Consider the following 144,179-nt stretch of genomic DNA (forward strand, 5'->3'; position numbering starts at 1 on the left):
AGGTGTCCAACTCTGAGGCGGAACGGTGTCTCCTGGATGTACCATGTTTCCCTCACTTCTTTTATGCGCCCATGTCTAGAGTGACATTTGCAGTAGAAATGCCTGGATGGAGAGACAACATTATATTGCACACTACATGAACCGTGGGGAGCTGTTCTCATGAGTGAAGCAGATTGGTCGCTCTTCACACAAATAAAAATTATATTTTTTTTATTCTGTGAAATAAACTATGAACTTACCGTACTAATAGTAACTTTCTACTTTTGATGCTCCATACATCAATAATTCCCACACATTGTGGTGAGGGAAACCTTAATAGGCAGCAGCAGTAAATAGAAGTGTGGATACTTGCTTCGTCTGTATGAAGTGCAAGCTGGTCTCCATATTGGAAGAGAAGGTTAAAGGACTAGTGAAACCTGCATTGCATCAGAGAACATGAAGATTTTCTGAATAGAAGTCAATGTTTCATTCTGGAAGAAAAACATGCCGAAGAATCAGAGAGTACAGTGCTGAATGGGGAAGAATATTGGCAGCATGTGATTTCCAGAAGAAGAAAGAGGAGAACCTATGTACCCGCAAGCAGATAGAGATGCAAAACCGTTTTCAGGCTCTCTGCACAGATACTACTCTGGAGAAGGACTTGGAAGAGTCCTGTGAGGGAAGGGATCCGAAGGAGACCCATTGGCTGAAAGGCATGGGCTACATTTCCCTAGGGATGGGAGTTCCATGACCAGCACTCCCAAAGGAGGAAACAGGTGGTGGTGGTCGTGGACTCCATCCTAGGGGGGACGGAGTCATCCAACTGCTGACCAGACAGAGAGATTCGAGAAGTATGCTGCTTGCCTGGAGCTAGAATCCAGGATGTGGTGGAGTATCTGCTGAGACTGATCAAGACCTTGGACTGCTACCCCTTCCTACTTCTCCACGTGGGCACCAGTGATACTGCCAAGAATGTCCTTTAGTGGGTCACTGCAGACTACATGGCTCTGGGAAAAAGGAGTTTCAGGCACAAGTTGTGTTTTCGTCCATCCTCCCTGTGCGGGGAAAAGGCCCACGTAGGGATTGTCGAACTATAGATATGAGTGCATGGTTTCCCAGGTGATGTCGGAGAGAGGATTTCGCCAGGGGACGGTGACCTAAACCCAGAAGTAGTTGAGGAAGTGGGATACCGAGAGGAAATACAAGGAGGAGGGTACAAGACAGGAAGCCTCCTATTCATGCTGGGAAAGTAGGGGAATCAGCTAGTTACTTTAGGTGCACGTACTCGAATGCAAGAAGCCTGGGAAAAAAGCAGGAAGAGTTGGAAGTCCTGGCACAGTCAAGGACTATGATGTGATTGGAATAACAGAAATTTGGTGGGGCAGTTCATGTGACGGAGCGTACTGTCATGGGTAGGTATAACTGTTCAGGAAGGACAAGTGGAGGAGGAAAGGTGGAGGAATTGCATTGTATGTAAGACAGTGGTATGCTTGCTTGGAGCTCCAGTATGAAACTGGAGAAAATCCTGCTGAGAGTCTTTGTTTTAAATTTAGAGGTGAAGGAGCAACAAGGGTGAGTTGTGGTGGGCGTGTACTATGGACCACCAGATCAGAAGGATGAAGTAGATAAGGCTTTCTTCAGACCACTAACTGAAGTCTCCAGATCCACAGGCCCTGGTTCTCATGGGAGACTTCAATCACTCTGATATCTGTTGGGAGAGCAATACAGTAGTTCTCAGACAATCATGGAGAGTATTTGGAGAGTGTTGGGGAAACGTCCTGGCACAAGTGCTGGAAGAACTGATTAGGGGGTGTGCTCCACTTCACCTGCTGCTCCTAGACAGGGAAAAATTGGTAGGGGAATTAGAAGTGGGTGGCAACCTAGGCAGCAGTGATCTATGGCCAAACCGGACTGAATACCCCTGATCCTGTCTGATTTCAGAAGGTAAACCATCCGGGCCTGGCTAGTACTTGGATGGGTGACCACGTGGGAATCCTAGAGGCTATAAACAAGGGAGGAGGGATAGCTCAGTGGTTTGAGCATTTACCTACTAAAGCCAGGGTGATGAGTTCAGTCCTTGAGGGGGCCATTTAGGGCATTGGAGTAAAAATCTGTCTGGGTCTTGGTCCTGCTTTGAGCAGGGGGTTGGACTAGATACCTCCTGAGGTCTCTTCCAACCCTGATATTCTATGATTCTATGGTTGTTCCGTAATGTAATGAAAGCCAGGCTACAGAGCCCATGCTGTAGGGAATTCTTCATTCAGTGGCTGCTCAAAATCTGAGAGTGGAGAAAAAAAACCCCAGTCTTTGCCAAGACATGTGCCTGGGGAAACATCCCAGCTAGAACATACCTCAGGGAAAGGATGTGGGTGTTATTGATAGGAGTTCAAGAGAAACACCTGCTTATTCTCAGCTGTGGCCAAAACAATGAAAAATGTTTGGAAAGGATGGACAATAACCCTGCTCTGGAGATGCACTCAGTTTGGTCACCCAGTCTCTATAAAGGATACAGCAGACAGAAAGTGGGTTTCCAAGACAGGCTCTGAGGATGGGAGAAGCTGCCATATGCAGAGAGACTGAAAAGTCTTGGACTGTTTAATTTAGAGAAGAGACAAATCAGGGGGAATATGAAAAAAGGGAGGAAATAAAGAATGCATGGAACAAAAGAGAACTGTTCCCAACCCGTAATATTTACAGACATGTAGTGCTTCAAGAGGGCTATTTCCCTAAAGCTGAAACAAATTATCAGGAAACTAATTGGGAGTAAAAATGTATACAGCAAATTGGGAATGAAAATTGGGAATTCTTTAAGAAGAGTTTATTGGATAGCTAAAAATCCCACAATTCCGTAGTCACGAAAGTGTACATCTTTGGCTAACCACACAGTTCAAAGGTGAAAGAGAAGGCATCCATAATAGGGGAGGGGAGAAGCAATATATAACACATGAAAAAAAAAAAGGGAAACCAGAGAGCCGACAATACACATTGAAAGTTTTTAAAATTCATAAGGGACATTAAAGGCATTAGGGAAAAATCAATGCTTGCAGAGCTAAGGATCACAAAAAGGAAAGAAACTTATTAATGTTGCAGAAAAGAGAAATGTCTTGAAGAAATAATTTTGTTTTGCATTGGGAAGAAGCAGCATGAGGTACTCATATCACAAGAGGATGAAATACTTTCCAGTCCATTACAGTCAAGAAGGGTGTTAAACGCATTTCCAGTAGAACCTTAGCATTATGAACACCACAATTACCAAGTGACCAATGAACCACATATCTCCTTCTAAACCAGAAGAACGCAATGGGGATGTTGGGGGGGGAGGAGAGATACAGGACATTTATGTGTTAAATCTAAACTATTAAAGAATAAGGGAAATTTGAAGAAAAAAAAGAGTGGGAAACTTTATGGGATTAGTAACAATATGCTTCATGGAAAACTGGTCTTGTCAAATCAGCCTGATTTCATCCTTTAATGGGAGCATGTTTGTTTGTTTAGATGAAGTACACAGGTGCAATAAACTCAGTATCTCTGAGGTATTTGGTTTAGTAGGTGAACACATTCAGTTAAAAATCGGAACATTGTACAATATCAGTAGAGCAAGCTGGCTGACTGACAGATCTCAGAAAGCCCTTGTCAATGGGTCATTGCCAGCCAATAGAAGTTGTTTCTAGTGGGGTTGTGCAGAGATCAGTTTCTAGGCCTGAGGCGATTCAATTTTCATCAATGATCTGGAAGCAATAGAAAATCGGTGGAGATAAAATTATGGACGACCCAGAGATGGGCAGAGTGGTTAAATTCATGGTAGTGAAGGCTATAAATGGCTATTAGCCAGGATGGGTAAGGAATGGTGTCCCTAGCCTCTGTTTATCAGAGAGTGGAGATGGATGGCAGGAGAGTCATCACTTGATCATTGCCTGTTAGGTTCACTCCTTCTGGGGCACCTGACATTGGCCACTCTTGGTAGACAGATACTGGGCTAGATGGACCTTTGGTCTGACCCGGTACAGCTGTTCTGTATGTTCTTAATAAGGCGGCCGGGCAGCACACCGATTGATCTGAAGAATTTGGTGAGCTGGTGTCATGCAAACAAGATGTTTTAATACACTGAATTGCAAAGTGATCCTCTTGGAACAGGGAATGCAGACCCGACCCACAGACTAGGGCACTGTATTATGGAACACAACAGCAAAGAAATAAACAACGCTTGGGCGAGGTGTCAAACAATCGTCCGCAGCCATTGTCCAGCAAGGGAGCTACAATTCAATGACTCACCTGCATAAGGCCGCACTATGAGAATTGTGCAGCCTTGACTGGACTTGTGTTCTACAAGCCATGGACTGCAGTATAAACCAGGACCCAAGACCCTAAGCATTTGCCTTTCCCCTGCCCCCACCTATGCTGCAAGCAATCATGGAATTCAAAAGTTTGAAGACACCAAAAGAGCCTGGCCCAGGCTCAAGGTAGAAACTGTGTACTATGAATTGGGGTGAGAAAAACTGCTTAATCTAGATGTTGTCCCATGTCCATAGAGTTGAGAGTTGAGACTGCATGCTTATCTTTTATATCTGTGGTAACTAATTCTGACCGTTTGCCTTTCTCTTATAGTCTCTTAAGATCTAGCTTTTGTAGCCAATAAACTTATTCTTTTTTCTGTTTATCTTTACCAGTGAATTTGCCTGAAGTGTTTTTCCAAAGGCTAGTATTATCCACTTTCCATTCCTGAAGTGGGGAACCAATTAACAAAGATGATAGATTCCTGAGGGAGAGTTGCGGGGAAGCGGGGGGGATTTCGCTGGTGCCTTTATCTGTGTGATTCATGATTGGCTCTGAGAGCATTAATGCAATCCAGCTAGGTGTGGGGCTCCACATGTGGTTGTGCTGAGTGTAGCAGTGCCTGGAGGGGTTTGCTGCTTGTCACTAACAAAGCTTTGTAAGAGACAGCCCAGGCTGGAGAGTTCAGGGGGCACTGCACTCCCACCACTCCCAGGCTACACCCAGACGACCCTGTCATAAGAGATTGAAGAGGGACGTGATAGCTTGTCTGCAGATACTTGAAGGCTACCATAAAAAATGGAGAAAAGATGTTCTCTTTTGCCACAGAGTTCAGGAGAAGATGCAATATGAAACTCAGGAAAAACTTCCTAACTGTAAGAAAAAGAGGACAATGGAACAGATGCCATGTGAGGTCATGGAAGCTCTTCACTGGAGATTTTCAGAGGAGGCTGGATAGTCACCCGTCATCTGTCTGGGATGGTTTAGACACACCAATTCCGTATTTGGAAGGGTTAGACTAGACTATTGGTGGTTCCTTCTCATGTGTGGCTCAAAATTCTATGAGGTAAAATCCTACAGAAGACCAGGCCTTAGTCACACAAATTATAGAGCTCAATACAGGAGTAACTGGGTGACATTTAATAGCCAGTGTTCTACAGATCAGACTGGAAGATGTAATGGTTCATTCTGATCTTAAGCCCATGAACCCATTGAAAAAGAAGTTGAATCAGACATGTATATTTACCGTCTCTCACAACACTTGAACAAGGGAAAATTCTATTACACTGGAAGTCTGAACATATAACACTGATAAAAGGAAGGTTTTTTTACCTAATCCCTACTTGGCTTGAGGAACTCTTGCCATATAAATTATTGGAACACAGAGTTTAGCTGAATGGGGCTCAGAAATGGATGGGCCTTTTCGGTGGTACCACCATTAGTTAAGGTGGTCTGATACCTTCAGCTAGAAGCACTCGTTTTCAGTTGCTTATAACTTTGCCAAACTTTTAACATTTGGGGTGAAATTCCCCATGAGAGATGTCTGCTTCCAGCTGATTTTTTTTTTTAAAGTTTCAGACATAACAGTTCAGACAACTTCTGGAATGAAGCTAGGAGATAAGCTGTCTTGCCAATGTTTAAAAATTATTATAATTGTTTGAGTTTCTATCAGATAAAAGTCAGGTAACAGCCCCCCCCCCCCGCCCAATTTAACAGTGAGAGCACTGAAATGCATAGCGGGGGCCTGAGATCTTTACTCACTTCATACTCCAAGGGCAGTTTGCCTGAGTAGGCTCTGAGTAAACTACGTGCTATGGCTTTAAAAATTGGCCTTCTGTTGTACACCTACTAACACCTTTCATCCTGAGAGATCCCCTGTGCCACTGAAATGTAGCCACCTCAGGCCTTGAGGCCATCAGCTGGGGGCCATAATAAAGATGGACAGTTTGGCTTATGCTACTTTACAAACTCATCACCTGTGACTTGCAGCCTGGGAGGTTTAATGGATGTGAAGAATGAAAAGGAGCCCAGACTTACTCTCTGTCCCATCACGCCCACATTGCACTGGGTTTGTCGAGCAGGTGATCTCCTCAGAAGAGATGGGTACCTGTGAATCCTGAGAGAAAAGTGTCTTCCCAGAGAATACCCCTCAGGTAGCAGTATCCCACACTTCTCTCATCCCAGCATCTGCAGCAACATCCCATGCTGAGGACTGACACAGGGATGTGCACCATTTATAATATAGCTCTGTGCAATCCCAGTGGGGTTTACTCAGCCTCTAGGGGCAAAGCAGCATCTGGATGTAAACAGGCTGGAGACTGGAGACACTCTAGCCAATGTTTATTTTTTTATGTCTATGCTTCTGTGCTATTTATCCAGCTTTAGCACTAAACAGTAATTAAGAGACCTTCCAAAATGGAAATGAGAACTCATGAGCTCTGTGCTGAGTCAGAGAGGAATTGGCTGCTTTGTGCATTTGTGTATATTTAATAACTATAGATGATTAGTAGGAAAACTAGAGATAATGCCTAGACAGCGGACAGACAGACCTGGAGGAAAATGACTAAGGGGAGACATGAACACTTTCTTCAGGCACATGGGGCTGTCTCTAAGCGATCAAAGATCAGTAATTCTTAACAATAACTATCATCAAATGTGAAGTATCTTTCACTGAAGGATCTTCAAAACACTTAGCAAAGGAAAGTCCTTATGACATATCCCCATTATACAGACAGATAAACTCAGGCCCACGATATGTGACTTGGCCACATCATACAGAGAGGACAAACAGAACCCAGGAGTCCTGGCTTCCCTACCATAACTACAGTCTCTCCATTAGTAACTGTCTGTATGAAAAGAGAGAAATGGGCTTATTTATTGGGGTGGGTGTGACAGACTTCTGTGGAGCACAACCAGGAACTTGGGTACCACTGAACCATCTGGCATGCCAATCTGGGCCCTCTCTCACACTGTGTGCCTGTGATAAGCTGCAATCCTCTCCAGGTCTTGCACTTACTCAGCCATACACAAACAGGGACAGACCCAGTTGCAGTTACGTGAATGCTTTCACCAGCCAAGCATGAACCCACAATAGAACGATGCCAGCCAATTCCCCGGAACTCCCCAGCCTAGGACTCTGGAGATGTATCATCTTGCTGTGATCGGAAGCCTGACCTGTGTAAGCTCTTGAAGGAGGTCAACAAACATGTGGACAAGGGGGATCCAGTGGACATAGTATACTTAGATTTCCAGAAAGCCTTTGACAAGGTCCCTCACCAAAGGCTCTTATGTAAATTAAGCTGTCATGGGATAAAGGGAAGGTCCTTTCATGGATTGAGAAGTGGCTAAAAGACAGGAAACAAAGGGTAGGAATTAATGGTAAATTCTTAGAATGGAGAGGGGTAACTAGTGGTGTTCCCCAAGGGTCAGTCCTCGGACCAATCCTATTCAATTTATTCATAAATGATCTGGAGAAAGGGGTAAACAGTGAGGTGGCCAAGTTTGCAGATGATACTAAACTACTCAAGATAGTTAAGACCAAAGCAGATTGTGAAGAACTTCAAAAAGATCTCACATCTGAGGAAGTGGGTATTCACCCACGAAAGCTCATGCTCCAAAACGTCTGTTAGTCTATAAGGTGCCACAGGATTCTTTGCTGCTTTTACAGATCCAGACTAACACGGCTACCCTCTGATACTTCACAAAACTAAGTGATTGGGCAACAAAATGGCAAATGAACTTTCATATGGATAAATGTAAAGTAATGCACATTGGAAAAAATAACCCCAACTATACATACAATATGATGGGGACTAATTTAGCCACGAGTCAGGAAAAAGATCTTAGCCTCATCTTTGAAGATGTCCACGCAGTGTGCTGAGAAGGTCAAAAAAGCAAACAGGATGTTAGGAATTATTAAAAAGGGGATAGAGAATAAGACTGAGAATATATTGTTGCCCTTAAATAAATCCATGGTACGTCCACATCTCGAATACTATGTACAGATGTGGTCTCCTCACCTCAAAAAAGATATTCTAGCACTAGAAAAGGTTCAGAAAAGGGCAACTAAAATGATTAGGGGTTTGGAGATGGTCCCATAGGAGGAAAGATTAAAGAGGCTAGGTCTCTTCAGCTTGGAAAAGAGGAGACTAAGGGGGGATATGATAGAGGTATATAAAATCATGAGTGATGTTGAGAACATGGATAAGAAAAAGTTATTTACTTATTCTCATAATACAAGAACTAGGGGCTACCAAATGAAATTAATAGGTAGCAGGTTTAAAACAAATAAAAGGAAGTTCTTCTTCACACAGCGCACAGTCAACTTGTGGAACTCCTTACCTGAGGAGGTTGTGAAGAATGGGACTGTGACATTATTGATATAAACTGGGACCATATCGAACATGGGTTTGCAACCAAGGTCCTGTAGTGGCATCAAATCCTATGTAAAGGGGTCATATAAGGTGTCTAAGACCAAGTTATGAGTTACTGGTTATGATTATGCTGTCTGTATCTCTGTATCATTTTGTAATTGAAGTTATAAGCATTGGCTGTATACTGTCTGTATTTCAAATTGGTGCCGCAGTTCTGGGAAACACCCCAGAAAAGTTGGTGTTAGCTCTGCTTAGCCTGCTTGATGGCCCATTAAGGACCATCAGCTACACAATTAACCCACTGAGAGGAGGCAGATACGCCTTGTAACTCAGCAGGGTGTGCAGGGACTTGCCCATGTGACTCCAGACTCCATTTTGCTGTAATTTTCCAGCAGTAAGAACAAAGAGGTTCTTACACCTGGAAGTGCCTATATAAGGCTGATGCCTCAATCTCCATCTGGTCTTCAATCCTGCTTCCTACCTCTGGAGGGACTTCGCTACAAAGTGAAGCTCTACACAAAGGACTGAATGACCCATCCCAGCTGGGGATGTTCTCCAGAGACTTGATTTGAACCTGTAGGTTTACTCCATCACTGCTACAAGCCTGAACTAAGAACTTTGCCATTCCTGTATGGAATTGATTCCATTTAACCAATTCTAGCTCTCATCTCTACCTTTTTCCCTTTATGAATAAACCTTTAGATTTTAGATTCTAAAGGATTGGCAACAGCGTGATTTGTGGGTAAGATCTGATAGTGTATATTGACCTGGGTTGGGGACTTGATCCTTTGGGATAGAGAGAACCGTTTTCTTTTACTGGGGTGTTGGTTTTCATAACCATTCATCCCCAGGACGAGTGGCACTGGTGGTGATACTGGGAGACTGGAGTGTCTAAGGAAATTGCTTGTGTGACTTGTGGTTGGCCAGTGGGGTGAAACCGAAGTCCTTTTTGTCTGGCTGGTTTGGTTTGCCTTAGAGGTTGAAGAACCCCAGCCTAGGGCTGTAACTGCCCTGTTTAAGCAATTGGTCCCGAATTGGCACTCTCAGTTGGGTCCCACCAGAACCACAAATCACGCTGTTGCCAATCCTTTAGAATCTAAAATCTAAAGGTTTATTCATGCTGAGCGTGCAATCCATGCCATCCTCCAGACCATTAATGAAGATATTGAACAAAATCAGCCCCAGGACTGACCCTTGGGGCACTCTGCTTGATACTGGCTGCCAACTAGACTTGCAACCATTTATCACTATCCATAGAGCCAACAATCTAGCCCACTTTCTATCGACCTTATAGTCCATTCATCCAGCCCATACTTCTTTAACTTGCAGGCAAGAATACTGTGGGAGACCGCATCAAAATCTTTGCTAAAATCAAGGAATAACAGTCCACTGCTTTCCCCTTATCAAATAACCTTTGACCTCCACTTCTGATCCTGTTATTCTTTAGTTATTCCCCATATTTAGTTGGATCCCTAATCCAGTTGCTCCTCCTGCAAGGCTAGGGGAAAGGCCTTTAGATGTGGGCAGGCTCCACCCATCATCTCCTCCTGAAATTCATTCTTTCATGTTTTAAATTTCAGGGTAATCTGAAATTGTTTGAAAACTATTTCATTTGAATTTATAGTGATCGAAAGTATCCTCAACAGGTGTTTTATTGATGATATGCAGTTATTTACCAGTTAACTTAGCAACTAAACTGTGCCATGGCATTACTCTCCATATGCTTTATGAAAGAATGCTTATGAATATGCTTTATGTGAAATACCTCTTGTAATATATAATTGAAACAGTTGATGTGTGCTGAATTTGGTTTTGCTATTTGTATGCATGTATCTTTCTTAGATCTGAAGTTAGAAATATGAAGTAATAACTTGTATTACTGATATAGCCGTACCAGATGAGGGCCCTCACTGGTGCATTAGGCATTTGATGGCTACAATTTACGAGGACAACTGTCATCATGCCCTCTCTAAGTCTTCTCTTTTCCAGACTACACAAACCCAGTTCTTTCAATCTTCCCTCATAACTCATGATTTCTAGACCTTTGGTCATTTTTGTTGTTCTTCTCTGGACTTTCTCCAATTTGTCCACATCCTTCCTGACATGTGGCTCGTGGAACTGGACGCAAAACTTCAGTTGAGGCCTAATCAGTGTGGAATAGAGTGGAATAATTACTTCTCATGTCTTCTGTGCAACACTGCTACTAATACATCCCAGAATGATCTTTGCATTTTTTGCAACAGAGTTACACTGTTGACTCATATTTACCTTATGGTCCACTATGACCCCTAGATCCCTTCCCGCAGTGCTCCTTCCTAGGCAGTCATTTCCATTTTGTGTGTGTGAAACTCATTGTTCCTTCCTAAGTGGAGCACTTTGAATTTGTCCTTACTGAATTTCATCCCATTTACTTCAGACCCTTTCTCCATTTTGTCCAGATCATTTTGAATTATAATCTTATCCTCCAAAGCACTTGCAACTTCTTGTCATCCTCAAACTTTATGGATGTACCCTCTTTGTCACAATCTAAATGATTGATTAAGATATTGAACAGAACTGGACCCAGAACTGATCCCTGAGGGACTCCCACTCATTATGCCCTTCCAGCACGACTACTCTTTGGGAACAATTTTCCAATCAGTTATGCATCCACCTTACCGTAGCTCCATCAGCTTGTTTATGAGAATTGGTTTTCATAACCATTAGTCCCCATAACAAGTGGCACTGGTGGTGACAAGGGGAAACTAGAGTGTCTAAGGGAATTGCTTGTGTGACTTCTGGTTAGCCAGTGGGGTAAAACTGAAGTCCTCTCTGTTTGGCTGGTTTGGTGCCTGAATACTGAAGGACCCACATTCTGGGGCTGTGATTGCCCTGCTCTAAGCAATTTGTCCTGAATTGATACTCTCAATAGTGTCCCCCAAGACACCCCTTGTTACAAGACAGAATCAAAAGCTTACTGAAGTCAGGATATACATCTGCTGCTTCCCACCCCATCCACAAGGCTAGTTACCCTGTCAAAGAAAGGTATCTGTCTGGGTTGACATAATTTGTTGCTAACTGTTACTTATTATCTTATTAGCTTCTAGATATTAGCTTAAGAGTGAGTGGTCTATAATTCCTCAGGTTGTCCTTATTGCCCTTTTTATGGATTGACATTATCTTTGCTCTTTTCCAGTCTTTTGGAATTTCTTCTGTCTTCTATGACTTTTCAAAGATAATAGCTAATGGCTCAGATATCTCCTCAGTCAGCTCCTTCAGTATTCTAGGATCTATTTCATGATATGTTTATAATGTGTTTTATATCAACTATATCATGTAATATATCAGTGTGCATTCTATGCATGTATCATGTTTCCACCTAAAGTTATGAATATTGACTATGTACCAGTATTTCAAATGTGTTTGCTCCTGGGTAACACATACAAAGTCATTGACATCCAGTTGGATGAGCCATTCAAAGTAATAGACCATTAAGAAACACAATAGGCCTGAGAAAAAGCTTAACTCCACCTCATGGACTTTCCTGTGAATGTTCTAGCCAGGAAATGGGTAGTGGCACCAACTATGACTCATCGAAGCAGGCAAGGGCATGTGACCAGCTCATGTGACACTGGACTTTGTCTTGTCTTCTTGTGCCTGTTCTCTCCCATTAACTGTGCGATAAAAGGGGGAAGTGACATCATCACTTGGCTTGACTACCCCCACAACTCAACACCTGGAAACACCTTAGGAACAAGGATTGAACTGGGGCTTGCTCCCAGTCTGGGTGGACTTTTAGCCTGTGTATGGAAGATTAGTGGGCTGTTTGTATTATCAGGGTGCAACACTGCTTAATTCAAATACTATCGAGCGTATAGAATTTAGATTGCAGTTTTGTTTGTTATTTCTATAACCAACTGTGATCTGTTTGCTATTATTAATAATCACTTAAAATCGATCTTTCTGTACTTAATCTTTTTTATTAGATAGTGTGGCAGAGCTCCAACCTTGTCTCAGTGGATCCCGCACTTCCTGGTGGATTATGATAGCCTCAGTGGCTCACTGCGACCCTCCACATAGCCCTTCTCCCTCTAGAGGCAAGGGTCGCAGGCTACTGAGCCCTTTTCATCATAAGCCAGCAAGGAGGTTGGTGAGAGAACTCCCACAGTCTCTGTTGTTCTTACAGGTTTATTCCTGAGCAGTTTAGCCTCCTGTCCTGACAGGGGCCTGTCATCCCCTCCCAAGAGATGTTCCTGTAGTGGTGGGCTGGGGCTCGCCCTCTACTCCAGGTTCCAGCCCAGGGACCCTACATTTCCCTGGGCCACTTCCCTACAGCTCTCCTGCTTCTCTCTGTCTCTCTCAATGCCTTCTTTACCCTTACCTTCGGGCCCCCTTTGCAGCATCTTGAGGGTGTCTCCATTACCCAGCTCTTCAGCTACACTTCCTCCCCTCTGGATCTCCTCAGCATGACAGGAGTGAGCCCTTTTATAGTATCAGAGGGACCTTAATGAGAGTCAGGTGGTCACATTAGCTTACCAGTCTCACCTGGCTCTTTGCAGGCTAATTAGAGTCATGTGTCCACCCGAGCCTGGGGCAGCCCCTGCTCTGGTCACTCAGGGTACCGAAAACTGCTTATCCAGTGGCCAGTATATCTGCCTTCTACTACTCTGCTGTACCTCACTGGCCTGTGTCTATCACTATATGTTACCTAAGAGAGTGTGACATCTATAAGGGAATCCTGCTTAGGAACTGGGGCTGGTGCAGTGTCCTCTCCACTTTCAGGGAGAGGAGGACTGGGTAATAATCTTACACTAGTCAGACTTTGGACCAAGGCAAGATGATATAGCTCTGGGGTCTTAAGCTGGGGAGCTGGGTGGAACTGGCTGGAGCCTCTGTTTATTAGTTCATGAGTGGCTAGTGGCAGCATCCATATAACTACAGCTGGGTGTGTACCTGCCTGTGTATGAGTGTGTAAGAGCAAGACCTGAGATGGTTAGATTGTGGTTACAGCCGAGAAGTCAGGGATGATGGATTCTGTCTGTGATTCTCTGTGTGACTTTCATTAAGTCACATCTTCCTGTATCTCAGTTTACCTATCTGTATAATGGGGAAATGGTCATAGTGACTCTACTTTGCTAGGTGAATTGAAGATTCTTCAATTAAAAATCCTGCACAGGATGATAATAGTTATGGATGAGAATTACTGATCTCTGATACCTTAGTAAAAACCCTGTGTGCCTCCAGAAAGTGTTCGTGTTCCTCTCAGCCATCTCTCTCCAGATCTGGCTGACTACTATCTACCCAGCCATCCTGAGCATTTTCAGGGTATCAGACCCTAAGGAGCTCTAGACATTATCCCTAATTTTCTTCCTAATCAACTACAATTTTAAAATATACACAAATGCACAAGCAGGTAATTCCTCACTGACTCAGCACAGAGCCCAAGAGTTCTCACCTCCCTTGGGGATGGTATCTTAGTTGCTGTTTACTCCGAAAGCTGGATAATTAGCACAGAAGCTTGTCTCCTGCATTCATATGCTGCTCCTCCCCAGAGGCTGAGCAAACCCCACTGGGACTGCACAGAGCTATATTATAAATTATGCACACCCCTGTGTCGGCTCTCGGTGTGGGATGTTATTATAGATGTTGGGTGAGAGAGACGTGGGATACAGCTACCTAAGGGGGATTCCCAGGGAAGACACTTCCATCTCAGAATTCATAGGTACTTGTGACTTGCTGAGGAGCTCACCTGCTCAACAAACCGAGTGCAACATGTGTGTGATGGGATAGAGAGTAAGTCTGTGTCCTTTCCGCTCTTTACAACCATTAAACATCCCAGGGCCCTTGCCACAGGTGATGAGTTTACTCCAGTATCACTGGGCAAAATGTCTCTCTTTTCTATGCACCCGTGCCCATCTCAGCTAATGTCCTGAAGCTGCAAGGTGGCTGCATCTCAGTGGCACAGTTGATCCTTCATGGTGAAAGGTGTTAGCAGATGTATAATACAAGGTCAAATTCTGAGGCTGTGACTATTCTTTGGTCAGTAAGAACTGAGTAAAGACCTCAGGAGACAGCTGTGTGTTAATGCATAGAGGGCGTCACCTCCTCCTTTTGCATGTCTGGGCTCTGGCTGTTAATTGGGGAACTATTCCCGGAATTTTATCTTCTGTTATGCATGGAGGTGTTAAGGCTCCTCCCTGGAACTATCATAAGAATTTTTCAAAATGGGCAAGACATCTGTTCTCCTAGTGTAATGTGAGAAGTCGGCAGGACTGTTATTCTGAAAACTTTCAAAAAACAATTCTGCCGAAAGCACACACCCAGCTCAGGAAATTTCAGTCCAAATGCCTAAAATTTGCCAAACTTATGAGCAGCTGAAAGTGAAGTCTTCTTATTAAATGTGTCAGACAGTCTTAACAAAAGGTGGTGCCACCAACGCCACCTAAAATGGTCATTCCATTTGTGAATCCCATGCAGCTAAGCTCTTCACTCCAATAATATCATTGGCAAGGAGTTCCACAGGCCAATGGAACTATAATTATGTTATATTTTCAGATTTTCAATGCAACTGGATGTTCCCTTGTTCATGTGTTATGAGACAGAGTAAATATAAATGCCTGTTCTACTTTCTTTATGTATAGAGATAGGTAGGAAGGGATAGTTAGATCATCCAATCAGACCTTCTCTGTAACACTAGCCCACTAAATTTCACCCAGGCACCTCAGCCAAAGACTTGTGTGTGACTAATGCCAGGTATACATTAAGATTTTACATTACAGAAACATAGAGCCATGGGGATAGAAGGGACCACAAGGGTCAGCTACTCTATCCCTCTGCCAAGATTCAGGATTCATTCTGTCTTAGTCATCGAAGACTGATGGCTGCCCATATGGCTTGTATTCCATCCCTTTGATCATCTTTGTCACTCGCCTTTGGATTCTTTCCAGTTTCTCTACATCCTTTCTACACATTGATGACCATAATTGGACACTCCAGCTGAAGCCAAACCAATGCAGACTAAAGAAATACTACCAGTTACCATGACTTGAATGCTGTGCCTCTGCTAATACAACTTAACCTTGCATTTGCTTTTCTTGAAACATCAAAAAAATCCACCCTACTGGGAGATGTCGCTATGTTAACAATGCCAATGTGGGCATGAGGAGTTAGATGGAATAATTCCTACATCCACCTAGCTACCACCTCTTGGGGAGGTGGATTACCTATGCTGAGGGAAGAAACCCTGCCTTCATTGTAAGTGTCTACACTGAAGTACTCTGGCAGTGCTCCTTTACTGTTCTAAGTGTAGACAAGCTTTCAAGCAGATTTTCCAGAGAAGCATTAAGTCTGGATCTGCCGACATGGGGAGTTGGAGAATCCATCATTTCCCTTCCCAGTGTGTCCCAACAGTTAATCACCATCTGTGCTAAATATTTGGTCATTTTTTCCAGCTGGAATTTGTCTTCAGCCTCCAACCATTGGGTATTGCTCTGCCTTTCTCCGCTAGATTACAGAGCCCATTACAACACATGGTTTCCTCCTTAGGAAAGTATCCACTTTGTCATTTTTTTGAGATGTTAAATAGATGAAATCCTTCAAGTTTCTCCAGCCTCCAATCAGTTTTGTGGCTTTTTTCTTCACTCTCTCCAATTTTTCAACAGTCTTTTATAATGTGGACCCCAGAACTGGATGCATTCTGTTTCACCAATTCCATGAGCAGAGGTAAATTCTCCTGCTCCAACTCATCACTCCCATTTTTATGTATCCCAGGATGACATCAGTCCTTACGGCCACAGCATTGGACAAGGAATTGTTTTTACACAATGATTTCTAAATCCTTTTCAGGTCCTTGCATTACGTAATACAGTGCCCCAGACTTTGGGTTCAGCCTGCATGCCTTGTTCTGAGAAGATAAGTTTGCATTTGACTGTATTAAAACATTATGTTTGAATCGGATGCCCACACCAATTCCCCAGATCAATCAGTATGCCTGACCTGTCCTCATTTTCACCACTTCCAATCTTAGGGCTATCCAGAAACTTTATCTGCACTGATTTTCTATTTCCTTTGAGGACATTCATGAAAATATTGAATAGCATCAGGCCTAGAACTGATCCCTGCAGACCCCCAGTAGAAAAAGCCCCATTTACTGAATGTGACCCAATGATAACTGCTTTCTGAGATCTGCGAGTTAGCTAGTTTGCAGTCCATTTTAAATGTGCTCTACTGATATTATAGAAAGTTAATTATTTTATCTCAATGTTTTCCCTTAATAATACAAATGCCTTAGAAAAATTAAAGTATCAGAGGGGTAGCCGTGTTAGTCTGGATCTGTAAAAAGCGACGAAGAGTCCTGTGGTACCTTATAGACTAACAGACGTATTGGAGTATAATCTTTTGTGCTTGAATACTCACTTCATCAGACGCTTGGCATGACGAAAGCTCATGCTCCAACACATCTGTTAGTCTATAAGATGCCACAGGACTCTTTGTCACTGTTTACGGAAAAAATGAAGTTTATTGCATTTGCACAGTTCCCTTGATCAGCCAAACATTTACTCTAAAAAAGTATGAAATCATGTTTATCTGACAAAACCGGTTTTGCATAGACCTTGTTATTGACTTGCATTACTTATATTCCAAGAACATTTTTCTTGAACTAATCCCATACCAGCTTTTCCATTTTTTCCTAATCTTTTCAAATATATTTTTTTAATCTTTACCTTATTTTTTTAAGGGTTTACATTTAACACAGGAATTACTCTAAATCTTTTCTAGGATATCTTTGGTTTAATATTATTAATAATCTCCTTGATGTGATCCTTAGTTCTGCCCACCATGGATTTTTCCCTGATGTCTTTAATGACCCATATCAATTTTCATATCTTCCAAATTATATTGCTGGCTAACTATGTTCCCTTTTTCCCATTTGTTATATATAGTGTCCCCTATAATTTCTACCCACTTTGCAACTGAACTGAGTTTTTAGCTTTTAAGCAAAAGTTGTCCACTTTCTTGACTATGGAATTGTGACGTTTTCGCTATCTAATAATCTCTTCTTAAAGAACTCTCAGTTTTCATTCCATTTTTTTGTCTAAATTTTTCCTCCTAATCAGTTTTGCTGATAGTTTCCTCAACTTTGGAGAACTAGAGATTTTGAAGGTCTAAATGTCTATAGATAGTATTGGTTGGGAACTCTTCTCTCTTTTGAATGTAATCAGTTTCATTCTTTATTTCCCTCTCTTCTAACATATGTCCCCTTGTTGGTCTCTTCTCCAAACTAAACAGTCCCAGACTTTTCAGTCTGTCCACATATGGCAGTTTCCCCATTGCTATTGCCTGTCTCGGAAACCCCCTTTATGTTTGCTATATTCTTTATAGAGATCAGGTGACTAATACTGAGCACATATCCAGAGCAGGTCTTGAGAACTCTTCGCCGTTTGTCCTTTTGAATGTAATCAGTTCCATGCTTTTCTGCTGTTCTCCTCCTCCTTTTCTTCACTAAACAGTCCCCGACTTTTCAGTCTCTCTGCATATGACAGTATTCCTCATTCTCATAGCCTGTGTTAGAAACTCCTTTCTATCTTCTATATCATTTATAGAGAACGAGTGACCAAACCGATCCTGTTTCAAAGCAGGTTATTCTCTATCCCGTTCTTTAGGAAACCAATCATTGTCTTTGTTTTGCCTACTACTGAGAAGTGAGAGAGAACCAGTATCACACCTGTGTCTCCTGCTGGTGCCAGTTAAGCTTTTCCACACCAGAACGTAAAGGGATTATCGATGCATGAAGCATCATCAAATATGCAATTAGCATTAGTAGGGTCAGTTGTTCATAACTCATCTCTCTGAACAATGAAAAAGTCATTGCTCAGTGTGTAAAAAGGTCCAATCTCGTCACCCATGAGAACAGCCTCCAGCCACAAATTCAGTATTTCATATTAACTGTTGGGGGAAGAATTTGATAGAAGGGTAAGGATCGATTCCAGAGACAGGACCGTTTAGTCTACGGTCACTGTTTATCGCATTAGAGGTGCCTGAAAGCTTGTAAGCCGTACCCCCCGTCCCTCTCCTCTCGAACCCTGAGCAGTTAGCCCCTAGGCATGTTTGCATTTCCCCTTTACTGTCAGCAATAGCCCTCCTCTACACCTAGAGGGCAGTTCTGGTCTTGGTCCTGGCCCAGTAGCTAGTCCTTAATTGTCCTGCTAAATTCTTCACCCCTATTTATATTTACCTCTGTCATGACCTTTGTTGCCATACAAGGAGCTGTACTGAGTATTTGAGTCTGGTAGATTTGGCAGGTTTCTGTGTGCTTGTGTCACGGGACTTTCCGTGTTTGTGTCTGTCAGCCTTTATCAGACAGACTCGAGCATTCAGCTGTTTAACACCTGCAAGGCTGTGGTTTCAGGGCTTCCTTGCATTTCTCTATTGGCACATTACCAGACCAACTCAATGAAGACAAAAGGTGACTGCCCACATTAACACTGTCTCTCCATCCAGGCATTCGTTTTGTGACCATCAACCTAGACTTTGGGCTCTCATGTCAGATTCCAACACAACCAGGTTCAGAAACTCCTCCACCTTCATCCTACTGGGAATTCCTGGCCTGGAGGAAGCCCACATCTGGATCTCCATTCCCTTCTGCACCATGTATGCCATAGCCATCTTGGGGAACTTCACCATCCTGTTCATCGTGAAGACGGAGCCGAGCCTCCATGTTCCCATGTACTATTTCCTCTGCATGCTGGCCATCACCGATCTGGTCCTATCCATGTCCACCCTGCCCAAAATGTTGAGCATTTTCTGGTTCAGTTCCAGGGAGATCAATTTCATTGCCTGCCTCACCCAGATGTACTTCCTTCGCAGCTTCTCTGTGATGGAGTCAGGGATCTTTGTTGCCGTGGCAGTGGATCGCTATGTGGCCATCTGCCATCCCCTGAGACATTCCACCACCATGACAAACCACATGGTGTTCAAGATTGGCCTGACCGTGGTGCTGCGTGGTGCCATTCTGGTACTGCCTTATCCCTTCCTGACAAGGCGGTGGCCATATTGCAGAACCAACATCATCCTGCATACGTACTGTGAGCACATGGCCATGGTGAAGCTGGCCTGCACCGAAACACGTGTTAATGGTTACTATGGTCTCTTTGTGGCATTCTTTGTGCCTAGTCTGGATGTGTTTTTTATTGCCATGTCTTATATTCTGATCCTCAGGGCCATCTTCAGCCCCCCCACAAAGGACGCCCAGCTCAAGACTTTTGGGACCTGTTTCTCCCACTTCTGTGCCATCTTAACCTTTTACATCCCAGTTATCTTCTCCTCTCTCATGTACCATTTTGGCCACGATGTGGCCCTATGGTTTCATGTTGCCATTGCCAATGTGTACCTCCTGGTGCCTCCCATGCTAAACCCCATCATCTATGGGATAATGACCAAACAGATCCGGAAATGGCTTCTCCGGCTTGTTATTCATAAAGGGACCTAAAATTTTCCCCTGCTGCTCTAGCTCTCAGACCGAGCTCCATGCAGAGCTGACTGGTGAGATGGTGCTGGGCCCTCTTTGCTGCATCACTGTCTGGACAGTCAAAGAGACATTAAATCCTTTCCTGGCTTACTGTGCTGTGTCAGTGTGATAAACTGGGAAATCGGTCTGTGTTCTACTCATTAACTCATAGGAATATCGCCTTTTAATTGCTGGTAACTGGAACTTTGAGGCCCCACCCTCTGCCTGCCTCTTCCCCCAAGGCTGTGTTTCTGTTGTTCTCTCCTTTACTCCCATCTGTCATAGGTTTCACCCCCAATCTGCTTAGACCCCAGACTGGGGGTTCCCTGCGTTTCACCACCCAGCCCAAAACTGAAAGCAAAAACCCCTCTAGCCGTCTCTCTTCCTCTTCCCCACAGCTCCTCCCCTCCCTTTGTCCAGTTTCCCAGGGAAAGGTGTCACCTGGCACCACCTCCTTCCTCACTCAGGTTACAAGCCCCGGGAACTCTCGAGTAAAATCATCCCCTGCTCTCCCATCCCCAATGCACACAGTCCCAGTAAAACTAGACTACATTCCTAGGTCAGTCGGCCGCATTTCCTACTGTGTCACAATATGTTTTCTTTGTTATTAAGTCTGTGAAGAGAGAGAGACCCGCCCTGGGTCCTATCTCAGCTCTGAGACTGGAGATGGGTCTAGCGAATTACAGCTGGGGATTGGTGCAGATAAATATGGGTTCTACATAAAAACATCAGAATGGCCATACTGAGTAAGACTTATGGTCTAATTACTTCAGTATTCTGTCTTCCAAAAGGGGCCAATGCCATGTGCTTCAGGGAGAATGAACAGAGCAGGTAATCATCAAATGATCCATCCCCTGTTCCTTTTCAGGGAAACAGTCTAGCGACATGCAGAATATGGTGTTGCATCTGTGCCAATCCTCGCTAATAGCCATTGATGGACCTATCCTCCATGAACTTATAAGAACATAAAAATGGCCATAGTGGATCATACCAAGGTCCATCTATCGCAGTATCCAGAGAGAATGAACAGACAGGGAATCATTTGGTGATCCATCCCCTGTCCCCCATTCCTAGCCTCTGGCAAACAGAGGCTAGAGACACCATCCCTGCCCATCCTGGGTAATAGCTGTGACAGACCCAGGCCAGTGGGGTACAGGAGTCTGGTAGAGGGCAAATATACTGGTCACTGGCTGAGTAGTTTTCTATTCCCTGAGTGACCAGAGCAGGGGCTGCACTACAGTAATCAGGAACCTGCTGGAACCAATTAAGGCAGACAGGCTGATTAGAACACCTGCAGCCAATCAAGGCAGGCTAATCAGGGCACCTGGGTTTTAAAAGGAGCTCACTCCAGTCAGGTGAGGGGGAGCCAGAGGAGAGGAAGTGCATGTGAGGAGCTGGGAGCAAGAGGCACAAGGAGCTGAGAGTGAGAGGCTGTGCTGCTGGAGGACTAAGGAGTACAAGCATTATCAGACACCAGGAGGAAGGTCCTGTGGTGAGGATAAAGAAGGTGTTTGGAGGAGGCCATGGGGAAGTAGCCCAGGGAGTTGTAGCTTTTATGCAGCTGTTACAAGAGGCACTATACACAGCTGCAATCCACAGGGCCCTGGGCTGGAACCCAAAGTAGAGGGTGGGCCCAGATTCCCCCCCAAACCTCCCAACTCCTGATCAGACACAGGAGAAGTTGATTCAGACTGTGGGGAAGATCACTGAGGTGAGCAAATCTGCCAATACGTGCAGGATCCACCAAGGTAGAGGAGGAACTTTGTCGCATAGCCATTGATGGATCTGTCCTCCATGAATTTATCTAGTTCTTTTTTAGTTCTTCTCAGAACCCTGTTATAGTTTTGGCCTGCACAATGTCCCCTTGAAAAGAGCTCCACGGGTTGACTGTGAAGAGATAATTTATTTCCTTTGCTTTAAATCTGGTGCCTATTAATTTCACTTGGTTGATGCCTAGTTCACATGTTATGTGAAGGATTAAAAAAACTTTTCCACACCCATCACGATTTCATAGACCTCTCTCTCTTATTCCCCCACAGTCAAGTCTTTTCCAAATGAATAGTCCCAGTTGCCCTTCTTTATACCTTTTCCAAATCCAATATATATATATTTTTGAGATGGTGTTGTTGCCCTGGATTTGAGAGGTGTCTATACCCCAGAATGTAATTAAGTAAATTGCAACCATATGTGCATTCAGTCACCATGAATGAATGAAATAGAACACTATATAGTTAAGCATTAACTGTAAAACATACTTTTAGATGGAAGGCCAAAAACTAACTGATAGGTTCTGCTACTCATAATGGGAGGATGGGAGAAAAAAATAAATAACTGAGAATAAAAAGGGTAAGTTGGATGGAAACCTTGAATCTAGACGCCTCTGATATTAGAAGTTTATTGGAAGGGAGGAAAAAATGATGATCCAGTAGGGTTTATTATGACCTATGTGTTTTGTAGAAGTTAGTTATAAAAAGGATTAGCGATAGAATGTGTTTTGGAGCAGTCCTCTAAAGCCATCTTGAGAATCTCTTTTCCTGACACATTTTCTCCCCAGTGGGTGAGCAACTAGCCACTTCAAACCTTTTGTTAATTACTCAGTACCGTTCCAGAGTCTAGTTAAACATCTGACAAGTTCTAAACCTACTGATTATGCCTGTGACCGCTTATATTTAATAAACTGAAATATTAGTCTACAGCACATTTACTTGCCTCAATCTTTTATTAGACAGAACAGCTGTGGTCCCATGGATTTATTCCTGACACTACCAGGAGTGCAATAGTTAAGTTACCCTGGCTGAGGGTTCTGAAATCTTGGGTTACACGATGACCAAATCTGCATGCAGTATTCGATATGTGGGTGTATCATGGATTTATAAAGACACAATATTATATTTTTTGTCTAATTATCTATCCCTTTCCTAAAGGTTACTAGCACTCTGTTAGCTTTTTTGATTGCCACAATACATTGTGCAGATGTTTTCAGAGAACTAGCCACAATGACTTGAAGCTCTCTTTTTTGATGGGTGACAGCTAATTTAGACTCTATCATTTTGCATGTATAGTTGGGATTATATTTTGTCATAGACTGTACTTTGCATCTATTGACATTGCATTTCATCTGCATTTGTGTTGTCCAGTGACCCTGTTTCATAAGATCCCTTTGTCACTCTTCGCAGGGAAGGACATGTCACTGCTTCTAAGGTACCAGGCAGGGAGCCTGCCACAGCCCTGCCAACCCTCCATCCCAGCAACAGCAGTCGTCCCCGGGCTGCCCCCTGAGCTCTTGGCTGCTGCTCGGGCCACTCCCTCAAGCCACTGCCTGCCGAAGCACCTGTGGCAACTTCAGGCCACTCCCCGGATGCAGCCCTACCGAGCACCCACCATGCCCCCTGGGAAACCTCACCAATCCAGTGACCCTCTTTTTCAAAGGGACGCTATTAAGGGCCCAAAAGCAAGTTATTCTGATGGTTAGGAAAGATAGAAAATGTGGCAAAAGACCACCTTGGCATACCCTTGAGATCTTGCGTGACCTACAAAATAAAAAGGCATCATATAAAAAATGGAAACTAGGTCAGATCACAAAGGATGAATATAGGCAAATAACACAGGAATGCAGAGGCAAGATTAGAAAAGCAAAGGCACAAAATGAACTCAAACTAGCTATGGGAATAAAGGGAAACAAGAAGACTTTTTATCAATACATTAGAAGCAAGAGGAAGACTAAGGACAGGGTAGGCCCACTGCTCAATGAGGAGGGGGTAACAGTAACGGGAGACTTGGAAATGGCAGAGATGCTTAATGACTTCTTTGTTTCGGTCTTCACTGAGAAGTCTGAAGGAATGTCTAGTATAGTGAATGCTTATGGGAAGAGGGTAGGTTTAGAAGAGAAATTAAGGAAAGAGCAAGTAAAAATCACTTAGAAAAGTTAGATGCCTGCAAGTCACCAGGGCCTGATGAAATGCATCCTAGAATACTCAAGGAGTTAATGGAAGAGGTATCTGAGCCTCTAGCTATTATCTTTGGGAAATCATGGGAGACGGGGGAGATTCCAGAAGACTGGAAGGGGGCAAATATAGTGCCCATCTATAAAAAGGGAAATAAAAACAACCCAGGAAACTACAGACCAGTTAGTTTAACTTCTGTGCCAGGGAAGATAATGGAGCAGGTAATCAAAGAAATCATCTGCAAACACTTGGAAGGTGGTAAGGTGATAGGGAATAGCCAGCATGGATTTGTAAAGAACAAATCGTGTCAAACTAATCTGATAGCGTTCTTTGATAGGATAACGAGCCTTGTGGATAAGGGAGAAGCGGTGGATGTGATACACCTAGACTTTAGTAAGGCATTTGATACAGTCTCGCATGATATTCTTATAGATAAGCTAGGAAAGTACAATTTAGATGGGGCTACTATAAGGTGGGTGCATAACTGGCTGGATAACCGTACTCAGAGAGTAGTTGTTAATGGCTCCCAATCCTGCTGGAAAGGTATAACAAGTGGGGTTCCGCAGGGGTCTGTTTTGGGACCGGCTCTGTTCAATATCTTCATCAACGATTTAGATGTTGGCATAGAAAGTACGCTTATTAAGTTTGCGGACGATACCAAACTGGGAGGGATTGCAACTGCTTTGGAGGACAGGGTCAAAATTCAAAATGATCTGGACAAGTTGGAGAAATGGTCTGAGGTAAACAGGATGAAGTTCAATAAAGATAAATGCAAAGTGCTCCACTTAGGAAGGAACAATCAGTTTCACACATACAGAATGGGAAGAGACTGTCTAGGAAGGAGTATGGCAGAAAGAGATCTAGGGGTCATAGTGGACCACAAGCTTAATAAGAGTCAACAGTGTGATACTGTTGCAAAAAAAGCAAACATGATTCTGGGATGCATTAACAGGTGTGTTGTAAACAAGACACGAGAAGTCATTCTTCCGCTTTACTCTGCGCTGGTTAGGCCTCAACTGGAGTATTGTGTCCAGTTCTGGGCACCGCATTTCAAGAAAGATGTGGAGAAATTGGAGAGGGTCCAGAGAAGAGCAACAAGAATGATTAAAGGTCTTGAGAACATGACCTATGAAGGAAGGCTGAAGGAATTGGGTTTGTTTAGTTTGGAAAAGAGAAGAATGAGAGGGGACATGATAGCAGTTTTCAAGTATCTAAAAGGGTGTCATCAGGAGGAGGGAGAAAACTTGTTCACCTTAGCCTCCAATGATAGAACAAGAAGCAATAGGCTTAAACTGCAGCAAGGGAGATTTAGGTTGGACATTAGGAAAAAGTTCCTAACTGTCAGGGTAGTTGGACACTGGAATAGATTGCCTAGGGAAGTTGTGGAATCTCCATCTCTGGAGATATCTAAGAGTAGGTTAGATAAATGTCTATCAGGGATGGTCTAGACAGTATTTGGTCCTGCCATGAGGGCAGGGGACTGGACTCGATGACCTCTCGAGGTCCCTTCCATTCCTAAAGTCTATGAGTCTATGAGTCTATGAATAGTGACTGAGTTCTAAAATACTTAACCTGTCCTGGCTGGAGCAATTAGTCCAATGGTAACTTTTTAAACTATATTATATTTATGCTTTTTGTTTCTACTGGTGGCACACATCTGCAAATTACCTCGATATTGATGTACATAATAAAATTCATTGTGCACGTGGATGGAAAAAATAAAAGGAAAAATTGATTTTGTAGCCTTTTCTTTTATTTAAAGTAAAATTTGTAATGTGGTTTTACACCACCATGGCTTCGGCTCTGGTGGCTACAGTTTCAATCTTAACAGATTCAAAGTCAACTTTGCTGCTTGCTTCAAATTTAGAGTCTCTAGGAACACATAAAGACCAAAGGTAGTGACACACATACATTCATCCGTACAAGGCCTAGTCTACTTGATAAGTTTTATTAAAGTTACAATTACCCAAGCCTATAGAAATTCTATACACACTGTAACAAAGTTCCTCTTCTACTCTCTTGGGTCCTGCGCTTATTGGCAGGTTTTGCTCACCTCAGTGATCTTCCCCACTGTCTGGGTCAGCTCCTCCTGTGTCTGATCAGGAGTTGGGAGGCTTGGGGGGAACCCGGGCCCACCCTCTACTCCGGGTTCCAGCCCAGGGCCCTGTGGATTGCAGCTGTCTATAGTGCCTCCTGTAACAGCTGCATGACAGCTACAACTCCCTGGGCTACTTCCCCATGGCCTCCTCCAAACACCTTCTTTATCCTCACCACAGGACCTTCCTCCTGGTGTCTGATAACGCTTGTACTCTGTAGTCCTCCAGCAGTACACACTCTCAGTTTCAGCTCCTTGTGCCTCTTGCTCCCAGCTCCTCACACGCACTTCCTCTCCTCTGGCTCCCCACACCTGACTGGAGTGAGCTCCTTTTTAAACCCAGGTGCCCTGATTAGCCTGCCTTGATTGGCTGCAGGTGTTCTAATCACTTGATGTATTAGTCAGTTCCAGGATGACTGTGAGCCAATAATGTGATGCATCTGTGAACAAAGCAAATGAGATCTTAGAATGTATCGAGCAAGATAGGGAAATATTAATATACTTATACGAGGCACTGGTGAGACCTCCTTTGGCAAAATGTATAAAATTCCGATCACATAGGAACAAATTGGAACAAATTGATAAACTAAACAATAAGCCGTCAGGACCAGATGGGATTCACCCAAGGGTTCTGATGGAACTCAAATGTGAAATTGCAGAATTACTAATTAGTTTGTAACCTATCATTTAAATCAGCTTATGTTCCAGGATAGCTATTGTGATGCCAATATTTAAAAAGTGCTCCAGAGGTGATCCTGGCAATTACAGGCCAGTAAGCCTGATTTAAGTATCAGGCAAATTGGTTGAAATGATAGTACAGAACAGAATTATCACACACACACATTAATACAATTTGTTGGGGAAGAATCAACATGCCTTTTGTAAAGGGAAATCCTGCCTCACCAATCTACTAGAATTCTTTGAGGCATCAACAAGGAAGTGGAGAAGGGGGATCCGGCGGACATACTGTATTTAGAATTTCAGAAAACCTTTGACAAGGCCCCTCACTAAAAGCTATTAAGCAAAGAAAGCTGTCCTGGGATAAGAGGGAACGTGGTCTCATGGGTTGGTAACTGGTTAAAAGATAAGAAAGAAAGAGTGATAAGTTTTTGGAATGGAGAGTTGCAAATAGTGGTGTGCCAGAGAGATCTGTGCGGGGACCAGTCGTAGTCAACATACTCATAAATTATGTGAAAAAAGGAGGCAAAATTTGCAGATGAGCAAATTTACTCAATACACTGGAGTCCAAAGAAGATTACAAAAAGTTACAAAGGGATCTCACAAAACTGGGGGACTGGGCAACAAAAGGGCAAACGAAATTCAGTGTTGATAAATGCAAAATAATGCACAATGGAAAACATAATGCCAATGATACATACAAAATGATTGGGTCAAAATTAGCTGTTACCACTCAAAAAAGTTGAGTACCACTCAAAAATGTTGGAGTCACTGGGGACAGTACTCTGAAAACATCCATTCATGGTGAAGCAGCAGACAAAGAAGACTGAACAGAATGTTAGGTACCATTTGGAAAGGGATAGATAATAAACAGAAAATATCAAATTGCCTCAGTACAAAGCCATGGCACGCCCCCATCTTGAATATCGCGTGCACTTCCTGTTGCCCCATCTCAAAAAAGATACATTTGAACGGTAAGACTACAGAGAAGGACAACAAAAATTATTAGAGGTATGGAACAACTACTATATAAGGAGAGATTAACAGATTCATCAGACTTGGACTTTTCATCTTGGAAAAGAGACAACTTAGTTGGGATATGACTGATGTGGAGAAAGTAAATAAAGTATTATTTAGTCCTCTTCATAAGCTTTGAGCAGGGGGTGGGACTAGATACATCCTGAGGTTCCTTCCAACCCTGATATTCTATGATAACATAAGAAGTGGGGTCATCAAATGAAATTAATAGGCAGCAGGTTTAAAACAAATATAAGGATGTATTTCTTCACACAACGTGCATACAGCCTGAAGAACTCATTGCCAAGGGATGTTGTAAAGGCCAAAAGTTAATTGGGTCCAAAAAAGAATTCGATTCAGGAGAAAGCATGACTCTGCATTATTATCAGGCAAAGGAATTCTTCTTGTATTCCTGTTTTCTGATGTCACAGGACTTTAATTTCCTCCGTTTTTGCTAATCTCAGCCTGCTGAGCTGCCAGCTGCCCCCTCTCCAGCCACTAGCCCCCATGAGGAGTGATGGTTCAATGGTTAAAGTGCTACCCTGGGACACAGAGGATCGGACTTAATTCCAGGCTCTTCCACAGACTTCTCCTGTGACCTTAGGCAACACACTTAGTCCTTCTGTGCCACAAAAATAAGTGTTTTAATACCGCTCAATATACAGGTATAAATCTAGAAACAAGGAACACAGGCAATCTATACCAGATGGGATACCCAATCCGGGGAACAGTGACTCTGAAAACGACTTGGGGGTTATAATAGCTGAACGTGAGCTCCCAGTTCAGTTCTAGGGCTCAAAAAGTGAGTGCAATCTGGAATGTACAACCAGGGGAATCTCGAGTAGGCGCAGAGAGGTTATTTTACCTCTCTGTTTGGCCCTGGTGTGACCACTGCAGGGATCCAGTTCTGGTGTCTACTGTTCAAGAAGGAAGTTGTTAAATTGGAGGGGGGTCAGAGAATAGCTATGGGAATGATTAAAGGATTAGAAAACCTGCCTTATAGTGATGGACTCAAGGAGCTCGATGTATTTAGCATAACAAAGAGAAGGTTATGGTGTGACTTGATCACAGTCTGTAAATACCAGCATGAGGACCAAATGTTTAACAATCAAGCTAGCAGAGAAACTTACAAGAGGATCCAAAGACTGGAAGCCAAAGCTAGACACATTCAGGCTGGAACTAAGGTGTAATTTTTTAACAATGAGGGTAATTAACCAGTGGAACAATTTACCAAGGGCCGTGGTAGATTCTCCATCACTGAGAACTGTTAAATCAAGGCAGGAGGTTGTTCTAACTCTGTTCTAGGAGTTATTGTGGGGCAGGTCTCTGGTCTGCGCTATACAGGGAGTCAGACTAGGTGATCACAGTGGTGCATTCTGGCCTTGGGATCTGCTCAGTGGAGTTAAAAGCACAGCATCATTGGGTGTTGTACTGATAAACATGTCTGTGATTGTGAAGAGCTCAGATGCTACAGTAATTATAGCCAGAGCTAAGAGCTTTAGAGAGATTTCAGCTCTGTGTGCCTCATAAGGACGATTTGGGGCTCTGGGTGGAGAAACTGAACCCTTCCCAACATCCCTTGGTGATGCAGCCTGTCATTAGCACAACCTCCTTTGATGAGGAGTTCTGGGCCCCTCCTGCAGCTCGGCAGTAAGAGGGGGAATCAGGACATGCTTTCACACAGCGAAGTATCTGTAGAGAGTTGCCTGGCAGAACACAGCCTAGATGGGCTGCCCCTCAGTCTGATCCTGATCCTCACCTGCTCTGTGAGCACTAAGAACTTTTGTAGCTGGAGATAGATCTCAAACCCTGCATCCAAATTTCCAACGTCACCAACTTTGGGGGCACTTAGATTGGGGAAGAATTTGTGTGGATTCAATAGAGAGCTAGCAGCAGGCATGTGAGTTTGGCTTGGGTCATTCCCATGTCTATTAAGAATGTGCATGGCCTTGCTTACCCAGTGTGTGTGTGTCTCATGCCTGACTAGGGGAGGAGACCCTCTGAACTGTGCCCAGGAACCCAGCGGCTCTACGAGCCCGTCACTGTTATGTCCGGCTGTCTATGGTGTAACCCTGTTCCTTACAACAGGGGTCTTTGCAGCCAAGTGCAGAGGGTAACAGCGTCTCTGCAACTGATGGACTGTGTGGCCACTAACTAACCCTCAGTGCCTGCGTTTGTGGGTGCTCCGCTTGAGATACGGCCAGCAGTGCCAGCTCCTTGGATTTCATCAGGAGACTTGCACTATTGCCCATCTTTCTTAAAGCCCCAACTTCTGGAATCAAGACACTGCTCGGCAATCTCACCTTTCAGTTTTGACAGGCCCGGCTGGATTCTGTGCTGTGCCAGCAGAGCTCCGCCGTGCGATGCAGAGAGTGGAGATGGCAAAGTCCAGTTAAAGTGGTTTGATTCTCTGGCCTTTTCTCTGTCTTCCCCAGTGGAGTTTAGAGCAGCCTGGGTGCTGGGCTGACCTCTCCCCATTAGTAACGGCTTCCTGGAGCACAGATTACTCTGGCCAAGTCTGAATTCCCTGCGGTGCCATTCTGTGAATACCTGAAGCTTATGGATGGCGCGAGTCTCTTCTCAGTGGGGAAGGGGATGAGAAGGTCCTAGCTCTCCTCACTACGAGGCCCTGCTCCTGCTCCTCTTTCCCTCAAGTCCCCATAACCCACCCAGGGCAGCTGGAGGGTCCAGGTTCCAAAGAGTGACCCTTTCTCCCTGAGCAGCATTTACCTTGGCTTAGCTCTGGCTTCTGGCCTCTCTAGTGGATGGGTTTTGGGGGAAGATGAGGGGGAAGGGCGGGGTCGCAGAGGGGATGGGGCTCCTGCCTGTGTCCCACTTTTCCCTTTAGAAAGGGCAGCCATCCTGCACTGAATGGGCTGGGCTGGGATAGGAGCTGGCAGTGCCTCTGTCAGGGAGCTGAGGCCTGTTTCCACCCCTTTGCATTGCTGGGGCAGCACCAAATGAGCGGAATGATGGCCAGAAAATGGGCCAGAGTCGACCCTCACTCACAGACACAGCTGTGCTCCACATCTGGGGAATTACGGCTAGATGGGGGGGCACTCTGTAGGTTTGCTGAATGCAGAGCCATCAATGGGCGTGGAGTGGTTGGGCTGCCTGAATGGCTTCTCCTGGGGTTCCTGTGTTAATCATGTCTCTGACATGACTCACTCACAAGCCCTTTCCTGAGGACGCAGGGGAAGGATGTGTGACTGTGCCCCATGAATAGCCCCTGACCACAGCTGGAGCAGTCCCCATGGATCACACAGCACCCAGAGCTGGATGGGAGGCTCCAGGATGGAATAGGTGATCCATGTTTCTCGTCTCCTGTCATAACATTTCTTCCCAGATCTGGACCTTAGCCTCCAAAATATGGGTGTTAGCATGAAAACCTCCAAGCTTAGGTACCAGCTTAGACCTGGTATCGCTGCCACCAGCTAGGAATTATACAGTGCCTAGCTCACTGTGGTCTCCCCAAAACCTTCCCTGGGGGACCCCAGACTCAGATGCCTTGAGTCTTACAACAAAGGGAAATAACCTCCTCCCCTTGTTTCCTGGTTACTTCCTCCCAGGCTCCCGTCCCTGGATGACCCTATGAGATTCCCTGTTTACAGTCCTGGAAACACAAGTACCGAGAGATCTAATCTCTCCCCCTCTCACCTAGAGGGTATGCAAAGTCAGGCTTAGTAAATCTAACACAAAGAGATTTCCCCCCTGACTTCTTCCCCCCACCAATTCCCTGGTGAGCTGCAGACTCAATTCCCTGGAGTCCCCACTAAAGAAAAACTCCAACAGGACTTAAAAAGAAAGCTTTATATAAAAAAGAAAGAAAAAAGACATTAAAAATAGTCTCTGTATCCAGATGACAATATACAGGGTCAATTGCTTAAAGAAAAAAATGAATAAACAACCTTATCCAAAAAGGATACACTCCAGCAGCTACACACATGTAAATAGAAAAAGACAATATAAACCTATTGTCTTACTATCCTTGTACTTACAACTTGGAAACAGAAGATTAGAAAGCCTGGAGATTCCTGTGATCACTCTCAGAGCCGAGAAAAAAAACAGACCAAGAACACAGCACTCACACCCAAAACTTCCCTCCACCCAGATTTGAAAAAGTCTTGTTTCCTGATTGGTCCTCTGGTCAGGTGTTTCAGGTTATTGTTGTTACCCCTTTACAGGTAAAAGAACGTTAACCCTTAGCTATCTGTTTATGACATCTCCCATGACAGCAGCGCTGCAGGTGGTTCATGAACTGATCCTGCACTTGACTAATGCCCTGATTATCCCTGCACGCAGGTGCCTGCTTTTCATACTGTACATGATTGGATTAATCAGGGGTGGGAGCAGCAGGGAGATGTAGCCCAGGACAGTTTGAAGCAAGGGAGATGAGCCGTTTCCAAATCTGTGTATCAGAGCAAGGCCGATCTCTGCTGAATAGAACAGCAGGATGGCACAGAGGTGGGAGACGCAGGTGTTCAGGGCCCTGAGGCGCCCTGCTTTGGATGTGATGCTCAGCACTGTTTTGAGGATCATCATGTAAGAGAGGAAGATGAGCAGTGAGTCCAACCCCATTGTTAAGAGTGTAATATACAAGCCGTAGATGCTATTCACTGTGATATCTGAACAAGCCAACTTCATGACCTCCTGGTGCAGGCAGAAGGAATGAGAGAGGACATTGACTCGACAGTATCGGAACCTTTTCAGTAGAAATGGGAGCGGGAATACTAGAACCAAATTGCTTAGTGCAAATACCAGTCCCATTTTGCCTATTCTTGGCAGGCTTAAGATGGAAGAATATCTCAGCGGGTTACAGATTGCGATGAAGCGGTCAAAGGCCATCAGCAAGAGGACGGAGGACTCAGTTTTTGAAAGCGAGTGGATGAAGAATATCTGGGCAAAACAGGCACTGAAGCTGATCTTCCGAGAGTTAAACAAGTATATGCCCAGTATCGTCGGCATGGAGGATATCGATATGCCAAGGTCTGTGATGGCCAACATGGAAAGGAAAATGTACATGGGCTCATGGAGGCTTGGATCTGTTTTTATAATGAACAGAATGCCTGAATTTCCTACTATTGAAATAACATAAATTAAGCAGAAGGGGACAGCGATCCAGAGATGGATGTCTTCCTGGCCAGATATCCCGGTGAGAAGGAACACTGCAGAATTGAATTTGGTGTCATTGACAGCTGACATAATGAACTGGGCAGGTCCAAGAAATGTTGAGCTTTCATTCCTGAAAAGAAAAAAGAACAGGAGACTAGATAATATTTAACAAGACCCCTTTCCGCTTTCAGTGAAAGTCTAGAGACTCCCAGGAGCTCATGGCAGATCAGCAAGAATAGGGTCTTCGCTTTACAACGCTGAGAGGAGGATCGGCAATCCCAGGCTGAATCAGACCTGCAGTCCATCTAGCCCACTATGCAGTGACCAGTACCAGGTGCTGCAGGGGAAGGTAGAAGAAGGCATAGACATCTATGTGATAACCTGCTCCCAGGGAAAATTCCCCTCTTCCCTGAGACCGAATAGTCAGAGATATCTTATGCTGTAAATCAGGCAGGTTTTGGGCCCTTCCAATACTTTTTTAAAAAAATCTTCACTACTGTAGTTAAATATTCTGGTAACCCATATACACCTACACTCCCCTTTTGAATCCTGCTAAACTCTGGTCCCCATTGATGTCTTGTGGCTTTGAATCCCACACTCTGCTTGAGCGCTGTGCGATTTTACAATTGTGACATTCACGCAGACCACCTTTCTGGCCCTCCACTTCTGAGAGTGGCCCATTTTATCTTGACATGTGTGTAAACACATGGTGAGAGCATGGTGAATGCTGTCATTGCATTTATCTGTCCTGCACTGAAGCTATTTATAAACAGATTTCAGTATCTATCTATCTATCTATTTTCTCCACTCCTGAGAGTTCAAATTATGCCACTGCCTCTTTGCAGTGCATGGGATTTTGAGAGCGAATACCAGAGATACATGCTGGGAAGAACCTTTTTTGGGCTACAGCCACGTTACGCAACTTGTTTTGCCAGTGCTGGGATGCTGTTCTGAAATGCGGCAACTGTTGTTGAAAAGCTCTTCAGACTGACAGACACAGACACCTCTGGAGAAGTCTGATGGCCTTTGGCCTGCCTGGGTCCTCGTCAGAGTTGGAGGCCTCGGGGTCAGAGATGTGCATAGACTGTTAACTGAAAACTCTCTTATTCTCCCATGTTAGTCTCTTTTTCCTGTGTTGTTAAGATTAAATAGTATTTTGTTTCCAGCAGTCTGACTGATCCTTTGACTCATCACTGCTCACAGACTCCCAGAGAGAAGGACCAAGGGCATCAAACCCGCTTGGTTCTGCTCTACCAACAGTTGACACATAGTGTGCCGTAGCCCAGGGTGGGGGGATGGGAGGATCATGAGATTCCACCCCAGGAGAGGGCAGGGTACAAGACCTGACATCTGGAACTCGGAGACCAGAGAGGGGACAGAGATGCAGGTAGCCGGTAACTCTAAGGGGTCTCTACAGGGAATAAAATTCTGGAACCCTTAGCCAGTCAGGAAACAGAAATATACCAGACCTGTTACCACAGAGCAACACAGCTCTGAATTCCTGCCTTCATCATCAAGCCAGAGAACAAAACCTTTTAAAATGTATTTGCTGATTAAATTTCCAGAAGCAAACAAACCTGAGGCAATTTGGGAACTAGTCACTGATATTCCGTGGGGTCTTGTATCACTCAGCCTCTGGCAGGATCGAGCCCAGAGCATACGGCATCTCTAGAAATGGGAGCCCTTGAGACATCCTGTCTTGGGGCATCAGGGTTTTCACACTCCGACCTCGCTTTGAATCTCAGATTTCTGCGTAGCTTGAATAACTGACCATGGACCCTGGACAAATGCAGGGAAGGGGTTCCCAAGCTACCTAGTGCTGCCTGTCCCCCAGCCCCTGTCACTGAGTCATCCCAATAGCCCAGTGAGTCCTCTGCTGCAGCACAGAACATTTGCAAATGGAAACAACTTTCCGGCTTTCCCCTTCTCTTCGCATTTTAAAGATAGTGAAACCTGCCAACTTACCTAATTCCTGCTAGATGTGGAGCTGCTGATACCAGAGGTTTTCACCCAAAAGTACAAGGAGTCATCGGTGATGTTGCACAGGCAGCAGACAGTATCTCTTCAGACACGGAGGCAGGTATCTTTATGAAGCATGTCTGCACATTCCCTTGGGGCCACTAGGCCATCAGGGAATCTCAGCTGCTTGGCTTAGTGTGCACCAGCTTTAACCCCATCATGGCCAATGCAAATTTTTGGATGTCAATTAACAGGGGATGCCTGGCGATTCTACTCAACTGAGCTGAACCACAAGCCCTGGTGCAGGTTCTAATCCTGGAAACCAGGCCTGTCATCAATGTTCTTGTGGTTCTGATTAGTCACATGGCTATCTCGAGGGTGGCTGAGTGCTAACAGTCATGATGTCACAGCTTTAATCTTGTTGAAATAATATAATAAATAATAATAATAATTAATAATATAGGACCATATTTTTCTCAGCAGCCTTTTTTCTGCATTATAAGCCCAGGGAACAGCCAGGGAATGGAGATTCCACAAAGCTCCATATAAGGATTTTTTTCTTGGATCATTCCAGGAGGGGGGTTCCCTTCCCTTCTCCCTGAGGAATGAAAAGGGGGACCCAGGATCCCCGGAGTTATGGACAGATCTCAGTGGTCCACTGGTAGCTATACCTACTCACCCACAATGTCTGTACCTCTAGCACTGCTATAAGATACTTTCCATCTCCCGGCTAGCACAGGTTCATCAGAAATGTGCTACCAGGGCCTGTCACAGTAGTTACTGTCTGGAGGATCTGGTAAAGGGATGTTTTACAAGGTGGATGGGAACGAACAAAAATGGGAAAACTGATTAGAGGATCTGATCTGCACAATACCTTAGCCATAGACGGTAGGGAGGTTTCTGCTTTCCATATACAGAGTGAAGCCATACACTCACTCAGTGCAACCTTTGTTTATGTTGTAAGAGAGAAGAATATGAAAAGCCACCAATTTCTCATGGAGATCCAAAATGTCAGCTGGGTAAACAAAAGCTCTTGCCTATCTATCCCACATTGGGGTGTACTGCACCCTCAGCAAGCTTGTGGATAATACTAAGCTGTGGGGAGAGGTAGATGCACTGAAGGGTAGGGATAGGGTCCAGGGTGACCTAGAGAAATTGGAGGATTTGGCCAAAAGAAATCTGATGAGATTCAACAGGGACAATTGCAGAGTCCTGCACTTAGGACAGAAGAATCCCATTACCTGCTACAGTTTGAGGACCCACTAGCTAAGCGATAGTTCTGTAGAAAAGGACCTGGGCCTTAGAATGGATGAGTCAGCAGTGTGCCCTTGTTGCCAAGGAGGTTAACAGCATATTGGGCTTCATTAGCGGGAGCATTGCCAGCAGATCAAAGTGATTCTACCCCTCTATTCATCACTGGTAAGGCCTCATCTGGATTATTGGATTCAGTTTTGGGCCCCTCACTACAGAAAGGATGCGGACAAGCTGGAGAGAGTCTAGCACAGGACAAAGAAAATGATTAAAGGTCTGTGGCACATAACTTATGAGGAGAGGCTAAGGGGACTGGGCTTATTTAGTTTGCAGAAAAGAAGAGTTTGGGGGGAGGGGATTTGATAGCAGCTGTGAACTATCTGAAGGGGGGGTCTAAAGAGGATGGAACTAAGCTGTCCTCAGTGGTGGCGGATGACAGGACAAGGAGCAATGGTCTCAATTTGCAGTGGGGGAGGTCTAGGTTGGATATTAGGAAACATGATTTCACTAAGAGGGTGGTAAAGCACTGGAATGGGTTACCTAGGGAGGTGGTGAAATCTCCATCCTTAGAGGTTTTTAAGGCCCATCTTGACAAAGCCCTGGCTGGGATGATTTAGTTGGGGTTGGTCCTGCTTTCAGCAGAGGACTAGATGACCTCCTGAGGTCTCCTCCAATTCTTATCTGCTATGATTCTATGATTCATTGAGGGGACAGTGACCCGTATTAATGAGTTTGCATTGTACAGATGCCTGTGCAGTACAAGACTGTATAATTCTGGGATTATTCTGCAGCAAGGGTGCAAGGCAGGAGAGCTGGTACATTGGATATTGTCTCCTATTTGTATGTGGGTGACTTAGGTAAAGCACTCAGATAGGTCAGCTGGGTGGGTGGCACCACCTTCTGTCATGCTGGGTGATAACAGGGCCTGGAGAGCCTGGCTGTGTCACCCGCAGAGCAGCAGCCTGCTCACCTGAATTGTTTGGGGCTCATCAGTTAAACTGGATCCCAGACTGCACTCTCGGTCATAACTGGCCACAAAGGTTTTAGTCCAAACTGATCAATTAAACAGTAAAAGTCACCAGGACCAGATGATATTCACTCAAGAGTTCTGAAAGAACTCAAATATCAAATTGCAGAACTACTGAATGTGGTGTGACACCTATCATTTAAATGAGCCTCTTTATCAGATGACACAATTAGCTAATCATAGACTCTTGGAACATAGGGGTTGGAAGGGACCTGAGGAGGTCATCTAGTCCAACCCCCTGCTAAAAGCGGGACCCATCCCCAACTAAATCATCTCAGCCAGGGCTATTTCAAGCCAACTAAATCATCAAGCATAACCTTACATCATCCCAGCCTGACCTTAAAAACCTCTAAGGAAGGAGATTCCACCACCTCCCTAGGGAACCCATTCCAGTGCTTCATCACCCTCCCATTAAAACAGTGTTTCCTAATATTCAACCTAGACCTCTCCCACTGCCACTTGGGACCGTTACTTGGATAAAAACCCTATGTAAAAAAATTATTATTGATTTTTTTTTCTGCTACTAAGAGCTCACAACTCATATATTAATATCAGTATTGTTACCTTTCTAGTGCAGTGGATGTTCCCTTGCTGGGCAGGGCTGGCTCTAGCATTTTTGCCGCCCCAAGCAGCAAATAATAAAATAATAATAATAATAATAAATTAATTAATTAATAATAAAAAAGCCGGCATCGGCGGCAATTCGGCAGCAGGTCCTTCGCTCTGAGATGGAATGAGGGACCCACTGCTGAATCACTGCTGAAGAGCCAGGCATGTCACTCCTCTTCATTGGCCACCTCAGGCACCTTCTTGCTACGCTGGTGCCTGGAGCCGGCCCTGCTCCTGGGGTTCCTGTGTTAATCATGTCTCTGACGTGACTCGGACATAAGCACTTTCCTGAGGTCCTAGGGGAAGGGTGCGTGACTGTGCCCCATGAAAAGCCCCTGACCACAGCTGGAGCAGCCCCCATGGATCACACAGTGCCCAGAGGGCTCATGAAGGGCCAGGACTACGACTGCCAGTCAGCATTTTTATGACTTGTGGCTATTTAACCACAGGCAGGACAGTGAGAGGCCAGATGTAATGAGAAACAACATCCACATCCCTTCTCTTTATTGACTATCCACAGGAATTCAAAATTCAGAGCAGTCACCAATGTGGCAATTTTTGGGCTAACATTCCACTGGTCCTCTGATTCTCCACGAACACAGTCACTCAGTCAAGGCTGATGCCTGCCTTGGTCTCCTTCCCACAGTGCCCTGTCCTCCCTCTCCAACCCGTCCCATTGCTCCAGACATTAGATCCTGTCTAAACCTCGCTCTACAGAGTGGAGATCAATAGCTCTTGTTGTCTTGGATGTAAGGATCCAGGATGGAATAGGTGATCCGTGTTTATCGTCTCCCTTGACAGCAGCACTGCAGGTGGTTCATGAACTGACCCTGCACTTGACTAATGCCCTACTTATCCCCGCACGCAGGTGTCTGCTTTTCATGCTGTACACGATTGGATTAATCAGGGGTGGGAGCAGCAGGGAGATGTAGCTCAGGACAGTTTGAAGCAAGGGAGATGATCCCTTTCCAAATCTGTGTATCACAGACAGGCCGATCATTGGTGTGTAGAAGAGCAGGACGGCGCAGAGGTGGGAGATGCAGGTGTTCAGGGCCCTGAGGCACTCTGCTTTGGACGCGATGTTCAGTGCTGTATTAAGGATCATCACATAAGAGAGGAAGATGAGCAGTGAATCCAATCCCACCGTTAAGAATGTAGTAAACAAGCCGTAGATGCTGTTCACTGAGATATCTGAACAAGCCATCTTCATGACCTCCTGGTGCAGGCAGTAAGAATGGGAGAGGACATTGGCTTGACAGTATCGGAACTTTTTCAGTAGAAACGGGAGTGGGAATATTACAGTCAAACTTCTTAGCACACTTATCAGTCCCATATTGTCTATTGTCTGCACGGTTAAGATGGAAGTATATCTCAGTGGGTTACAGATTGCGACGAAGCGATCAAAGGCCATCAACAAGAGCATGGAGGATTCATTTAACTGAAGCGAGTGGATGAAGAACAGCTGAGCAAAACAGGCTTCGAAGCTGATCTCCCGAGAGTTAAACAAATATATGCCCAGTATCATCGGCATGGTGGATATCAATATGCCAAGGTCTGTGACGGCCAACATAGAAAGGAAAATGTACATGGGCTCATGGAGGCTTGGATCTGTTTTTATAATGAACAGAATGACTGAATTTCCTACTATTGAAATAACATACACTAAGCAGAAGGAGACAGAGATCCAGAGATGGACATCTTCCTGCCCAGGTATCCCAGTGAGCAGGAACACTGCAGAGTTGAATGTGGTGTCATTGACAGCTGACATAATCTACTGGACAGGTCCAAGAAATTTTTAACATTCCTTCCTGAAAAGAAAAAAAGGACAAGAGACTAGATATTTAACAAGACACCTTTCTGCTCTCGGTGCAAGTCTAGACACACCAAGGAGCTTAAGGCAGATCATCAAAAATATAGTCTTGGATTTACAACACTGAGAGGAGGATAGGCAATCCCAGGCTGGATCAGACCTATAGTCCATATAGCCCAGTATCCAGTGACCAGTACCAGATGCTGCATGTGAACATAGAAGAAGCCTTTCAATAGGCATCTATGAGATAACCTGCAACCAGGGAAAATTTCCCTGCCCCCTGAGACCCAAGATTTTGTTCTGTAAATCAGAAAGGTTTTGAGCCCTTCACAGACTTTTTAAAAAAGTCGTCACTACTGTAATTAAATATTCTGGTAATCCATATATGCCTACAGTCCCTCTCTGAATATTGCTAAATTCTTGTCCTCATTGAAATCTTGTGGCTTTGAATTCCACAGCCTACTTGAGCACTGTTGCGTGCATGGATGCTCTGCAAGGACAAGGCCCACACACACAGGTGGATTAATTGGCTTTAATGAAGGTTAAGTGACACACCCGCAATGGGGACTCCACGCGTTGCTGCCACTGGCTTGGGGAGTCCAACGTCCGAACAGCTCGGTCAGGGGCGAAGTCCAACGCGCAAGCTCCAGCCCACAGCAATTATAGCATCATGTTAATAGCATGCAAAGCAGCCTCTACATATGCAATGGGGGACTTTCCAACAGCAATGGCCGCCTCCCCTGGCCTCGGGCCAGGGACTTTCTGCAGTTCCCCAAAACACCGGGGCTTCCCACACAGGGCAGTTCTAACCGGTTAGAAGCAGCAGCTGCTAGCAACTTCTGTGCGCTAATAACCTCTCCTTGAGAAAGCGCAGGCCCTAGCTAAACCGTAACAATGTCTTCCGGGGTCCCCTACATGCGCTGTGTGATTTTACAGTTGTGACCTTCACACAGACAACCTTTCTGGCCCTCCACTTCTGAGAGTGGCCCATTTTATCTTGACATGTGTAAACATATGGCAAGAGAATGGTAAAAGCTGTCATTGTATTTATCTGTCCTGCACTGAAGCTATTTATAAACAGATTTCAGTGCCTCATATCTATCTATCTATCTATCTATCTATCTATCTATCTATCTATCTATCTATCTATCTATTTTCTCAACTCCTGAGAGTTCAAATTATGCCACTGCCTCTTTGCTGTACATGGGATTTCGAGAGTGAATACCAGAGATACAGGCTGGGAAGAACCTGTTTTGAGCTACAGTCACGTTACGCAAGTTATTTTGCCAGGGCTGGGATGCTGTTCAGAGATGGGGCAGCTATTGATGATAAGCTCTTCAGATTGAAAGACACAGATACCTCTGGGGAAGTCTGATGGCCTTTGGCCTGCCTGGGTCCCCGTCAGATTTGGAGGCCTCGTGGTCAGAGATGGTATAGACTGTTAACTGAAAACTCTCTTATTCTTCCATGTTAGTCTCTTTTTGTGCTGTTCAGATAAATAGTATTTTGTTTCCAGCAGTCTGACTGATCACTCGACTCACCACTGCTCACAGACTCCCAGAGAGATGGACCATGGGCACCAAACCGTCTTGGATCTGCTCTACCAACAGTTGACACATAGTGTGCTGTAGCCCAGGGTCGGAGGGTGAGAGGATCATGAGATTCCACCCCAGGAGAGGGCAGGTACAAGACCTGACATCTGGAACTCGGAGACCAGAGGGAGGCAGAGATGTCAGTAGCCCTGTAACTCTGATGTGTCTCTATAGGGAAGAAATTCTGGAGCCCTTAGACAGTTGAGAAACAGAGCAACTCAACTTCGAATTCCTGCATTCACAGTCATGCCAGAGAATAAAACTTTTGAAAATTATTTGCTGATTAATTTTCCAGAAGCAAATAAACCTGAGGCGATTTGGAAATTAGTCACTGATATTCCATGGGGTATCTTATCGCTCCGCCTCTGACAGGATCGGGTCCAGAACTTATAGTATTTCTAGAAATGGGAGCCCTTGAGAAATCCTGTCTTGGGGCATCAGGGTTTTTGCACTTCAATCTCACTTTGAATCTCAGATTTCTGTGTAGCTTGAATAACCGACCATGAACCCTGGGCAGATGTAGTGGAGGGGTTCCCAAGCTACCTACCACTGCCTGCCCCCAGTCCCTGTTACTGTGTCACCCCGACAGCCCAGCTGAGTCCTCTGCTGCAGCACAGAACATTTGCAAATGGAAACAACTTTCCGGCTTTCCCCTTCTCTTTGCATTTTAAAGATAGTGAAACCTGCCAACGTACCCAATTCCTGCTAGATGTGGAGCTGCTGACACCAGAGGTTTTCACCCAAAAGGACAAGAAGTCATCAGTGAGGTTGCACAGGCAGCAGGCAGTGTCTGTTCAGACACGGAGGAAGCTGTCTTTATGAAGCATGTCTGCACATTCCCTTGGGGGCCACTTGGCCATCAGGGAATCTCAGCTGCTTGGCTTAGTGTGCACCAGTTTTAATCCCATCATTGCTAATGCAAATTTTAGAATGTCAATTAACAGGTGATGCCTGGTGATCCTACTCAACTGAGCTGAACCCCAAGCCATCCTGCAGGTTCTATTCCTGGAATCTGGGCCTCTCATCAATGTTCCTGTGGTTCTGATTAGTCACATGGCTATCTCTAGGGCGGCCGAGCGCTAACGGTCACGATGTCACAGTTTGATCTTCCTTAAATAAAATAAAATAGACTAATAGAATAATAACAATAGGAATAGGAATAATAATAATATAGGAGCAGATTGTTCTCAGCAGCCTCCTTTCTGCCTTACAAACACAAGGAACAGCCAGGGAAGGGAGATTCTACAAGGCTTCATACAAAAAAATTTCTCTTAGATCATTCCAGGAGTGGAGGTCCCTTCCCTTCTCCCTGAGGAATGAAAAGGGGGAACCAGGAACCAGGGATTCCCAAAGTGATGCACAGATCACAGTGATGCACTGGAAGCTAGGCCCACCCACCATGTCTGCCCTTCCACAACTCCAGCTCCCGGCTAGCACAGTTTCATCAGAAATGTGCTACCAGGGCCTGTCGCAGCAGGCACTGCCTGGAGGATCTGGTGAACGGATGTTTTACAAGGTGGACAGGGATGTACAGAGTGGGGAAGGCTGGTTAAAGAATCTGATGTGCACAATACCTTAGCCATTGACTGATTTGGAGGTTTCTACCTTTCCATATACAGTGAAGGTGCGCTGAAGCTCTTGCCTGTCTATCTCCCATTGGGATGGACTGGACCCTCAGCAAGCTTGTGGATGATACTAAACTGTGGGGAGAGGTAGATACACTGAAGGGTAGGGATAGGGTCCAGAGTGACTTAGAGAAATTGGAGGATTGGGTCAAAAGAAATCTGATGAGATTCAACAGGGACAGTTGCAGAGTCCCGCACTTAGGACAGAAGAATCCCATTAACTGCTACAGTCTGAGGACCCACTAGTTAAGCGACAGTTCTGCAGAAAAGGACCTGGGCCTTAGAATAGACAAGAAGGTGGATATGAGTCAGCACTCTGCCCTTGTTGCCAAGAAGGTTAATAGCATATTGGGCTTCATTAGCAGGATCATTGCCAGCAGATCAAAGTGATTATATCCCTCTATTCATCACTGGTAAGGCCTCATCTGGACTATTGCATTCAGTTTTGGGCTCCCCAGGAGAGAAAGGATGTGGAGAAATTGGAGAGAGTTGGAACAGGACAAAGAAAATGATTAGGGGTCTGTTGCATATAACTTATGAGGAGAGGTTAAGGGGACTGCGCTTATTTACTATGCAGAAGAGAAGAGTGTGGGGAGGAGGAGATTCGGTAGCAGCTTTGAACTATCTGAACGAGGGGTCTAAAGAGGATGGAACTAAGCTGTCCTCAGTGGTGGCAGATGACAGGACAAGGAGCAATGGTCTCAAGTTGCAGTGGGGGGGGTCAAGGTTGGATATTAGGAAACACGATTTCACTAAGAGGGTGATGAAGCACTGGAATGTGTTACCTAGGGAGGTGGTGGAATCTTCATCCTTAGAGGTTTTTAAGGTCCAACTTTACAAAGCCCTGGCTGGGATGATTTAGTTGGGGTTTGTCCTGCTTTGAGGAGAGGATTGGACTAGATGACCTCCTGAGGTCTCCTCCAATTCTTATCTACTATGATTCTATGATTCATTGAGGGGACAGTGACCCCTATTAATGAGTTTGTGCTGTACAGATACCTGTGCAGTGCAAGACTGTATAATTCTGGGATTATTCTGCAACAAGGATGCAAGGCTGGGGAGCAGGTAAATTGGCTGTTGTCTCCTATTTGTGTGTGAGTGGCTTAGGTAAAACACTCAGGTAGGTCAGTTGGGTGGGTGGCACCACCTTCTGTCGTGCTTGGTGATAACAGGGCCTGGAGAGCCTGGCTGTGTCACCCCCAGAGCAGTGTGAGAGAGGTCTTCCCAGCTGAATTGTTGGGGGCTCATCAGTTAAACCGGCTCCCAGACTGCACCACAGTCATAATTGGCCACAGAGGTTTCAGTCCAAACTGATAAATTGAACAGTAAAAGTCACCAGAACCAGATGATATTCACTCAAGAGTTCTGAAGGAACTCAAATATCAAATTGCGGGACTACTAAATTGTTATGAAACCTGTCATTTAAATGGGCCTCTCTACCAGATGACACAAATAGCTAATCATAGAATCATAGAACATGAGGGTTGGAAAGGACCTCAGGAGGTATCTAATCCAACCCCTGCTCAAAACAGGGCTAATCCACAACTAAATCACCCCAGCCAGGGCTTTGTCAAGTCTGACCTTAAAGACCTTTAAGGAAGGAGATTCCTCTACCTCCCTAGGGAACCCATTCCAGTGCTTCACCACCCTCCTAGTGAAAAAGTTAATCCTAGTTGTCATAAACAGATAGCTAAGGGTTAATGTCTCTTTCACCTGAAGCACCTGACCAGAGGACCAATCAGGAAACCGGATTTTTTCAACTTTGGGTGGAGGGAATTTTGTGTCTGAGTCTTTGTTGTCTGTCTGCCTGCTTTCTCTGAGCTTTGGAGAAGTAGTTTCTACTTTCTAGTCTTCTGTTTCTAAAGTAAGGACAAAGAGATCAGATAGTAAGTTATATGGTTTCTTTTCTTTGGTATTTGCATGAATATAAGTGCTGGAGTGCTTTGATTTGTATTCTTTTTGAATAAGGCTGTTTATTCAATATTCTTTTAAGCAATCGACCCTGTATTTTGTCACCTTAATACAGAGAGACCATTTGTATGTATTTTTCTTTCTTTTTATATAAAGCTTTCTTTTAAGACCTGTTGGAGTTTTTCTTTACTTCAGGGAAATTGAGTCTGTACTCACCAGGGAATTGGTGGGAGGAAGAAATCAGGGAAGATCTGTGTGTGTTGAATTTGCTAGCCTGATTTTGCATTTCCTCTGGGTGAAAAAACTGGGTAAAAACTCTATATAACAAAAAAAAATTGTTCTGGAAATAAGAGCACACAACTTATATTTTAATATCAGTAGTGTTACCTTTCTAATGCAGTGGATGTGCCCTCGCTCCTCCACTGCAGCAGCCCCTGAACTGAAGCTGGGAGGGAGGGCCATCTCTCCCCGGCAGCTGCAGCTCTGGAGCTGGGGAATGTCGCCTCTTTCTCTGGCCACCACAGCCCTGCACATCCCAAATTCTCCTCACCCCCTCTTTTCACCCCACATCCTCCTCCCACTTACCGTACATGTCCCGCAAGGCCACCAACTCACCTTATATGTGCATCTTCTCCATATATCTGAGGCCCTGATGTATCACCTAAGAAGAATTTCTCAGGTCTGGAAATCTCCCTCACATTCTCTAAAGTGAGGAGCAATGTAAAGAATTCATTTAGCCTCTTGGCAACAGCCTTATCTTCCTTGACTGCTCCTTTACCACCTCCATTGTCCAGTGACCCCATTGATTGTTTGGGGTTCGTTTTCATATGTCTTTGGTTTCTCAGCCTTTTGGGGTGCAATTGATTCAGGGTTTCTAGCAACTCATTTAAAATAAAATCTTTGGAAAACTGAAAGCTGAGATTCCTGCACAGTGTTTAGATTCCAGAAGTTGGGGCTCTAAGAAAGACAGGAAATAGTGTGAGAATCCCAATAAAATTCCAGTTGCTGGCACTGATAGCTGTATCACAAGCAGAGCACCCACAGAAGACCAGCACTGAGGTTTAGTTAGTGGATATTTCTCATCACACACTGACAGAGATGTACCGGGCTACAGAGTCCCATGCTGTAAGGAATCAGGTTACTCCACAGGCAGCCAGACATAAGTCGAAGAGTCACTGGATCCTGAGGCACAGCTCATATGTTCTCTCCCATTATTCAGGCATGACACATGCACACACCCAGTAATCAAAGCCATCCACACTCTTAACAGAAAGGGGAGTGATCCAAGCCCAGCTCCAAGTGCTTGCTGCTAACTCCCTACTGGACCCCCAAAAAACCACCCAGATCCAGCGAACGCAAACTTTGTGATGATGGAAATTGGGATGCAGGATCTGAGGACTATCTCCAGTGCTAGAGCATCTCTCATTGGTCATAGAGAAGGTGGGGATCAGGATCAGCCTGAGGGGCATCGCAGCAGAGCTGTGTTGGGCCAGGCACTGCTCTCCAGATCCTTCACTCTCTGAAAGAACATCCTGATGCCCCCTCTTATTGCTGAGCTGCAGGAGAGGCCCAGAACTCCCTCGTCAAAGGGGATTGTGCTAATGACAGGTCTTATCACTAAGAGGTGTTGGGAAGAGTTCAGGTTCTCCACCCAGTGACCCAAATCATCCTTATGAGGCACACAGAGCTGAAATCTCTCTAAAGCTCTGAGCTCTGGCCCCAATTATTGTAGTGTCCGAGCGCCTCACAATCAGTAACATATTGATCAGTACAACGCCCCATGCGGCAGGGCCATGCTACTAACTCCACTGGGCAGATCCCAAGGCCAGAAGGCACCACTGTGATCACCTAGTCTGACCCCCTGCACAGACAGACCAGAGACCTGCCCCACAATAACTCCTAGAGCAGAGTTAGAACAACCTCCTGCCTTAATTTAGGAATTGTCAGTGATGGAGAATCTGCCACGGCCCTTGGTAAATTGTTCCAATGGTTAATTACCCTCATTTTTAAAACAATAATAATTTAATCATGCTCTGGGATCTTTTCTGAAACCCTCTCCAATTTATCAACATCCTTCTTGAACTGTAGACACCAGAACTGGACAACTGGACAGAGGATCCCAGCAGTGGTCACACCAGTGATAAATACAAAGGCAAAATGACCTCTCTGCCCCTACGTGAGATTCCTCTGGTTGTACATCCCAGATTGCACTAGCTTTCTCGTCTGTAGCACCGCACTGGACACTCATGTTCAGCCAATTCTGACCCCCAAGTCTTATTCAGAGTCACTGCTTCCCAGGATTGAGTCCCCCATCCGGTAAGGATGGTCTACATCCCTTGCTGCTGGATGTAAACCTCTATATTCAGCCGTATTAAAACATATGTTGCTGAAGCACGGAGGGACTAAGTGAGTTGCCCAAGGTCACAGAAGAAGTCTTTGGAAGAGCCTGGAACTGCAGCCAGTTCTTCTGAGTCCCAGGCCAGCACTTCAACCCTGACTCATCCTTCCTCTCTGGGGCTAGTGACCTGGGGAGGGGGCGGGGGGCAGCTGCACTAGATGATCTAATGGCTCCATCTGGCCTCAAATTCTATAACTCTATGAATCATTATTTTGAAAAGATCATTATCTTGGCTGCAACTTGAAGAAATCACTACCCTGAATGCTGATAGGCACTAAACAATTATATCCGCTGGTGAAAAAGTATCAGGTTTGTCACAGTTACACTGGATATATGGTCTCTTTACCCTCTAAACCAGGTCCTTTCCTGCTTTGGGGGGAATCTCACAATTGTCCCATTCTTTGACCTGAGAACACCCCATCTATTCTAAATGCTTATCACTGAGACGGTCCAGTTGGACACCTCAGTCTCTTCCCTTCAGATGCTTGTAACTGGGGCTATAGAGTCACCCCAGCCTCCTTAAAACTAGTAGGTTTATTGGCAAACAGCAAAATGCATTGGGGAAAATTCTTTTAAAATACCAGGCAGCTGTCACACGTTTACAGTCATCTATCTCACGTATCACTGCAAGCTAAGTTAGACAGGCTTTACTGTCGAGATAGACAAACAAAACTGGCCCAACTTACATTCTTTTGGGAAGCCAAGGAGCTCCTGGGACCCAGCCTAGATTCCCTGTGTCTCTGAGAGCATCTTCCCATCTGTTTGTCATTTTCTTTTGGAATCAGACTTTGCTGAAACCTGTGTGAGCCTGGGCCCAGTCACCGTAGTGCTCAGCTGTGTCCACGTTGAAATGCCAAGGTGTGAAGCTGGCCTTTGCCACACTGCTGTTGCCCAGGCAGATATCTAAGATAAGGGCCCTGTGTCTGTTATTCCCTTTGTTTGGCAGTTAGACCCATTCTGCCTCAATGGATCACAAACACGGGTCCAGTGGCTGTGCTGAGCCACTTGGTCTCCCCGTAACAGTCTAAAACTCCTCTCAGAAATCCAGTTCTTACCCTTCACTCTCACCCCCGAGCACCCCCACATCTGCCGCAGACACCAACACGCTGGAGTCACGGGGTTTCCCAAAAGCAGCTGTCATGGGAGGCTGTGGTAAGACGCCTTTTATAAACAAATGTCAGAAGTGTTGCTGTGTTTAACCCCTCACATAGCCCTGATCTTACAGTCTTAGAGCATCTGAGCACCTTGTATGTATTTATCCTTCGGTCTCCACTGTGAGGCAGGGCAGGGCTATTATTCACCTGTGCAGAGGCTCAGAGACAGCCCATGGCTTGCCCATGGTCACACATGGCAAAGGAATCACACCCAGCTGTCCTGAGTCGCAGAGCAGTGCCCAGACAACAGGGCCAGGCTCCCAGCCATCTGGGTGGTGAGAAGTTCGGCTGGATTCTCTGCTGCACCAGCAGAGCTCCCACCTTCGCTGCAGAGAGCAGGGATGGCAAGGAGCCAGTTACAGGGGTTTGATGCACTGGCCTGTTCTTCCCCTGCCCCTGTGGAGTTTAGAGCAGCCTGGGGGCTGAGCTAGACTCCACACAGTGATAACAGCTTTCCAGTGCACAGCTCTCTCTGGCCAAGTCCCTGTGGATGGGGGCCGTGCCTGAGTGCCCCCTTGTGGCCTGAGGTAGCCCTGCAGGAAACCTGCCCTTCCCTCCAAGGTCCTTGCAATGACTTACTCTCTGCCTGGAGTAGTTAGAAAAAGAGCCCCCTGTCTGGGTTTGCATTAATTCAGTCTTCTCTAAAACACAAGGGCTCCTACCCCATAGCCCCATCCTCCTCCTTTACTCAGCCCCTCACCAAACTACTTTTGGGGGCTCAGGCTTGCCGCAACCCCTGCTGCTTTTCCATGGAGATCCCGCCTCTATCCCATCTCTTCCCAGTAGGCCCTTCCCCCTACACCTCCACTTCCCCTGATGCTCCACTCCCCCCCCAGCCTGGGCACCAGCTGGGCCATGCAAAGAGCTACCCCAGGAGCCCAGGCTACTGTGAGGAGCCCAAGACTCTTCACCTTCCCTGGGGTGTGTCCTGGGGGGGCAGGGACACAGACTGGAGGCTTCTCTTGGCCCCCCTCAGCCTCCTGTCCAAGGCAGCTGGAGGATCTGGTGGTCCTCAAAGTGGCTCTAGCTCCCCGGACACATTTCACCATGGCCCAGCTATAGCTTCTGTCCTGGAGAGGGGGTGGAGGCTTGGGGGAAGAAGAGGAGCAGAAGGTGGGACCTCACGGGAGAAGAAGAGGGGTGGGGCAGTGTCACAGAGGGGGTGGGACTCCTGCCTCTATCCCTCTTCTGATTTTGAAAGGGTGGTCACCCTGCAGTGAATGGGCTGCTCTGCGATTGGAGCTGATTGTGCCTCTGTTGGGGAGCTGAGGTCCATTTCCGCTCCTTTTCATTGCTGGGGCAGCACAAATGAAGGGAAGGAGGAGGGAACCTGAGGCTGAATCGCTTCCCAGGACTGATGTGTGTCATACCCTCACTCACACATGCAACTCTGCTCTGCTTCTCCTGAGGCTCCTCCATTAATCCTGTCTGTGACATGACTCAGTCACAAGCACCTGGCTAAAGGCATGGGAGAAGGGTGGGTACCCGTGAACCTTGAATAGCCCCTGTCCACAGCTCCTGCAGCCCTCATGGATCACACAGCAACCAGAGCGCTCAGGAAGGGCCAGGACTGTGACAACAGAACAGTTCTGCACTTTTTTTCATGGCCCGCGAACATTTAACCAGAGAGAGGACAGTGTCAAACCAGGGCAATGGGAAACAATATCCACCTCCCTTCTCTTTATTGACTGTATCGAGAGGAATTCTGAGGTCTGAGCAGGCACCGATATGGTTCTTTATGAACAAACATCCAACCAGTCCCCTGGCTCTCAACGAACAAAGTCACTTTGCAAATTTTGCTGCCTGTCTTGGTCTCCTTCCCCAGTGCCCTGCCCTCCCTCACCAGCCCCTTTACAATTGCTCCAGGCCTTAGACCCCATCTGAACCTATCTCTACATAGTGGAGATCAGTAGCTCATGTTGTCTTGGATTTAAGGGTCCAGGATGGAATAGGTGGTCAGTATTTTTCGTCTCACATGTCATAAGTGCTGGAGCAAGATGATGAACTGATCCTTCACCTGACGAACACCCTGAGTATCCTCGCACAAAGGTGTTTGCTTTTCACGCTGTCCACAAGGGGATTAATCAAGGGAGGGACAAGCAGGGAAATGTAGCCCAGGAGAATCTGAAGCAAGGGAGAAGAGCCCTCCCCGAATCTGTATAACAGAGTCGAGCCGATCATTGATGTGTAGAAGAGCAGGACGGCGCAGAGGTGGGACACGCAGGTGTTCAGGGCCCTGAGACCCTCCTCCTGGGATGTGATGCTCTCGTGATTGTATACACTATTTGCCTATGGTTTCATGTGTTCCTATGTAGTCTAAATCTAGAACAAACTTAAAACTCTAGCCTCCAGAGCCTAACCCACTGAAATATGATTAATATTAAATAGAATAAAAGATTGTAGATGTGGAGCCACAGAGAACACATAAAACTAATAAGAAACAAACATTTGAGGAAAACTATAGAGAGGCCAGAAGTCATAATGAACTAAATGGAAGACTTCCTGCTCTCCCTTACCCTTGCTTGCATTTTCTGCTTTGTTTGTCTGTCTGTGTGATGTTTAAGAATTGAGCTCAAGGGAAAGAAATAGAGAAACTGCAGATGTGTAAAAGGATCCTAACACTCACATATACATAGAAACCCTATCTGGCATGGCAGAGCAAGTCAGATGGTGCACCATCATCTGTCAGTAAAAAAACTCCCCAAAACTTTTAATAAGCTCCCCAAATTTTAGACTCCTCCAGATTGCACCAAAAAATGGAGAATCAATAAAAACTTTGTTGGGTTACCTTGGTCACTGCCCTTCCTCTTGGTGTATTCCAGCTGTAAACAGCTGAAGGGGAAGTAAGGACCACAAACCATTCTCAGCTAGAGAAATCCCTATACGATATTTATCAGGAGCAAGGAAGGGACACTTTCTATTATTTTTCTAAGAAAAGTAGGGACCAGAATAAATTGTCTGTACAGACGTATTTTAACAGTCCCACAAATATCCTTGCAGGCCTTTGTGCAAGATTACATAAAACTCTACAGAGGAGGATGTTAAGTTATTGACATGAACTGTGACTGTATAGATCATTGTTGCAACCAAGGTCCTATAGTTGCACCACATCTTGTACAAAGGAGATCAAGAAGGTGTCTATGAAAAGATTGTAATTTGCTGGTTATGGTTACGCTGTCTGTATGTGTGTATCATTTTTATATTTGAAGTGATGAATATTGGCTATGTACTTGTATCTCAATGTGTTTGATTCTAAGTAGCATCAATGAAGCATTTGGTCAGCTTATTGAGAAGGGACTCTTCAGATTAAGTGTTCGATCAAGAAATACTTAACTGACAATGGACCTTGGGAGACTCCAAACACTTAACTGACAGTGCACACTGGCAGACTCCAATCCACATATGAAGAGCCTCCTTTGGGACGTTCGAGGTAGCATGTGAGCAATGGCTGCTCCACCTGTAAAGAACTGAGCCTGTCAGGAAAACACCAAGGGGTAAATAAAACCATGCAGTGCCTGACCTCCATGGGTTGGCGGCCGTGCATGAAATCAAATGTGCAACAGTATTATAACAATGGTTTGGTCTGTGCACAAAACAACCCTATTCCCACAAAAAAATGCAACCTTAAGATCTCGGATAAAAGCATTCTCTTTAAGACAACAACAACAACAAAAAACAACAACAACAGTGCTTTAGCTATAGCAAAAACCTTAATTAAACAAGTCTTTCTTTGCTGGGAACTCCCTGCTAAGGTAAAGTCAGACAAAGGAACACATTTCACCAAACAAGTGTCCCAAAAATGCTTACAATTGGTGGTAGTTGAATCAAAATTGTGGATTCCATACAGACCTCAATCATCAGAAATGGTAGAGTGAACAAATTGCACCATCAAACTCATGCTGCGAAAACTGGTAGATGTCAGTTACGTAAATTGAAAAAAATCTCTCCCTTACTGGAGTAATCTAGGGGGGGAAGGATGTAAAACATGTATTCCAGGGGAAGTGCACTCTTTGCCAATAATAATGAAATTCCATATGGATCATGGGGAAACAGAATCAAATGTTAAAGTTCAATAAGAAGTGAAGCAATAAGAATAAGGAAAAATGTAAAGCCAGTATCCAAATTAAGGTTTTGGGTAATGTCAAAGTTATTCATGCATATTTTAAAGTAGAGGTAAAGGCAATGATAGTGGGGAAAAAAACCCCATGAATCATAGATCTCAGTGGAATATCCAGAATTACAGAAAGGCCCTCCTAGTGATCTCACTGCCACACCTATGCCAGGGGTATTAATCAAACAAGTGTAACCCTTCTGCCAGGCTGAATTGATAGCAGCAGGGGCTGGGTTCAATACATAAGGATCCCTTCCCTACAATGCAATGCAAAACCAGCTCAAGCCCCCACCCAGTGACCTGGGAAAATCTTATGCACACCCCTGGGTGCCTCAAAGAGGCAATACTTCCCCTCTCGCAAGCACAGAGCCTCGGTGTAGCAGAAAAGGTTTAATTACATGAGATAAACAACAAGCATTAACTTGGAAAACACCTTAACAAGAGTTCATAGACCAAACCGTGAGCAAAGATCCACCCCAGGAAATTGAGCTGTGTCCTTTTCCTTGGGCTTTTGAGTCCAGCAACCCCCAAATCACCCCAAGATTCCAAAGTCCAATACCCCAAATGTCCCTAGAGACCAGCAACCTGAAGATCATCCACAGTCCCAAAATCCAAAAGTCTCTGTCCCGGGTCAGTGCAGCCCCAGAGTTCGAGAGTCTATCTGCAGAGGTCCCCCTCCCCCAGCCTGGGTAGAAAGGAGCACCTTACATGTTCCGGGGCCAACTGCCCTGCCTTTCCATGGGATTCTGCTTCTGCCTTCTCCACGAAATGCTCTGCTCTACCAGCCACTCCACTCTGCTCCTCCAGCCGTCCCCACAAACTGCTCCGTTCCGTTCCACCAGCTGCTCTGCTCCACCAGCCATCCTGTGATCCACTCCAGCCATCCCCGCAAACTGCTTGGCTCTACTCACTCCGTGGCTCCACAACTGCTCCGCCAGCTGCTCTGCTCCACAATATAGCTTCAGGCTCCCCCACTAGTTAGCACAGTACTCAGTGCTCTCAGCTCAGCAATTCCAGCTCTTTAGTGATTTCAGCTCACAGTAAGGGAGCCCTAGTGCTAGTGCACCATTAGCCCAAAATAAGTTCAGCTGGCATTTCCAGCTCTCACAAGACACTTACACCATCAGCTACAGATACTTGCCCCCAGCATGTCTCAATTCACAGGGTTTTGGAACCCATGTCCCTTGTCTAGCAAGTGCTATTTAGTTGATAGTGAAACTCTTTATCATAAAACAGTTTCATAGTTCCTCATTTACATAATCAGGGTGACAACACTTTATTCCTCCTGCCACAATAACAAAGAAATTGGGGATCCCACAGCTGTGAAACTAAGCATTTTAGGCTGCTGTGGGCTATGCTAGGTGGAGTGGGTGTGCCTAAGGAGTTTGGAGTTAAGGAGTTTGGAGCGCAGGTGGTATTCTCTTCGATTCTTCCTGTTGAAGGTAGGGGTCTGGGCAGAAACAGATGCATCGTGGAGGTGAATGCCTGGCTGCGAAGATGGTGTCGCCAGGAGGGCTTTGGCTTCCTCGACCACGGGATGCTATTTGAGGAAGGACTGCTAGGAACAGATGGCGTTCACCTTTCGAAGCGGGGAAAGGCCTTATTTGCACACAGACTGGCTAACCTAGTAAGGAGGGCTTTAAACTAGGTTCGACGGGGACAGGTGAGCAAAGCCCACAGGTAAGTGGGGAACAAGACCTGGGAGATGGGTTGGAAACAGGAGGGAGCACGGGCTATAATAGCAGAGAGGAAGGAGGGTCAGGGCAAAGCTGGGAGGCAAGATCAAACCAGTATCTTAGATGCCTTTATACAAATGCAAGAAGTATGGGTAATAAGCAGGAAGAACTGGAAGTGCTAATAAATAAATACAACTATGACATTATTGGCATTACTGAAACTTGGTGGGATAATACACACGACTGGAATGTTGGTGTGGATGGGTATAGTTTGCTCAGGAAGGATAGACAGGGGAAAAAGGGAGGAGGTGTTGCCTTATATATTAAAAATGTACACACTTGGACTGAGGTGGAGATGGACATAGGAGACGGAAGGGTGGAGAGTCTCTGGGTTAGGCTAAAAGGGGTAAAAAACACAGGTGATGTCGTGCTGGGAGTCTACTACAGGCCACCTAATCAGGCGGAAGAGGTGGATGAGGCTTTTTTCAAACAACTAACAAAATCATCCAAAGCCCAAGATTTGGTGGTGATGGGGGACTTCAACTATCCAGATATATGTTGGGAAAATAACACCGCGGGGCACAGACTATCCAATAAGTTCCTGGACTGCATTGCAGACAACTTTTTATTTCAGAAAGTTGAAAAAGCTACTAGGGGGGAAGCTGTTCTAGACTTGATTTTAACCAATAGGGAGGAACTTGTTGAGAATTTAAAGTAGAAGGAAGCTTGGGTGAAAGTGATCATGAAATCATAGAATTTGCAATTCTAAGGAAGGGTAGAAAGGAGTACAGCAGAATAGAGACAATGGATTTCAGGAAGGCGGATTTTGGTAAGCTCAGAGAGCTGATAGGCAAGGTCCCATGGGAATCAAGACTGAGGGGAAAAACAACTGAGGAAAGTTGGCAGTTTTTCAAAGGGACGCTATTAAGGGCCCAAAAGCAAGTTATTCCGATGGTTAGGAGAGATAGAAAATGTGGCAAAAGACCACCTTGGCTTACCCTTGAGATCTTGCGTGACCTACAAAATAAAAAGGCGTCATATAAAAAATGGAAACTAGGTCAGATCACGAAGGATGAATATAGGCAAATAACACAGGAATGCAGAGGCAAGATTAGAAAAGCAAAGGCACAAAATGAACTCAAACTAGCTATGGGAATAAAGGGAAACAAGAAGACTTTTTATCAATACATTAGAAGCAAGAGGAAGACCAAGGACAGGGTAGGCCCACTGCTCAATGAGGAGGGGGTAACAGTAACGGGAGAATTGGAAATGGCAGAGATGCTTAATGACTTCTTTGTTTCGGTCTTCACTGAGAAGTCTGAAGGAATGTCTAGTATAGTGAATGCTTACGGGAAGAGGGTAGGTTTAGAAGAGAAAATAAGGAAAGAGCAAGTAAAAAATCACTTAGAAAAGTTAGATGCCTGCAAGTCACCAGGGCCTGATGGAATGCATCCTAGAATACTCAAGGAGTTAATAGAGGAGGTATCTGAGCCTCTAGCTATTATCTTTGGGAAATCATGGGAGACGGGGGAGATTCCAGAAGACTGGAAGGGGGCAAATATAGTGCCCATCTATAAAAAGGGAAATAAAAACAACCCAGGAAACTACAGAGCAGTTAGTTTAACTTCTGTGCCAGGGAAGATAATGGAGCAGGTAATCAAAGAAATCATCTGCAAACACTTGGAAGGTGGTAAGGTGATAGGGAATAGCCAGCATGGATTTGTAAAGAACAAATCGTGTCAAACTAATCTGATAGCGTTCTTTGATAGGATAACGAGCCTTGTGGATAAGGGAGAAGCGGTGGATGTGATATACCTAGACTTTAGTAAGGCATTTGATACAGTTTCGCATGATATTCTTATAGATAAGGTAGGAAAGTACAATTTAGATGGGGCTACTATAAGGTGGGTGCATAACTGGCTGGATAACCGTACTCAGAGAGTAGTTGTTAATGGCTCCCAATCCTGCTGGAAAGGTATAACAAGTGGGGTTCTGCAGGGGTCTGTTTTGGGACTGGTTCTGTTCAATATCTTCATCAACGATTTAGATGTTGGCATAGAAAGTACGCTTATTAAGTTTGCGGACGATACCAAACTGGGAGGGATTGCAACTGCTTTGGAGGACAGGGTCAAAATTCAAAACGATCTGGACAAATTGGAGAAATGGTCTGAGGTAAACAGGATGAAGTTCAATAAAGATAAATGCAAAGTGCTCCACCTAGGAAGGAACAATCAGTTTCACACATACAGAATGGGAAGAGACTGTCTAGGAAGGAGTATGGCAGAAAGAGATCTAGGGGTCATAGTGGACCACAAGCTTAATATGAGTGAACAGTGTGATACTGTTGCAAAAAAAACAAAAACATGATTCTGGGATGCATTAACAGGTGTGTTGTAAACAAGACACGAGAAGTCATTCTTCCGCTTTACTCTGCGCTGGTTAGGCCTCAACTGGAGTATTGTGTCCAGTTCTGGGCACCGCATTTCAAGAAAGATGTGGAGAAATTGGAGAGGGTCCAGAGAAGAGCAACAAGAATGATTAAAGGTCTTGAGAACATGACCTATGAAGGAAGGCTGAAGGAATTGGGTTTGTTTAGTTTGGAAAAGAGAAGAATGAGAGGGGACATGATAGCAGTTTTCAGGTATCTAAAAGGGTGTCATCAGGAGGAGGGAGAAAACTTGTTCACCTTGGCCTCCAATGGTAGAACAAGAAGCAATGGACTTAAACTGCAGCAAGGGAGATTTAGGTTGGACATTAGGAAAAAGTTCCTAACTGTCAGGGTAGTTAAACACTGGAATAGGTTGCCTAGGGAAGTTGTGGAATCTCCATCGCTGGAGATATTTAAGAGTAGGTTAGATAAATGTCTATCAGGGATGGTCTAGACAGTATTTGGTCCTGCCATGATGGCAGGGGACTGGACTCGATGACCTCTCGAGGTCCCTTCCAGTCCTAGAGTCTATGAGTCTATGAGTCTATGCAAACATGATCAGCCTGTGAAATTCTTTCCCACACTCGCCATAATTCACTACCAGATGTCAGGGTAGAGCTCATCCTGACTCTGCTTACACAAGTACAATTCATGCATAAACTTGTTTTATCCCTCTTCTTTACCAGCGTGTTTTGAGTAACGTGTCTGGGGAAAATCTCAGCTCTGTGTTTAAAGGCTGTTGCATATCTTTCCCCATGTACAGAAACCTGTGCAGTGCAAGGCAGTATAATTCTGGGTTTATACGCCAGCAAGGTTACAAGGCAGGGAAGCTGGGAAATTGGCTGTTGTCTTCTGTCTCTGTATAAGTGACTTAGGTAAAGCACTCAGGCATCTTAGATGGGTGTGTGGCAACAACTACTGTAGTGTTGGGTGATCACAGGGCCTGCTGTATCACCAACAAAGCAGAGTCAGATTGGGCAACTCAGCTTCCTGGGTTCATCAATAATCTCTATTGAATTCAAAGAGATTACAATTGAACCCAGGAAGCTGAGTAGCACATACTGCCTCCTCAGCCACACTGAACTCTACATAGCACATAATAATTGTGAAGTTGCACCCCATAATGCTTTATGGGAGTATGCTTATGAATGTATATACAACATAACTGGAAAGTGTTTTATGCTACAAATGCCATGTAACATATCTCTGTACAGGTTATGATCCACTTAATATATTCATCCTATTTGTATGCATGTATCCTTTTTGTATTCAAAGTTATGAATGTAGGCTGTGTACTTGTTTGATTTTAAGCGGCCTTAGTAAGGCATTGGGTCAGCTTCTTCAGAAAGGAATTTGCAAGTTAAGTGCCCAATCAAGAAACACTTAATAGATAATGGATCTTGGAGGCTCCAATCCACATAAGAAGTCTACCTGAGGACATCCAAGGTAGCATGTGAACAATGGCTGCTACCTGTAAGTTCTGAATCATGCATGGACACATGACTTGCCCATGTGACTCCAAAACTCCATTTTATAGCTGGGATTCTACACAGGGGGAGGGAGGGATGTCCACCCATAAGAGAAAGTCTATTTAAACCCCTGGGAGACTCCTCCATTTTGTCTTCAGCTGGCTCAAGGGATCCCAAAGGATACCTGAAAGAAACTGGGACAAAGGACAGTAATTACAGGGGATGTGAGTGATTGCTGGACCCAGATTAGAAGGAGGCTAGTCTGTGAAATAAGCTTACTGGAACATCTCTGAGGGTGAGATTTCATCTGTAATCACTTTCTTACTGTATTAGGCTTAGACTTGCATGTTTTATTTTATTTTGCTTGGTAATTCACTTTGTTCTGTCTGTTCTTACTTGGAATCACTTAAATACTACTTTTTCTATGTAATAAAACCAGACTATGCATTAATACTGGGGGTGCGGGAAAGCTGTGCATCTCTCTCTATCAGTGCTACAGAGGGTGAACAATTTATTGGTTTTTACCTCCATAAGCTTTATACAGGGTAAAATGGATTTATTTGGGATTTGGACCTCATTGGGAGTTGGGCATCTCAGTGTTACGGACAGGAACACTTCTTAAGCTGTTTTCAGTTAAGCCTGCAGCTGTTGGGGAACGTGTTTCAGACCTGAGTCAAGGTTTGCAGCAGGCTAGCGGGTCTGGCTCAAACCAGGCAGGGTATTGAAGTCCCAAGCTGCCAGGGGAGCAGGCTCAGGGGTAGTCTCAGCACATCAGTTGGCAGTTCCCAAGGGGTTTTCTGTGATCCAACCCGTCCCAATAATAGGCAAAAAAATCCCTGTGCAAACCCCACAACTGGCATCCGGAGGCTGCAGCTGCACCAGGAGAGGCTTAGCCTGTCCTGGCATTTTATACCCACCACCTATGGTTCCCAATATTCAGTTAGCTTTTCTTTTGACTGCCTCTGTACATTGAGCAGAGGTTTTCAGAGAACTATCCACAATGACTCCAAGATCTCTTTCTTGAGTGGTAACAGCTAATTTGAAACCATCATTTTGTATGTATAGGTGGAATTATATTTTTCCAATATGCATTACTTTGCATTTGTCAACAAAAAAATGTGTTCTCCCAGTCACCAAGTTTTCTGAGATCCCTTTGTAACTCATCACAGTCTACTTTGGAGTTACACATATTGAATAATTTCATCTCATCTGCAAATTTTGCCACCTCATTGTTTACCCCATTTTCCAGATCATTTATGAATATGTGGAATCAGAGCACTCTAGATACAGCCCCCTGTGGGGGAGGGATAGCTCAGTGGTTTGACCATTTGCCTGCTAAATGCAGGGTTGAGAGTTTCCTCCTTGAGGGGATCGTTTAGGGATCTGGGGCAAAAATCTGTATGGGGATTGGTCCTGCTCTGAGCAGCAGGTTGGGCTAAATGACCTCCTCAGGTCCTTTCCAACCCTGATATTCTATGACATCATTAGCTACCTCTCTCAATTCTAAAAGTGGCCATTTATTCCTACTCTTTGCTTCCTCTCTTTTAACCAGTTACTGAGCCAGGAGAGAACCTTCCTTTTTACCCCATGACTGCTCACATTTCTTAAGTTCCTTTGTTGTGGGATCTTGTTCACTGCGTTCTGAAAGTCCAAGTACACTATATGCCCTGGATCACCCTTGTGCACATTTGTTGATCTGCTCAATGAATTCTAATAGACTGATGAGACATAATTTCCCTTTGCAAAAGCCATGCTGATTCTTCAACAACAAATCATGTCCATTCCTGTGTCTGATAATTCTGTTCTTTACTATAGTTTCAATCAGTTTGCCTTCTACTGAAGCTAGGATTACAGGCCTGTAATTGCTGGGATCATCTCTGGAGCCTTTTTTAAATATCAGTATCATCTTAGCTATTTGCCGATCATCTGGTACAGAAGCTGATTTAAGTGATAGTTAGTTGTTCTGCAATTTGATATTTGAGTTCCTTCAGGACTCTTGGGTGAATATCATCTGGTCCTAGTGACTTTTTTCTGTTTAATTTGTCAGTTTCTTCTACAAACTCTGTGACAAGTTGTCCCCCCTGGGATGCAGTCTGGGAGCTGACGGAACCGCTGAGCCCCATAAACATTCAGCTGGGCTGGCCTCTCTCAGACTGGGCTGCTGGCCTCTCTAGGCAATGTTGTTACCCAACACAGGAGCAGGTTATACCACACACCCAACTAAGCTACCTGAGTGTTTTATTCCTAAGACATTCAAGGACAAACACAAGACAACAGCCAGATTCCCAGTTTCCCAGCCTTCCACCCTTGGTGGAGAATAAACCCAGATTTATACCATCTTGCACTGCGCAGGGATCTGTTCCATGCAAACTCATTGATATAGGTCACTTTCCACTCAACATGGGATAGATGGGCAATGATTTTTGTTTACAGAGCTGATATTATGGATCCCCAAGCGAAACTGGAGGCTTTTCATCTGCTTCTTCTTCATAACATAAATGAAGGTTGCATAGACTGAGTGTCTGGCTGCACTCTGGGTATGGAAAGGTTAAAACTTCCCAACCAGTCTATGGCTGGGGTATTATGCCCATCAGCTACTCTAACCAACCTTCCCACCTCTGTGCAGCCCCCTCCACCCTGTACAAGGCCCCTTCAGCAGATCCCGTGGGCAGTGGCTACTGTGACAGGAAAAGGTAGCACATCTCTGATGAGCCTGTTCTAGCCGGGAGCTGGAGAGGGTCCTAGAGCAGCTGTGGAGACCAAGAGGTTGTGGGTGTGTGGGAGAGGGTAGCTACTAGTGGATCATTGAGATGTGTACCTAACTTTGGGGATTCCTGGATCCTGAGGCCTCCTGTTATGGCTCAGGGAGAAATGCAGGACTGCAAGGTCATCAAGTCCAGACTCCTGTAATCATGGAAGAGCTAAGTACTATCTAGACCATTCCTGACAGGTGTCTGTCTAACCTGCTCTTAAAATTACAAGGATGGAGATTCTATAACCTCCCTGGGCAATTTTTTCCAGCACTTAAGCACTGTAACAGAGAGGAAGTTTATATCATAATGGAATGATCCAAGGAAATTTCCAAGTAAGCAGCCTTGTAGAATCTCCCTTTCGTAGCTTGCACTCTGAGTGTGTAATGCAGGACTGGAGGCTGTCTGGGAGAAATCTGATCCTCTATTATTGATTATTATTATTGATTTCAGCAAGATCACAGCTGTGACAGCATCATAGTTACCGCTGAGCAGCCCCCAAGGTAGCCAGGTGACTAATGAGAAGCCCAGATTCCAGGAATAGAGCCTGCAACAGGGCTTGCACTGCAGTCACATTGGGTAGGATCACCACACGTCCCCTGTGATTTTGCCTTCTGTAGTTTGCCATTTGCCATGAGGGGATTAAAGCTGGTGCACACGAAGCCAATCACCTGAGGTTCCCTGATGGCCAAGTAGCTCCCAAAGGAATGTGCAGACATGCTTCATAAAGACAGTTGCCTCCCTATCCGAACAGATGCTGCCTGCTGCCCTCCAACCTCTCCAATGACTCCTTGTCCTTTTGGTTGAAGATCTCTGGTGTCAGCGGCTCCCCGTCTAGCAGGAATTGGGTACGTTGGCAAGTTTAACTATCTTTAAAATGCAAATGAAGGGTAAAGGCTGTGAGCTGTTTCCACTTGCAGATGTTCTGTGCAGCGGCAGAGGACTGAGCTGGGCTGTCGGGGTGACTCAGTGAAGGGCTGGTAGCACTGGGGAGCTAGGGGAACCCCTCCCCTACACCTGCCCATGCTCCTCAGGGGGTTAGTGAAGCTGCACACAAATCTGACATCCCAAGCCAGCTTGAAGTGCTAAAAAACTGCAATTTCCTGAATGAGGCTTTCTGAGTGGGTCCCATTTCTGGAGGTGCAGTGTGCTCGGGGCCCGATCCTGCCAGAGGTTGAATGACAGGAGACCACAGTTAATGGTTTATTTGGAATATCAGTTAATGATTTATTTGCTCCTGGAAATTTAATCAGCAAATGTATTTTCAAAGGTTTTATTATTTGGGTGGGTCAGTTATGAACGCAGCTATTCAGAGCTGCATTGCTCTTTGGTAACAGGTCAGACAGGGGATATTTCTGTTTCCTGAATGGCTCAGGGCTCTAGCATCTCTGCTCTGTAGATACCACTAAAAGTTACAGGACTAACTGCATCTCATCCCCCTTTCTGATCTCCGAGTGCCAGATGTCAGGGAAAGTAGCCTTCCCTCTCATGGAGTAGAATCTCACAATCCTCCTACACTCAGTTTCCGTCCTGTGGTTCTTCCCTTTGGGAACCTGTGAGTGACTAGTGGTGAGATGTGTGACCAGCCATTCTTCTTAAACCAAACTACTCTTTAAGCTGAACAGTGGGAATAAAGCGTAACATGGGAGAATTGAAGGGTTTTCAAACAACAGTCTGTACACGTCTCTGACCCCAAGCCCTCCCACTCTGACAGGAGGGGCAAGGCCTTCAGACATCCCCAGAGGTGTCTGTGCCTGTCAGTGTGAAGAGCTACTCACAGCAGCTGACCCACCTCTGGACAGACTCCAAGATGTGGTAAAACAAGCTGTGCAATGTGGCTGGAGCCCAGAAATAGGCTCTTCCAAGCTTGTAGCTCCAGTTCTGTCTTTCGACCTCCCTGAAGTGCTGACTGAGCGATAGGTTTTCTTGAGCTGTTCCTTCCCTTCCTGCTTGTTTTCTAGCAGCCTGCTATGAACCGTACTGGTTTCTCACAATATAGCCATAACATCAACATCCCAATAATTAACCCACTATAGCTCTACAGCAAACATCCCATGAAGTGGGTTTAACATGTCCCTTCATTGTGGCAGCTCAGTTACATGTCTGACAGTATGCCATTCCCGGGTGCTATGGATTTTATGAATACAGGGGAGAGAGAAAAAGAGAGAGAGAGAGAGAGAGCGCAATGGATTATTTTCCTGTAGGAAATGAAGTTCCTTTTCCATGAATACTCATTCATTTATCTTTGAATTCCACTTCCTGCAAACCCTCACCATGCCTGAATAACACATCTGGGGTATGTACTAGTGAGTGAGAGCTCAGGGAATATTTTCTATAGTGACCCCAATGTCTGTTATCACTCCAGATACAGGCTACAGATTGACAGAACAGAACCTGAGGAGAACCAGTCAGCTATTAACCCAGGGACAGAGGAGCTACTAGACTTTTCTTTGCTGACAAGTGACTGAAGGAGGGCTGAGACGCTGGGATCTTTTCAAGTTCTGAAGAAATCCAGAGGACAGACACTTGCATGGGGAGAAGATGCAGATTCTGTGAGGATAAAATGAGACCTGTAGGATGACTGAATTCCCTGGAGTCAGTCAACATTGGCCAGGCAAAGAACTTCAGCTTCTCTTGGACGGATTCCTCTAGGTCAGAGTGGATCACTCGGAGTATTTGGTAGAGAAATGTAATAGGGCCTGGTTCTGGTCGAATTTATACATGTTTATCTGGAGTGATGCAGTTGAAGTCATTATTACTGAATTAAGAAACTGGGCCTAACAATTTCTCCCTGTACTGCAAAAAGACAGTTCCATAGCATAGAACCTGAGGAGTAGAGAAAATAATATATATAAAAATTAGGCAAGGAAACCATGGGTGGTGGTGAATCCCCACCTGGGCAGGCAAACCCCAAGTCCTGCCCCTTCCAACCAAGGCCCCACCCCTTCCATGACCCCCAACCCCCCATGCAGCCAAGCCAGCCCTGCATCACAGCAAGAGGCCTTGCCCCAGACCAGTGCCCCAGGCCCACAGCATCCCAAGTTCCCAAGCCTCCCCGCTCCCAGGATGTGGCCCAGCCCCAGTCTTTCCGGACCTGGAGCACGGGGGCCAGGCAGCCATGTGGACCAAGCTGCCAGCACCAGCATTAGACAAAGAGAAGCCTGCCTTCCCTTGCCGTCCTTACCCTCCGCCTGTGAAGAAAACATTAACAAATGGCTTCAATGCAGGACAGATAAATACAATGACCGTTTTCACTATGCACTAGCCATGTGTTTACACACATCATGGGTACAATGGGCCACACTTGAAAATGGAGGGCCAGAAAGGTTGTCAGTGGAAAGGTCACAACTGTAAAATTGCACAGCACTCAAGTAGGCTGCCGAATTTCCAACCACAAGATATCAGTGGGCCCAAGAGCTTAACAGGTTTCAAACAGGGACTGGATGATTATATGAGTAAGCAGAAAATCCAATTACAGTAGTGAGGTCTTAACAGAAAAGCTCTTAGAAAGCTCTAAACTTTCCTAATTTATACTACAAAATATGTGTAATTAGTGGGTCTTGGGGAAAAATTTTCCTTGGGAGCAGGTTATCTCATAGCTGCCTATTTCAGGACTTTTTTCACCTTCTTCTGAACCATCTGGTACTGGGCATAGGATATGAGGCTCGATGGACTACAGGTCTGATCTAGTCTGGCACTACCTATGTTTCTATCGATGGTGCATATCCAAGACCATGCTTTAGCTTATCTTCCTTGAGTTCCTAGGAGTCTCTCGTACTGAGATCAGAAAGTTGTCTCATTAAATATCATCTAGTCTCATGGTTTATTTTTTTTTACTTTCAGGAGGGATATTTCAAAACTCCTCGGACCTGCCCAGTACATTATGTCAGCTGTCAATGACACCAAATTCAACTCTGCAGTTTTTCTTCTCACAGGGATACCTGGGAAGGAAGACATTCATCTCTGGATCTCTGTCCCCTTCTGCTTAATGTATGTTATTTCGATAGCAGGAAATTCAATCATTTTGTTCATTGTAAAAACAGATCCGAGCCTCCATGAGCCCATGTACATTTTCCTTTCCATGTTGGCCATCACAGACCTTGCCTTGTCGATAGCCACCATGCCTACAACACTGGGTATATTCTTATTTAACTCTAGGGAGATCAGTCTGGATGCTTGTTTTGCCCAGCTGTTCTTCATTCACTCACTTTCATTCACTGAATCATCGGTACTCCTGCTGATGGCCTTTGATCGATTTGTTGCTATCTGTAACCCACTGAGATATGCTTCTATCTTAACCCTGCCAAGAATTGGAAAGATGGGACTGGTATTTGTGCTAAGAGGGGTGTCTTTAATATTCCCACTCCCCTTTCTCCTTAAACGGTTCCAATATTGTCGAGCCAATGTCCTCTCCCATTGCTACTGCCTGCACCAGGATGTTATTAAGATGGCTTGTGCCGACATCACAGTCAACTACATCTTTGGCTTCTTTCTTACAGTCACCGTGGTGGGGTTGGATTCACTGTTCATCTTCCTTTCATACGTGATGATCCTCAAAACAGTACTGAAAGTCACGTCCCATGCGGAGTGCCTTAAGGCCCTGAACACATGTGTCTCCCACTTCTGTGCTGTCCTCCTCTTCTACACACCACGGATTGGCTTGGGTCTGATACACGGATATTGGAAGAGCTCTCCTCCATTGCTCAATCTGTTCCTGGGCTACATCTCTCTGTTTGTCCCACCACTTATGAACCCAATTGTGTATAGTGTGAAAAGCCAACACCTTTCTGCGAGGATAATCAGGCTGTTCATCAAGTGAAGGGTCATTTCATCACTTAGCTCCAGCTCCAGTGACATGGGAGATGAAAAACATGGGCCACGACCACCTATTCTATTCAGGACGTTACATCCGAGATGATGAGATCTAGTGAACTCCACTCTATAAAGAGAGGTTCAGACATGGTATAAGGCCTGGAAGAATGGGAAAGGGGCTGGTGAGGGAGGCTAGCACATTGGGGAAGGAGACCAAGGCAGGTAGCAGCTTTTACAATATGTCTGTGTTCATGGAGAGCCAGTGGACCAGTGTGATGATTGCTTATAAAGAGCTGTATTGGTGCCTGCTGCAACCTCAGAATTCCTCTTGATAGAGTCAATAAAGAGAAGGAATGTGGATGTTGTTTCCCATTATATCTGACCTGTCACCTTTCAGTCTCTGGTTAAACATCCATGAGCCAGGGAAATAGCTGAGAGCTGTTCTGCAGTTCCAGTCCTCACCCTTCCTGAGCACTCTGGGTACTGCGTGATACATGGGACTGCACCAGCTGTGCTCAGGAGCTACTTAAGTGACACAGTCACCCCCCTTTCCCTGTGCCCTCAGCCAGGGGCATGTGACTGAGTCGTGTCAGAGACATGATTAAAGCAGGAGCCCCAGGCTCAGTCATTTAGGCAGCTCCTCTTCCATTGATGACTGTGCACTGCACACCTGATGAGTCCACCCCCATCTGAGTGTAATGGCACCGAGGCAGAGTAGTGCTGCATGTGTTATTAGGAAATGGTGAAACTTTTGTGAATGAGGAGCCTATACAGGAAAGATGGGCTCCACCTAAGCCGAAATGGAACCAGATTCCTGGCACTTAAGAGTTAGAAGGTCTTAGAGGAGTTTTTAATCTAAGGTTTTTGGGAAAGCTGACAGGTGCAGACGAGCATGTCGTTTGGAGAGCGACATCCGTTAGAGAGGATAGACTAATGGAGATTCTCTATGTCTTAGTCAGGAGGAGAGGATGGAAGATGATAAAATACAGGAAGGATATGTTGAGAAACAATCAAATTAAAAAAAAGTCCCATTCATGTATATCATGTAATGCAGAAAGCTAAATAATTAGATGGATGAACTAGAGTGCCTCATATTAAATGAGGGCATTGATATAATAGGCATCACAGAAACTTGGTGGAATGAGGATAATCAATGGGACACAGTAATCACAGGGTGCAAAATATATTGAAAGAACACAATAGGTCATGCTGGTAAGGGAGTGGCAATTGAAGTAATAATCGTAAATGAACCAAACTCAGAATTATTATGGGTGGAAATTTCATATTCTAATAATAAAAATATAGCAGTAGGGATATGTTACAGACTACCTACCCAGGATGGTGGTAGCGACTGTGAAATATTTATGGAGGTCAGAAGTTTATTAAAATTTTAAAAAATCAATAATAAAAATAAGTGATTTCAACTATTCCCATATGGATTGAGTATATATCACTTCAGGACAGGATGTACAGATAAAGTCTCTTGACACCTTAAATGACTGCTTCTTGGAGCAGCTAATCCTGGAACCCACAAGATGTTGTGAAGGCCAAGTCTATAACAGGGTCCAAAAAAGAACTAGATAAATTCATGGAGGACATGTCCCTCAATGGCTATTAGCCAGGATGGGCAGGGATGGTGTTCTCAGCCTTTGTTTGCCAGAAGCTGGGAATGAGCGAGAGGGGATGGATCACTTGATGATTCCCTGTTCTTTTCATTCCCTCTGGGGCACCTGGCACTGCCCACTATCTGAAGGCAGGATACTGGGCTAGATGGACCTTTGGTCTGACCCAGTATGGTGTCTGTAGAGGTGGATAATAGCCCTGCCCTACCTCAAAGAAGTGATGAGAAGATAAATACATTCCAAAAGTGATGTGTGAATGAGCGTCAGAAACACAGGAGTCCTGTCAAGAGACTCCGGGCCAGATTCCCTCCCTGTCCCCTCTGTTTGTGCTGCCCTAGCAATGCAAAGGGACAGAAATGGGACTCAGCTGCCTCACAGAAGCACAGCTAGCTCCTAACCCAGCCCAGCCCGTTCACAGTAAGGTAACCACATTTTAAAGGAAAAAGAAGGATACAAGCAGAATCCCCATCCCCTCTGTGACCCTCATCTATGCTCCTCTTCTTCTCATTTGAGGCCCCCTCTCTGCCTCATCCCTTCCCCCAATACCCCACTCCTGCTCCTCCTCTTTACCTGAGACTCCATCCTCTCTTCAGGAGAGAAGCCAGATCTGGGCCATGGTAACGTCTGCTCAGGGATCCAGAGGCACTGCAAGGAACCCCAGACCCTCCACCTCTTCTTGGCATTAGGCTGAAGGGCCCAAAATGTGTCCCCAGCCTGTGTCCCCAGCCTCCAGGGTGCACTCTCTAGGGAAAGTGGAGAGTCCAGGCTGCCTATAGCAGTCTGGGCTCCCAGGGCAGCTCTTACCATCACCTGGATCCTGCCTAGCCGGGAGTAGGAGTCTTGGTGGAAGTGGTGGAGTAGGGGGAAGGGCCTGATGTGAAAAGATGAGGCAGAGATGAGGCCTCACAGCGGTGACAGGAGGAAAAAATACATTCAAGGATGTTCAGAATCTTTGAGATCCTAAGCTCAGGACTGTATCAGGGTTCCACAGAGCAGCACCTCTGACCTTTGTTTATAAAAGGCTTCCTACCAGAGCCCTTGTGACAGCTGCATTCTGGGAAGCCCCATGAATCCAGCCCCTTGGTGTGTGTGGCAGATACGGGGGTACTCAGGAGTAACAGTGAGGGGTAGGTTGTGGATTTATGAGGGAGGGTTGGAGCGTCACGGGATGGCTGGGAAGTTCAGCACATTTACCGGACTGGTGTCTGAGGTGAGATTTGGAGTGTCATGGAGTCTAACTGTCAAACAATGGAGCAACAGACATTGGGGCCTCATCGTAGATATCTGTCTGGGAGAAATCTGTCTGAGCACAAAGATCAGCTTCACAATTTGGCCCTGTGACATGGCCATTGCTCAGAACTATGATGACTGGGCCCAGGCTCACACAGGTTTCAGCAAAGGCTGCTTCCACAAGAAAGGGGCAAACAAATTGGAAGATTGTCATAAACATACAGCTAAGGGTACCATAAAATCCCTCTTTACCCTTTAAAGGGTTAATTCCTCCTTTACCTGTAAAGGGTTAAGAAGCTCAGGTACCTGGCTGGCACCTGACAAAAAGGACCGCTAAGGGGACAAGATATATTCAAACTGGGGGTGGGAGAGGCTTTTGTCTGTCTGTTCCATGGAACTTTGGCCAGAGCAAGATCAAAGAAGCAAGCCATCCAACTTCTATAGAGTTAGTAAGTATTTAGCAAGGAAATGTGTTTGATTTACTTTTATTTTGGCTTGTGATTTCCTTTGTAGGAGGAGGGAAGGTTATGCCTGGTTTTGTAACTTGAAGGTTTTGCCTAGAGGGGAGATCATAGAATCATAGAATCATAGAATATCAGGGTTGGAAGGGACCTCAGGAGGTATCTAGTCCAACCCCCTGCGCAAAGAAACTGGGAGTTGCTTGAGTCTGGATGGACCAGACCAATGCATTTGTTAAGTTAAAGTAAACAGCAATGCAGGCACCTGTGCTGATCACCCGGATCCCAGAAAGCCATATAATCTAGAGGGATTTGTGAATACAACTCCACATACAGCAGTAGCTTCTTAAAAAAGACATGAAAAAAACAGACTACTGGCATATGCTTCTAGGAAAATGACTCCGCTTGTGAGAAATACTTATTAGCCACCTGCTAGGCAATCAAACATTTTGCATTTCATTAGCCTAAATCCAACATTTTTGCATTCTATGCATACACCCTTCCAATTTTTCCTTTCTAACTGAGCCATAGATGAATAAGTGTCTAAAGCACACCTGGCACACTGGACCTTGTTATTGCAGGACAAAAATAACAGTGATCCCAGTGCGGATTCAATCTCCATTGCCACATGCTCTGTTATATTCTGGAAACCCTCATGTGTGTCCAGATATAAATCAAGAGAAACCATTAAATCAATTGTTCACATTAATGCCATCTCATCTAAAAATCACAGAACGTATTGCTCTTATGTTGATGAATCTAACTATCATGATCAAGGAAAATTATATGCAGAGTTTGGAATTTATGGTTATGATGGGTTGGATCACAGAAACCGCTTTGGGAACTGCCAGCTGATGTGTTGAGACTACCTCTGAGCCCATTTTCCCTGCCAGCTTAGGACTTCAGTACCTTGCCTTGCTTGAGCCAGACTGCTTGTCTGCTGCTAACACAGATCCAAGTTTCACTCAGATAGACAGCTCCCAATGGGGTCCAAACCCCAAATAAATCTGTTTTATCTGGTATAAAGTCTATACAGGGTAAATTCATAAGCTATTTGCCCTCTATAACACTGATAGAGAGATATGCACAGCTGTGTTTTGCTATGCAGCATCACAGCTACAAGATGGAGTTTGGAGTCACATGGACAAGTCACGTGTCCATGCATGACTCAGTTCTTTACAGGCCTATGCCATGGTTCACTTTAGCCCATTCCCAGGAAAGCTCAGATGTGGATCGGTGTCTATCAAAGTCCATTGTCAGCTTAAGTGTTTCTTGTCTGGGCACTTGCTGAGAATGGTCTTTTCTCAAGAAGCTGACCAAATCCTTCACTGAGGCTACTTAAAATCAAACCAGGACCTAGCCAATATTCATAGCTTTGAATACAAAAATGATACATGCATACAAATAGGATGAATGTATTCAGTAGCTCAAAACCTTTGCCGAGATATGTTACATGGCATATCTAGCGTAATTCTATAAAGTGTTATGGGATGCAATGTCACAATGTTATCCCTCCAAAATCAAATATCCATTCTACCAATGCCCTCACTAATGTAAAACCAAGAAAAATGGGCATGGTTTTATGTGGGAAATATCACACTCATGTATTCCACATTCTGCTCAATATCTGAAACTTTCTACAGCAACATGTGTATTGGAACAGTGCCAAAAACTGTCTACTACTACAAAGTGTCAGAGGGGTAGCCGTGTTAGTCTGAATCTGTAAAAGCAGAAAAGAGTCCATGAGCTGCATCCGATGAAGTGGGTGTTAACCCATGAAAGCTCATCCTCCAATACGTCTTTTAGTCTATAGGGTGCCACTGGACTCTTTGCTGCTTTTATTACTACAAAGAGCCATCCTTTGATATTTTTTTCAGATTCAGCTTGGGTATGTAATTCACTGACTAAATGCTTTTACTAGTATGGGATGCTTATGGATTTACATCCTCAGATGGAGCTCCACTTAAATATGCATCACTTTTAGAGAATATTGGCAAACTGCCTGTGAAGTATCCACTCCAGAACAGCGACCCATAATTCAGAAGATGCAAGATTGTAGTAAAATAGGGCCATATGCTCAGGAAAATCATCAAGTTGATTTATTAGCCAAAAAAAAAAAAATCCTCTAGTAGGATTCTATGGAAGAAACCCAGGCAAATAGATCCCAAGGAAAATTCAAATTTGACCCTGACAGGAGCAACAAGAGAGCAATTTAGCACAGGGGAACCAGATCTAAAAGCATTGCAGGCAAAGGATCAGGAAATAGTGAAAATAATCAAATCTTTGTCAAAAGCAAAAAAGGAACCAAAAGCTTGAAGTTGGTTATCACAAAATTCACCATTTCAAAAGTACAAATCAAAGTTGTATATAAACAAGGGGATGTTGATGTACCTTGGAGAACATTTTCCAGTGTGAGTAGTCCCATCCAAGTTATGCAGGAAAATGATTTACCTAGTACACAACACACTGTTAAGCAGGAGCGGCGCCAGGGTTTTTGGTGCCCTAGGCAGGTGTGCTTCCACGCTCCTGGTCTTCGGGGCACTTCAGCAGCAGGTCCCAGAGCAAGTGAAGGACCCGCTGCAGAATTGCCATTGAAAACCCGGAGAATGAAAAGACCACCCCACTGCCGAATTGCCGCCAAGAGCTGCAAAATTCTGCCCTCCTAAATCCTGGTGCCCTAGATGACCGCCTAGGTCGCCTAAATGGAAGCGCTGGCCTTGCTGTTAGGAGAACATCAAGGGGTAAATAAAACCATGCAGTGCTCTACCTCCGTGACTTGGTGGCCATGCATTTAAGCAAATGTGCAACAGTATTGTAAAAATGGTTTGGTTTGTGCACAAAACAACCCTATCCCCACAAAAAATTGCACTCTTAAGATCTCAAATGCATGAATGCTCGTGGCAAGCTTTACAAATTGATTTTGTGGGACCTTTCCCAAAAACTCAAAAAAGAAACCAATACCTTTTGGTCATTATTAATCTGTTCTCTAAATGGATAAAAGCATTCTCTTTAAAAACAAGCACTGCTTTGGCTACAGCAAAACTCTTAATTTATCAAGTCTTTTTTTTGCTGGGAACTCTCCGGTAGGGTAAAGTCAGACAAAGGAACACATTTCATGGAACAAGTGTCCCAAAAATGCTTACAATTGTAGTTGAACAAAAATTGTATATTCCATACAGATGTCAATCATCAGAAATAGTAAAGTGAAAAAATTGCACCATCAAACTCATGCTGCGAAAACTAATAGATGTCAGTTATGTAAATTGAAAAAAAAAACCTCTTCCTTACTGTAGGAATCTAGAGGGGGGAGGATGTAAAACATATATTCCAGGGGAAGTTCACTCTTTGCCAATCAGTAATTAAACTCCATATGGATCATGGGAAAACAGAATCAAATGTCAAAGCTCAATAAGAATTTAAGCAATACTCATACATTCTAAAGCATAAGAATAAGGAAAAATGTAAAGCCAGTATCCAAATTAAGGTTTTGGATAATGTCAAAGTTATACATACACATTTTAAAGTAGAGCTAAAGGCAATGATAGTGGGGGGGGGAACCCACGATTCATAGAACTCAGTGCAATGTCCAGTATTACAGAAAGGCCCTCCTAGTGATCTCACTGCCACACCTAGGCCAAGGGTACTAGTCAAAGAAGTACAATTCATGAATAAACTTGTTTTATCTCTCTTCTTTACCAGCGTGTTTTGAGTAACGTGTCTGGGGAAAATCTCAGCTCTGTGTTCAAAGGCTGTTGCATATCTTTCCCAGTGTACAGACACTTGTGCAGTGCAAGGCAATATAATTCTGGGTTTATACGCCAGCAAGGGTACACGGCAGGGGAGCTGGGAAATTGACTGTTGTCTTCTGCCTGTGTACGGGTGGCTTAGGGAGAGCACTCAGGTATCTTAGTTCAGTGTGTAGCAACACCTACTGTTGTGTTGGGTGATCACAGGGTCTGGAGAGGCCGGCTTATCACCGACAAAGCAGAGTCAGATTGGGCAACTCAGCTTCCTGGGTTCATCAGTAATCTCCATTGAGTCCAGAGAGATTACAAATGACCCCAGGAAGCTGAGTAGCACATACTGCCTCCTCAGACACACTGGAACCTACATGGCACATAATTGTGACTTTGCACCCCATAATGCTTTATAGAAATATGCTTAAGAATGTATATATGGAATAACTGGGATATGTTTTATGCTACATATGCCATGTAAGATATCTCTGTACAGGTTATGATCCACTTAATATATTCATCCTATATGTATGCACGTATCATTGTTGTATTCAAAGTTATGAATGTAGGCTGTGTACATGCTTGATTTTAAATAGCCTTAGTAAGGCATTTGGTTAGTTTCTTTAGAAAGGAATTTGCAAGTCAAGTGGCTCATCAAGAAACACTTAACAGACAATGGATCTTGGAGGCTCCAATCCACATAAGAAGTCTACCTGAGGACATTCAAGGTAGCATGTGAACAATGGCTACTACCTGTAAGTTCTGAGTCATGCATGAACATGTGACTTGCCCATGTGACTCCAAAACTCCATCTTGTAGCTAGGATTCTACACAAGGGGGAGGGAGGGGTTTCCACCCACAAGAGAAAGTCTATTTAAACCCCTGGAAGTCCACTCCATTTGGTCTTAGCCCCCAAAGGTTACCTGAAAGAGGCTGGAACAAAGGACAGTAACCACGGGAGTGTGAGTGATTGCTGGACCCAGACTAGAAGGAGGCTAGTCTGTAAAAGAAGTTTACTGAAACATCTCTGAGGGTGAGACATCATCTGTAATCACTGTCTTACTGTATTAAGCATAGACTTACGTGTTTTATTTTATTTTGCTTGGTAATTCACTTTGTTCTGTCTGTCACTACTTGGAACCCCTTAAATCCTATTTTTTGAATTTAATAAAATCACTTTTACTTATTAATTAACCCGAGTATGTGTTAATATCTGGGGGAGGAAGACAAATAGCTGTGCATATCTCTCTGTCAGTGTTATAGAGGGCAAAAAAAATATGAGTTTACACTCCATAAGCTTTATATTGGGTAAAATGGTTTTATCTGGGCTTTGGACTCCATTGGTAGTTGGTCATCTGAGTGTTAGAGACAGGAACACTTCTTAAGCTCTTTTCAGGTAAGCCTGTAGCTGTTGGGGGACGTGGTACTGACCTGGGTCTGGGTTTGCAGCAGGCTAGCGTGTTTGGCTCATACCAGGCAGGGCTCTGAAGTCCCAAGCTGCCAGGGGAAAAAGCCTGTTCTGGCATTTTATATCCACCACCTATGGTCCCCAATATTCAGTTAGCTCTTCTTTTGACTGCCTCTGCACATTGAGCAGAGGTTTTCAGAGAACTATCCACAATGACTCTAAGATCTCTTTCTTGAGTGGTAACAGCTAATTTGGAACCATCATTTTGTATGTATAGTTGGAATTATAGTTTTTCAATATACATTACTTTGCGTTTGTCAACAAAAAAATTGCGTTCCCCCAGTCATCAAGTTTTCTGAGATCCCTTTGTAACACATCACAGTCTACTTTGGAGTTAAGTATGTTGAATAATTTGTCTCGTCTGCAAATTTTGCCACCTCATTGTTTACCCTCTTTGCCTGATCATTTATGAATATGTGGAACCGCAGTGGTACCAGTACAGATCCCTGAGGGACATCATTAGTTACCTCTCTTCTGAAAACTGACCATTTACTCCTACTCTTTGTTTCCTCTTTTTTAACCAGTTACTGAGCCAGGAGAGAACCTTCCTTCTTACCCTATGACTGCTTACATTTCTAAAGAGCCTTTGTTGTGGCAGAACTCTTGGGTGAATATCAACTAAGCTACCTGAATGTTTTATTCCTAAATCACTCAAGGATAAACAGGAGACAACAGCCAATTTCCCAGTTTCCCAGGCTGCACCTTTGGTGGAGTATAAACCCAGATTTATACCATCTTGTACTGCACATAGATCTGTACCATGCAAAATCATGAATATAGGTCACTTTCTACTCAATGTGTGATAGATGGGCAATGATCTTTGTTTGCAGAACTGAGATTATGGATCCCCAAGAGAAACTGGAGGCTTTTCATCTGCCTCTCCCTCATAATATAATGAAGGTGGCACTGACGGAGTCTATGGCTGCACTCTGGGTATAGAAAGATCAATACCTCCTGCCCAGTCTATGGCTGGGGTATTGTGCCCATCAGCTACTCTAACCAGCCTTCCCATTTCTGTGCAGCCCCCTCCACCCTGTACAAAGCCTCTTCACCAGATACTGCGAGCAGTGACTACTATGACAGGTCCTGGTAGGACTTCTCTGATGAACCTGTGCTAGCTGGGAGCTGGAGGGGGTCCTAGAGCAGTTGTGGAAGCACAAGGATTGGGGTGCCCAGCTACCAGTGGTCACTGAAATCTGTTATAACTTCAGGTCCCCCTGGATCCTGGGGCCTCCTGTTATGCCTCAGGGACAATTGCAGAACTCAGGAGGTCATCAGGTCCAGACTCTTGTGATCATGAAAGATCAAAGTATTTTCTAAACCATTCCTGACAGGTGTCTGTAACCTGCTCTTAAAAATTACAATGATGGAGTTTCTATAACCCCCTGGGAATTTATTCCAGCACTTAGCCACCCTAAAAGAGAAGAATTTTATATCCTACTGGAATGATTCAAGGAAATTTCCAAGTATGCAGCATTGTAGAGTCTTCCTTGTCCTCTGAAAAAAATCTGATCCTCTATTATTCATTATTAAAATTATTATTATTACAAGTATTTCTTTCAGATGGATAACAGCTGTGACAGCATCATCATTACTACTCAGCTGGCCCTGAGGTAGCTTTGTGACTAATCAGAGCCATACAAATAGTGACAACAAGCCCGGATTCTAGGAATAGAGCCTGCAGCAGGGCTGGTCCAGCAGTCCCCTTGGGTAGCATCACCCCACATTCCCTGTGATTTTGCCGCCTGCAGTTTGCAATTGACAGTGACGGGGGTTAATGTTGGTTCACACAAAACCAAGCAGCTGAGGTTCCCTGATGGCCAAGTGGCCCCCAAAGGAATGTGCAGACATGCTTCATAAAGGCAGCTTCCTTCCTATCTGAACAGATACTGCCTGTGCTACCTCTCCAATGACACCTTGTCCTTTAGAGTGAAGACTTCTGGTGTCAGTGGCTCCCCTTCTAGCAGGAACTGGGTATGTTGGCAAGTTTCACTATCTTAAAAATGCAAAGTGAAGGGAACAGGCGGTGCAGCATCGGAGGACTCAGCTGGGCTGTCAGGGTGACTCATTGAAGGGCTAGTGGGCTGGTAACACTGGGAAGCTTGGGAACCGCTCCACTACACCTGCCCATGCTCCTCAGGGGGTTATTGAAGCTGCACACAAATCTGACATCCCAAGCCAGCATGGAGTGTTAAAAAACTGCAATATCCCAAATGAGGTTTTCTATGTGAGTCTCATTTCTGGAGGTGCAGTGTGCTCTGGGCCCAATCCTGCCAGGGGCTGAGTGAAAGGAGACCCCATAGAATATCAGTTAGTAGTTCAAAAATTGCCACAGGTTTATTTACTCCTGGAAATTTAATCAGCAAATGCATTTTCAAAGATTTTATTATTTGGGTTTGTTTTGAAGGCAGCAATTCAGAGCTGCGCTGCTCTATGATAACAGGTCAGATAGGGGATATTTCTGTTCCCTGACTGGCTGAGGGCTATAGCATCTCTGCTCTGTAGATACCACTAAAAGTTACAGGACTAACTGCATCTCCCACCCGTCCCTAGTATCTGAGTGCAAGACGTCAGGGAAAGTAACCTTCCCTCTCATGGGGTAGAATCTCACAGTCCTCCCACCCTCAGACTGAGTCCTGCAGTTCTTCTCTTTGGGAACCTGTGACTAGTGGTGAGATGAGTGACCAGTCAGCCTTCTTAAACCAAACTACTCTTTAATCTGAACAGTAGAAATAAAACGTAACATGGGAGAACTGAAGGGTTTTCAAACAACAGTCTGTACACATCTCTAACCCCAAGCCCTCCCACTCTGACAGGGACCCAGGCAGGGCAAGGCCTTCAGACATCCCCAGAGGTGTCTGTGCCTGTCAGTGTGAAGAGCTTCTCACAGCAGCTGACCCACCTCTGGACAGACTCCCAGCTCTGGCAAATCAAGCTGTGTGATGTGGCTGGAGCCCAGAAATAGGCTCTTCCCAGCTTGTAGATCCAGTGTGTTCTCTCAACCTCCCTGGGGTGGTTACCGAGCGATGGCTTTTCCTGAGCTGTTGCTTCCCTTCCTGCTTGTTTCCCAGCAACCTGCTATTGAACTAAGAAGAGCCACAATGGTTGCAGCCAATATAGCCATAACGTCAGCAGCCCAATAGTTAACCCAATGTAGCTCTACAGCAAACAGCCCAACAAGTGGGTTTAACATACATATTCCTTATGGTAGCTCAGCTACATGTTTCACAGTATGACATTCCCGGATGCTATGGATTTTATGAATACAGGACATAGACAAAGAGAGAGAGAAAAAAAAACAGAGAGAGAGAGAGAGAGAGAGAGAGAGAGAGAAGTGCAATAGATGACTTTCCTGTGTGAAATGACGTTCTATTTCCATGAATACTCCTGCATTTGACTTTGAAATCCACTTCCTGCAAACCCTCATCATGCCTGAATAACAGGTGCTGGGTTTACTACACACAAGAGAGTGAGAGCTCAGGGAATGAATATTTTCCATACTGATCCCAGTGGCTTTTATCACTCCGGTTACAGGCTGCAGACTGACAGCACAGAATCTGAGGAGAAGCAGTCAGCTATTAACACAGAGACAGAGGAGCTACTAGACTTTTCTTTGCTGACTAGCGACTGATTGAGGGCTGAGACACTGCAATCTGTTCAGGTTCTGAAGAAATCCAGATGATAGATACTACATTTAAAATCATACAATCACAGAATCATAGGGTTGGAAGAGACCTCAGGATGTCATCCATTCCAATCCCTTGCTCAAACCAGGACCAACACCAACTAAATCATCTCAGCCAGGGCTTTGTCAAGATAGGCTTTAAAAACCTCTAAGGATGGATATTCCACCACCTCCCTAGGTAATGTATTCCAATGCTTCACCACTCTACTAGTGTAATAGTGTTTCCTAATATCCAGCCTAGACCTCCCTCACTGCAACTTGAGACCATTGCTCCTTGTTCTGTCATCTGCCACCACTGAGAACAGCCAAGCTCCATCCTCTTTGGAATCCTTCCCTTCAGTTAGTTCAAGGCTGCTACTCAATCCTATCTCTCTCTTCTCTTCTGCAAACTAAATAACCCCAGTTCCCTCAGCCACTCCTTGTAAGTCATGTGCCCCAGCCCTCTAATCATTTTTGTGTACCTCTGTCACTTCTCTATCCTGAGAAATCATCTCTGAAAGAAGATCAGAGGAGAAAGAATGGCTTCACGTGTGTACTAAAGAACAGATGTGTAAATGTCATGCCAACAGTTTTCATTGTAATACAAATATTACAAATAAAAAATTAATGACATGCCTGTATATCAAAATCCAGCAACAAAGTTGTTGAAATCTACAGGAAGGAAAAGTAGTAAGTTTGCTAATTCATGGTTTTAGCATTAGAAAGTATTTCAGAAGTACTTCAGATACTGTTTGCAATGGTTTGTGTTATTAACTCTTTGTTCAGTGAACAGTTGTATGATATTGTCTCCTGGTAACCAACCAAAACTAGTTTCTAACACTTATATTCAGGGTTGTGCACTCAATCACTCTGCAATACAGGTGCAACACTTTTAAAGAAGTCCTAAGAGAATAGAACTGCCGGTCAGTGTTTCAGCAAAGAAGCAAAGAGTAAAGCTAAGGTGCAGGAAAGGGGAGTGTAGTAAGGATTGTATGTTATTTACATCTTTCATCTCATACATGAGCATGGCTGAAGTAACTTGCACCCTCAGCTGGATATCAGAGTAAACCTAGTGTTTGCTCTATTCACTCATTTGTGACGCCAACCCCTCCCCTGCCAATCTGCCTATGTTAGCTTGTGACTTGCCAAATATCTACAGAACCTTGCATGGGGAAAGGATGCAGATCCTCTGAGGATAAAATGAAGCCTGTAGGATGATCAGATTCTCTGGAGTCCATCAACATTGGTCAGACAAAGCACTTCAGCTTCTCTTGGAGCGATTCCTCTAGGTCAGAGTGTATAACTGGGAGTATTTGGTAGAAAAATTTAATCGGGTGCGGTTATGGTCGAATCTACACATGTAAATCTATAATGATGCAGTTGAAGTCATTACTACTGAACTAAGAAACTGGCCCTAAAAATTTATCTTTCTACTGCAAAGACACAGTGGCTTAATATAGAACCTGAGGCATGGAGAAAATAATATAGTTGTGTATATAAAAATTAGACAAGGAAACCATGGGTAGTGGTGAACCCCTATCGGTGGCAGGCAAACCCCATTCCCATCCCTTCCACATGAGGCCCCACCCCTTCCATGGAGCCAAGGCAGCCCCCTAATGCAGCAACAGGCCATGTCCCAGACTAGTGCCCCCAGCTGCGAAGCACCCCAACTTCCCCAGCCTCCCCCCCACAGTGTGCAGTGCAGCCCCAGGCTTTCCAGCCCTGAAGCATGGGGGCTGGGCAGCCATGTAGACCCAGCCTACAGCTAAAGTACCAGACCAAGAGCAACCTGCCTTCCCTTGCCTACTTACCCTCCGCCCATGAAGGAAACACATTAACAAACAGCTTCAGTGTAGGATACATAATAACACTGACCGTTTTCACTTTGCACTTGCCATGTATATACACGTCATGGTGCAATGGGCCATACTCCAAAATGGAGGGCAAGAAAGGGCATCAGTGGAAAGACCTAATATGCCTAATTTGGAAATTATTTTGGCAACTAATCTTTGATTACCTGCAGGTAACTATGCCTAGTGGTCTGTGATGGGATATTAGATGGGGAGCGATCTGAGTTACTACAGAGAATTATTTCCTGGGTATTGGCTGGTGAGTCTTGCCCATATGCTCAGGTTTTAACTAATCGCCATGTTTGGAGTCGGGAAGGAATTTTCCTCCAGGGCAGATTGGCAGAGGCCGTGGACGTTTTTAGCCTTCCTCTGCAGCATGGGGCATGGGTCACTTGCTGGAGGATTCTCTGCAGCTTGAGGTCTTCACACCGCGATTTGAGGACTTCAGTAACTCAGACATAGGAGGTCAGACTAGATGATCATAATGGTCCCTTCTGACCTTAAAGTCTATGAGTCTATTAGTCTATGAGTCACAACTGTAAAATCACACAGTGCTCAAGTAGGCTGTGGAACTCCCAACCACAAGATATTGTTAGGCAAAAATATTCTCCCCCCCCCACAAGAATCAGGCAAGCACAGACAATATTGAAGGAGGTTTGTTCATAGTACCGGGAAGACTCAAAAGCAGCTTCAAAAATATGGTACCATAGAGGCCAGTTATATACATTTTCTTATTGATTCATTTGCATTTATTTGTACATACAGAGACAAACATTACAAATCAAGAGAGAACCCTGAACAGAGATAAAAATAGGAACAGTACGCCCATAAAGAGGTTATCCTAATTGCATCAAAAGTTTATGACTACCTTATGGGAGAAGGAGGCGGGATGGGTGGGTAGGGATGAGTGCTTACAGATATCCGGTGAGCTATGAAGGGAGAGTTTGTTCTGTTCTAGGAGCTGAGTTACTAGGCAGGCATTGACCATATAAGCTTATCAATTGTTTACAATTGTCAATGTCCTTGCTACTAAATTCTACTAAAGCATTCTTGCTTGTTCTGTGTTTTGTATCTTAGTTGTAGGCTAAATTTTGACTTTTGCTTATAAATATCAATAGGCCCAAGAGCTTAACAGGTTTCAAACAGGGACTGCATCTTTATATAAGTAAGCAGAAAATCCAATTACACTAGTGAAGACTTAATAAAAAAGCTCTCAGAAGGGCTCTATACCTTCCTAATTTATACTACAATATACGTCTAATTAGTGGGCCTCGGGGAGAAACTTTCCTTGGGAGCAGGTTATCTCATAGCTGCCTATTTCAGGGATTCTTTCACCTTCTTCTGAACTATCTGCTACTGTGCATTTGATTCGAGGCCAGATGGACTACAGGTCTGATCTAGTCTGGCAATGCCTATGTTCCTATCGATGGTGTAAATCCAAGACCATGCTTTAGCTTATCTACCTTAAGCTCCTGGGAGTCTCTAGGCTTGCACTGAGGTCAGAAAGATGTCTCGTTAAATATCATCTAGTCTCATGGGATTTTTTTTCTTTCAGGAAGGATATTTCAAAACTCCTTAGACCTGTTCAGGACATTATGTTAGCTGTCAATGACACTGAATTCAGCTCTGCAGTGTTCCTTCTCACCGGGATACCTGGGCAGGAAGACGTCCATCTCTGGATCTCTGTCACCTTCTGCTTAATATATGTTATTTCAATAGTAGGAAACTCAGTCATTTTGTTCATTGTAAAAACAGATCCAAGCCTCCATGAGCCCATGTACATTTTTCTTTCCATGTTGGCCATCACAGACCTTGCCTTGTCGATAGCCACCATGCCTACAACACTGGGTATATTTTTGTTTAACTCTAGGGAGATCAGTCTGGATGCTTGTTTTGCCCAGCTATTCTTCATTCACTCACTTTCATTCATTGAATCATCAGTACTCCTGTTGATGGCCTTTGATCGCTTTGTTGCTATCTGTAACCCACTGAGATATGCTTCTATCTTAACCCTGCCAAGACTTCGAAAGATGGGACTGGTGTTTGGGCTAAGAGGGGTGTCTTTAATATTCCCACTCCCCTTTCTCCTTAAACGGTTCCAATATTGTCGAGCCAATGTCCTCTCCCATTGCTACTGCCTGCACCAGGACGTTATTAAGATGGCTTGTTCAGATATCATAGTTAACTACATCTATGGCTTCTTTCTTACAGTTACAGTGGTGGGGTTGGATTCACTGTTCATCTTCCTTTCGTACGTTATGATCCTCAAAACAGTGCTGAAAGTCATGTCCCATGCGGAGTGCCTTAAGGCCCTGAACACATGTGTCTCCCACCTCTGTGCTGTCCTCCTCTTCTACACACCACGGATTGGCTTGAGTGTGATACACAGATTTGGGAAGGGCTCTCCTCCATTGCTCAGCCTTCTCCTGGGATACTTCTGTTTGTTTGTCCCATCACTTATGAACCCAATTGTGTACAGCATGAAAAACAAACACCTTCATGCGAGGATAATCAGAGTATTCTTCAAATGAAGGGTCAGTCCATCACTTGGCTCCAGGGCCAGTGACATGAGAGATGAAAAACACAGGCCACGAGCACCTATTCTATTCAGGACCTTACACCTGAGGTGACACAATCTAGTGAACTCCACTCTATAAAGAGAGGTTCAGACATGGTATAAGACCTGGAAGAATGGGAGAGGGGCTGGTGAGGGAGCCTAACACAGTGGGGGAAGGAGACCAAGGCAGGTAGCAGCTTTTACAATATGTCTGTGTTCATGGAGAGCCAGTGGACCAGTGTGATGTTTGCTTATAAAGAGCTGTATTGGTGCCTGCTCTGACCTCAGATTTCCTCTTGACAGAGTCAATAAAGAGAAAGAATGTGGATGTTGTTTCCCATTATACCTGACTTTTCACTGTTCCATCTCCAGTTAAACATCTATGAACCAGGGGAAAAACTGTAGAGCTGTTCTGCAGTTCCAGTCCTCACCCTTCCTGAGCACTCTGGATACTGCATGATCCAGACTGCACCAGTTGTGGACAGGAGCTATTTAAGTGACACGGTCACCCCCCTTTCCCTGTGCCCTCAGCCAGGTGCATGTGACTGAGTCGTGTCAGATACATGATTAAAGCAAGAGCCCCAGGTGCAGTCATTTAGGTAGTTCCTCTCTCATTGATGACTGTGCAATGTGCACCTGATGAGTCCACTCCCATCGGAGTGTAATGCCACCGAGGCAGAGCAGTGCTACATGTGTTATTAGGAAATGGGGAAACTTTTGTGAATGATGGAGCCTATACAGGAAAGATGGGCTCCACCTAAGCCAAAATGGAACCAGATTGCTGGTGCTTCACATTAAGTAACTTGTAGAGCAGTTTTTAAACTAATGGCTGGAAGAAAGCTGACAGGTGCTGAGGAGCATGTCGTTTAGACAATGACATCTGTTAGGGAGGATTGATTAATGGAGATTCTCTAGGTCCTGGTAAGGAGGAGAGGATGGAAGATGATAAAATACAGGTAGGATCTGTTGAGAAATAGTCAAATGAAAAAAAAAGTCCCATGCAATTACATCATGTAATGTAGAAAACTAAATAATTAGATGGGTGAACTAGAGTGCCTCATATTAAATGAAGTTATTGATATAATAGCCATCACAGAAACTTGGTGGAATAAGGATGATCAATGAGACACCGTAATACCAGGGTACAAAATCTATTGAAAGAAGAGAACAGGTCATGCTGGTGGGGGAGTGGCACTATATGTGAAAGGAAGTGTACAATCAAATGTAACAATATCGTAAATGAACCAAACTGTACAATAGAGTCTCTATGGGTGGACATTGTGTGTGCTAATAATAAGAATATAGCAGTAGGGATATATTAATGACCACGTACTCAGGTTGGTGATAGTGACTGTAAAATGCTCAGGGAGATAAAAGAGGCTATTAAAAAAATCAATAATAATAATGGGGAATTTCTACTGTCCCCATATCGACTCGGTACATGTAATTTCAGGATAGGATGCAGAGACAGTTTCTTGACACCGTAAAGGACTGCTTCTTGGAGCAGCTAGTCCTGGAACCCACAAGATGTTGTGAAGGCCAAATCTATAACAGGGTCCAAAAAAGAACTAGATAAATTCATGGAGGATAGGTCCCTCAATGGCTATTAGCCAGGATGGACAGGGATGGTATTCTTAGCCTTTGTTTGTCAGAAGCTGGGCATGAGCGACAGGGGATGGATCACTTGATGATTCCCTGTTCTGTTCATTCCCTCTGGGGAACCTGGCACTGGTCACTATTTGAAGGCAGGATACTGGGCTAGATGGACCTTTGGTCTGACCCAGTATGGTGTTTGTAGAGGTGGATAATAGCCCTGCCCTGCCTCACAGAGGTAGTGAGAAGATAAATACATTCCAAAAGTTATGTTCGAATGAGGAGTCCTGGTAAGAGACTCAGGGCCAGATTCCCTCTTTATCCCCTCTGTTTGTGCTGCCCTAGCAATGCAAAGGGGCAGAAATGGGACTCAGCTTGCACACAGAAGCACAGCTAGCTCCTAGCCCAGCCCAGCCCGTTCACTGTAAAATGACCACCTTTTCAAAGGGAAAAAGCGGGACACAAGCAGAAGCCCCATTCCGTCTGTGACCTCCAACTATGCTCCTCTTCTTATTTGAGTCCCCCTCTCAGCCCCATCCCATCCCATCCCCCAATACCCCACTCCTGCTCCTTTTCTTTACCTGAGACTCCAACCTCTCTTCAGGAGAGAAGCCAGAACTGGGCCATGGTAAGGGCTGCTCAGGGATCCAGAGCCACTGCTAGGAACCCCATGGTTATTTTTTAACAACTTTTCCTAACACTTTTTTTCTGATGGTTAATAAACCTGTTTGTTTTAGGAAGGCTGGGGTGACTGTATAGTGCTTGTCACAAGCACCAGAAGGGAAGAAACAGAGGAATGCTGCCAGACATGCATGGTGAGAAGCATTTAGCATAGATGGGTTATTGTTCCCAGTTCAAAGAGTGGAACAATTCTGAGATTCCTCCAGAGACAGGAGGGTAAAGGGACCATATATCCTTGTTTTTCTGTGACAATCAGAATTCTTCTTGATGAGCATCTGTCCTTGAATTCCTTCCAATAATAACAATAGCAACTTATTCAAATTGCAGCCAAGACAATGATTCTTAGAAGCATAAAATTAAAAGCCGGAAGGAGTGAATAGTTTATCTAATCCAGAGATTTTCAAACAGGGAGTGTCAGAACCCCCTTGGGAGGTGCAGAATGTATTCGTAGAGGGGGGGATGTAACAAGCTTTAGGGAAAATGACCTTCCTGTGCACATCAGGTGTGATGATGATTTTTTAAATAGGCTCCAGAGGTGATACTGGCAATACAGGCCTAACTTCAGCACCAAGCAAATTGGATCAAACTCTAGTAAAGAGCAGAATTATCAGCCACATAGATGAACATGATTTGTTGGGGTAGAATCGACACAGCTTTTCAAAAGGAAATCATGCCTCAACATTCTATTACAATACTTTGAGGGGGGAACAAACATGTGGTCAAAGGTGATCCATGGCATATAATGTACGTGGATTTCAGAAAGCCTTTGACAAGTTCCATCACCAAAGGCTCTTAAGAAAAGTAAGCAGTCATGGGGTAAGAAGGAAAGCTCTGTCCTGGATCAGTAACTGGTTAAAAGATCGGAAACAAAGGGTAGGACTAAATGGTCAATTTTCTGAAGGGAGAGAGGTAAATAGTGGTGTCCCCCAGGGGTCAGTAGTGGCAACAGTTCTATTCAACATACTCATAAATGATCTGGAAAACGACTTGTACAGTGAGGTCGCAAAATCTGCAGATGATGCAAAATTACTCAAGATAGTGAAGTCCAAAGCAGACTGCAAAGAGTTACAAAGGGATCTCACAAAACTTTGCAACTGGGCAAAAAAATGTCAGATGAAATTCAGTGTTTGTGATAAATGAAGTGTGTGTGCGTGTATGGGGGGGAACACCCTTTTATGGCCACCCAGCCAGTCAGTTAGCTATAGAAATCCTTCTTAGTAGTGGTATTCTACTTGCCTTACCTGTAACGGGTTAAGAAGTCTCACTGAAATGCTTAGGTAAGAGGAAGTGAGTTGACACCTGACCAAAAGAGCCAATGGGAACACTAGAAACTTTTAAAATTGGGGGAAAAAAAAACAAAACAAACCTTCTTCTATGTGTCTGTGTGGTTGTTCTCCGGGCTGGAGAGACAGAGCAGCAGATATGCTGTAAGAATCTTGGGTCAGGTATAAAAATTCATCATTTATCCCTAGAATTGCTCATTTGGAACTACAGATATATATATATATAGGACAGAAAATGTTTAGCTCGACACAATGAATTTTACCTCTTAATTTTGGGCTTGTGGTTTCCTCTGTGCTAACATAGGTACCTTTGTTTTCTTTTGTAACCCTTAAACTGGACCCCAGGAAACCCATTCTTGGTGTTCAATCCCTGTCAGTTGCTCCTTTAATATCTAGCAACAGCCTGATTATTCAGATGTGCTTTCTTTCTTTTTTTTAAATGAAATTTAACTTTTTTAAGAACATGATTGGATTCCTGTGTCTTAGGAGGTTAAGAGGTCTGTGCATGTGTTTTTCAGTTAGCTACTCAAAGGAAGAAAGGGTTCCAGGTTCAGCTGGTGGAAACAGCTGATTTCTTTTTCTTTTCCTTTTCTCGGCTCTTCCCCAGAGGGGAGGTGAAAGAGCTTGAGGGTGCCCCACAGGAAGGAATTCCTACGTGCGTCTACCTGGGCCCTCAAAGGGGTTCTGCACTTGGGTGGTGGGAAGCCAGGGGCCTATGTAACCTTGGGAATTTAATACAAGCCTGAAGTGGCCAGTATTATTCTTCAGAGTCCTTGTGGGCCCCTACCTTCTGCACTCAAAGTGCCAGAGTGGGGAATCAGCTTTGACTGTGTTGATAAGTGCAAAGTAACGCACACTGGAAAACATCATCCCAACTAAACATACAAAATGATGGCTCTGCGTTAGCTGTTACCACTCAAGAGAGAGGTCTTGGAGTCATTGTGGATAGTTCTCTGACAGCTCCTGCTCAATGTGCCGCAGCAATCAAAAAATGAAGAGAATGTTCGGAACCATTAAGAAAGGCATAAATAAATAGACAGCAAATATATTGCATCTATATAAATCCATGATGTTCCCACACCTTAAATACTGTGTGCAGTTCTGGTTGCTCCATCTCAAAAAAGATTCATTTGAATTAGCAAAAGGACAGTAGAGGTATGGAACAGTGAGCAGAAGAGAGATTAAAATGATCAGGACTGTTCAGCTGGGAAAAGAGATGGCAAAGGGGGGATAGGATAGATGTCTACAAAATCAGGGGTAATGTGGTGGAAGTAAGCATGGAAGTGTTATCTACCCCTTCACAAGAGCCAAGGGTCACCCATGAATTTAATAGGCTGCAGATTTCAAGCAAACAAAAGAAAGCACTTTTCCACACAACGCACAGCCTGTGGAGCTCATTGCCATGAGGCGGTGCGAAGGCCAGAACTATAACTGATCCGAAAAGAATTAGGTACGTTCCTGGAGCTCCGTAAATAGAAATTAGCTGAGATAGTCAGGGGCTCTAGATGTCTCTAAACCTTGATCATGAAGTGCTCCCTCTGTTATACAGCTGCCATAGCCCCACCCTAGCAGATACCCAGGGGCTGCTCTGTTTGGGAGGCCGATGGGGGCTAGTGCTGCCACCTAGGGGCATGTCCTGTAACATGAGTGATAGAGGCCCGTGCTTGGAGCTAAAGCTGGGCTGAAAAAAGAGGTTTTCTCCCCCATGAAAAATATTGACCCAAACTAAAATGTTTCCCTTTTCATTGATTTTTGTGGGGGTGAGGATGAGATTTCATAGAAAGTAGCTAATTTTTCTCTGAGTGCTAAGTTGCCATGATGAGCCCCAGCTATAGCTGCCTGGATGCCAGTTATCCCATCTCTGTGCAGTCCCCTCCACACTGTACAACACCTGCTTCAGTCGATCTTGCAGGCAGCGGCTACTGTTAAAGGACCTAGTAGAAAATTTCTGATGAACCTGTGTTAGCAGGGAGCTGGAGAGGGTCCTAGAGCAGTTGTGGAGGCCCAGGATTGTGGTTGGGTGGTTCTAGCTACCAGTGGATCACTGAGATCTGTGCATAACTATGGAGATCCCTGGATCCTGGGTCCCCCTTTTCAGTCCTTGGGGAGAAGGGAAGGGAACCCCCCTCCTGGAATGATGAGAGGGAAATTCCCAGGTAGGAAGCCATGTGGAATCTCTCCTTCCAGGCCTGCACCTTGGGTTTGTAATGCAGGAAAGGGGGCTGCCAGGAAGAAATCGGGTCTTATATTATTATTATTATTAGTAGTAGTAGTAGTAGTATTCTATTTTATTTCAGCAAGATCACAGCGATGACAGCATCATTGTTACCACTCGGCCACCCACGAGGTAGCCCTGTGAATAATCAGAACCATACAAGCAGTGATGACAAGCCCGGCCTCCAAAAATAGAGCCTGTGGGAGAGTTTCCACTGCAGTCCAGTTGGGTAACATCTCCAGGCATCCCCTGTGATTTGGCCTCCTGCACTTTACCATTGGCCATGATGAGAGTCAAAGCAGGTGCACACTAAGCTAAGCAGCAGAGATTCCCTGATGGCTGAGTGGACACCAGGGAAATGTGCAGACATGCTTCATAAAGACACTTGCCTCCTATCTGAACAGATACTGCCTGCTGCCTGTGCAACATGGCAGCCGATTCCTTCTCCTTTTGGGTGAAGAACCCTGGTGTCAGCGGCTCCCTTTCTAGCAGGAATTGGGCACGCTGGCAGGTTTCACTATCTTTAAAATGTGAAGTGAAGGGGAATTGGCTGCAAGCTGTTTATATTTGCAGATCTTCTGAGCAGCGGCAGAGGACTCATCTGGGCTATCAGGGTGACTCAGGGATGCAGCTGGAGGGCAGGCAGCACTACATTGCTTGAGAGCCCCTCCCCTACATCTGCCCATGCTCCAGGCTGGGATAGTCAAGCTTACAGAGAAATCTGACACGCAAAGCAAACTCGGAGTGTTAAAACTCCAGAGCCCCAAGTCAGGATTTGTCTAGGAGTCACATTTCTAGAGGTGCCGTGTGCTCTGGCCCGATCCTGCCAGGGGCTGTGCAAAAGAAGACCTCACAGAATCTCAGAGGAGACCCCATGGAATTCAGAACCTGGTCCTAAAAATACTGCCAAGAAGCAGTGACATAATTCAGACTGTCAGGAGTGGAGAAAATATACAATGAGTCTATGAAACACGTTTATAAATAGTTTCAACTCAGGACAGAGAAATACAATGTCCATTTTCACCATGCACTTGCCATGTGTAGAAACACGTGTCATGATACAATAGGCCACGCTCAGCAGTGGAGGGCTAGAAAGTGAGTCTGTGTGAAGGTCACAACTGTAAAAACACACAGTGCTTAAGTAGATATCAATGAGGCCAAGAGATGAGTAGGATTCAAAGAGGAATGGATTTTTATAAGACGTACCAGTGAGACTTTTTTTCAAAAAATATTGGACGGGCTCTACTCTAAACCTTTTTGATTTGCACCACAAAATATGACTATGTAGTGAGTTTCTGGGGAAACTTTCCCTGGGAGAAAGTTATCTCAGAGTTGCCTATTGCAGGGTTTCTTTCACCTTCCACTGAAACATATGTAGCTGCCACTGGATACTGGGATATATGGACTACAGAGCTGATCTAGTCGGGCAGTGACTGTCTTCCTATCAATGTAAATCAAAGACTATATTTTTGCTAATCTTCCTTGAGCTCCTGGGAGTCTCCAGACTTGCACTGAGAGTAGAAAGATGTCTAGTTAAATATCATCCAGTCTCCTGTTCTTTTTCCTTTCAGGAAGGAAAGTTCAAAACTTCTTGGACTGCCCAGTATATTATGTCAGCTGTCAATGACACCAAATCCAACTCTGCAGTGTTCCTGCTCACCGGGATATCTGGGCAGGATGATGTTCATCTCTGGATCTCTGTTCTCTTCTACAGATCCAAGCCTCCATGAGCCCATGAACATTTTCCTTTCCATGTTGGCCATTACAGACCTTGGCTTGTCAATAGCCACCATACCAATGATACTGGGTGTATTCTGGTTTAACTCTAGGAAAATCAGCCTCAGTGCCTGTTTTGCTCAGCTGTTCTTCATCCACTCGCTTTCGTTCATTGAAACCTTTGTGCTCCTTTTGATGGCCTTTGACCATTTTCCTGCGATCTATGATCCGCTGAGATATGCTTCTATTTTAACCATGCAGAGAATAGCTAAGATGGGACTGGTGTGTGTGCTAAGAGGGATATCCGTAATGTGTTCCCAGTACCCTTTCTCCTAAAACGGTTCTGATACTGTCAAGCCAATGTCCTCTCCCATTCCTACTGCCTGAACCAGGATGTCATGAAGATGGCTTGTTCAGACATCACCATCAATAGCATCTATGGCTTGTTCATAATAGTCTTCACGGTGGGTTTGGACTCGCTGCTTATCCTGTTGTCATATGTGATGATCTTCAAAACACTGCTAAGCATTGCATCTCATACACAGCGCGTCAGGGCTCTGAACACCTGAATCTCCCACTTCTGCGCCGTCCTGCTCTTCTACACACCAATGATCAGCCTGTCTGTGATACATAGATTCGGGAAGGGCTCTTCTCCCTTACACCAGATTCTCCTGGGTTGCATCTACCTGCTGGTCCCACCACTGATTAACTCAATTGTGTACAGTGTGAAAAGCAAATACCTTTGTGTGAGGATAATCAGGGCATTTGTCAAATGAATGGTTAGTTCATCACCTGGCTCCGGCACTGGTGACAATGGAGACAAACACAGGCCACCTGGACCTTACACCCGAGCTGACATAAGTTACTTATCTTCACTCTGCAGGGAGATGTTCAGATGAGGTCTAAGGCCTGGGGCTAGCTGAGAGGTACTGATGTGGGAGGACAGTGCACTGGGGAAAGGAGACCAAGGCAGGCAGCAGCATTTACAAAGTGACTGTGTCTGTGGAAAGCCGGGGACTGATGGGATTTTGCCCCACTAAGAGCTGTACCAGTCACTGCTGTGACCTTAAAATTTATGTCAATGCAGTCAATAAAGAGAAGGGAAGTGGACGTTGTTTCCCATTACACCTGGCCTGTCACTGTCTAATCTGAAAAAAGCTGCAGAGCTATCCTGCAGTCAGAGTCCTGGCTCTTCCTGAGTGCTCTGGGGTCTTCATGAACCATGGGCACTTCACCAGGTGTGAACAGGGCCATTCAAGGGGCACGGACTTTTGGTTGTTTGAAATCAGCTGCTTATTTATTCACTGAGTGACTGGTGTTCCCTCTAATTTTTTACATCCATGTGTGGAATTAATTTTGGTATGTGGACCAATATGGAGGTGATGTGTGGCAGGGGTGGGGCCAAGTGGTTTGGAGTATGGGAGGGGGATCAGGGCTGGAGCAGAGGGTTGGGGTGTGGGAATAAAAGGACTTTGGCTGGGGATGCTGGCTCTGGGGTGGAACCAGGGATGAAGGGTTCAGGGAGCAGGAAGGGGCTCAGAGATAGGGCAAAGAATTAGTGTGCAGGGGGTTGCAGGCTCTGGGATAGGGCCAGGGTTGACAGGTTTAGGATGCTGGATGCCCCGTGTTCCCTAATCTTTAGATTGTGTATTAATTATATTGATTACTTAAGAAACCCCAGTGATCAGTCTAGGACTGATAGGTTCTTGTCTCAAAATCAGGCCAGTATTATTTAAATTATTATATTGTAGGGAACTCTGATGTGCACAGTTACAACACTCTCACTATAAGACCTTTTCAATATTTAATGTAAATTATTAATACCTTTTCACAGTCACAAACACCCCAACTTAACAAGCTAGATAAAGAATGTACATCTGCACTTCCATAGACTCACACCACCCCTGAAGTGATAGCCATCCTCTTCCTCATCACCATCACCTTACCCATCATCACTGGTGGCCATCAGTCTGCCACCTCCCAAAGACGACATCTCCTCCTGCTGCCCCTAGGCTGGGATGCCACGTTTACAATATGTTAAACTGACACCATCGTGTTTGTTGCTTGTTCAGTAGGGGATTTTTCCCTTTTCCTTGTGTGTATTTCCTCACTTTACCAGTGGTGGAGTGTCTTTTCCTGTAGGTTAGTATAGCAATGATCTCTACTTATTATCATATATGTCAATTCATTACTGTGGCCCTTTTCTGGTACGGTGTCGCATTTGGTATTTCTGTCCTACCCGGTTATTTCGGGGTTTTCCAAGCTGTGGTGGATCTGTTACGTGGAAAAGAGTATGAACTTAGGAAAGCCCTTATGCCAATCTGCTTTAACACATCATGTGTGGCCCTTCTGCTTTAGTGCATCACCACCTGTCTAACTTTGCCTTAGGTCAAGACAGAGGATATGGCCTGCAGGTGCCTTTCCTTACAGCCAAACTACTTTAATATAAACCCATTATAATCTATTGTAATAAAGCAAAGAATCAAACTCAAAAGGCAATAAGAAATCCATTAGAAAAGCTATAGAGGCAAGCAAGCAGGTGAGCTCTACAGGCTACACCTGGGCTGTGGCAGAGAGAGAAGACACACCCCAGCTCTCTCTCGGCGCAGCACCTTGGGACCAGGGAGAGGTGCTGGGCTGGGGGAGAGGTGCTTTCCCCATCCTGCACGGCCTATGTTAGCCTGCTGCATAGTCACACAGCTTAGAAGAACTTAGTGGGTGACCCCTAGTTTTTGTCTTATGAGTAGTGAATAACTTTTCGTTAGTCAACTTTTCCACACCAGTCGTGATTTTATAGACCCTCCGTCATAGCCCCCCTTAGTCATTTCTTTTCAAAGCTGAAAAGTCTCAGTCTTATTAATCTCTCCATAACCCTAATCATTTCTCTTGGCCTACTCTGTGCCTCCATTAATGGTGCCCATGTCCAGCCAGGCTCCCTCTGCCTGGGGCTGGGCTGGGAGCTCCTACAGCCTGATAAGAAGCCTGCCTGCAGGTAGGAGGCAGCTCTGGGGTAGCACAGGCTGCCATGGGTTAATGACCCAAGTTTTCCCTCCACCCTGCAGTAACTAGATACTGCCAGATCCCCTTTTCTAGTTGAAAACCAGGTACCTGGCAATGTTAAATGGCACCTGGACACAAAAGAGTGTGGGGGCCCCAGGCTGGGGGTGGGGCAAGGAGGAGTCATGTGGTGAGGTCATGTGTCCTCCTCTTTAGCTTGCACCCACCCAGTAATTTCTGAGTGCAGGTGACACCCGCTGAACATGTATCAGAGGGGTAGCTGTGTTAAAACTTCCCTCCCTCAAGATTTGAAAGTATCCTGTCCTCTGATTGGTCCTCTGGTCAGGTGACAGCCAGGTTTACTGAACTTGTTAACCCTTTACAGTCAAGGAGATATAAAGTACTTCTGTGCTATTAACTTTTCTTATCTGTTTATGACAGCATATTTGTGTTGTTCTCCACAGGTGGCAGTTCCGCTGTCAGACCAGACTGAACCTGCTCACTATCCCTGCAATACAATGGAATAATTACAGGTACGGGTGTAACCGAAGGTTGGTGGGTTACACTCAGGCCAGGCCCTTGTCTCCGGCTCTTTAACGGAGCCCTGACTCTGCTCTCCCAGGAGCCCCTCTCTGCCTGAACGCGAGTTGCTCTTACAGGCCCAGCTCACTAGGTGACATCTACCCTGTCCTTCCATCCAGACTCCAAGGAAAACTGGAGAACTGAGCAGGATTATGACATCACGGGTATCAAGCAGGCTGAACAGCTGTAACATAAGAATGGCCACACCCATAGGCGGCAGGTTATAAACATTTGCGGTGCCCGAGCACCAGGAATATTCAGGGCCGGGTGCCCTGCTCCAGCAATATTTGGAGCTGGGTCTCTCCCATGGCCCTGCCTGGATCGGGCCCCGGCCCCTGCGGGTCTCCCCCGTGCTGCCGCGTCTCTGCCTGGAGCGGGTCCTGGGCTCCGCCTGCCACCCTCCCCCTGCGTGTCCCCCCCGCCAGGCATGTCCCTGCCTGCTCGTGCTGCTGGAGTGGAACGGGTCCCGGCAGAACTGCTGGCTGCTGCCCCCAGGTCCTAGTACCGCAATCTGCTAATGGCAGGGCAGGCTGCCCTTCCCCTGCCCTTCCACCCTAACCCTGAGCCCTTCCAACATGCCAAACCCTCATCCCCAGCCACAGCCTCATCCTCCGGCACCCTAATCCGCTGCCCCAGCCCTGACCCTGCCCCCCTGCAGCATGAACCCCTCATCCTCAGCCACAGCTCTCATCCCCCAGCACCCTAATCCTGTGCCACCAGTAATGGTGGATCTGACATCGCCACCTCCAGGAACCACAATAGCAGAGAAGAACCGCGAAGCCACACTCCAGATTTGTAGGAGCGAATTGAGAAAGCCTCTTACCAGTGTGAGCGGCACCAAAGGGACTGAAGAGAAGCTGGAGCTGAACATGGAGAGGAAGATGATCTTGGGAGAAAGCTCCTGCCTGGGGCCAGGGGCACAGGCAGGTGAGATCAGGGCAGATCTTCCCAGGACCCAATGCCACCAGGTTGCCCCAGAGGCACCAGGCTCTGAACAGCTCACAAGATCCACCCTTGACTCTCTCCTTGCTGGGCACGCTGCACACGACCTGCAGATCAAGCAGCTGACAGAAATGTTGAGCAGCTCCCGCCTCATGGTGGGCCAGGTCTCAGTTTGCCAGCAGTGCCGCAAGGCATATCCAGGAAAGATGAAGGGTAAGAAAACTCAGAAGGAGACATCTGCTGAGCTGCATGGTCTTCAGGACATCGTGGATTCACAGGGTTCGATGGAACTGTGAATTCAAATCTCCCCAGGGACCAGCCACCAATCAAAATCTGCAAGAAGTGCAGTAAGCTACAATGGAAGAGACTAGCTGGCTCTACAGGTGCTGACTTGCCCGCAAGATCGCATGGAATTCCAAAGCGATGGACTCCAGGAGACTCCTCAGCATCATCCAACCGCAACAAGATGCCAGAGATGTGGCTCCTTCCAGCAGGCAAGACCAAGAAGCAGGATGGAATGGGGAAAACTGCTCCCACCAAGCAACCAAAGATGGTGTCCATTGCGACGAGTACAACAGGGCTTTGGCAAGCTGGGGAGAAAGCAACTGGGAATCCTGACGGTTCTCCCCCAAAGTCACCAAAGGCCTCCAGAGCTAGGACACCATCCCCTCCAAGGAGCAAAGTTACAGTGCTCAAACAGATGTTAATGTGCCTCAAACAAACCTTCGGCAAGCTTCAAAAGAAAGTGAAGTCCCGAATTTCCAAGGACTCTCGTTCCAGAACACCTGACACTAAATTTACAAAGTCACCCTTTTGGAAGGCAAGGGCCTCCAAGTGTGACCGGTTACCACACTACTGAATCCCACCCTGCCAGCATGCCCACTAAGAAAAGGGGACCACAAATTCCAACATCTCCCTATCATCCAGCGGATCTGCTAAGCATGGGCTAAAGTGGCTGAGAAGAATGCCTTGTTGTCCTGGGACACAGAGACTGATGTATTAGAGACTCTCATTGGGGTATGACATCTAAATTCAGATTCCAAGATAAAGGGTGTCCTGGGGCCTTGGATGAGATTGAGGTTGTGGCTAGCTCACTGGATTTGTTACTTTACCCTCATATGGTTCAAGAATCAATCCTTCCTTCAAGAGTGGCTGACACTAAATTGACAAAGCCATCCTTTTGAAAGCCAAGGGATCCTAAGTCTGTCCAGTAGTACTATTAGGGGCCTACCATGAATCAAACCCAAACCGGCCCTTTGACCCCTAAAACCCTGCCCCTCCACCCTTAAACCCTGCCCACCTATCACCAGAAGCCCCATCCACAGGGATATTACTTCCAGAGTCAAGGCGGACACATGACCGAAAGCAAAGTGTGTCATGTGACCCCTCTAAGAACTCCTCCCACTGTCCTCTACCAATCAGGAATGGTTTCACCCCCATAGGCCTACGCCGAGAGGTCATCTGACCAATCAGGGGTGTTCCAGGGTGGGGTGACTCATCCAGATGTGGCTCGTGGGACCCCTCTAAGATCTCCTCCCACTGCACTCTACCAGTCGCGATGGGTTTCAGCCACATAGAACCACCCCAAGAGCAGATTTGACCAATCAGTGGTGTTGCGGGGCAGGGTGACCCACCCAGATGAGGATCATGTGATCCCTCTGAGAACTTCTCCCAGCACCCTCTGTCAATCAGAGTGCAGCACTATCACCCCATAAGTCCTAGCAATTGGGACAGAAGAGGACATCTTTTACCAAGGATGCGTACCTTAGAAATCGTGGAAACATGGACTCCTTTTTCACCACCTCTGTGAGCACTGTAGACTTTGTTTTAGTCCCGAAGGCCTTTGAACTTGTGTGGAGAAAGCGCTACATTAGCGACAGTTCCCACAAGGGCTCTTTGACTCAGCCATTGATTAATACGCCAGAACCTGAAACCTAAACTCTCTTGAGGCACCCTGATGAGTGTGATGGCCTCTCATTTTCCACCCCCGTAGTGGTGGAAGGCAAACACAGCTTCGGGGAGTCATCGGAGGAGAAGATGAATGGAAAAGACATGCTCAGGTAAATGAATGATTAAAAAGTGACTGTTGATGATGGAGTGTAATGGGCTTAGGAACCGGGGGGTGTGGGTTGGGCTGTGTCTATTTAAAAACAAGCAGGGAGAACTTACACTATTTCTTTTCTTTAAATCTCTGGAAAGCTTGACAATGCCTTTCTCGAGGACCCGGAGGCCCTGGACAGTGTTACATAAAGCAGCAAAGATGAATCGGGTTCTCCTTGTTTTTGCTCAAAGCCGATACAAATTGTTGAAGAGGACTCCGAGGATGATGGCTATGAGGAGTTTAGGAGGCTTGGCATGGAACTAACTGAGCCAGTGCCACATCGTGAGCGTAAAAAAAGTCATACAGACTATTGTACGTGTTGCTGTTTATGCTGTCCTGAATAACTGCCTTAGGGAAAAGCTTTTTGAAGATTGTGAGGGCTGTGTCATAGATGTGCCAGCCCAACGGCGCCATGACTTCAGTAGATATAAACTGCAAGCTCCGGGGCCTGTGTGCTGAGCTGTATTTGGAAAGCTTATTAAACACTGTTCTTGCCATAGGGTATGCTATGCAATGTCTGTGCCTAACCCAAGAACATTTAGCGTAAGAGGTGACCTTGATAAATGCTGTGCAATTTAGTGCAGACCCTGACCGTTACCATGTTTTAAAGAAAATGACCAAACCGGAAGATGTGTGTGTCACCTTATTGACTTGAACTGGGACCGTATAGAACATGGCTACAACCAAGGTCCTGTAGTGGCACCAAATCTTATGTGAAGGGGGTCATAGAAGGGGTCTAAAATCAGGTTATGGGTTGTTTGTTATGATTATGCTGTCTGTATGCATGTGTCATTTTGTAATTGAAGTTATGAATATTGGCTCTATCCTGTCTGTATAGGTGTTAGCTCTGTATAGGTGTTAGCTCTGCCTAGCCTGCTTGATGGCCCATTAAGGACCATCAGCTACACAACTGACCCATTGAGAGAAGGCAGATACACCTTGTGAGTCAGCAAAGTATGCAGGGACTTGTCCATATGACTCCAAACTCCATTTTGCTTGTAATTTTCTACAGTAAGGACAAAAAGGTGTTCTTACACCTGGATAAAACTATAAAAGGCTGATGCCTCATCTCCATCTTGTGTTCAGTCCTGCTTCTCACCTCTGGAGGGACTTTGCTACAAACTGAAGCTCTGAACAAAGAACTGATGACCCATCCCATCTGGGGATGTACTCCAGAGACTTAATTTAATCCTGCACTTTATTCTGTCATTGCTACAAGCCTGGACCAAGAACTTTGCCATGACTGTATGTTCTTGATTCCATTGAACCAATTCTAGCTCTTATCTGTATCTTTTTCCTTTTATGAATAAACCTTTAGATTTTATAAATTCATAGATTCTAGGACTGGCAGGGACCTCAAGAGGTCATCGTGTCCAGTCCTCTGCCCTCATGGCAGGACCAAATACTGTCTTGACCAGCCCTGATAGCCATTTATCTAACCTACTCTTAAACATCTCTGGAGATGGAGATTTCACAAGCTCCCTAGGCAATTTATTCCAGTGTTTAACCACCTTGACAGTTAGGAACTTTTTCCTAATGTCCAGTCTAAACTTCCCTTGCTGCAGTTTAAGCCCATTGCTTCTTGTTCTATCATTGGAGGCTAAGGTGAACAAGTTTTCTCCCTCCTCCTGATGACACCTTTTTAGATACCTGAAAACTGCTATCATGTTCCCTCTCAGTCTTCTCTTTTCCAAACTAAAGAAACCCAATTCCTTCAGCCTTCCTTCATAGGTCATGTTCTCAAGACCTTTAATCATTCTTGTTGCTCTTCTCTGGACCCTCTCCAATTTCTCCACTCTTTCAGTACCTGTTTTCCCTCAATTACAAGGTTTCATCCTGTGAGTTTATCGACGATGAAACCACGTGTGTGTTTTGGAAGCACGCAAAAGACCGGTACTCTGTCTCTGGCACTGCCAACGTCTTCATAGCCTGTTTCACCACCGCTTATGCCTGCTTAGAACTATACAACCTCCTAGAGAGGTTGCAAGAGTGGTGCCTGTACCACAACACTGTCTGGGTCATATTTGTGAAAAGGGAAAGTGAGTGGAATCCCCCTCTGGGGGATTATTTAGGGGCAACAACCAGTGTTATTTTAAACCATTTCGGTAAACCATTTTCCTTACCTTCAAAGAATTTGAAGGGCTAACATCAGCGGGTCTGGTACATATAGTTCTGTGAGTCTCTGGTTGTAACTCTTTAAAGTCAGGTAACACATCAGTGTAGCAAAAATGTTATGGGCTGTAAAATATCTCCACATCCTAGGTTTTAAAGTTCTGTTAAATCGCTCTACAACCCCTGCTTTGACTTCATAATTAGTAAGAAGATGAAGAACTCCATGCCACTTTAATAATCTGCCTAAAGGTTTGTTTAAAAATTCTTTCCCCAGATTGGTTTGTAATTTTTGAGGCACGCAACCTTTGCTGAAAATAGCTTGAAAGGCCTTGGATATCTCAACACCTGTCTTGTCTTTTAGGCCTAAGGCCCAGGCATATTTGGACAGATTGTCTATCACTGTTAAGATGTACTTAAAACCGCTGCTGCATTTGGAGAACCGGTGCATATCCACAAAATTTGCCTGCCATTGCACATCCACATCTAACACAATGGTCTTATTTCTTTAAAGTGTATTCAAGCTGGTTTGTGTAAAGGGAAAGAAGAACAGGAGTACTTGTGGCACTTTAGAGAGTTACAAATTTATTTGAGCATAAGCTTTGGTGGGCTACAGCCCACTTCATCGGATGCATGCAGTGGAAAATATAGTATATATAGATATATATATATATATATATATATATATATATATATATATATATATATATATATATATATATATATATATATATATATATACAGAAAATATTTACCAATGGTTGTTACCATACACACTATAAGGAGAGTGATCAGTTAAGGTGAGCGATTATCAGCAGGAGAGAAAAAGAACTGTTTGTAGTGGTAATGAAAATGGCCCATATCCAGCAATTGACAAGAAGATGTGAGGAACTGTAGTGGGACTCATCCACTCCCAGTCTTTATTGAAGCCTAATTTTATGGTGTCCAATTTGCAAATTAATTCCAATTCAGCAGTCTCTTGTTGGAGTCTGTTTTTCAAGCTTTTTTGTTGTAATATTGTGACTTCTAGGTCTGTAATCAAGTGAGCAGGGAGAGTGAATTTTTCTCCCACTGGTTTTTTAATGTTATAATTCTTGACGTCTGATTTGTGTCCATTTATTCTTTTACATAGAGACTGTTCGGTTTGGCCAAAGTACATGGCAGAGGGGCATTCCTGGCGCATGATGACATATATCACATTGGTAGACATGCAGGTTTATGAGCCTCCGATAGTGTGGCTGATATGATTAGGTCCTATGATGGTATCCCCGCAATAGATATGTGAACATTGTTAGCAAGAGGCTTTGTTGCAAAGATAGGTTCCTGAGTTAGTGTTTTTGTTGTGTGGTTGCTGTAGGTTTGCGGGCTGTCTATAAGAGCGGACTGGCCTCTCTCCCACGATCTGTGAGAGTGAGGGATTGTCCTTCAGGATAGGTTGTAGATGCTTGATGATGTGCTGGAGAGGTTTTAGTTGGGGGCTGTGGTGGATTAACAAATTTGCCATCCCGGGCCCTGAAAAAATTGCCGTGCACCCCCCATGCGCCAGCTCACCTCCGCTCCCCCACGGCAAGCCTGGGAGGGAGGTAGGAGAAGGGGACTTGTGACGCGCTCGGGGGATGGTGGCTGTAGAGCGAAGATGAGCTGGGGTGGGAAGCGGTTCCTGCCCCCTCTCCCGGGTTACTCCTAGCCCTCGTGGGTCGCAGCTCACCTCTGCTCCGCCTCTTCTGAGTGTGCCACTACTCGCTTCTGTCTCCCTCCCAGCATTTTCTCATGGCAAGCCAGGGAGGGAGATGGAAGAAGGGAAGCGCAGTGTGCCTGGGGGAGGAGGCGGGCCAGGGATTTGGAGAAGGGGCAGAGATAGGCAGGGGACGTGAGCAAATTTGCCACCCTAAGCCTAGGCCTTGTTGGCCTAGGCGATAATACGCCACTGGTTGGGAGCTGGTTGGTGATGGCTACTGGTGTTCTGTTACTTTCTTTTTCCGCCTGTCCTGTAGTAGATGACTTCTGGGTACTTTTCTGGTGCTGTCAATCTGTTTCTTCACTTCTGCAGGTGGATATTGTAGTTGCAAGAACGCTTGATAGAGATCTTGTAGGTGTTTGTCTGAGGGGTTGGAGCAAATGCGATTGTATCATAGAGCTTGGCTGTAGACAATGGGTTGAGTGGTGTGGTCTGGATGAAAGCTGGAGGCATATAGGTAAGTATAGTGGTCAGTAGGTTTCCGGTATAGGGTGGTGTTTAGGTGGCCATCGTTTATTAGTGCTGTAGAGTCTAGGAAGTGGATCTCTTGTGTGGAATGGTCCAGGCTGAAGTTGATGGTGGGGTGGAAATGTGTAAAGTGTAAGTGTCCCTCTCTGAAAGCCAAACTGTTACCTGTCTTCTATTTAAAGTTTTACTATGCTTTCTGGCCACTTGAGAAAGAAGGTTCACCCCGCCGAAGCTCCCAACTTCCCTGGGGATGTAATATATTTTCTTTAAGAGAGCTGCCTGTGTAGAAATGACTTACTGGTACCGTCTTTTACTAACACAAATATGAAAGGGGACACATTCATATTGACACATTTAAATAAATATGTTTTATTCATTGCCTGGTTTAATACGACCTTTTACAGCCGCCTGTCAAGATGGACACCACAACCCCTACCATAAGGAAGTCTGAACTGGTTCATTCTTCCATTTTGTCCTTTTCCGGATTTTCCTCTTGAGATCTGTGTCTCAGACATGAGCAAAAACAGCTGATGCATGATATATTTACTCCCACGTAGTGGTGAGCTGAAGCCAGTTCCCACCAGTTCGCAGGAACCGGTTGTTAAATTTAGAAACCCTTTTAGAACCAGTTGTTACAGGACAACTAGTTCTAAAAGAGCTTTTAAATATAACTAAAGCTCGGGCAGCTATCTACCCGGCCCCCGGCCCCAGCTCACTGCCCTCTCTTCCCCTGAACACACCGCCCTCCTTCTCCTCCCCCTCCCCTGCTTCCGGCAAATCAGATCTTTGCGAGAAGCCTGAAACAAGCAGCAGGCAGGTAAGCTGGGGGGCAGTCGTGAAGAGAGGCATGGCACGGTCCAGTCCGGCTCAGGCTGAGTGTCTCTCTCTGGCCTGGCGCTTGGCCTGGCCCTGGCTGAGCGCCCATGCTCAGTCCTAGCCAAGCATCCTCGGCTCTGGCCTCAGTGGCATCGGCCCGGCTCGGGTCCCACAGCACCGGTGCCGGTTCCAGCTGAGTGGCTCCGAGCTGGCCCGGCTCGGGCCCCACAGCGTTGGTGCCGGTCACTGCTGAACAGCTCTGGCTTGGCTTGGACCCCAGGCCAGTGGTGCCGGTCACAGCTGAGCGGCTCCGGCCCAGCACGGGCCCCGACTCTCCTGACCAGCTCAGGCCCCACGGTACTGGTTCTGGTCCAGGCCGAGCAGCGCCTGCCCTGTACAGCCTAGCCCGAGCCCTGCGTCACCGGTCCCGGTACCGGCTGAGCAGCTCCTGCCCTGACTTCGCGGCACCGGCACTGGTCCAGGTTCCGGCCGAGCGGCTGTGTCCGGCTCGGCTCGGGCCCCTGCAGCTCCCTTTCCGGTCATGGCCGGCTGATGCCGAATGGCTCCAAGAAGTGCCGTAAGGGGGCAAGTATCAGGGACGGGGTGTTGGAAGACGGCAGGGGAATTTGGTGGGTTGTCAGGGAGTGGATAGGGGTCGGGGAGGTTAAAGGGCAGGTGACGAGAATTGAAAGGGGGCAACGGCTCGGGGGGGCAGTCAGGACGTAGCAAGGGTTGGATAGGGTGGTGGGGATCAGGAACAGAGAGAAGGTGTGGTTGGATGGGGCAGGGGTCCCGGGTGGTGATCAGGAATGAGAGGAGGAGTTGGATGGGGTGGCAGGGGACAGTCAGGGGAGAGGGAAGGGGGTCGACAGGGCAGGGGTCCAGGGAGGCATCAAGAACATGGCGTGTTGGATAAGGTATGACCCCTGAGACGGCACGACCCCCTCGTGGGGTGAGGAGGAGGGAACCTGTTGTTAATATTTTGACAGCTCATCATTGCTCCCACAAGGCTACTGATGTCAGTTTTCAAAGGCCTCTAGAAAGGCATCGTCGAGCTGTTGAGAGATTTTCACAAAAGAAACAGCGTAAGCACCCAACTGCTTGTTTTTAGATTTACACAACCTCCCGGTTCCTAATTTCATTGCACCCCGTCATCAATCGTCACTTCTTAATCATTCATTTACCTCAGCGACATCTTTTTTCTTCACCTTGTACTCTGGTGACTCTCCTGAGCTGCGTTCGTCTTCCACCTCTGGGAGGTGAACAATAAGAGGCCTTTATGCTCATCGGGTGCCTCATGAGGATTTGGGTTTCGGGTACTGGCATATCCACCAACGGCTGAGTCAAAGGACCCTCGCAGGAACTGTCGCTCATGTAGCGCTTTCTCCACACAAGTCCAAAGGTCCTCGGGGCTCACACAAGGTCCGAAGTGCTCACCAGGGTGGTGAAGACGTCCATGTTTCCACGATTTCTAAAGCACGTGTTCTTGGTCAAAGATGGCCTTTTCTACCCTGATTGCTGGGACTTATGGGGTAATACTGTTGCGCTCTGATTGGCAGAGGGCGCTGGGACGAGTTCTTTGAGGGGTGACATGACCCTCTTCTGGGCAGGTCACCCCACCCCAGAACACCACTGACTGGTCAAATCTGCTCTCAGGGCAGTGCTGTGTGGCTGAAACCCATCGTGATTTGCAGAGGGCAGTGGAGGAGTTCTTGGAGGGGTCACACGAACCACTTCGGGATGGCTCACTATGCTCAGGAACACCCCTGATTGGACAAATATCCTCTCAGGGTGGGCCTACGGGGGAGAAAACCCTCCTGATTGGTAGAGGGCAGTGGGAGGAGTTCTTAGAGGGGTCACATGACACACTTTGCTTCCGGCTGGTGTCCTCCTTGACCCCGGAAGTAATATTCCCCATGGGTGGGACTTCCAGTGACATGTGGTCAGGGCTTACGGTGTCAAGAGGCAGGGTTTAAGCGGCCAAGGGGAGGGGTTAGGGTTCGATTGATGGTAAGTCCCTTATACTATTTCCAGTTTCCATACTATTGAATCCCACCCTGCCGGCATGCCCATGAACAGAAGAGGTCCACTAATTCCACCATCTCCCTAGCAACCAGTGGGCCTTGTAAGCATGGGTCAAATTGGCTGAGAACAATGGCTTGTTGTCCTGGGACACAGAGACTGATGATAAGAGACTGCCTTGGTGTATGACGTTTAACCCCAGATTCCAGGATATGTCTCTCTAGGGGCCAACATCACATCGTTCCCCTGGCTCTCCACGAACAGATTGACTTTGTAAATGCTGCTGCCTGGCTTGGTCTCTTTTCCCCATAGTGCTGTCCTCCCTCAACTGCAGGTGGGATTGGCCCCCCTAAGCATCAAGTCTTAGACCCTGTATGACCCTCTCTCGACAGAGTGGAGATCTGTAGCTCTTGTTTCTTCATATATAAGGGTCCAAGGTGGAATAGGTGGTCATGACCTGTGTCACCAGCTCTGGAACTGGATGATGAACTGACTCTTACTTGACAAACACTCTGATTATCCTCGCACGAAGATGGTTGCTTTTCATGCTGTACACAATTGGATTCATTAAAGGAGGAACCAGCAGGTAGATGTAGTCCAAGATCATTTGAAGCAAGGGAGAAGAGCTCTTCCAGAATCTGTGTATGACAGTCAGGCTGAACTCTGGCATGTAGAAGAGCAGGATGGCGCAGAGGTGGGAGACACAGGTGTTCAGGGCCCTAAGGCATTTTGTTGGGGACGTGATGCTCAGCACTGCTTTGAGGATCATCGCATAAGAGAGGAAAATGAGCAGCGAGTCCAACCTCACCGTTATGACTGTAAAAAACAAGCCATAGATGTTGTTGACGTGATGTGCAAACAAACTAGCTTTATGACGTCCTGGTGCAGGCAGTAGGAATGGGAGAGGACATTGGCTCGAAAGAATTAGGACCGTTTCAGGAGAAAGAGGAGTGGAAATATTGCTGCCACTGCCCTTAGCACAAACACCAGTCCCATCTTGGCTATTCTCGGCAGGGTTAAGATGGAGGCATATCTCAGCAGGTTACAGATTGCGATGAAGCGGTCAAATGCCATCAACAAGAGCACAGAGGATTCAATGAATTGCAGAGAGTGGATGAAGAACATCTGGGGAAAACAAGCATCAAGGCTGATCTCTCTAGAATTTAAACAAGAATAGGCCCAGTATCCTCGGTATGGTGGCTATCAATAAGCCAAGGTCTGTGATGGCCAACATGGAAAGGAAAATGTACATGGGCTCATGGACGATTGGATCTGTTTTTATAATGAACAGAATGACTGAATTTCCTACTATCGAAATAGCATACATGAAGCAGAAGAAGACAGAGACCCAGAGATGGATGTCTTCTTGCCCAAGTATCCCAGTGAGAAGGAACACTGCAGGTGTGAATTTGGTGTAATTGACAGCTGACATACCGTACTGGGCAGGTCCGAGAAGTTTTGAACTTTCCTTCTTGAAAGGAAAGAGAAGAGGAAAGTAGATGATATTTAACGAGACATCTTTCTGCTCTGAGTGCAAATCTAGGATTCCCAGAAGCTCAAGGAAGATCAGAAAAAACATGGATTTGGATTTACGCCCCCAGTAGGATATGCCAACAGGAAGATAGGCACTGCCAGACTGGATCTGACCTGCATTCCTTCTGACTTAGTAACAAGTTACACATGCTCAGGGGAAGATGGAGGAATCCCTGCAATAGGGAGCTAGGAGATTAACTGCTCCAAGGGAAAGTTTCCCCCAGGCACCCACTAATTAGACATATTTTGTAGTGTAAATCCAGTCCCTCTTTGAATCCGGATAATTCCCTTGGCCCCATTTATATCTAGTGGATCAGAGTTCCACAGCCTATTTGAGCACTATATGAGTTTGCAATAATGACATTCATACAGACACCCTTTCTAGCCCTCCACTGCAAAGTGTGGCCCATTTTATCATGACATGTGTGTACATATATGGCAAGTGCATGGTGAAAATGGTCATTGTGTTTATCTGTCCTGCATTTAAGTTATTCATAAAAGTGTTTAATTGCTTCATTATGTACCTTATTTTTTTTCTCTGCTCACGGGAGTTCAAATTATGCCACTGCCTCTTTGCAGCACATGCGATAAATTTTCAGGGTCTGGTTCTGAATTCAATAATGGCATCACTCCAGATTTACGTGTGTAAATTCGATCGAAATTGGGATCTATTAACTTTCCCTTACCAAATGCTCCCAGTGATACACTCTGACCCCAAGAATTCCTCCAAGAGAAGCTGAAGTGCTTTGCCCAGCCTATGTTGACTGAATCCAGAGAGTTTGATCATCCTACAGGTTCCCCTTCATCCTCACAGGACCCGCATCTGCTCCCATGCAAGGGATTGTAGTTATCTGGTAAGCTACAAGCTAACATGGACAGTTACTTCAGCTGCATGAGGGAGGGGTTGGCATCGCAAATGGGTGAATAGTGCAAACACTAGGTTTGCACTAATATCCAGTTGAGTGTGCTAGTTACTTCAGCCATGCTTTTTTAACAGGTGATGGAGGTAAATTACATAAAAAACTATCACACTGCTCTTTCCTGCACCTCAGCTCTCCTCTTTGCTGAAACACAGACCAGCGGTTCTGTTTTCTCAGGACTTTTTGGAAAGTCTTGCACGGCTATTGTAGAGTTATTGTGTGCATGACCCTGAATGTAAGTATTACAAATGGCTTCTGCTCAGTTAGCAGGGATGAGTTCCATACAGCTGTTCACTGAACAGAGAGTTAATAGCACAAACCCATTGCAAACAGTTACCACTGCTCCTTCCTGTAGCAATTCCAACAACTCTGCCGCTGGCTTTCAATATGCAGACATGTCATGAAATTTGTGTTTGTAATATTTGTATTACAATGAAAAGTTTTGACATAACATTCACACAGCTGTACTTTAGCACACACATGTCAACCACAGGCACAAACCCAGCCGGACCTATTGAGCAGGCACAGTGCTCAGTGCTACGGCCACATTGTGCGGTAGCCCAGGGCCCAGTCTGAGGGTGGGAGAATGGTGAGATTTCACCCCATGAGAAAGGAGGCTACGAATCCTGACATTTGGCCCTCAGAAACCAGAGAAGGGAAAGAGTTGAACATAGCCCTGTAACTCTGAGGGGTATTTTCTGGGCAGAAGTGCTGGAGCCTTCAGCTAGTCAGGAAACAGAAATACAGGCAAGTCGCATCTTAGGCGCATTTAACATGCACAAATTCATCTTTCTGCAGTCGGTAAAAACAGGAAAAAAAGAAAAATTACAATATAAAAACTGCATCTGTAGTGCAGGCGATTGCGCCCGCCATTCAACTCAATGAGTGTTTCACCATACGTGGTTTTCGCTTTACGCGCTGTGACAAAGTTCCTCCTCTACCTTGGTGGGTCCTGCGCTTATTGGCGGATTTGCTCACCTCAGTGATCTTCCCCACAGTCTGGATCAACTCCTCCTGTGTCTGATCAGGAGTTGGGAGGTTTGGGGGGAACCCGGGCCCGCCCTCTACTCCAGGTTCCAGCCCAGGGCCCTGTGGATTGCAGCTGTCTATAGTGCCTCCTGTAACAGCTGCATGACAGCTACAACTCCCTGGGCTACTTCCTCATGGCCTCCTCCAAACACCTTCTTTATCCTGTCAGAGAAAAACTCAGTTCTCGCTTTTTGTTTGGGTGCAGCAGAGTCAGATACTTTATTCTGTTTAGCAGCTACAACAGGGAGAGAGTGCACTAGGACATAGGGTCTCCCCTTCCTAGACAGGTCTCTCAACAGGTAAACAATTACAGCAAGCATTTATACTTTTGTTATAGACAATAATAAGCAACAGCTGCATTTTGTTTAGACATGGGTCATCCTGATATCTTGTTTTCCTCACTTAAGAGAAGCCAGTCTACATATTGTATTATCTACACAAGGTCGAAAAACAACTTCTCACACAGTTCTTTTCCACTCGCCTCACACAATCCTTGCTTTTACAAATCTCGCATTATTAGGGTTACAGCTAGCCTAACTCTGGCTAACAGAGACTGTCATGCATTAAGATCCCCTACAAATCCATGTCAGTTCTTTCTGTACTTCCACAATCCTCACCACAGGATCTTCCTCCTGATGTCTGATAACGCTTGTACTCCTTAGACCTCCAGCAGCACAACCTCTCACTCTCAGCTCCTTGTGCCTCTTGCTCCCAGCTCCTCACACGCACTTCCTCTCCTCTAGCTCCTCCCTGCCTGACTGGAGTGAGCTCCTTTTTAAACCCAGCTGCCCTGATTAGCCTGCCTTGATTGGCTGCAGGTGTTCTAATCAATGTAGTTCTCTCCACTGCCTTCTTGAAAGATCTTAATTGGCCCCAGGTGCCTTGATTAACCTGGAGCAACTGCCATTTGGTTACAATGGTCCTAAGGATTTGTTTAGCCTGGGGCTAACATACCTGTTTCTCAGTACTTTACTGTAGCCATCTGGCCTTGCCCCATCACAGCGCTAATCGTGGAACGGAACCCTCGCATAAAATGAGACTTGCTTGTGTGCCCTCAGAGCAACTCGGCTCTGAATTCCTGCATCTATAATCCAGTCAAAGAGTAAAATTGTTGAAAATGCATTTGCTGATTAAATTTCCAGCAGCAAATAGACCTGATGCAATTTGGGAAGTAGTCATTGATATTCCGTGGGATCTCTTCTTCCTCAGCCCCTGGCAGGATTGGGCCCAGAGCACACAGCCCCTCTAAAAATGGGACTCCTTGAAACATCATTGCTCAGGGCATCAGGGTTTTAGCACTGCAAGCTCTCTTTGAATGTCAGATTTCTGTGTAGATGAAATTATTCCCTGTGGAGCATAGGCAGATGTAGTGGAGGGGTTCCCAAGCTACCTACTGCTACCTGCCCTCCAGCCCCATCAATGAGTCACCCCAAGAGCCCAGCTGAGCCCTCTGCCGCGGCACTGAACATCTGCAAATGGAAACAGCTTGCAGCCTTTACACATCATTTTGCATTTTAAAGAGAGTGAAACCTGCCTACGTACTCAATTCCTGCCAGAAAGGGAGCCACTGTCACCAGAGGTCTTCACCCTAAAGGACAAGGAGTCATAGGAGAGGTTACAGGGCAGGAGGCAGCATCTGTTCAGATAGAGAGGCACCTGTCTTTATGAAGCATGTTCACAATATCCCTTAGGGGTCACTTGACCATCAGGGACACTTAGCTGCTTGGCTTCCTGTGCAGCAGATATAAACTCCGTGAGAACAAAAGGCAAAGTGCAAGAGGCAAAATGATAGGAAATGCGTGCTAATGCTAACCAATGAGACTGCAGAACCAGCCCTGCTGCAGGCTGTTTTGCTGGAATTGGGGCTTATCATCCCTGTTATTCACATGGCTACCTCGAGGGTGGCCGAGTGGTAATGATGATGCCATAACAGCTGTGATCTTGCTGAAATAAACTAAAATAGAATAATAATATTAATATAGGAGCAGATTTCTCTGCAGCAGACCCCTTTCCTGCATTACACACCCAGGGTGCTGACCAGAGTACAGAGAATCCACAAGTCTCTGTACATGGAAATTTCCCTCAGATCGTTCCAGGAGGGGAGCTCCCTTCCTTTTCCCTGAAGAATGAAAAGGGGGGACCCAGGACCTAGGAATCCCCAAAGTTATGCCCTGATCTCAGTGATCCATTGGGAGCTAGGCCCACCCACGCACAATCTCTGGGCCTCCCCAACTACTCCAGGACCCTCACCAGCTCCCTGGAAGCTCATTAGAGATGTGCTACCAGGGCCTATCACAATAGTCCACAGAGATTGGCAGATTGGTTGGTGTAGCTGAAGGGCACAAATCCTCAGCCACAGACTGATTGGGAGGTTTTGACCTTTCCATATCCAGAGTGCAGCCAGAGACTCCACCAGTGCAGCCTTCATTTATGTTACGAGGGAGAAGCAGATGAAAAGTCCCAATTTCTCTTGGGGATCCAGGCATCTGCAGCTGGGCAGTATCGTGGAAATTGAAATTTTAGAGAAAAAATGATCCATTATCTATGAAAACGCACCCCAGAGAATGGATAAAAAGGAAACATATTAGTTTGGGTCTTACTTTTTATGGGGAGTATGTGTGTGTGGGGAACCTCTCCGTTTTCCAGCCCAACTCTAGCTTGAACCATGAGCCTCTGTCCCATTTCATGTGTGAAATGATGTTCTATTTCCATGAATACTCATGCATTTGACTTTGAAATCTGTGTCCTTCAAACCCTCATGGTGCCTGAATAACAGCTCTGAGGTCACTATGTACTAGAGAGTGAGAGCTCAGGGAATGCCTGTTACCACTCTGTCATAACTTTAGTTCCAGATTTGGACCTTAGCGTCCAAAATATGGGGGTTAGCATGAAAACCTCCAAGCTTAGTTACCAGCTTGGACCTGGTACTTGCTGCCACCACCCAAAAAATTAGAGTGTTTTGGGGCACTCTGGTCCCCCTGAAAAACCTTCCCTGGGGACCCCAAGACCCAAATCCCTTGAGTCTCACAACAAAGGGAAATAATCCTTTTTCCCTTCCCCCCCTCCAGGTTCTCCTGGAGAGATACACAGACACAAGCTCTGTGAATCTAAACAGAGGGACTCCCCCCTCCCCATTTTCCAGTCCTGGAGAACAGAATTACCGGAGTTAATCTCTCTTTCCCCCCTCACCCAGAGGGAATGCAAAATCAGGCGAATAAATCTAACACACACAGATCTCCCTCTGACTTCTTCCTCCCACCAATTCCCTGGTGAGTACAGACTCAATTTCCCCGAAGTTTCCCAGTACAGAAAACTCCAACAGGTCTCAAAAAGAAAGCTTTATATAAAAGAAAGAAAATTACATACAAATGGTCTCTCTGTATTAAGGTGACAAATACAGAGTTGATTGCTTAAAAGAAATATGAATAAACAGCCTTATTCAAAAAGAATACAAATCAAAGCACTCCAGCACTATATTCATGTAAATAAAAAAGAAACAAACTCTTTGGTACTCATAACTTGGAAACAGATGTTTAGAAAGCAGAAATACTTCTCCAAAGCTCAGAGAAAGCAGGCAGACAGAAAACAAAGACTTTGACACAAACTCCCTCCACCCAGAGTTGAAAAAAATCCTGTTTTCTGATTGGTCCTCTGGTCAGGTGTTCAGATTACTTCTTTCCAGGTGAAAGAGATGTTAACCCTTAGCTATCTGTTTATGACACGCTCCCCAAATTGCAGACAATGGGGAAGCCCACTGGCGGCGATTTCCTTCTAGAACTTGAAAATAAACAGATTAATACAACACATGCACCTTTACATATACCACTAAGTATATAACTAACAGACTTCTACATGGTAAGAACACTTTTTAACTACTGGATTCTGGGAAACTCTCACGGGAGAGTGCATCAGCTATTTTGTTAGAAGCTCCTGAGATGTGCTGAATTTCAAAATCAAAATCTTGGAGAGCGAAACTCCAACGAAGAAGTTTCTTGTTGTTCCCCTTGGCAGTCTGAAGCCACTTTAGCGCAGCATGGTCAGTTTGTAGCTGGAACCGCCGTCCCCAAACATATGGGCGTAGCTTTTCCAAGGCGTACACAATGGCATAGCATTCCTTTTCACTGACTGACCAGTGACTTTCCCTCTCAGACAGTTTCTTGCTGAGAAACACGACAGGATGGAAGTTGTGATCTGTTGCTTCCTGTATGAGCACTGCTCCTATACCACACTCAGATGCATCCGTGGTTACTAGGAATGGTTTGTCAAAATCAGGGGCCCTGAGTACAGGGTCAGATATGAGGGTTGCCTTAAGTTGGGTAAAGGCCTTTTGACACTCATCAGTCCACTTAACTGCATTTGGCTGGGTCTTTTTGGTCAGGTCGGTCAATGAGGCAGCGATTTGGCTGTAGTGTGGTACAAATCGCCTGCAGTATCCGGCCAAGCCTAAGAAGGATTGGACCTGCTTCTTGGACCGTGGGACAGGCCACTTTTGGATAGCGTCCACCTTGGCCTGTAGGGGGTTTATGGTTCCTCGACCCACCTGGTGCCCCAGGTAAGTCACTCTGTTTTGGCCTATTTGACACTTTTTGGCCTTAACAGTTAGTCCGGCCTGCCTGATGCGCTCCAAGACCTTTTCCAGGTGTAGTAGGTGTTCAGGCCAGGAGTCTGAAAAAATGGCCACATCATCGAGGTAGGCAACTGCAAATTATCCCAGTCCTGCTAGTAGACCATCTACCAGCCTCTGGAAGGTGGCGGGTGCATTTCGAAGGCCGAAAGGAAGGACACTGAATTCATACACCCCCGCATGGGTGACGAATCCTGACCTCTCTTTGGCAGGTTCATCTAGTGGTACTTGCCAGTACCCCTTGGTTAAGTCTATTGTAGAGATGAACTGGGCACGTCCCAATTTCTCCAATAGCTCATCGGTGCGTGGCATTGGATAGTTGTCTGGACGAGTTACCGCATTTAGCTTACGGTAGTCCACGCAAAAGCGTATTTCCCCATCTGGTTTGGGTACCAGAACCACTGGAGATGCCCATGCACTGGTAGATGAGCGGATTATACCCATCTGTAGCATGTTCTGGATTTCCCGTTCTATAGCAGCTTGGGCATGAGGAGACATCCGGTAGGGTGGGGTTCTGATTGGGTGAGCATTACCTGTGTCAATGGAGTGGTATGCCCGTTCAGTCCGTCCTGGGGTGGCTGAGAACAATGGGGCGAAGCAAGTGCACAGCTCCTTGATTTGTCGCCGCTGCAGACGTTCCAGGGTGGTTGAGAGGTTCACCTCTTCCAAGCCATCGTCTTTTTTTCCGTCATAGTAGACACCGTCAGGCCACTCAGCATTATCTCCCTGGACTGTAAACTGACAAACCTGTAAGTCTCTGGAATAGAAAGGCTTGAGAGAATTAACATGGTAAACTCTAGGTTTTAGTGAGGAATTGGGAAATGCTATGAGGTAGTTCACAGTTCCCAGGCGCTCTTGGACCGTGAATGGCCCTTCCCATGATGCTTCCATCTTATGGGTCTGTTGCGCCTTCAAGACCATAACCTGGTCTCCTACCTTGAAGGAACGTTCTCTGGCATGTCTATCATACCAGGCCTTTTGCTCTTCCTGAGCATTCTTTAGGTTCTCTCTAGCAAGGGCTAAAGAGTGTCGGAGGGTGCTTTGTAGGTTGCTTACAAAGTCCAGAATGTTAGTTCCTGGAGAAGGTGTAAACCCCTCCCATTGCTGCTTCACCAACTGTAATGGCCCCTTAACCTCGTGACCATATACAAGTTCAAACGGTGAAAATCCTAAACTGGGATGTGGTACAGCCCTGTAGGCAAACAGCAACTGCTGCAACACTAGGTCCCAATTATTGGAGAATTCGTTGATGAATTTTCGTATCATGGCCCCCAAAGTTCCATTGAACCTTTCCACCAGGCCATTGGTTTGATGGTGGTACGGGGTGGCAACCAAGTGATTCACTCCATGCGTTTCCCACAGTGTTTTCTTGGTCCCTGCCAGGAAATTAGACCCTGAATCTGTAAGGATGTCGGAGGGCCAACCTACCCTGGCAAAGATGTCTGTTAGGGCCAGGCACACAGTGTTAGCCCTGGTGTTGCCTAGAGCTACTGCTTCCGGCCATCGGGTAGCAAAGTCCACTAAAGTCAGTACGTATTGCTTTCTTCTGGGCGTCTTTTTTGGGAAAGGGCCCAGAATATCCACAGCTACTCGCTGAAATGGGACCTCAATTATGAGGAGTGGCTGGAGAGGGGCCTTGACCTGGTCTTGAGGCTTTCCCACTCTTTGGCATACCTCACAAGACCGGACATACTTGGCAACATCCTTGCCCATCCCCTCCCAGTGGAAGGACTTCCCCAACCGGTCCTTGGTTCTGTTCACCCCAGCATGGCCACTGGGATGATCATGGGCTAAGCTTAAGAGCTTCCCCCGCTACTTAGTTGGAACCACCAACTGTTTTTGCGGCCGCTATTCTTCCCGGTGTCCACCAGAAAGAATTTCCTTGTATAAAAGTCCTTGGTCTATAACAAACCGGGATCGATTAGAAGAGCTGAGAGGTGGTGGGGTGCTCTGTGCCGCCGCCCAAGCTTTCTGAAGGCTGTCATCTGCTTCCTGCTCAATCTGGAACTGTTCCCTTGAGGCTGGGGTCACCAGTTCTTCCTCAGACTGTGGACTTGGGCTTGGTCCCTCTGGAAGCGATGTAGGTGATGGGATTGTTTCTGTTGCTGGTGAACCGCTCTCCGCTGGCGCACCTGAGGGTATTTCAGGCTCTGGCTGAGCCTTTTGGGTATGGCTGTCTGCTGCTTCTGCCAGTTCTGGCTCGCTGGCGCCCTCTGGCGTTGAGTTTGAAGATGTGGTTGCACTTGCTGGTGCTGGTTGCTGTTCCAGTTCCGGGCCTGGGACTGGAGGTACTGTGGCTGTTTCAGTGGTTGGCATGGAATCTGGGTCCACAATCTCTGTCTGGGTCTCTGGTAACAGAGACGGGGCCTCTGTGGACGGCTCAGGAACAGGAATGGGTCTGGAAGCTTGCCTGGTTTGGCTACGGGTAACCATTCCCACTCTCTTGGCCCGCTTCACCTGGTTGGCCAAGTCTTCCCCCAGTAGCATGGGGATAGGATAATTGTCATAGACTGCAAAAGTCCACATTCCTGACCAGGTTTTGTACTGGACAGGCAGTTCAGCTGTAGGCAAGTCTACAGCTTGTGACATGAAGGGGTAAATTGTAACTTTGGCCTTTGAGTTGATGAATTTGGGGTCAACGAAGGATTGGTGGATAGCTGACACTTGTGCCCCCGTGTCTCTCCACGCAGTAACCTTCTTTCTGCCCACTCTCAAATTTTCCCTTCGCTCCAAGGGTATTTGAGAGGCATCCGGGCCTGGGGATCTTTGGTGTGATGGTGGTGTAATGAATTGCACTCGCATGGTGTTCTTGGGACAGTTGGCCTTGATATGTCCCAGTTCATTACACTTAAAGCATCTTCCATCTGATGGGTCAGTGGGCCGAGGTGAGTTACTGGAGACTGGTGAGGTGGAAGAATAGCGCGTCTGTGGCTTGACTTGGGTTGTATGTGGGGTCTTTGGCTGTCCTCGGTTGTAAGGTTTATGGTCGGTGTGCCCCCTGGGGTATTCGTTCCCCTTGACCGTAGCTTTCTTGCTTTCTGCCACTTCCGTCCCTCTGGCTCCAATCTCCCCCGCCTCAGCGAGATTTTTGGGTTTTCCATCTTGTATGTACTGTGTTATGTCCTCAGGAACACCATCCAAGAACTGCTCCATTTGTATGAGGAGGTGCAGTTCTTCCAAAGTTTTAACATTGTGTCCTGATATCCAGCCTCATAATTTTTCCCAACGTAGTAGGCGTGTTTGGGAAATGACACATCTGATTTCTACTTCTGGGTTCTGAAATGCCGACGGGCATGATCCGGGGTGATCCCCATTCTGTATCTGGCCTTGGTTTGAAAAAGTTTATAGTCGTTCATTTGCTGCTTAGGCATTTCAGCCGCCACCTCTGCTAAAGGTCCACTGAGCTGTGGCCTCAATTATACCACGTACTGGTCTTCGGGGATGCTGTACCCAAGACAGGCTCTTTCAAAATTTTCCAAGAAGGCCTCGGTGTCATCACCTGCCTTGTAGGTGGGAAATTTCCTGTGCTGTGGAACAATCATTGGCGCAGGGTTGTTAGGGTTGGCTGTGTTTTGCTTAACCTTTTCTAATTCCATGGCCTGTCGGTGGGCTTCCCTCTGGAGTTCCAGCTGTTTTTGGTGGTCTGCATCTTTGGCTGCTTGCTCTCTTTTGTAGGCTGCCTCTCTTTCTCTTTCTCTCAGCTCCATCTCTTGTAGTCTTTTTTCCAGTTCTCGCCTGTGTTCAGCTTCTGTGATTTGTTCTTCGGCTCCCATTTTTGTCTTGGTAGGCATGGTTTTTGTTTTCTTGTGTTGGGGTGCCCTCCAGTGTTTATCTTCTGAACTGCAGGCTCTGTTGCCTCCTGGGGTCTGCCTAGCAACAAGGCTTTTGCCTTTTGTTTTCAATGTAAAGCAAACCAGAAAAACCACTTTATTTGCATGTATATAGTGCTGGTAATTGACTTCTAATGGGAGTGCTATTGTGTGACAAAAGACCCTTAACAGCTCTTAATGGCTTCTTTCTTACTATGCAAGCCACAAACTGCCAGAAAGAGCAGAAAAAAAATTCTCTCTGGTTCTCTTTTAAAACCAAACTGTTTCTCTCTGCTAAAAAGCCCTTAGCAGAGAAAAGAAAAATATAATATTCCTACTGGCTTCTGGATTCTGTCTATCCCATAACCGCTGCCACTCATGTCATAACTTTAGTCCCAGATTTGGACCTTAGCGTCCAAAATATGGGGGTTAGCATGAAAACCTCCAAGCTTAGCTACCAGCTTGGACCTGGTACTTGCTGCCACCACCCAAAAAATTAGAGTGTTTTGGGGCACTCTGGTCCCCCTGAAAAACCTTCCCTGGGGACCCCAAGACCCAAATCCCTTGAGTCTCACAACAAAGGGAAATAATCCTTTTTCCCTTCCCCCCTCCAGGTGCTCCTGGAGTGATACACAGACACAAGCTCTGTGAATCCAAACAGAGTGACTCCCCCTCTCCGTTCCCAGTCCTGGAAACAAAAGCACTTTCCTCTTCACCCAGAGGGAATGCAAAATCAGGCTAGCAAATCCAACACACACAGATCTCCCCCGATTTCTTTCTCCCACCAATTCCCTGGTGAGTACAGACTCAATTTCCCTGAAATTTCCCAGTGAAGAAACTTTAACAGGTTTTAAAAAGAAAGCTTTATATAAAAAAGAAAGAAAAATACATACAAATGGTCTCTCTGTATTAAGGTGACAAATACAGGGTTAATTGCTTAAAAAAATATGAATAAACAGCCTTATTCAAAAAGAATACAAATCAAAGCACTCCAGCACTTATATTCATGCAAATACCAAAGAAAAGAAACCATATAACTTACTATCTGATCTCTTTGGCCTTATACTTAGAAACAGAAGATTAGAAAGCAGAAACTACTTCTCCAAAGCTCAGAGAAAGCAGGCAGACAGACAAAGACCTCAGACACAAAATTCCCTCCACCCAAAGTTGAAAAAATCTGGTTTCCTGATTGGTCCTCTGGTCTGGTGCTTCAGGTGAAAGAGACATTAACCCTTAGCTATCTGTTTATGACAGGTGTGTATGCTAAGGGCAGTGGCCCTAATATTCCCACTCCCCTTTCTCCTGAAACGGTTCCAATACTGTCAAGCTAATGTCCTCTCCCATTCCTACTGTGTGCACCAAGAGGTCATGAAGTTAACTTGTTCAGATATCACAGCCAACAACATCTATGGCTTATCTATTGCACTCTTAACTGTGAGGTTAGACTCGCTACTCATCTGCCTCTCATGTTATGATCCTCAGAGCAGTGCTGAGCATAACATCTCACATGGAGTCCCTCAGGGCCCTGAACACTTGTGTCACCCATCTCTGTGCTGTCTTGCTTTTCTACACACCAATGCTTGGCTTGCCTGTGATACACAGATTCGGGAATAGCTCTTCTCACTCTCTTCAGATTTTCCTGGGATATGTATACCTGCTGGTCCCGCCTCTGATGAATCCAATCATGTACAGTGTGAAAAGCAAACACCTTCGTATGAGGATAATCAGGATGTTCTTCAAGTGACAGGTCAGTTCACAATCTGGCTATGGCACAGGGACTTAGAAGACAAAAAATACGGACCACAGCCACCTATTCCATCCTGGACCTTTCCATCTGAGATGATATGAGCTACTTATCTCCACTTTGTAGAGAGGCTCAGATGAGGTCTAAGCCCTGGCACAATGAGAGATGGATGTCCTGACTCGCTGGTGAGGGAGGACAGTGTAATGGGGGAAGGAGACCAAGGGAGGCAGTGACATGAACAAAGTTCTTGTGTTTCTGGAGAGACAGGGGACTAGTGGGATGTTGGCCCATATAAGTCGTATTCTTGGCTTCTGTGACTTCAGAATTCCTATTGATGCCATTAATAAAGAGAATGGATGTGGCTATTGTTTCCCGTTAGACCTGGCCTGTCACTTTCCTGGCTCTGGTTAAAAATCTACATGCCATGAAAAAAGCTGCAGAGCTATGATCAAAGCTCTTCTGCAGTTGCAGTCCTGGCCCTTCCTGAGCAGTTTGGGCACTGGGTGATCCAGGAGCGTGGCATCATGTGTGGTCAGAGGCTATTCAAGGACCACGGACACTCACCTTCCCCAACACCCTCAGAAAGGTGCTTGTGACTGAGTCATGTCAGAAACATGATTAATGCAGGAGCCCTGGGAGGCCATTCTTCCCCTGAGGCACCACCCTCTGCTCCTTCACTTCCCTCATATCCCTGACTCTACACAGGCTGGAAGCTGGAGCTTTACTGTGGTAAGAGCTGGCCAGACAGCCCTGATGTTCCACCTTCCCTGGGCAGGATGGTCAGAGGATCCAAGAACAGCCCCCAGCCTGTCTTTCCACCCACCAGGACACACCACAATTAAAGGTGCAGAGTCTGGGGCTCCCAACAGTGGCCTGGGCTCCTTGGCCAGTTCTTACCACAGTCCAGCTCTGGCCAGGCTGGGGACCACGCTTGTGGTAAAGAGAAGGAACATAGGGAAGGGCCTCAGGAGAAGAAGAGGAACAGGAGGGTGGAGGTCTAAGGGGAAAATGAGAAGCAGGGGATGCAGTATCCCTGAACCATTGCAGATCCCTGCAAGGAGGTCACTGGGGGAGGACAGGGCTGGAGGGTAGAAGAGGCACTTATCTATGGCCCAGATTATTGTAGCGTCTGAGGAGCTCTTGATCTTTGACATATTTATCAGTACAACACCCCATGCTGTAGGGCAACGTTATTAACACCACAGAAAAGATTCAAAGACCAGAAGGAACCACTGTGATCACCTAGTCTAACTGCCTGTGGAGCATGGGCCAGAGACCTCCCCTGAAATAACTCCTAGAGGAGAACTATTGGAACAACCTCCTGCCATGATTTAACAGTTGTCAGTGATGGAGAATCAACCACGGCCCTTGATAAATTCTTTCCATGGTTAATTACCCTCATTCTTAAAAAAAAAATACACCTTAGTTCCTTTCTGAATGTATCTAGATTCATCTTCCAGCCATTGGATCATGCTATAAATGTGTCTGCTAGACTGAAGAGCCCATTGTTAAATGTTTGTTCCTCATGTAGGTTCTTACAGACTTGGTCACGTCACCCCTTAACAATAACACCTCTTTCTGTTAAACGAAATAAATTGAGCTTCTTCAGTGGATCACTCTCAAGCAGGTTTTCTAATCCTTTCATCATTCTCTTGGTTGTTCTCTGACTCCTCTTCAGTTTATCCACGTCTTCCTCCAACTGTAGGCAATAGAACAGGACACAATATTCCAGCAGTGCTCCCAGCTGTGCCAAATACCCATGCAAAATATCATCTCTGCTGCTACTCGAGATTCCCCTGCTTATACTTCCTGGATTAAACTGGGACTTTCAGCCATAGCACACCACTGAGCTGCAAGTCTTTTTCAGAGTCACTACTTCCCAAGATTGGGTCCCCCATTCGACAAGGATGGCCTGCATCCCTTGTTCCCAGAGGTAACCTTTAAATTGAGCCATATTAAAAGAGATATTGTTGAGGCACAGAGGGATTAAGTGAGTTGACCAAAGTCACAGAAGAAGTCTGTGGAAGAGCCTGGAACTGAAGCCAGTTCTTCAGAGTCCCAAGCCAGCACTTTAAGCCCTGAACCATCCTTCCTATCTGGAACTAGTGGCTGGAGATGGGGCTGCTGGCAGCTCAGCATGCTGAGATTGCCAGAAACCCCAGGAATTCAACTCCTGTGAGATCACTAAAGAGGAGCCCAAGAACAATTCCTTTTCCAGATGAGAATGCTGTGCCATGCTTTCTCCCGAATCTATGGAGGGGCAAATCCATCATCCAGGATGCAGAGCATGGTCAGAATTGGTAAGCAACACCACATGAACTTCAGATGTGATTCAAAATCGGCATGTAGGCCTGGAGGTGACCACCTAAGTCAATGAGTCCAGTCCTTTTCTATGGGACGCGACCCTGGCATATTGTTTGGTGCATAAGCCTTTGCAAGCAGGGGCTAAATGAATTCCCCCTGATAGCTAGCTGGGAGTGGAAGAGACTTCTGAAGCAAACGGTATTTACATGAACACACCTAGTCTTCCTAGATACTCAGCAGATAGTGGTGTTGTTCAAAGTGATCTACTTTGGCTGATGCTGGGTTACAAATCACCGTCGTACTGAATTCAAGGGTAGCGAAATGTTGTTATCAATGTTATTTTCTTTATTGTAAGTGTAACCCTTCTGCCCCTCTGAGGGGATACCTGGGCAAGAAGACGTCAATCTCTGGATCTCTGTCCTCTTCTGCTTAGTGTATGTTATTTCAATAGTAGGAAATTCAGTCATTCTCTTCATTATAAAAACAGACCCAAGCCTCCATGAGCCCATGTACATTTTCCTTTCCATGTTGGCTGTCACAGACCTTGGCTTATCAATATCCACCATATCGACAACACTAGGTATATTTTTGTTTAACTCTAGGGAGATCAGCCACGATGCCTGTTTTGCCCAAATGTTCTTCATCCACTTGTTTGAATGCATTGAATCCTCTGTGCTGTTGTTGATGGCCTTTGACCGTTTCATCGCTATCCATGACCCACTGAGATATGCTTCCATCTTAACCCTGCCTAGAATAGGTAAGATGGGACTGGTGTGTGTTCTCAGAGGAGTGACTGTAATGCTCCCATTCCCTATTCTCCTTCAACAGTTCCAATATTGTCGATCCAATGTCCTCTCCCATTGCTACTGCATAAACCAGGATGTCATGAAGATGGCTTGTTCAGATATCAGAATAAACAGCATCTATGGCTTGTGTATTACTCTCTTGACCGAGGGGTTGGACTCGCTGCTCATCTTCCTCTCTTATGTGATGATCCTCAAAACAGTGCTGAGCATCACGTCCCAGGAGGAGGGTCTCAGGGCCCTGAACACCTGCGTGTCCCACCTCTGCGCCGTCCTTCTCTTCTACACACCAATGATTGGCTTGTCTCTGTTACACAGATTCGGGGAGGGCTCTTCTCCCTTGCTTCAGATTCTCCTGGGCTACATTTCCCTGCTTGTCCATCCCTTGATTAATCCCCTTGTGTACAGCGTGAAAAGCAAACACCTTTGTGCGAGGATACTCAGGGTGTTCGTCAAGTGAAGGATCAGTTCATCATCCTGCTCCAGCACTGATGACATGCGAGACGAGAAATACTGGCCACCTATTCTATCCTCGACCCTTTAATCCAAGACAACATGCACTACTGATCTCCACTATGTGGAGATAGGTTCAGATGGACTCTAAGGCCTGGAGCAATTGTAGAGGGGCTGGTGAGGGAGGGCAGGGCACTGGGCAAGGAGACCAAGACAGGCAGCAACATTTACAAAGTGACTTTGTTCGTTGAGAGCCAGGGGACTGGTTGGATGTTTGTTCATAAAGAACCATATTGGTGCCTGCTCAGACCACATAATTCCTCTCGATACAATCAATAAAGAGAAGGGAGGTGGATGTTGTTTCCCATTGCCCTGGCTTGACACTGTCCTCTCTCTGGTTAAACATTCGTGGGCCATGAAAAAAGTGCAGAGCTTTTCTGTTGTCACAGTCCTGGCCCTTCCTGAGCGCTCTTGTTGCTGTGTGATCCATGAGGGCTGCAGGAGCTGTGGACAGGGGCTATTCAAGGTTCATGGACACCCATCCTTCCCCCACTCCCTCAGCCAAGTGCTTGTGACTGAGTCATGTCAGAGGCAGGATTAATGCAGGAGCCTCAGGAGAGGCAGAGCAGAGTTGTATGTGTGAGTGAGGATATGACACACATCAGTCCTGGCAAGAGATTCAGGCTCAGGTTCCCTCCTCCTTCCCTTCATTTGTGCTGCCTCAGCAATGAAAAGGGCTGGAAATGGACCTCATCTCCCCAACAGAGGCACAGCCAGCTCCAATCCCAGCGCATCCCATTCACTGCAGGGTGACCACGCTTTCAAAATCAAAAGAAGGATAGAGGCAGGAGCCCCACCCCCTCTGTGACACTACCCCACCCCTCTTCTTCCCCTGTGAGGCCCCACCCTCTGCTCCTCTTCTTCCCCCAAGGCTCCACCCCCACTCCAGGCCAGAAGCTAAAGGTGGGCCATGGTGAAATGTGTCCGGGGAGCTAGAGCCACTTTGAGGACCACCAGATCCTCCAGCTGCCTTGGACAGGAGGCTGGGGGGGGCCAAGAGAAGCCTCCAGCCTGTGTCTCTGCCTCCTAGGACACACCCCAGGGAAGGTGGAGAGTCTTGGGCTCCTCACAGCAGCCTGGGCTCCTGGGGTAGCTCTTTGCATGGCCCGGCTGATGCCTAGACCAGGGGGGGAGTGGAGCATCAGGGGAAGTGGAAGTATAGGGGGAAGGGCCTAGTGGGAAGAGATGGGATGGAGGTGGGGTCTCCATGGAAAAGCAGCAGGGGTTGCGGCAAGCCTGAACCAATGCTCACCCCCCAAAGTAGTTTGGTGAGGGGCTGAGTAGAGGAGGAGGATGGGGCTATGGGGTAGGAGTCCTTGTGTTTTAGAGAAGACTGAATTAATGCAAACCCAGACAGGGGGCTCTTTTTCTAAGTACTCCAGGCAGAGAGTAAGTCATTGCAAGGACCTTGGAGGGAAGGGCAGGTTTCCTGCAGGGCCACCTCAGGCCACAAGGGGGCACTCTGGCACGGCCCCCATCCACAGGGACTTGGCCAGAGTGAGCTGTGCACTGGAAAGCTGTTATCACTGTGTGGAGTTTAGCTCAGCCCCCAGGCTGCTCTAAACTCCACTGAGGCAGGGGAAGGACAGGCCAGTGAATCAAACCCCTGTAACTGGCTCCTTGCCATCCCTGCTCTCTGCAGCTAAGGTGGGAGCTCTGCTGGCGCAGCAGAGAATCCAGCCGAACTTCTCACCACCCAGATGGCTGGAAGCCTGGCCCTGTTGTCTGGGCACTGCTCTGCGACTCAGGACAGCTGGGTTTGATTCCTTTGCCATGTGTGACCATGGGCAAGCCATGGGCTGTCTCTGAGCCTCTGCACAGGTGGATAATAGCCCTGCCCTGCCTCACAGTGGAGACCGAAGGATAAATACATTCAAGGTGCTCACATGCTCTAAGACTGTAAGATCGGGGCTATGTGAGGGGTTAAACAGAGCAACACTTCTGACATTTGTTTATAAAAGGCGTCTTACCACAGCCTCCTGTGACAGCTGCTTTTGGGAAACCCCGTGACTCCAGCATGTTGGTGTCTGCGGCAGATGTGGGGGTGCTCGGGGGTGAGAGTGAAGGGTAAGAACTGGATTTCTGAGAGGCGTTTTTGACCATTATGAGGATGCCAAGTGGCTCAGCACAGCCACTGGACCCGTGTTTGTGATCCATTGAGGCAGAATGGGTCTAACTGCCAAACAAAGGGAATAACAGACACAGGGGCGTTATCTTAGACATCTGCCTGGGCGACAGCAGTGTGGCAAAGGCCAGATTCACATCTTGGCCCTTCAACGTGGACACAGCAGAGCACTACGGTGACTGGGCCCAGGCTCACACAGGTTTCAGCAAAGTCTGATTCTAAAAGAAAATGACAAACAGATGGGAAAATGCTCTCAGAGACACAGGGAATCTAGGCTGGGTCCCAGGAGCTCCTTGGCTTCCCAAAAGAATGTAAGTTGGGCCAGTTTTGTTTGTCTATCTCGACAGTAAAGCCCGTCTAACTTAGCTTGCAGTGATACGTGAGATACGATGAGTGTAGACATGTGACAGCTGCCTGGTATTTTAAAAGAATTTTCCCCAATGCATTTTGCTGTTTGCCAATAAACCTACTAGTTTTAAGGAGGCTGGGGGTGACTCTATAGCCCCAGTCACAAGCACCTGAAGGGAAGAGACTGAGGTGTCCAACTGGACCGTCTCAGTGATAAGCATTTAGAATAGATGGGGTGTTCTTAGGTCAAAGAATGGGACAATTGTGAGATTCCCCCCAAAGCAGGAAAGGACCTGGTTTAGAGGGTAAAGAGACCATATATCCAGTGTAACTGTGACAATCCAGATACTTTTTCACCAGTGGATATAATTGTTTAGTGCCTATCAGCATTCAGGGTAGTGACTTCTTCAAGTTGCACCCAAGATAATGGTCTTCTCAAAATAATGATTCATAGAGTTATAGAATTTGAGGCCAGATGGAGCCATTAGATCATCTAGTTCAGCTGTCCCCCGCCCCCTCCCCAGGCCACTAGCCCCAGAGAGGAAGGATGAGTCAGGGTTGAAGTGCTGGCCTGGGACTCAGAAGAACTGGCTGCAGTTCCAGGCTCTTCCACAGACTTCTTTTGTGACCTTGGGCAACTCACTTAGTCCCTCCATGCTTCAGCAACATGTGCTTTAATATGGCTGAATATAGAGGTTTACATCAAGCAGCAAGGGATGCAGGCCATCCTTACCGGATGGGGGACCCAATCCTGGGAAGCAGTGACTCTGAAAAAGACTTGGGGATCAGAATTGGCTGAACATGAGTGCCCAGTGCGGCGCTACAGACGAGAAAGCTAGTGCAATCTGGGATGTACAACCAGGGGAATCTCACGTAGGGGCAGAGAGGTCATTTTGCCTTTGTATTTATCACTGGTGCGACCACTGCTGGGATCCTCTGTCCAGTTGTTCAGTTCTGGTGTCTACAGTTCAAGAAGGATGTTGATAAATTGGAGAGGGGTTCAGAGAAGATCCCAGAGAAAGATTAAACTATTATTGTTTTAAAAATGAGGGTAATTAACCATTGGAATAATTTACCATGGGCCGTGGCAGATTCTCCATCATTGAGAATTGCTAAATCAAGGCAAGAGGTTGTTCTAACTTTGCTCTAGGAGTTATTGTGGGGCAGGTCTCTGGTTTGTGCTGTGCAGGGGGTCAGACTAGGTGATCACAGTGGTGCCTTCTGGCCTTGGGATCTGCCCAGTGGAGTTAGTAGCATGGCCCTACCACATGGGGCGTTGTACTGATCAATATGTTACTGATTGTGAGGCGCTCAGACACTACAATAATTGGGCCAGAGCTCAGAGCTTTAGAGAGATTTCAGCTCTGTGTGCTTCATAAGGATGATTTGGATCACTGGATGGAGAACCTGAACTCTTCCCAACACCTCTTAGTGATAAGACCTGTCATTAGCACAATCCCCTTTGACGAGGGAGTTCTGGGCCCCTCCTGCAGCTCAGCAGTAAGAGGGGGCATCAGGATGTTCTCTCAGAGAGTGAAGGATCTGGAGAGCAGTGCCTGGCCCAACACAACTCTGCTGCGATGCCCCTCGGGCTGATCCTGACCCCCACCCTCTCCATGAGCAATGAGAGACGCTCTAGCGCTGGAGATAGACCTCAAATCCTGCCTCCCAATTTCCATCATCACAAAGTTTGCGTTCGCTGGAGCTGGGTGGTTTTTTGGGCGTCCAATAGGGTGTTAGCAGCAAGCACTTGGAGCTGGGTTTGGATCACTCCCCTTTCTATTAAGAGTGTGCATGGCTTTGATTTCTGGGTGTGTGCATGTGTCATGCCTGAATAATGGTAGAGAACATATGAGCTGTGCATGAGGATCCAGTGACTCTTTGACTTATGTCCGGCTGTCTGTGGCATAACCTGGTTCCTTACAGCATGGGACTCTGTAGCCCGGTACATCTCTGTCACTGTAAAAGCAGCAAAGAATCCTATGGCACCTTATAGACTAACAGACATTTTGGAGCATGAGCTTTCATGGGTGAATACTCACTTCGTCAGATGCATGTAGTGGAAATTTCCAGAGGCAGGTATATATATGCAGGCAAGCTAGAGATAATGAGGTTAGTTCAATCAGGGAGGATGAGGCCCTGTTCTAGCAGTTGAGGTTTGAAAACCAAGGGAGGAGAAACTGGTTTTGTAGTTGGTAAGACATTCACAGTCTTTGTTTAATCCTGAGCTGATGGTGTCAAATTTGCAGATGAACTGAAGCTCTGTCGCTGTGCGATGAGAAATATCCACTAACTAAACCTCAGTGCCGGCCTTCTGTGGGTGCTCTGCTTGAGATACGGCTAGCAGTGCCAGCAACTGGGATTTTATTGGGATTCTCACATTATCTCCTCTCTTCTTAGAGCCCCAACTTCTGGAATCTAAACACTGTGCAGGAATCTCAGCTTTCAGTTTTCCAAAGATTTTTTTTTAAATGAGTTGCTAGAAACCCTGAATCAATTGCACCCCAAAAGGCTGAGAAACCAAAGACATATGAAAACAAACCCCACATTAGTGTATTTTAAATCTCATTATTTTTAATACAATCTCATTATTTTTAGGGGTGTGACTCATACTAGTTGAATGGGGCTTGATGATACTGCGTACTCAGTTCAAAAGATCTGAACAGCAAGCAGCAAAATACACAACAATTAACAGGATTTTTTATAAAGTACATCAAAAGCAGCAACCTGCCAAACAATCAATAGGGCCACTGGGACAATTGAGGTGGTAAAAGAGCAGTCAAGGAAGATGAGGCTGCTGCCAACAGGCTAAATGAATTCTTTGCATTGCTCTTCACTTTAGAGAATGTGAGGGAGATTTCCAGCCCTGAGCCATTCTTCTTAGGTGATTCATCAGGGCCTCAGATATATGGAGAAGATATACATATAAGGTGAGTTGGTGGCTTTGCAGGAAATATGCGGTAAGTGGGAGGGGGGTGTGGGGTGAAAAGAGGGGGTGAGGAGAATTTGGGATGTGCAGGGCTGTGGTGACCAGAGAAAGAGGCGACTTTCCCCAGCTCCAGAGCTGCAGTTGCCGGGGAGAGATGGCCCTCCCTCCCAGCTTCAGTTCAGGGGCTGCTGCAGTGGAAGAGCGAGGGCACATCCACTGCATTAGAAAGGTAACACTACTGATATTAAAATATGAGTTGTGTGCTCTTATTTCTAGAACAATTTTTTTTTGTTATATAGAGTTTTTATCCAAATAACGGTCTCAAGTGGCAGTAGGGGAAGTTTCAGCTCATACTAGGATTAACTTGTTCACTAGGAGGGCGGTGAAGCACTGGAATGGGTTCCCTAGGGAGGTGGTGGAATCTCCTTCCTTAGAGGTTTTTAAGGTCAGACTTGACAAAGCCCTGGCTGAGGTGATTTAGTTGGGGATTAGCCCTGTTTTGAGCAGGGGGTTGGACTAGATACCTCCTGAGGTCCTTTCCAACCCTCATGTTCTATGATTCTATGATTAGCTATTTGTGTCATCTGGTAGAGAGGCCCATTTAAATGACAGGTTTCATAACAATTTAGTAGTCCAGCAATTTGATATTTGAGTTCCTTCAGAACTCTTGAGTGAATATCATCTGGTTCTGGTGACTTTTACTGTTTAATTTGTCAGTTTGGACTGAAACCTCTGTGGCCAATTATGACTTTGGTGCAGTCTGGGAACCGGTTTAACTGATGAGCCCCCAACATTCAGCTGGGAAGGCCTCTCTCACGCTGCTCTGGGGGTGACACAGCCAGGCTCTCCAGGCCCATTATCATCAAGCACGACAGAAGGTGGTGCCACCCACCCAACTGACCTACCTGAGTGCTTTACTTAAGTCACTCACACACAAATAGGAGACAACAGCCAATTTACCTGCTCCCCAGCCTTGCATCCTTGCTGCAGAATAATCCCAGAATTATACAGTCTTGCACTGCACAGGTATCTGTACAATGCAAACTCATTAATAGGGGTCACTGTCCCCTCAATGAATCATAGAATCATAGTAGATAAGAATTGGAGGAGACCTCAGGAGGTCATCTAGAACCCCAACTAAATCATCCCAGCCAGGGTTTTGTCAAGATGAGCCTTAAAAACCTCTCAGGATGGAGATACCACCACCTCCCTAAGTAACCCATTCCAGTGCTTCACCACCCTCTTAGTGAAATAGTGTTTCCTAATATCCAACCTAGACCTCCCTCACTGCAACTTGAGACCATTGCTCCTTGTCCTGTCATCCGCCACCACTGAGGACAGCTTAGTTCCATCCTCTTTAGACCCCTCCTTCAGATAGTTCAAAGCTGCTATCAAATCTCCTCCCCCCCACACTCTTCTCTTCTGCATAGTAAATAAGCCCAGTCCCCTTAGCCTCTCCTCATAAGTTATGTGCCACAAACCCCTAATCATTTTCTTTGTCCTGCGCTAGACTCTCTCCAATTTCTCCACATCCTTTCTCTCGTGGGGAACCCAAAACTGAATGCAATAGTCCAGATGAGGCCTTACCAGTGATGAATAGAAGGATATAATCACTTTGATCTGCTGGCAATGCTCCTGCTAATGAAGCCAAATATGCTGTAACCTTCTTGGCAACAAGGGCCCACTGCTGACTCATATCCAGCTTCTCGTCCATTCTAAGGCCCAGGTTCTTTTCTGCAGAACTGTCGCTTAGCTAGTGGCTCCTCAGACTGTAGCAGTTAATGGGATTCTTCTGTCCTAAGTCCAGGACTCTGCAATTGTCCCTGTTGAATCTCATCAGATTTCTTTTGACCCACTCCTCCAATTTCTCTAGATCACTCTGGACCCTATCCCTACCCTTCAGTGTATCTACCTCTCCCCACTGCTTAGTATCATCCACAAGCTGCTGAGGGTCCAGTCCATCCCAGTGGGAGATAGATAGGCAAGAGCTTCAGTGCACCTTCACTGTATATGGAAAGGTAGAAACCTCCAAATCAGTCAATGGCTAAGGTATTGTGCACATCAGATTCTTTAACCAGCCTTCCCAGCTCTGTACATCCCTGTCCACCTTGTAAAACATCCATTCACCAGATCCTCCAGGCAGTGCCTACTGTGACAGGCCCTGGTAGCACATTTCTGATGAAACTGTGCTAGCCGGGAGCTGGAGTTGTGGAAGGACAGACATGGTGGGTGGGCCTAGCTACCAGTGCATCACTGAGATCTGTGCATCACTTTGGGAATCCCTGGCTCCTGGTTCCCCCTTTTCATTCCTCAGGGAGAAGGGAAGAGACCTCCACTCCTGGAATGATCTAAGAGAAATTTCTTTGTATGGAGCCTTGTGGAATCTCCCTTCCCTGGCTGTTCCCTGGGTTTGTAAGGCAGAAAAGAGGCTGCTGAGAACAATCTGCTCCTATATTATTATTATTCCTATTCCTATTGTTATTATTCTATTAGTCTATTTTATTTTATTTAAGCAAGATCAAACTGTGACATCATGACCGTTAGTGCTCGGCCACCCTCGAGATAGCCATGTGACTAATCAGAACCACAGGAACATTGATGAGAGGCCCAGATTCCAGGAATAGAACCTGCAGGAGGGCTTGGGGTTCAGCTCAGTTGAGTAGGATCACCAGGCAACCCCTGTTAATTGACATTCTAAAATTTGCATTGGCCATGATGGGGTTAAAGCTGGTACACACTAAGCCAAGCAGCTGAGATTCCCTGATGGCCAAGTGGCCCCCAAGGGAATGTGCAGACATGCTTCATAAAGACAGCTGCCTCCATGTCTGAACAGATACTGCCTGCTGCCTGTGCAACCTCACTGATGACTTCTTGTCCTTTTGGGTGAAAACCTCTGGTGTCAGCAGCTCCACATCTAGCAGGAATTGGGTACGTTGGCAGGTTTCACTATCTTTAAAATGCGAAGAGAAAGGGAAAGCCGGAAGGCTGTTTCCATTTGCAAATGTTCTGTGCTGCAGCAGAGGACTCAGCTGGGCTGTCGGGGTGACACAGTAACAGGGACTGGGGGCAGGCAGCTCTAGGGAGCTTGGGAACCCCTCCACTACATCTGCCCAGGGTCCATGGTCGGTTATTCAAGCTACACAGAAATCTGAGATTCAAAGCAAGATTGAAGTGCAAAAACCCTGATGCTCCAAGTCAGGATTTCTCAAGGGCTCCCATTTCTAGAAATACTTTAAGTTCTGGACCCGATCCTGTCAGAGGCTGAGAGATAAGAGACTCCACGGAATACAGTGACTAATTCCCAAATCACCTCAGGTTTATTTGCTTCTGGAAATTTAATCAGCAAATAATTTTCAAAGGTTTTATTCTCTGGCATGTTTGTGAATGCAGGAATTCGGAGTTGAGTTGCTCTGTTTCTCAACTGTCTAAGGGCTCCAGAATTTCTTCCCAGTAGAGACCCATCAGAGTTACAGGGCTACTGACATCTCTGCCCCCCTCTGGCCTCTGAGTTCCAGATGTCAGGTCTTGTATCCTGTCCTCTCCTGGGGTGGAATCTCATGATCCTCTCATCCTCCCACCCTGGGCTACAGCACACTATGTGTCAACTGTTGGTAGAGCAGATCCAAGACGGTTTGGTGCCCATGGTCCATCTCTCTTGGAGTCTGTGAGCAGTAGTGAGACGAGTGATCAGTTAGACTGCTGGAAACAAAATACTATTTATCTGAACAGCACAAAAAGAGATTAACATGGGAGAATAAGAGTTTTCAGTTAACAGTCTATACCATCTCTGACCATGAGGCCTCCAAATATGACGGGTACCCAGGCAGGCCAAAGACCATCAGACTTCCCCAGAGGTGTCTGTGTCTTTCAATCTGAGTTGCTTATCAGCAACAGTTGTCCCATTTCAGAACAGCATCCCAGCCCTGGCAAAATAAGTTGTGTAAAATGACTGTAGCTCAAAACAGGTTCTTCCCAGCCTGTATCTCTGGTATTCGGTCTTGAAATCCCATGTACTGCAAAGAGGCAGTGCCATAATTTGAACGCTCAGGAGTGGAGAAAATAGATAGATAGATAGATAGATAGATAGATAGATAGATAGATAGATAGATAGATATGAGGCACTGAAATTTGTTTATAAATAGCTTCAGTGTGGGACAGATAAAGACAATGACAGCTTTTACCATTCTCTTGCCATATGTTTACACACATCAAGATAAAATGGGCCACACTCAGAAGTGGAGGGCCAGAAAGGTTGTCTTTGTGAAGGTCACAACTGTAAAATCACACAGTGCTCAAGTAGGCTGTGGAATTCAAAGCCATAAGATATCAATGGGGACAAGAATTTAGCAATATTCAGAGAGGGACTGTAGGCATATATGGATTACCAGAATATTTAATTACTGTAGTGACGACTTTTTAAAGAAGTCTGTGAAGGGCTCAAAACCTTTCTGATTTACAGAACAAAATCTTGGGTCTCAGGGGCAGGGGAATTTTCCCTGGTAGCAGGTTATCTCATAGATGCCTATTGAAAAGCTTCTTCTACGTTCACGTGCAGCATCTGGTACTGGTCACTGGATACTGGGCTATATGGACTATAGGTCTGATCCAGCCTGGGATTGCCTATCCTCCTCTCGGTGTTGTAAATCCAAGACTATATTTTTGATGATCTGCCTTAAGCTCCTTGGTGTGTCTAGACTTGCACCGAGAGCAGAAAGGTGTCTTGTTAAATATCTAGTCTCTCGTCCTTTTTTTCTTTTCAGGAAGGAATGTTAAAAATTTCTTGGACCTGTCCAGTATATTATGTCAGCTGTCAATGACACCAAATTCAACTCTGCAGTGTTCCTGCTCACTGGGATACCTGGGCAGGAAGACGTCCATCTCTGGATCTCTGTCTCATTCTGCTTAGTGTATGTTATTTCAATAGTAGGAAACTCAGTCATTCTCTTCATTATAAAAACAGATGCAAGCCTCCATGAGCCCATGTACATTTTCCTTTCCATGTTGGCCATCACAGACCTTGGCATATTGATATCCACCATGCCGACGATACTGGGCATATATTTGTTTAATTCTCGGGAGATCAGCTTCGAAGCCTGTTTTGCTCAGCTGTTCTTCATCCACTCGCTTCAGTTAAATGAATCCTCCATGCTCTTGTTGATGGCCTTTGATCGCTTCGTCGCAATCTGTAACCCACTGAGATATACTTCCATCTTAACCGTGCAGACAATAGACAATATGGGACTGATAAGTGTGCTAAGAAGTTTGACTGTAATATTCCCAATCCCGTTTCTACTGAAAAGGTTCCGATACTGTCGAGCCAATGTCCTCTCCCATTCTTATTGCCTGCACGCGGAGGTCATGAAGATGGCTTGTTCTGATATCTCAGTGAACAGCATCTACGGCTTGTTTATTACATTCTTAACGGTGGGATTGGACTTGCTGCTCATCCTCCTTTCTTATGTGATGATCCTTAATACAGCATTGAGCATCGCATCCAATGCAGAGTGCCTCAGGGCCCTGAACACCTGCGTCTCCCACCTCTGCGCCGTCCTGCTCTTCTACACACCAATGATCGGCCTGTCTGTGATACACAGATTTGGAAAGGGATCATCTCCCTTGCTTCAAACTGTCCTGAGCTACATCTCCCTGCTGCTCCCACCTCTGATTAATCCAATCGTGTACAGCATGAAAAGCAGACACCTGCGTGCGGGGATAAGTAGGGCATTAGTCAAGTGCAGGGTCAGTTCATGAACCACCTGGAGTGCTGCTGTCATGGGAGATGATAAACACGGACCACCTATTCCATCCTGGATCCTTACATCCAAGACAACAAGAGCTATTGATCTCCACTCTGTAGAGCGAGGTTTAGACGGGGTCTAATATCTGGAGCAATGGAACGGGTCGGAGAGGGAGGACAGGGCACTGGGGGAAGGAGACCAAGGCAGGCATCAGCATTGACCGAGTGACTGTGTTCGTGGACAGCCAGAGGACCGGTGGAATGTTAGCCCAAAAATTGCCACATTGGTGACTGCTCCGAATTTAGAATTCCTGTGGATAGTCAATAAAGAGAAGGGACGTGGATGTTGTTTGTCATTACATCTGGCCTATCACTGTCCTGCCTGTGGTTAAATATCCACAAGTCATAAAAATGCTGACTGGCAGTCGTAGTCCTGGCCCTTCATGAGCCCTCTGGGCACTGTGTGATCCATGGAGGCTGCTCCAACTGTGGTCAGGGGCTTTTCATGGGGCACAGTCATGCACCCTTCCCCTAGGTCCTCAGGAAAGTGCTTATGTCTGAGTCACGTCAGAGACATGATTAACACAGGAACCCCAGGAGCAGGGCCGGCACCCGGCACCAGCGTAGCAAGAAGGTGCCTGAGATGGCAAATGAAGAGAGGTGACACGCCTGGCTCTTCAGCAGTGATTCAGCAGTGGGTCCCTCATTCCATCTCAGAGCGAAGGACCTGCTGCCGAATTGCCACTGATGCCGGCTTTTTTATCATTAATTAATTATTATTATTATTATTATTATTATTATTATTATTATTATTATTATTATTATTTTATTATTTGCTGCTTGGGGCGGCAAAAATGCTAGAGCCAGCCCTGCCCAGCAAGGGAACATCCACTGCATTAGAAAGATAACAATACTGATATTAAAATATGAGTTGTGAGCTCTTATTAGCAGAAAAAAAAATCAATAATAATTTTTTTACATAGGGTTTTTATCCAAGTAATGGTCCCAAGTGGCAGTGGGAGCGGTCTAGGTTGAATATTAGGAAACACTGTTTTAATGGGAGGGTGATGAAGCACTGGAATGGGTTCCCTAGGGAGGTGGTGGAATCTCCTTCCTTAGAGGTTTTTAAGGTCAGGCTGGGATGATGTAATGTTATGCTGGATGATTTAGTTGGCTTGAAATAGCCCTGGCTGAGATGATTTAGTTAGGGATGGGTCCCGCTTTTAGCAGGGGGTTGGACTAGATGACCTCCTCAGGTCCCTTCCAACCCCTATGTTCCAAGAGTCTATGATTAGCTAATTGTGTCATCTGATAAAGAGGCTCATTTAAATGATAGGTTTCACACCACATTCAGTAGTTCTGCAATTTGATATTTGAGTTCTTTCAGAACTCTTGAGTGAATATCATCTAGTCCTGGTGACTTTTACTGTTTAATTGATCAGTTTGGACTAAAATCTTTGTGGCCAGTTATGACCGAGAATGCAGTCTGGGATCCAGTTTAACTGATGAGCCCCAAACAATTCAGGTGGGCAGGCCGCTGCTCTGCGGGTGACACAGCCAGGCTCTCCAGGCCCTGTTATCACCCAGCATGACAGAAGGTGGTGCTACCCACCCAGCTGACCTATCTGAGTTCTTTACCTAAGTCACTCACATACAAACAGGAGACAATATCCAATGTACCAGCTCTCCTAACTTGCACCCTTGCTGCAGAATAATCCCAGAATTATACAGTCTTGTACTGCACAGGCATCTGTACAATGCAAACTCATTAATAGGGGTCACTGTCCCCTCAATGAATCATAGAATCATAGCAGATAAGAATTGGAGGAGACCTCAGGAGGTCATCTAGTCCTCTGCTCAAACAGGACCAACCCCAACTAAATCATCCCAGCCAGGGCTTTGTCAAGATGGGCCTTAAAAACCTCTAAGGATGGAGATTTCACCACCTCCCTAGGTAACCCATTCCAGTGCTTCACCACTCTCTTAGTGAAATCATGTTTCCTAATATCCAACCTAGACCTCCCCCACTGCAACTTGAGACCATTGCTCCTTGTCCTGTCATCCGCCACCACTGAGGACAGCTTAGTTCCATCCTTTTTAGACCCCCCCTTCAGAGTTCACAGCTGCTATCAAATCCCCTCCCCCCACACTCTTCTTTTCTGCAAACTAAATAAGCCCAGTCCCCTTAGCCCCCCCTATAAGTTATGTGCCACAGACCCCTAATCATTTTCTTCGTCCTGTGCTAGACTCTTTCCAGCTTTTCCGCATCCTTTCTGTAGTGAGGGGCCCAAAACTGAATCCAGTAATCCAGATGACACCTTACCAGCGATGAATAGAGGGGTAGAATCACTTTGATCTGCTGGCAATGCTCCCGCTAATGAAGCCCAATATGCTGTTAACCTCCTTGGCAACAAGGGCACACTGCTGACTCATCCATTCTAAGGCCCAGGTCCTTTTCTGCAGAACTGTCGCTTAGCTAGTGGGTCCTCAAACTGTAGCAGGTAATGGGATTCTTCTGTCCTAAGTGCAGGACTCTGCAATTGTCCCTGTTGAATCTCATCAGATTTCTTTTGGCCCAATCCTCCAATTTCTCTAGGTCACCCTGGACCCTATCCCTACCCTTCAGTGCATCTACCTCTCCCCACAGCTTAGTATCATCCACAAGCTTGCTGAGGGTGCAGTACACCCCAATGTGGGATAGATAGGCAAGAGCTTTTGTTTACCCAGCTGACATTTTGGATCTCCATGAGAAATTGGTGGCTTTTCATATTCTTCTCTCTTACAACATAAACAAAGGTTGCACTGAGTGAGTGTATGGCTTCACTCTGTATATGGAAAGCAGAAACCTCCCTACCGTCTATGGCTAAGGTATTGTGCAGATGAGATCCTCTAATCAGTTTTCCCATTTTTGTTCGTTCCCATCCACCTTGTAAAACATCCCTTTACCAGATCCTCCAGACAGTAACTACTGTGACAGGCCCTGGTAGCACATTTCTGATGAACCTGTGTTAGCCGGGAGATGGAAAGTATCTTATAGCGGTGCTAGAGGCACAGAGATTGTGGGTGAGTAGGTATAGCTACCAGTGGACCACTGAGATCTGTCCATAACTCTGGGGATCCTGGGTCTCCCTTTTCATTCCTCAGGGAGAAGGAAAGGGAACCCCCCTCCTGGAATGATCCAAGAAAAAAATCCTTATATGGAACTTTGTGGAATCTCCATTCCCTGGCTGTTCCCTGGGTTTATAATGCAGAAAAAAGGCTGCTGAGAAAAATATGGTCCTATATTATTATTATTATTATTATTATTATTATTTTGTTTCAATAAGATTAAAGCTGTGACATCATGACTGTTAGCACTCAGCCACCCTCGAGATAGCCATGTGACTAATCAGAACCACAAGAACATTGATGACAGGCCCGGTTTCCAGGATTAGAACCTGCACCAGGGCTTGGGGTTCAGCTCAGTTGAGTAGGATCACCAGGCATCCCCTGTTAATTGACATCCAAAAATTTGCATTGGCCATGATGGGGTTAAAGCTGGTGCACACTAAGCCAAGCAGCTGAGATTCCCTGATGGCCAAGTGGCCCCCAAGGGAATGTGCAGACATGCTTCCTAAAGATACCTGCCTCCGTGTCTGAAGAGATACTGTCTGCTGCCTGTGCAACATCACCGATGACTCCTTGTACTTTTGGGTGAAAACCTCTGGTATCAGCAGCTCCACATCTAGCAGGAATTGGGTACATTGGCAGGTTTTACTATCTTTAAAATGCAAAGAGAAGGGGAAAGCTGGAAAGTTGTTTCCATTTGCAAATGTTCTGTGCTGCAGCAGAGGACTCAGCTGGGCTATTGGGATGACTCAGTGACAGGGGCTGGGGCACAGGCAGCACTAGGTAGCTTGGGAACCCCTTCCCTGCATTTGTCCAGGGTCCATGGTCGGTTATTCAAGCTACACAGAAATCTGAGATTCAAAGCGAGGTCGGAGTGTGAAAACCCTGATGCCCCAAGACAGGATGTCTCAAGGGCTCCCATTTCTAGAGATGCCGTATGCTCTGGGCTCGATCCTGCCAGAGGCTGAGTGATACAAGACCCCACGGAATATCAGTGACTAGTTCCCAAATTGCCTCAGGTTTGTTTGCTTCCGGAAATTTAATCAGCAAATACATTTTAAAAGGTTTTGTTCTCTGGCTTGATGGTGAAGGCAGGAATTCAGAGCTGTGTTGCTCTGTGGTAACAGGTCTGGTATATTTCTGTTTCCTGACTGGCTAAGGGTTCCAGAATTTTATTCCCTGTAGAGACCCTTTAGAGTTACCAGCTACCTGCATCTCTGTCCCCTCTCTGGTCTCCGAGTTCCAGATGTCAGGTGTTGTACCCTGCCCTCTCCTGGGGTGGAATCCCATGATCCTCCCATCCCCTGACCCTGGGCTACAGCACACTATGTGTCAACTGTTGGTAGAGCAGAACCAAGTGGGTTTGATGCCCTTGGTCCTTCTCTCTGGGAGTCTGTGAGCGGTGATGAGTCGAAGGATCAGTCAGACTGCTGGAAACAAAATACTATTTAATCTTAACAACACAGGAAAAAGAGACTAACATGGGAGAATAAGAGAGTTTTCAGTTAACAGTCTATGCACATTTCTGACCCCGAGGCCTCCAACTCTGACGAGGACCCAGGCAAGCCAAAGGCCATCAGACTTCTCCAGAGGTGTCAGTGTCTGTCAATCTGAAGAGCTTTTCAGCAACAGTTGCCGCATTTCAGAACAGCATCCCAGCCCTGGCAAAACAAGTTGCGTAACGTGGCTGTAGCCCAAAACAGGTTCTTCCCAGCATGTATCTCTGGTATTCGCTCTCAAAATCCCATGTACTGCAAAGAGGCAGTGGCATAATTTGAACTCTCAGGAGTGGAGAAAATAGATAGATAGATAGATAGATAGATAGATACTGAAATCTGTTTATAAATAGCTTCAGTTTATAAATAGCTTCAGTGCAGGACAGATAAATGCAATGATAGCATTCACCATGCTCTCACCATGTGTTTACACACGTCAAGATAAAATGGGCCACTCTCAGAAGTGGAGGGCCAGAAAGGTGGTCTGCGTGAATGTCACAATTGTAAAATCGCACAGCGCTCAAGCAGAGTGTGGAATTCAAAACCACAAGATATCAATGGGGACCAGAGTTTAGCAGGATTCAAAAGGGGAGTGTATGTGTATATGGGTTACCAGAATATTTAACTACAGTAGTGAAGATTTTTTTTAAAAAGTATTGGAAGGGCCCAAAACCTGCCTGATTTACAGCATAAGATATCTCTGACTATTCGGTCTCAGGGGAGAGGGGAATTTTCCCTGGGAGCAGGTTATCACATAGATGTCTATGCCTTCTTCCACCTTCCCCTGCAGCACCTGGTACTGGTCACTGCATAGTGGGCTAGATGGACTGCAGGTCTGATTCAGCCTGGGATTGCCGATCCTCCTCTCAGCGTTGTAAATCGAAGACCCTATTCTTGCTGATCTGCCATGAGCTCCTGGGAGTCTCTAGAGTTTCACTGAAAGCAGAAAGGGGTCTTGTTAAATATTATCTAGTCTCTTGTTCTTTTTTCTTTTCAGGAATGAAAGCTCAACATTTCTTGGACCTGCCCAGTTCATTATGTCAGCTGTCAATGACACCAAATTCAATTCTGCAGTGTTCCTTCTCACCGGGATATCTGGCCAGGAAGACATCCATCTCTGGATCACTGTCCCCTTCTGCTTAATGTATGTTATTTCGATAGTAGGAAATTCAGTCATTCTGTTCATTATAAAAACAGATCCAAGCCTCCATGAGCCCATGTACATTTTCCTTTCCATGTTGGCCATCACAGACCTTGGCATATCGATATCCTCCATGACGACGATACTGGGCATATACTTGTTTAATTCTTGGAAGATCAGCTTCAGTGCCTGTTTTGCCCAGATATTCTTCATCCACTCGCTTTCAAAAACTGAGCCCTCCGTCCTCTTGCTGATGGCCTTTGACCGCTTCATCGCAATCTGTAACCCGCTGAGATATTCTTCCATCTTAAGCCTGCCAAGAATAGGCAAAATGGGACTGGTATTTGCACTAAGACGTTTGGTTCTAGTATTCCTACTCCCATTTCTACTGAAAAGGTTCCGATACTGTCGAGTCAATGTCCTCTCTCATTCCTTCTGCCTGCACCAGGAGGTCATGAAGTTGGCTTGTTCAGATATCACAGTGAATAGCATCTACGGCTTGTATATTAAACTCTTAACAATGGGGTTGGACTCGCTGCTCATCTTCCTCTCTTACATGATGATCCTCAAAACAGTGCTGAGCATCACGTCCAATGCAGAGCACCTCAGGGCCCTGAACACCTGCGTCTCCCACCTCTGTGCCGTCCTGCTGTTCTATTCAGCAGAGATCGGCCTTGCTCTGATACACAGATTTGGAAACGGCTCATATCCCTTGCTTCAAACTGTCCTGGGCTACATCTCCCTGCTGCTCCCACCCCTGATTAATCCAATCATGTACAGTATGAAAAGCAGGCACCTGCATGCAGGGATAATGAGGGCATTCGTCAAATGCAGGATCAGTTCATGAACCACCTGCAGCGCTGCTGTCATGGGAGATGTCATAAACAGATAGCTAAGGGTTAACGTTCTTTTACCTGTAAAGGGGTAACAACAATAACCTGAAACACCTGACCAGAGGACCAATCAGGAAACAAGACTTTTTCAAATCTGGGTGGAGGGAAGTTTTGGGTGTGAGTGCTTTGTTCTTGGTCTGTTCTTTTTCTCGGCTCTGAGAGTGATCACAGGAATCTCCAGGCTTTCTAATGTTCTGTTTCCAAGTTGTAAGTACAAGGATAGTAAGACAATAGGTTTATATTGTTTTTTTGTATTTACATGTGTGTAGTTGCTGGAGTGTATTCTTTTTGGATAAGGTTGTTTAGTCATTTTTTTTCCTTTAAGCAATTGACCCTGTATATTGTCACCTGGATACAAAGACTATTTTTAATGTATTTTTTCTTTCTTTTTTATATAAAGCTTTCTTTTTAAGACCTGTTGGAGTTTTTCTTTAGTGGGGACTCCAGGGAATTGAGTCTGCAGCTCACCAGGGAATTGGTGGGAGGAAGAAGTCAGGGGGAAAATCTCTTTGTGTTAGATTTACTAAGCCTGACTTTGCATACCCTCTGGGTGAGGGGGGGAGAGATTAGATCTCTTGGTACTTGTGTTTCCAGGACTGGAAACAGGGAATCTCCTAGGGTCGTCCAGGGAGGGGAGCCTGGGAGGAAGTAACCAGGAAACAAGGGAAGGGGGTTATTTCCCTTTGTTGTAAGACTCAAGGCATCTGAGTCTGGGGTCCCCCAGGGAAGGTTTTGAGGAGACCACAGTGAGCTAGGCACTGTATAATTCCTAGCTGGTGGCAGCGATACCAGGTCCAAGTTGGTACCTAAGCTTGGAGGTTTTCATGCTAACACCCATATTTTGGAGGCTAAGGTCCAGATCTGGGAAGAAATGTTATGACAGGAGACGAGAAACATGGATCACCTATTCCATCCTGGAGCCTCCCATCCAGCTCTGGGTGCTGTGTGATCCATGGGGACTGCTCCAGCTGTGGTCAGGAGCTATTCATGGGGCACAGTCACACATCCTTCCCCTGCGTCCTCAGGAAAGGGCTTGTGAATGAGTCATGTCAGAGACATGATTAACACAGGAACCCCAGGAGAAACCATTCAGGCAGCCCAGCCACTCCACGCCCATTGATGGCTCTGCATTCAGCAAACCTACAGAGTGCCCCCCCATCTAGCCGTAATTCCCCAGGTGTGGAGCACAGCTGTGTCTGTGAGAGAGGGTCGACTCTGGCCCATTTTCTGGCCATCATTCCGCTCATTTGGTGCTGCCCCAGCAATGCAAAGGGGTGGAAACAGGCCTCAGCTCCCTGACAGAGGCACTGCCAGCTCCTATCCCAGCCCAGCCCATTCAGTGCAGGATGGCTGCCCTTTCTAAAGGGAAAAGTGGGACACAGGCAGGAGCCCCATCCCCTCTGCGACCCCGCCCTTCCCCCTCATCTTCCCCCAAAACCCATCCACTAGAGAGGCCAGAAGCCAGAGCTAAGCCAAGGTAAGTGCCGCTCAGGGAGAAAGGGTCACTCTGGGGAACCTGGACCCTCCAGCTGCCCTGGGCGGGTTATGGGGACTAGGGGGAAAGAGGAGCAGGAGCAGGGCCTCGTAGTGAGGGGAGCTAGGACCTTCTCATCCCCCTCCCCACTGAGAAGAGACTCGCGCCACCCATAAGCTTCAGGTATTCACAGAATGGCACCGCAGGGAATTCAGACTTGGCCAGAGTAATCTGTGCTCCAGGAAGCCGTTACTAGTGGGCAGAGGTCAACCCAGCACCCAGGCTGCTCTAAACTCCACTGGGGAAGACAGAGAAAAGGCCAGAGAATCAAACCACTTTAACTGGACTTTGCCATCCGCACTCTCTGCATCACACAGCGGAGCTCTGCTGGCACAGCACAGAATCCAGCCAGGCCTGTCAAAACTGAAAGGTGAGATTGCCAAGCAGTGTCTTGATTCCAGAAGTTGGGGCTTTAAGAAAGATGGGCAATAGTGCAAGTCTCCTGATGAAATCCCAGGAGCTGGCACTGCTGGCCGTATCTCAAGCGGAGCACCCACAAACGCAGGCACTGAGGGTTAGTTAGTCTTCACACAGTTCATCAGTTGCAGAGACGCTGTTACCCTCTGCACTTGGCTGCAAAGATCCCTGTTGTAAGGAACAGGGTTACACCATAGACAGCCGGACATAACAGTGACAGGCTCGCAGAGCCGCTGGGTTCCTGGGCACAGTTCAGAGGGTCTCCTCCCCTAGTCAGGCATGAGACACACACACACTGGGTAAGCAAGGCCATGCACATTCTTAATAGACATGGGAATGACCCAAGCCAAGCTCACATGCCTGCTGCTAGCTCTCTATTGAATCCACACAAATCCTTCCCCAATCTAAGTGCCCCCAAAGTTGGTGACATTGGAAATTTGGATGCAGGGTTTGAGATCTATCTCCAGCTACAAAAGTTCTTAGTGCTCACAGAGCAGGTGAGGATCAGGATCAGACTGAGGGGCAGCCCATCTAGGCTCTGTTCTGCCAGGCAACTCTCTACAGATACTTCGCTGTCTGAAAGCACATCCTGATTCCCCCTCTTACTGCCGAGCTGCAGGAGGGGCCCAGAACCCCCTCATCAAAGGGGGCTGTGCTAATGACAGGCCGCATCACCAAGGGATGTTGGGAAGGGTTCAGTTTCTCCACCCAGAGCCCCAAATCGTCCTTATGAGGCACACAGAGCTGAAATCTCTCTAAAGCTCTTAGCTCTGGGTATAATTACTGTAGTGTCCGAGTGCTTCACAATCACTGACATGTTTATCAGTACAACACCCCATGATGCTGTGCTTTTAACTCCACTGAGCAGATCCCAAGGCCAGAAGGCACCACTGTGATCACCTAGTCTGACCCCCTGTATAGCGCAGACCAGAGACCTGCCCCACAATAACTCCTAGAACAGAGTTAGAACAACCTCCTGCCTTGATTTAACAGTTCTCAGTGATGGAGAATCTACCACGGCCCTTGGTAAATTGTTCCACTGGTTAATTACCCTCATTGTTAAAAAATTACACCTTAGTTCCAGCCTGAATGTGTCTAGCTTTGGCTTCCAGTCTTTGGATCCTCTTGTAAGTTTCTCTGCTAGCTTGATTGTTAAACATTTGGTCCTCATGCTGGTATTTACAGACTGTGATCAAGTCACACCATAACCTTCTCTTTGTTATGCTAAATACATCGAGCTCCTTGAGTCCATCACTATAAGGCAGGTTTTCTAATCCTTTAATCATTCCCATAGCTATTCTCTGACCCCCCTCCAATTTAACAACTTCCTTCTTGAACAGTAGACACCAGAACTGGATCCCTGCAGTGGTCACACCAGGGCCAAACAGAGAGATAAAATAACCTCTCTGCGCCTACTCGAGATTCCCCTGGTTGTACATTCCAGATTGCACTCACTTTTTGAGCCCTAGAACTGAACTGGGAGCTCACGTTCAGCTATTATAACCCCCAAGTCGTTTTCAGAGTCACTGTTCCCCGGATTGGGTATCCCATCTGGTATAGATTGCCTGTGTTCCTTGTTTCTAGATTTATACCTGTATATTGAGCGGTATTAAAACACTTATTTTTGTGGCACAGAGGGACTAAGTGAGTTGCCTAAGGTCACAGGAGAAGTCTGTGGAAGAGCCTGGAATTAAGTCCGATCCTCTGTGTCCCAGGGTAGCACTTTAACCATTGAACCATCACTCCTCATGGGGGCTAGTGGCTGGAGAGGGGGCAGCTGGCAGCTCAGCAGGCTGAGATTAGCAAAAACGGAGGAAATTAAAGTCCTGTGACATCACAAAACAGGAATACAAGAAGAATTCCTTTTCCAGATAATAATGCAGAGTCATGCTTTCTCCTGAATCAAATTCTTTTTTGGACCCAATTAACTTTTGGCCTTTACAACATCCCTTGGCAATGAGTTCTTCAGGCTGTATGCACGTTGTGTGAAGAAATACATCCTTTTATTTGTTTTAAACCTGCTGCCTATTAATTTCATTTGATGACCCCACTTCTTGTGTTATCATAGAATATCAGGGTTGGAAGGGACCTCAGGATGTATCTAGTCCCACCCCCTGCTCAAAGCTTATGAAGAGGAGTAAATAATACTTCTTTATTTACTTTCTCCACATCAGTCATATCCCCACTAAGTTGTCTCTTTTCCAAGACGAAAAGTCCAAGTCTGATGAATCTGTTAATCTCTCCTTATATGGTAGTTGTTCCATACCTCTAATCATTTTTGTTGTCCTTCTCTGTAGTCTTACTGTTCAAATGTATCTTTTTTGAGATGGGGCAACAGGAAGTGCATGCGATATTCAAGATGGGGGCGTGCCATGGCTTTGTACTGAGGCAATTTGATATTTTCTGTTTATTATCTATTCCTTTCCAAATGGTACCTAACATTCTGTTCAGTCTTCTTTGTCTGCTGCTTCACCATGAATGGATGTTTTCAGAGTACTATCCCCAGTGACTCCAACATTTTTGAGTGGTACTCAACATTTTTGAGTGGTAACAGCTAATTTTGACCCAATCATTTTGTATGTATCATTGGCATTATGTTTTCCATTGTGCATTACTTTGCATTTATCAACACTGAATTTCGTTTGCCCTTTTGTTGCCCAGTCCCCCAGTTTTATGAGATCCCTTTGTAACTCTTTATAATCTTCTTTGGACTCCAGTGTATTGAGTAAATTTGTTCATCTGCAAATTTTGCCTCCTTTTTTCACATAATTTATGAGTATGTTGTCTACGACTGGTCCCCGCACAGATCTCTCTGGCACACCACTATTTGCAACTCTCCATTCCAAAAACTGATCACCCTTTCTTTCTTAACTTTTAACCAGTTACCAACCCATGAGACCACCTTCCCTCTTATCCCAGGACAGCTTTCTTTGCTTAATAGCTTTTAGTGAGGGGCCTTGTCAAAGGTTTTCTGAAATTCTAAATACAGTATGTCCGCCGGATCCCCCTTCTCCACATCCTTGTTGATGCCTCAAAGAATTCTAGTAGATTGGTGAGGCAGGATTTCCCTTTACAAAAGGCATGTTGATTCTTCCCCAACAAATTGTATTAATCTGTGTGTGTGATAATTCTGTTCTGTACTATCATTTCAACCAATTTGCCTGATACTTAAATCAGGCTTACTGGCCTGTAATTGCCAGGATCACCTCTGGAGCACTTTTTAAATATTGGCATCACATTAGCTATCCTGGAACATAAGCTGATTTAAATGATAGGGGTTACAAACTAATTAGTAATTCTGCAATTTCACATTTGAGTTCCTTCGGAACCCTTGGGTGAATCCCATCTGGTCCTGACGGCTTATTGTTTAGTTTATCAATTTGTTCCAATTTGCTCCTATGTGATCGGAATTTTATACATTTTGCCAAAGGAGGTCTCACCAGTGCCTCGTATAAGTATATTAATATTTCCCTATCTTGCTCGACACATTCTAGGATCTCATTTGCTTTGTTCACAGATGCATCACATTATTGGCTCACAGTCATCCTGGGACTGACTAATATATCAAGCACTTTCTCCTCTGTCTTTTCCAAGTTTCCTCGGCTATATAAACAGGGATGCAGTGAGTAGAAGTAGGGAAGATAGAGAGCTGACTTGTTGACAGTGAACAAACACGTTCATAGGGACAAAATACAGCCAGGTATTTCTCTTCCTCTGTTGTTTCAAACTTACCCTTGGCTGTATAAACGGGGATATAATGAGCAGAAATAGGAAGACTGAGAGCTG

At 45.8% G+C, this 144,179-nt stretch overlaps 7 protein-coding genes, 1 long non-coding RNA gene and 2 pseudogenes across 8 annotated transcripts; 6 read left to right on the forward strand and 4 right to left on the reverse strand.

Moving 5' to 3' along the window:
* The first annotated feature begins 19,143 nt into the window (after positions 1-19,143).
* Positions 19,144-20,091, forward strand: LOC115643698 (olfactory receptor 52K1-like). The gene has a single exon (XM_030547706.1). It carries the CDS (start codon positions 19,144-19,146, stop codon positions 20,089-20,091), a length of 948 nt encoding a protein of 315 aa, XP_030403566.1.
* Positions 20,092-32,094: 12,003 nt separating this feature from the next.
* LOC115643702 (olfactory receptor 51G2-like) lies at positions 32,095-33,045 on the reverse strand. The gene has a single exon (XM_030547710.1). The coding sequence runs from the start codon at positions 33,043-33,045 to the stop codon at positions 32,095-32,097; it is 951 nt and encodes a 316-aa protein (XP_030403570.1).
* A 5,573-nt stretch (positions 33,046-38,618) lies between these two features.
* LOC115643703 (olfactory receptor 51G2-like) lies at positions 38,619-39,569 on the reverse strand. The gene has a single exon (XM_030547711.1). The coding sequence runs from the start codon at positions 39,567-39,569 to the stop codon at positions 38,619-38,621; it is 951 nt and encodes a 316-aa protein (XP_030403571.1).
* A 25,039-nt stretch (positions 39,570-64,608) lies between these two features.
* On the forward strand, positions 64,609-65,544 carry LOC115643725 (olfactory receptor 51G2-like). The gene has a single exon (XM_030547723.1). The coding sequence runs from the start codon at positions 64,609-64,611 to the stop codon at positions 65,542-65,544; it is 936 nt and encodes a 311-aa protein (XP_030403583.1).
* A 3,109-nt stretch (positions 65,545-68,653) lies between these two features.
* Positions 68,654-79,968, reverse strand: LOC115643726. Its single transcript, XR_003998361.1, has 3 exons — positions 79,959-79,968; positions 78,154-78,155; positions 68,654-68,746 (listed from the first exon to the last, which is right to left on the reverse strand). It is a non-coding gene; the product is annotated as an uncharacterized LOC115643726 (long non-coding RNA).
* Positions 79,969-81,161: 1,193 nt separating this feature from the next.
* Positions 81,162-82,097, forward strand: LOC115643731 (olfactory receptor 51G2-like). Its single transcript, XM_030547728.1, has one exon. The coding sequence runs from the start codon at positions 81,162-81,164 to the stop codon at positions 82,095-82,097; it is 936 nt and encodes a 311-aa protein (XP_030403588.1).
* Positions 82,098-89,572: 7,475 nt separating this feature from the next.
* Positions 89,573-90,387, forward strand: LOC115643704 (annotated as a pseudogene).
* Positions 90,388-103,882: 13,495 nt separating this feature from the next.
* Positions 103,883-104,644, reverse strand: LOC115643705 (annotated as a pseudogene).
* A 14,516-nt stretch (positions 104,645-119,160) lies between these two features.
* Positions 119,161-120,612, forward strand: LOC115643706 (olfactory receptor 51G2-like). Its single transcript, XM_030547712.1, has 2 exons — positions 119,161-119,220; positions 119,728-120,612. Exons 1-2 carry the CDS (start codon positions 119,161-119,163, stop codon positions 120,610-120,612), a joined length of 945 nt encoding a protein of 314 aa, XP_030403572.1.
* A 10,255-nt stretch (positions 120,613-130,867) lies between these two features.
* Positions 130,868-131,880, forward strand: LOC115643728 (olfactory receptor 51G2-like). The gene has a single exon (XM_030547725.1). It carries the CDS (start codon positions 130,868-130,870, stop codon positions 131,816-131,818), a length of 951 nt encoding a protein of 316 aa, XP_030403585.1. The 3' UTR covers positions 131,819-131,880.
* Positions 131,881-144,179: the final 12,299 nt, after the last annotated feature.

This window comes from Gopherus evgoodei, unplaced genomic scaffold (assembly GCF_007399415.2).
Source record: "Gopherus evgoodei ecotype Sinaloan lineage unplaced genomic scaffold, rGopEvg1_v1.p scaffold_68_arrow_ctg1, whole genome shotgun sequence".
In the NCBI taxonomy this organism is placed as follows: Eukaryota; Metazoa; Chordata; order Testudines; family Testudinidae; genus Gopherus; species Gopherus evgoodei.

Excerpts from the sequence above, each read along its gene's own strand:
- LOC115643698 (XM_030547706.1), top strand. The coding sequence starts at position 19,144 with ATGTCAGATTCCAACACAACCAGGTTCAGAAACTCCTCCACCTTCATC.
- LOC115643702 (XM_030547710.1), bottom strand. The coding sequence starts at position 33,045 with ATGTCAGCTGTCAATGACACCAAATTCAATTCTGCAGTGTTCCTTCTC.
- LOC115643703 (XM_030547711.1), bottom strand. The coding sequence starts at position 39,569 with ATGTCAGCTGTCAATGACACCACATTCAACTCTGCAGTGTTCCTGCTC.
- LOC115643725 (XM_030547723.1), top strand. The coding sequence starts at position 64,609 with ATGTCAGCTGTCAATGACACCAAATTCAACTCTGCAGTTTTTCTTCTC.
- LOC115643731 (XM_030547728.1), top strand. The coding sequence starts at position 81,162 with ATGTTAGCTGTCAATGACACTGAATTCAGCTCTGCAGTGTTCCTTCTC.
- LOC115643706 (XM_030547712.1), top strand. The coding sequence starts at position 119,161 with ATGGGGCTGCTGGCAGCTCAGCATGCTGAGATTGCCAGAAACCCCAGG. Across the intron at positions 119,221-119,727 it reads ACCCCAGGAATTCAACTCCT|GGGATACCTGGGCAAGAAGA; the intron begins GTGAGATCACTA and ends TGCCCCTCTGAG.
- LOC115643728 (XM_030547725.1), top strand. The coding sequence starts at position 130,868 with ATGTCAGCTGTCAATGACACCAAATTCAACTCTGCAGTGTTCCTGCTC.